Source organism: Sus scrofa, chromosome 3 (assembly GCF_054392235.1).
Source record: "Sus scrofa isolate SSC_HxYL_T2T_F1_AM1 chromosome 3, Sscrofa_HxYL_maternal_Yorkshire_Landrace_v2.0, whole genome shotgun sequence".
Classification (NCBI taxonomy): Eukaryota; Metazoa; Chordata; class Mammalia; order Artiodactyla; family Suidae; genus Sus; species Sus scrofa.
Genome location: NC_139385.1, coordinates 11,303,485 through 11,445,129, shown reverse-complemented (window position 1 = coordinate 11,445,129; position 141,645 = coordinate 11,303,485). Strand labels below are relative to the sequence as shown.

Below are 141,645 nucleotides of genomic sequence, written 5' to 3'. Positions count from 1 at the left end.
GCCGGGAGGATCCCCGGAGACTCCGGGGCCCGGAGCGATCACAGGCCTGGCGCGCGCTGGGGAAACTGAAGTGGCTCGGTGGCTGGTCACCCCTGCCTGCCGTGCCCAGGTTATTTCCCAGGGACTTGGCCAGGTGCCTCTTTCAGCCTTTGTCCCCTGGAATGGGAAGGAAGGCCGTGACATGCCCAAGGCGCAGCAGATCCAGTTGGACACGCCAGGTCACACCTTGTCTGGGCAGCTCTCCTGATCCCCTGACCCAGGCTTTTGCCACCCTCTTGCCCCCCATACCAGCCATCCTAGGGAATCAGAAGCACACCTCCCACCCTCTCCAAAACGTGGGTCTTAATTCATCACAAGGAGCACCGGGGTTCACCATGGTGCCCTGAGCTCTGTGCTTGATACTGTGAACAGGAACACAGACCAGGCCGGCCTCCACCCCTGGGAACTCCTAGCCTCGATGAAGGGAGCCAGATTGAGAATCTGCTAGGTTCCAGCAAAGCCTACGGGGGCCCTGCTGGGCACACAATGGGCCCTTGGTACAGGCTAACCTTGGCCGGCCAGGTCTCCCCATGGCAAGCCCACCAGACTGAGAGCTCTTCCCTGGCAGGCAATGTCCACAGTGCCCTGCCCAAAGCCCAGCCCAGAAGGGCCCTTGTGCCCACTGAATGCTGCCCACAGAGGGTACTCTCCAGAGCAGGGAATGCGGCCCCAGACACTCCCTCTGTCCATGCTGCCCCTGTCCTCCTGGGGACAGCTCCCCAGGCCTGTTGTCACTGGGAGGCTTGGGGACATCTCAGAACAACCTGTCTTGTGGTCCCCCTCAGACCCACCTCCCCGCCAGTCCTGTGATGGCCTTGGCAAAGCAAAGCGACTGAGGCAAAGGGGCAGGGTCTGGACCTTGACTGTGAGTTCAGATCCTGGTTCTTCCTTTTACCACCATGTGACCTTGGGCAGGGCAGCCCACCCCCCAGAGTCTCCATTTCCCACTTCTGCTCCGTCCACCATAGCATGGCCCCCAGTGGATAAATGGTGACGGTGGGCCCTGCTAGCTAGTTAAGTGTCTAACCAGGCACCAGGCACATTACATATACAATAACTTTTTTTTTTTTTTTTTTGGTCTTTTTAGGGCTACACCCACGGTATATGGAGGTTCCCAGGCTAGGGGTCCAATCGGAGCTGCAGTTGCCGGCCTTCGCCAGAGCCACAGCAATGTGGGATCCAAGTCACGTCTGCAACATGCACCACAGCTCACGGCAATGTGGGATCCTTAACCCACTGAGTGAGGCCAGGGATCAAACCTGCAACCTATGCTGTTAATGCTGTTAATGCTGAGCCACGATGGGAACTCCTACAATAACTATTCTTTCCATAAAGCCTGAGGTGGTCCGGTTGGTCTCATTTTATTAGAGGCGAAGCAACTTGCTTAGCAACATGTAACATGTGAGTGGCACTGCTGCAGCCACTCGTTTGGCCCGCTGACACTATTACATCCACATGTGCCTACACACTTGGGAGTTAGGCACAGCCTCAGTGTGACCAGCTGGGGGAAGCTGGTCCCAGAAAGGGTGGACTGGCTGGGCTGTTGGTTTCTGGGCAGACTGCTTCCCAGACCTGAAGTTCAGGGACAGAGCGCCAGAAACCTCTGGACCCCAGGGCCTAGAGAAGCTGAGGCCCTGTGTGTGCTCAGGACTGCCCTCTGCAGGCAGATTCCAAGTGGAGTCCTGGGAATGGATGGCGTTGTCCCGCCTCTGGGCTGCTCCTCCCAGTGGGAACAGCCAGCCTGGCCCTAACCTCACCCAGGCAGAGACTGGCGGCGGCGTGATACAGCAGAAGGCTCTGGCCTGGCATGTCCAGGTCCTGCTTAGCTGCATGTGACTGGGGAATGCCAGCTGGCTCTACATTCACCGGCTGTGTGTGGTAGGTCAAGTCGACTGGCCTCTCTGGGCCTTAGCTTCCTCATCTATAAGAGGGAGCCAAGTTAGTCCTTTCTTCAGGAGGTTTCTATGGATTAAATGACATATAATATGGAAAACATTTAGCAGATTTCCTGGTGCTTGGTAGGTGTTCAAAAAGGGTAATTCTCGTTTTTAAAATTTGTTGGTTTCATCTAGGGGTAAAGTCAGTCTTTGCTTGAAATTCTCTTCATGAAGAGGTGGAGATTCTAGGAGTTCCCATTGTGGCTCAGCAGGTTAACAACCTGACTGGTATCCATGAGGACATGGGTTCGATCCCTGGCCCTGCTCAGTGGGTTAAGGATCCAGGATTGCCGTGAGCTATGATGTAGGTTGCAGATGCAGCTGGGATCTGGCATTGCTGTGGCTGTGGTATAGGCGGCTCCAATTCAACCCCTAGCCTGGGAACTTCCATATGCTGCAGGTGCAGCCCTAAAAAGAAAAAGGAAAAAAAAAAAAAAGGGTGGGGTAGGTTTCTAAGGACAAGGTCACGGACCCTCCCATTTCCGTCAAGTTCAATTCCTTCTCCTGAGAAGGGCAGCAACAGCTCCTTAAGCTGAGAGGGGAGTTAGGTCGAGAAGTCCTTGCCAGTGGCTGCTTCCCACCTAGAGGAGCTTCTCCTGCTGGCTTCATGAAGCACCGACCCTGTCACATCCTCGCCTGGGCCTGGCTGGGTCCCCCTGCTAGGCAGATGTGGAAACCAAGGCTCTTCTCTCTGCCTTCCTCTTAACGCCCCCGAAGCCACAGGACTGTTCCCATTACAAAGCCCTTTCCATGCCCTCATTCACTTAACCAGGTGGGCCCGCCAGTCCCCATTTCACAGATGGGTCATTTTTGGAAGGGATGGGACCCCTGGCATCCTGTCTCCCCGTCAGCCAGGGAACTCCCAGATAGGAGCAGGTCTCTTCTTCCTGGCCCAGTGTGATTGGTTCAGGGTCTCTGACCAGCAGACTGGTCACCAGAGACACCTGCCACATGGACTCTGCCCTCCGCTCCAGCGGGGTTTGGGCCCAGCCTGGGACCCTGACCTTGTGCCTCGTTCCCTTTTCCACGACTCAGGGCCACTTCTAGCTCCTTGTTCCTTGAAGCTCAGACTGCACGGGGCATGGGGGGCAGGGAGGACAGGCCCAGCCATCTCCTTCCAAAGATGGAGCAAGCCTAGAGGGAGCCTGGGGCTTGGCTGCCCTGGATGTGACCACAGGGACCAAGGGTGAGGACAGCGAGCCCGATGCCCTCGGCTTCCAGGTAAGCAGCCCACAGTACCGAGCGGGCAGGGCCTGACCCACAGCGGCCGGCAGTGAGAGGCACGGGGGGACCTCAGACTCCGACCTCCCACCTGCTCTTTAGAGCGACCTATTTCCTATTCCATTATGGAAACCAGAGGGAAAAGAGAGTCGATGTGTGGAGATGTGCTTCCAAGGCGGCAGGCAAGATCCATAAAACAAGGTCAAGCAAGGTGAGCCGAGAACTTGTCAGCCTAGATGTTAAACCTTATCCCTTCCAGGCAGGGTGCTCAGATGGTATGGGGGCAGCTGCTGAGGGACAAAGGGTAGGTGATGGGCGAGCCTGGGGGTGGGGGGCGTCCCCTCTCTGTGACCTAGATTTCCAACCCCCTCCTCCAAGAACAGGGGGTATCCCTGAGGTCTTTGGGCATCTCCCTTCATCCCCTGCCTGGTCCCCATCCTCCCAGATTTTTTCCCCATGGCTCATCCAGACTGCTAAGGGCAGAAATCCTCTCCCTCACGGGACCCATGCAATCAGCAGAGGAACCTTCCAGTGTCTTCAAAGATTTCTGGACCCCAAAAAGCAAAGCCCTAGTCCTGGGTTTTTCAGGGACCCAGGCAAGCTGGGCAGACAACTCGGATGCGGGGAGGTCTTCTGTGAAGGACACAAGCAGATCTGCAGCCCCGGGCATCCAGGCCCCAAAGTCTGGCCCTGGTAAGTAGCCCACGGCAGCGCTGGCCAACAGAAATCGCATATGATGGAGTTCCCACTGTGGATCGGTGGAAACGAACCCGACTAGGATCCATGAGGATGCGAGTTCGATCCCTGACCTTGCTCAGTGGGTTAGAGATCTGGCGTTACCATGAGCTGTGGTATAGGTCACAGATGTGTCTCGGATCCCACGTTGCTGTGGCTGTGGTACGGGCTGGCAGCTGCAGCTCCAGTTGGACCCCCCAGCCTGGGAACCTCCATATGCTGCAGGTGCAGCCCTAAAAAGCTAAAAAAAGAGAAAAGAAATAGGATATGAGCCACAGATGCCTGCCATGGAGGAAATTTTAAATTTCCTGGTCGCCACATTAAAGAAGCAAAAGCAATAGGTGAAATAAATTTTAGTCATATATTTGATTTACCCCCAATACGCCCAAAGTGTGTTCATTTCAGCATGTAAAAGTGGTTTTGAAAACAGATGTTTTACATTCCCTTCCTTCTACTAAGTCTTTGAGATCAGTGTCTGTTTCACACTTGTAACACGCCCCAGTTTGGGCCAAGCAGATTTGAATATGTAACTAGTGGCTAGTCTGTGGGGGTCATTTCTCAAACCTTTTAAAGTCACAAACCCTTCTCTCCAATAAACTCTCACGCAGAAGCTCAGTCCATACGCTTTTCTGGGTGGAGCAGAAGTGAAGGTCCTGGAGTTGCCCTTGAAATTCCCTTCATCTGCTGGTTCCTCTGAGAAGTCCCTGTAGACCCCCTGCCCCCCACTCCCCCCCCCACTCCCCACACTATAGAGCAACCACTGCAAATATTAATAAAAACAGGAGTTCCTGTTGTGGCGCAGCAAAATGAACCTGACTAGGAACCATGAGGTTGCGGGTTCAATCCCTGGCCTCGCTTGGTGGGTTAAGGATCCGGCGTTGCCGTGAGCTGTGGTGTAGGTCGCAGATGCTGCTCAGATCCTGTGTTGCTGTGGCTGTGGTGTAGGCCGGCAGCTATAGCTCCCATCTGCCCCCTAGCCTGGGAACCTTCCTAGGCAGCCCTAAAAAGCAAAATAAATTAAAAAAAAATAATAATAAGATTTACTAACTGCTTACTCTAAGCCATGCCCACTCTGTGGAAGAAAGAGGCTCAAGGTGATAACTGAGAAACAAGGTCAATTTCACAATTACAATATCCCACGCAGGGTGAGGCTGAGGCAGCCGGTGAGTCCTCCTTGACCCCAACTTGGAGGAGCTGCGACAAGGGGAACAGAGCCTTTCCTCCTCATGTCATCCCCGCCAGGAGGCTTCCCGGGTCCTGGCCCCCCTGGTCTCACCTGGGCCCAGCGCCCCCATCCCCAACCTCAGGGCCAACTGGCAGGCTTGATTTTCTACCAAGTAGCAGGCAGCTGCTCTGCTAAGCAAATTTAGTGATTAGAACCACTTCAGGACTAGAAAAGAAAAAAAAAAAAAAAAAAAAAAAAAAAAAGCACTTCAAAGCCACTTCCCCAGACATTATAGGAAAAAAGCAAAGTTGGTAGGAAGGCTTTGGGAGGTGGGTCCCAGGAGGGTTGACGGGGGAGGGGCTGAGCAGCCTGCACCCCCCCACGCCCCCCCTCGGCTAGAAATCTAGAACTAAAACTCAGCTGCATCCTTGGGTCGTTTCTTCTCCCCAAGCCTCAGTTTTCTCATCTGCAGAGTGGGTTTCTAATACAGCCCAAGGCCTAAGGTGTGTTCGGCCCCAACCAGCCCCTGGCACAAGGGCAGAAACCCGGTATGGCAAGAGAATGAGCTAGAACTGGGGGTCACATGGGCGCCTCTTCCATCACACTGGCAGCTGATGGGGACGGTGACAGGGGAGGGGAGCCTGACAACCTGGGCCTCTTTCCTCACCTTGAGTGCTTGGTAAAAGCGCAGGTCCAGACCCTTCTTGGAGATGCGTTGGCTCAGACTCTGGAGGGGTCCGGAACGTTGCAGTTTAGAGCCCGGTCCTCTACTCTTTCGGACACACATCAAGTTTGGGGCACACGAAACTTCATGTTCTTTTTTTTTTTTTTTTGTCTTTTTAGGGCTGCACCCGAGGCACATGGAGGTTCTCAGGCTCAGGGTCGAATCAGAGCTGCAGCTGCCGGCCTCCACCACAGCCACAGCAACGCCAGATCCAAGCCACATCTGTGACCTACACCACAGCTCACAGTAATGCCGGATTCTTAACCCAGTGAGCGAGGCCAGTGATCAAACCTGCGTCCTCAAGGATACTAGTCAAATTCGTTGCTGATGAGCTACAGTGGAGACTCTGAGACTTCATGTTCTCCAAGGGCTCCAGCATCTGTGGTTTGACCACACTCAGCCATGTGGTCCCAGCCCACAGTCAGGTCCCTTGTGCCACGGGGCCCTCCATGCTGGCTCCTCTGTCCCAGACTGCCAGTGTCCAAACCAGCAGCAGGACCTGACATCTGGCTCGGCCAGATCAACCCTGCGATGGGACAGCCCTGATTCCACATCAAAGCGTCCCCTCTGTAGCAGGTGTCCTGTAGACACAGTGGACACCTGCCCCTGGGAGCTCTGGGCCAGCTCTGAGCACACAACAGTGTCCGGGGGCCCTGGGCACTGGAGCCAGAGGCTGCACCCAACTCAGCCTGAGGGGACTGGGGGCTGCAAGGCTACGCCTCTGCCCAGGGGGATGGTAAACCCACACAGCCCACTCCGCCCTCCATGCCACGGGTCCACTGGTCCAGGGCCTCAGCACAACTATGCTAAAATAGTTCTCTCCTGGAGTTTCCCTGTGACTCAGTAGGTTAAGGATCTGGCATTGTCACTGCTCTGGTTCCAGTTACAGCTGTGACACTAATTTGATCCCTGGCCCGGGATCTTCCACAGGCAGCAGGCAGCAGGCTCGACTAAAAAATTCTCTCGCTTCCGGATTTTCTGCTGCACCCCCTCCCCCCAGGAGAAGACATCACACAGGGTCTGTCTGTCTCCCCCACCAGCCTTCCATACACCCCGTGTTCCGAGGGGTGTGCTGGTCCAGGCCTTGGAAGCAAGTCTTTGCTTGGACATTAGCATGTGCAAACATGCCTCTGCACGGTGGCCTTACTATTTTTTTTTTTTCTCTTTTTAGAGCCCCACCCACGGCATATGGAGTTTCCCAGGCTAGGGGTCAAATCAGAGCTGCAGCTGCAGGCCTACACCACAGCCACAGCTATGCCAGATCAGAGCCACATCTGCGACCTACACCACAGCTCACGGCAATGCTGGATCCTTAACCCAGTGAGCAAGGCCAGGGATCAAACCTGCATCCTCATGGCTATTGGTCGGGTTCTTAACCCACTGAGCCACAACAGGAACTCCCTGTACAGCATCTTTGCACACACAGTTCTTCTAAAGCCAGCACCCTGCCTGCCCCGCCAGGTCAGCTCCTCAGCCTCCAGATCGCAGGCTTCCTGACCGCACTGACCCCGCCACCAGCCCACCAAGGCTCTCAGAGCACTTTAGGAAAGAGCAGCGGAGAAAACCTGAGCATTCGCTCCAGCTGGAATTGTACACTGGGTGAGTGATGCTTTGACCCCACCTCTGACTCCCCCATTAAACTCACGTGAGGGCAGATGTGGGGTGGGGTCCCGGTGAAGCTCAGGGTCTCCAGCACCCAAACCACCACAGGACGGCACCACAAACACCTGCTGAGTAAATGAGTGAATGAATGAATGAATAGGGCCTTTTTTTTTTTTTTTGGTCTTTTTAGGGCTGTACCACAGCCACAGGAACTCGGGATCTGAGCCACACCTGCAATCTGCAACCTGTACCACAGCTCACGGCAACACCGGATCCTTAACCTACTGAGCAGGGCCAGGGATCGAACCAGCATCCTCATGGACAATGGTCAGGTTCATTAACCACTGAGCCACAACGGGAACTCCAATAGGGCCTCCTCCTATCTGCTGTCAGCGGACTTGTCGGTCTGTGTCCTCTCTCTCTCTCTCTGTTACTCCCCATTTGTTTGTTGCGGTCTTTTTACGGAGCTCCCTCTAGCCAAGTACGTGCATGGGTCTGCCTCCGGCCTCAGTCTCTCCTTCTCTGGGATCCCAGCTGTCTCTCTGTCCCTGTCGCTCTGTCCATCAGCTGGCTTTCGTGGGATGCTTTCTGCCACCACTCTCTCCTTAAGCTTTTGGCTCTCCCACCTGTCTTGGGTCTGTGGTTTCTCTCTGCCGCTGCATCTCTGTCATTCTCCGTCTCTGGGGGTCCTCGGGTCACCTGCTCTCTGCGACCCTCTCTCCTTGCGCCTCTGTCTCGGCCGTCACTGCTCTCTGCTTCCTCCTGACTCTCCTCCACTGGAATCTTTTAAGAACGGAGAGCGAGGCGTGGAATCGAGCCGGGGCCGTCTCCATGGTTGCAGCTGTGGAGTAACTGAAAGATCAATTTGCAGCGACTGTCTTTGTAATAATTGCAGTGTAATAGTTTCTTGAGGCAGAGCGGGGCTCGGTTTGAGATGGCCAGGACGGCTGGGGACTCTGGTGGGAAAGGGCCACCTGGAGCCACCAGTACCCCAGGGCCAGGCTCGGGAGGGGACACGTGGCTTTGGCCAGGAACAGGGGGTGGGGTGGGAGTGGGGGAGGGGACGGAGGCCCATCGCACGCCCCCACCAACGCCCTCCAGAGGTATCCTTGCCTCCCTGCATCTACCCGCTGTGCCCCGCTCCTGTTTCTAATTTATGCTTATGATCGGAATTATCAGCAATAATGATAACGTGATTATAATTGCTGAGCTGCCTGGCTCAATTGCAGCACTGTTGGTAAATATTGTGATAGGGAGTAGCGTGAGGTCACTGCCTCCCGGAGCCAGAGGATGGGGTGGGGGAGGGGAGGGCCCCGGGGGTGGTGTGGTCCTGCTCCCACTCCCAGCCAAACCGACCCCCCCAGAGAACTTGGGCCATTTGCACGTGCATTTTAACAGCCGGCCATCCTCCCTGCACCTGCCTTAAATCATTCCTGCTTTTGGCTCAGCCGTCAGCATATAGACCGTCTTTGGGGTGTCACCCCACCCACAGAGGGCTCTCCGGGGCTGTGGTGAGACTTCCGCCTGGGAGGCTAGGGCGGGGTGCAGAAAGGACGGCCCTTCTGGGAGGTTCTGTTGTAGCTCAGAGGCTTACAAACCTGACTAGAATCCTCGAAAATGTGGCTTCAATCCCTGGTCTTGCTCGGTGGGTTAAGGATCCAGCGTTGCCGTGAGCTGCGGTGAAGTTCACAGATGCGGCTCAGCTCTGAAGTGGCTGTGGCTGCGGCGCAGGCCGGCAGCTGAAGCTCCAATTCAACCCCTAGGCTGGGAACCTCCATACGCTGCAGGTGTGGCCCTAAAAAGCCAAAAAAAAAAAAAAGCATAGTCCATCCCCAACACTCAAGTGGGTTTGACCGGCAACTCAGTCGCACAGCTCAGAGGTGGTCTTGGGGGTCTGAGAGCAGAAAGCCAGGGGACTGGACAGGGCCACTGCCCCAAGCATAGTCCCTGGGGGACAGGGGATGTTTCTGGCACCCAGAGGGCACCTCTTTCTGCCCAGGAGAAGTGAGGCTGGAGGTGCAGGGTGGGAACAAGAATGGCAGCCTGCCTCAGCCATAAACACAGCGCTTTAAGGGAGGCCACCCGGATGACCCAAGGAGAGGGACGAGATGTGCCCACTGCAGCCACCAACAGGCCCTCCCTCAAGCCTGTGGCCTCCAGCAGCCTGGAATGCCCGTCCGTCTGGGATGCTATTAGGGCGTGGTTACAAGGGGCCGCTGGGCTCTGAGAGTCACAGTGAGGCCATGGTGAGCACAGCGGTGCCCCAGGAGGGGGCCCATGTGCTGGTGAAGATGGACCAGCATGCACGGGCTGCCCTGTGGGTGGCAAGGCCCAGCACCCCCACTCTAGAGCTGGGTGCTCCGAGGCTCAGAGAGACTTCCCCAACTCACAGATCAGTGAGGGCACAGCCAGGATGCGCCCGGGGCCCGTCTGTGGCGACTCCAACTCGGAGCCTTCCAGGACGGGACAGGACGGAGCTGTGCTGGGCCCTGGGCCCCGGTGTGTTGCATTATTCATGAGCCCGACATTCCCCCAGGGATAAACATTCAGAAGGAGCGTTTCAAATCCACTTTCCTGCTCTGAAAATAAATAAATGAGCAGAGAATACCAGTGCACATGGAGGCTGTGGGCCCAGACTCCTCAGAGCCTTGGGAAAGCTCACAGATGGCCTATTTCTGTCCCCTCACCCCGGGCCCCTGACCAGCAGGGCCTGAGATCCACGCGCTTGGCCAGCTGGGCTCAGCCCAGAGGGAGCCTTTGAGGCCAGGTGCCCCTCTCTGCCCAGTCTTCGTGCCCCGACCCAGGGATGCCCCACCCTGAAATCCAGGTGACCCCGGTGACATTGGTCCTTGGGGTCCTGGACAGTTGACACAACCTCGGGATCCTCCGGGGACTAGGAAGGTGGTTGGGCCCAGAGGAACCACCTTGGCGCCTCGCCAGGGTCAGGCTGGATACCCACTGAACTGGTGCCTGAAAATAAATGAGACAGAGCGCCCCTGGGCCTGTAGCCTGGAAGATGGCCCTGTGGCCTCCCCTCTCCCTGAGCTGCCTCTGCCCTTCTCCACCAGCCCCCCGGAAGGAACATGCCACACAGGGATCGAACCCTGGATACTAGTTGGGTTCTTAAGCCAATGAGCCACAAGGGGAACTCTCTAGGGGTGTGGGTGTGCGTGTGTGTGGAATGATGGTTGGGTGGCCCTATGAAGGGCCCCCTGTCCCTGGGTGCCATCTTCCACCTTGTCTTGCAATGGGTCCTCCAGGGCCAGTGCCAGGCTCCTTGGAGCTGCCACTCAGGGGGACACGCATGCCAGGACCAGCAAAGCACTCAGAGAACACCAAGGCTTGGTGGTGGGCAGCCACCCAGCATCCTCAAAGCCCCTTTGATCACCAGCCAGCCACCCTTTTTATTTATTTATTTTTTTTAAGGGCTGCACCCTCAGCCTATGGAAGTTCCCAGGCTAGGGGTTAAATCAGAGTTGCAGCTGCTGACCTACACCACAGCCACAGCAACGTGGGATCCAAGCCGCATCTGTGACCTACACTACAGCTCACGGCAATGCCAGATCCTTAACCCGCTGAGAAAGGCCAGAGATTGAACCTACAAGCTCATGGATGCTAGTCTGATTCGTTTCTGCTGCACCAGGACCAGAGCGCCCCAGCCAGCATTCTCTCCGCCCCCCCAGACCCCACTGTCAGGGCGCAGCGTCTGGGAAGGACTTCCTGCTCTCGAGTCGGTCAGCGGCCCGTGGAGCACAGCGCTCTGCCCCTGCTCAACTCGGCCTGCAGAGGCCTGGGTAAAGGAGAAAAAGGAAAGCATATAAAACACGTTTCCCCTCCTGACCCATCAGGGGCCAGGGCCGGGGGCAGAACTGCAGGGTGAAGACGGGGTGGAGTGGGGGGCGGGGGGGGGGGACAGGGGGGCGTGGCTCAACAAGCAGGAAGAATGTACCCGAAGGGCACTAACACATAAATACTTTCTATCTGCCACAGTCTCTTTTCCCACTTATCACGGTGGGGGTTTTTTCCAATTGCCATGTAATGTCATTCCACATTTTAAACATTTAAAATGTGAAATGTTCAGCATGGTGCCATTGCATTCCTTACCCTTCATCTTTCGGTTGTTCAATATCCATTTTATTTTATTTTATTTTTGTCTTTTTGCTATTTCTTGGGCCGCTCCCACGGCATATGGAGGTTCCCAGGCCAGGGGGTGAATCGGAGCTGTAGCCACCGGCCTACGCCAGAGCCACAGCAACGCAGGATCCGAGCCTCGTCTGCAACCTACACCACAGCTCACGGCAACGCCAGACCCTTAACCCACTGAGCAAGGGCAGGGACCGAACCCGCAACCTCATGGTTCCTAGTCGGATTCGTTAACCACTGTGCCACAACGGGAACTCCCAATGTCCATTTTAAATGCTGCTCGAACAGCATGTAACACATGTGTGGAATCCCCAAATTGACGCAGTTTATATCATGCCTTGTACGTGCCAGGCTATTCATTCTTCCTCCAACAATGGCAACAGGGCACACAACGAACACAGCTGTTTTAAGTTCACTTTTTTTTTTTTTTTTTTGGTCCCACGGACGCATGCGGAAGTTCCCAGGCGGGAGATCGAACCTGCGCCACAGCAGCCACCTGAGCCACAGCAGTGACAACGCCGATCCGTAACCCGCCGGGCCACCCAGGAACTCCCTAATGTCACTTTTTGATACATAGGCATTCAACCAACTCCCTCTACCTTTGGCTTATGATGGGTAAGGAAGGATCAAAAGGAAAAGAAGCTGTGCATTGTCCTATCTTTGCTTTTCCGTGTCATCATTTTCAGCACGAGCAGTCGGCTGATGCAGAGAAGTAACGACTAAGACAGAGTAGGATAGGGTTCCTTGGTCCTCCGTGATTCTTAGAAAGTCATTGCCTTCTTCCTGCTTTTGAAGCAAGTTCTGGTTAGAACAGAAAGCAAGACGGCTCAAGACTGTCAATGGCCCCCTGATACGACAAACTCATCTTGTACTTGCTTCGCGTCTCCTGCTCTCGGTGGGTCCATTGGAATTCCATGCCCCAGGGGCATCGCCACCACCGTGTGCAAATACGGCGGCCTCGAGCACGGATACGTATTCTGGGCACCCCCTCTGTTCCCATTCGTGCTCCCTGTCCTATTGGATTTTATTTACAAAACACACATTCAAAGATAAAATTATGTTGTCTTTTTTTAGGGCCACACCCATGGCATATGGAAGTTCCCAGGCTAGGGGTCAAATCAGAGCTGTAGCTGCCAGCCTACACACCACAGCCTCAGCCACGCCCGATCCGAGCTGCATCTGTGACCTGCACAGTTTGCGGCAATGCTGAATCCTTAAACCCACTGAGCAAGGCCAGGGATCAAACCCACATCTTCAGAGATACGGGTTGGGTTCTTAACTCTCTGAGCCACCACGGGAACTCCCAAAGATAGAATTGTTAAGGATTTCGAGATGGCAGTAGCAGAGCATTTACCTGAGCACAGAGACCTTTTCATTATAGCCAAGGGGCGCCTGGTTAGCTCATTTGCATGTTTGCACACGTCATTCTCACCCTCCTGGGAGCTACAGCTGCCAGCCTATGCTGCAGCCACAGCAACACCAGAACCAAGCTGCATCTGCAGCCTACACCACAGCTCACGGCAACGCCGGATCCCCACCCCACTGAGCGAGGCCAGGGATGGAACCCACATCCTCATAGATCCTAGTCGGATGCGTTTCCACTGCGCCACAAACTCCCCAGAGCTGGTTCTTTTTGGTGACCAGGAGGAGTCTATGGAACCCTAGGGAATTGCCTGGGGACCCCACCCCAAGGCCAGTCAACAGCATCACCCCTAACCTGGCCCTCCCGGGTCACGGGCCCAAACACGGATCTGTTGACTGGCCTCCTCACCCCAGCTCATCCTCCTTCCCAGAAACCAGAGGCCTGCCCCTCCACCTCCGCGGCCCATAAGCTATGCAACTTCAGGAAGGGCACCCCCCGCTCTGCGTCTCAGGTTTTCCCCTGGGGTGAGAGACGAGATGCTCCGGCTGCCCGATGGGCTTCATGAACTTGCCATCTGCCAGGCCGGCAGGGGAGAGGTGTCCTCCCCTGTCTACCTCTTTGTCATTCTCGGGGGCACATTTTAGGGAACAGTCCCCGTTCACCGTCACCCAGCCTGGCCCCTTTCCTGGGGTGTAGGGGTGTTCGTCCCAAGTGCGTTGGTTTCCTACCAGTTGGGAGTTTCCGCTGACATAGCCAGATCTTCAGCCCTGGCATTGTGCTTGTATTTAGGTCAGGCCTATTTTAATTCCGCTGGGACTAGCGCTGGGCTGAGACCGCCTTCTGGGGCCGACACAGAGAAGTACTGGGTTGGTTCAGCCCGGCTAGGCTGCTGAGGATTCGGGGAGCAGGCAGAGGGGGGAGGGAGACCGGAAGGGGCAGGTGGCCTTGACCCCAAACCTTGGCCCATCTGGGGCCCCTCCACCCTATTACATCTTGGCGGGGACCTCTGACACATGGCTGCTGAGGACAGAGACCGCCAGGCTGAGCACCTGGGGACATGGTTTCTATGACACCAACGTGCAGGAGGATTTTGGCAAGGGACACCCTCTCCCCTCTCCTGCCTTGGTTTCCCCACCTGTGCCATGACGGGCAGCTTCCATGATGCCAGCCAGCATATCTGGGTCCTCACGTCCCCGTGGTTAACAGCCCAGGCTGGTGTCCCGGTGCAGCGGCCTGATAGCTGTGTGACCTTGTTAGGTTACAAAACCTCTCTGGGCCCGAATGGCCCCAACTGAAAAATGGAGATAAAAATAGGACCAATCTCGTGAGGCGGTAGGGAGCGAGAGGACAGAAGGCACAGCATCGGGGTCACGTGGGCCCTGCCTGGCACTCGGGAGCTGCTCAGCGGGAGCTAAGTGGCGGTGGTGGTATTTTCACCACCCAGGGTGCCCCTCCGCTCCCAGCCCCTCCTCGGCCCAGAGCGGAGCCACGGAGGCCAGGCGCTCATTGGCATTCTGACCACCAGGACCCCTACCCGGCCCGAGCAAACCTCACCCGCGTCTATCAGCAGATCTGGTAATTAATACCCTTGACGGTTTTTATTGGAATGAGGCAGGACCTGCACATGACTTGCTTTTTAATTAATAACCAGCCTCCCTCATGGCTCCCTTCCCCTCCCCTCCCCCAGCCGTCCTTGAGGACAGGCCGGGGTGGGGGACCCAGAGTCACCCGGGCTTGTTGGGCCAGCTCTGGAGGGAGGGGTGCATGGCGAGGCAGGGGGAGGCAGCCCTGGGGTTATTCCCAACATGCACCCCAATATGCTCTGTGCAGAAGGGCCGGATCTGCACGGGGCCAGGCCCGCCCCCCCCCCAGCCCGCCAACGTGGCCCCCGACCTTGGGGAGCGTGCAGTGCAGGGTGGCTAGACCCACAGACACATCGATTCCAAGAGCAGGTGCCCCAGGAGAAGTCTCTGGAAGAGCGGAGACAGAGACAGCCAGCCTGGCCTGGAGGCACCGGGAAGGTGCCTTTGCGCTGATGCCACTTGAAGGATGACGCAGCATCCCGTGGAAAAGAGGAGCCGCCCACATCCCAGGAGGCAGGAGTGGCCTTGCAAAGGCTCCGAGGGAGGGCAAGGCTGGTGGTCAGAAAGGATGCTCCCAGGGCTGGAGCACTGGGGAGCCCTGAGGACCTGGTGGGAGTTGAACCGGGGGACCAGAGGGGCCTCGAGCGCGGGACCGAGGCCTGACCTTATCCTCAGGGCAGTGGAAGCCTCGGCAGGTTACACGCAGACAAGCGCTGTGGTCAGGTGGGATGTTCGGAATCACTGCTCGGGTGGTCAGGGGGCCAGAGGGACGCGGGGGAGCCCGGCAGCAGGGGGATCCTGGGCTGTCAGGGCCGGGTCCGAGCTCAGGAATCTGGACCATCCCAGGCCACAGGGCCTGCTGCCTCCCTCCAACCCCGGAGCTCCCTCCTCCTCCTGCTATTTTTAATACAGAATCTTGTTGAGATTCAAATGAGCATCTCCAATCTGGGCCTCTTTGCATAATGTCCCTCCATTAACATGTCTAAGGTGCCAAAAGAGAAGATCTCACACCCCCCCCCCAAGTGGGGACCCCTCGCTCTGGGAGGAACCCCACTTTGCTGGTGAGGAGCACATGGTCGCTGGAAGCTCAGCCCCAGACGGGGACTTGTTGAGCCCGACAGAGTGCGTGGGAGAACCCTCTGCCTCTCCAGGCCTCAGTTTCCCCTTTGAGAGAGGAGGAGCTGGCTGTGTGACCCCCGAGGAGCTGAGCCCTCTCTCGGCTCGGAAGCCACACATTGGCCCCTCTCCTCTTGGCAGACCCCTGAGGGCCATGGGAGTGATGAACCCATTGAACAGATGAGGAACCTGAGGCCCAGAGAAAGAAAGCCCCAACATCACTTAGGGCTTCAGCAACAGAGTCAGACCCAGGCCTTGCGTCTCAGCCCACAGGGTCTCCCGAGCTCTACAGGGCCCCAGGGCACTGGGGGAGCCCAGGGCCTCATGGGAAAGTGAGGCAAGACACGGCTACGGTCCCCGAGGGCTGGGGCAGCCAGGAAATATTTCCTGTTTGTTCTCCGGATCTCAGCCCCAACTCACCTCCTCCAAGAAGTCTTCCCTGATCTCACTTCTCTGAGCTCCTTCATCCCTGACTGTCCTGCTGCCCACCGACACCAATCCTCCAGGTGGTCCTCTTCTCCCAGGATGCCCTGGTCTCCCCGATGGACCATGGCGTCACTGAAGGCAAGGGCGGGTCCCCTCGGTTCCGATGCTCCCTGCCTCGGAGTCCCGTGTGTGGCTTTGCACGGACCTGAGCACACACAGGGCTGCCTATCTCCAAAAGCTTATATTTCAAAAAAAAAAAAAAAAGGAGTTCCTGCTGTGGCACAACAGCATCAGGGGTGTCCCTGCAACGCTGGGACACAGGTTCAAACTCCTGGCCTGGTACAGGGGATTAAAGGATCCAGCGTCGCTGCAGGTGCAGCTTGGATCTGATCCCTGGGAACTCCATATGCCACAGGGCAGACAAAAAAAGAAAAACAAGATCCAAATGCTTGTATTTCCCACACATGGCAGGACACGTCGTGTGCACTGGACACGGGAATGAGGGCCAGTCCCCTGGTGCTGACACAGGTCCCTTTATGACAGAACTGGATGCTCCTGGAGGGCAGGGACCACACTGTCTCCTCTTCTTGGCCGCTAAGTCCTACCCCAGGATTTCCGTGTACGAGGCTGAGTTTACTGTTGGTGCTCAATTAGGCATCTGGGATTTAAGTCCCTTTGCTTCTTGGGTCCATGTCTCTTCATCTGCAACATGAGAATCCAGGAATATTTTATGAAGCATCTGCTTGGTGTGGGGCCCTGGGACCCCCCAAGGAAGCAGATCTGACATTCCCCCTCCTTTCAGAGCCCAAGGCTAGCTGGGGAGACAGAACATCCTGGATAAATATGGGGCAATTAGATGGATGCTCTGAGGAGTGTATGTGACAGGCTGTGGGGATGAGAGAGAGACAAAGCAAGAGAAGAGAGAGAGAGGGAGAGCCACGCTAGCTTCTGAGCTGCCCTAAAAGACGGGAGAAGAGCAAGGACTGATCAGAAGGAGGAAAAAGCCTGAGGACACCCAGGAGGCAGGAGACAGCACAGAAATCGCAGCCATCCGGCTGGACCCGAGTGTGGGGAGAAGACAGGAAACGGAAGTCTCGGACTTACTGGGAAGGGCCCTGCAGCCCAGGGGAAGCATCACAGTCATGATGCTGGGGCCACACGATGCTATTTGTGACCCTTTTGCTGTTGGTGTCCTTCCCATACACCCTTGACCCACCAGGCATCGTCTGCAAACAGCTACCCGTGACTCTGCCTGAGGGCGACGTCTGGCTCCAGGTGGAAGGGGGACCCTCCCCGTGGAGGGGCAGGAGCTGGAAACTGAACACCCCAAATGCTCCCGCTCCACGGGACCATCCTGCAGCATGAAGCCAGCCAGCCCCCAATCTCAGGGGGTCCCAAGCCCAGTTACCCCCAGAGTCACCTGCTCACTCACACACACTTCACTGGCTTTTCTTCCTGTTCCATCCCCTCTCGCAGTCATCCTGGGTCACCTCCCAATCCCTTGCATCCAAATCCTTGGGGAGCCCGAACCAAGAGAGCCCAAATTTCCTCTTTCTCTAGGATGGACTCCTATTTAAGAAGCCCAGAAGGATGGAGCTGCAGAAGTGCTGGGGAAGAGGGGGTGCCTGGAGCTACAAAGACTGAGACACCTCAGAAGTTAGGGTCTGTGGAAAGATGTTGCATCTTCACCCTTTCATTCCTTCAGCTGCCTGGATTGTATCTCGTCCAGAGGATTGAGAGCCATTTTCAATCACACATGTATAACACTCACATCAGGTGGGTCACCTATGTTTTATTAAGTGACACTGTCCCCAAGGCAGTGGCTTGATCTTTAAGGTCACTGCTTCACCCCCCTGCTGTGTACTTCAGCGTTTAGCCTTGACATACCTGGTTTGTCTGGAACCCTCTGCTCAGACACAACACATCCTTTCTGGTCTCTTCTTTTTTTTTTTTTTTTTTTTTTTTTTTTTTTTTTTTTTGTCTTTTGTTGTTGTTGTTGTTGTTGCTATTTCTTGGGCCGCTCCCGCGGCATATGGAGGTTCCCAGGCTAGGGGGCAAATCGGAGCTGTAGCCACCGGCCTACGCCAGAGCCACAGCAACGCGGGATCCGAGCCGCGTCTGCAACCTACACCACAGCTCACGGCAACGCCGGATCGTTAACCCACTGAGCAAGGGCAGGGACCGAACCCGCAACCTCATGGTTCCTAGTCGGATTCGTTAACCACTGCGCCACGACGGGAACTCCCTCTGGTCTCTTCTGGGTGCCTGCGGGTAAGTTTCATGCACTGGGTTTTAACCTTTTTCTTATTGATTTGCAGGGATTCTTTATATATGATAGATCCCGATCCTTTGTGTAAAATTTTAAAACATTTAGGTATAAGCTCTGCAAATCTTTCCCCAAACTAAGAGTTAACATTCATTTGTTGTCAGTATTTACTCATTAAAATAATTTAAGTATTTTATTTATTAGAGATTTAAATTTTTAATTTAGTCTCTGTTGCCAATATTTTTCTTTAACATTTGTGCTTTTTTGCTTCTTGTTTCAGAAAAACTTTCTATGTCTGATTCTGCTCATGGTCTCCAATATCCAGTCTACCGGTCTGCTTTAGTATCAGAATTCCGGTTTTTAGCCAGACTTTTTTTTTTTTTTTTTTTTTTTTTGTCTTTCTGCCTTTTCTAGGGCCTCACCCATGGCATATGGAGGTTCCCAGGCTAGGGGTCGAATTGGAGCTGTAACCACCGGCCTACGCCACAGCCACAGTAACGCCAGATCCGAGCCACGTCTGTGACCCACACCACAGCTCACGGCAACGCTGGATCCTTAACTCACTGAGCGGGGCCGGGGATTGAACCTGCAACCTCATAGTTCCTAGTAGGATTCGTAACCACTGCGCCACGATGGGAACTCCATTTAGCCAGACTTATTGCCATTCAGTGAAAACAATACATTTCCTAGTCTTCTTGCCAGCTGGGTGTGGCCATTAGACTGACACCTGGCTGATGGCATATGAATGAAAGTGTTTTGTGAGGCTTATGGGACATTTCCCCTCCTTACCTTCTCCATGCTGCCATCTAGAATGCAGATGTGATGGCTGGAGCTCCAGCGGTCATCTTGGACTATTTTTTGGTCACACCTGTGAAAGTTCCCAGGCCAGGGATTGAACCCGAGCTGCAGTTGCAACCTTCGCCACAACTGCAGCAACACCAGATCCTTAACCCACAAGAGACCATTGAGGGGATGTCGATATGGCAGCAACACGCTGAATGTGGCAGGGCAAAAGTTGGAAGCCTGATTCTTGGTGGCACAGTGCATCTGCTGGCCTACACCAGAGCCACCGCAACTCAGGAGCCAAGCCACATCTGCAACCACAGCTCACGGCAATGCCGGATCCTTAACCCACTGAGTGAGGTCAGGGATTGAACTCGCAACCTCATGGTTCCTAGTCGGGTTCGTTAACCACTGAGCCACGATGGGAACTCTGGTTTTTCTGGTTTTATTTAGTTTTGTTGCCTACCCTTAGAGGGATTATATAGCTGATGGAAGTGGCTTTCACTGGGAGAGAGCACTTCCTTAAACCATTATTGCTTTGGGTTTCTCCAGTCAAATACACTCCCCCCTCCTACATTTTCTTTTAAAAGTTTCACAGTTTTACTTTTCACACGTAGTTCTTTAATTCATCTGCAGTTGATTTTTGCCAACGTGGGAGGTGGGGATCTAATTTTATTCTTTTTCCATATGGACAGCTAACTGTCCTAGCCTCATTTACTGAATAGTCCAAAACAAAGCAGAAGGTGTTTCGGGATCCATTTGGTAAAAGTTGCTCAAGACCTATATAGATAACATTGCGACATTAACTCAGGGATGTAAATTTAACAAACACTTAGCTAAATGGAAAGATAGACCCTGCTGACAGAGGAGAAGATAATTCATGGTTGGGAAGAGAAATCTCCCCTCAATGAATCTACACATTTCAGAGTCACCCCAATTAAATTTAAAACCTGTGGGTTTTTCAAGTTATATTTGCAAAGATAAAATCAAACAATGACAAGTTGGGAGGGAGTTCCCTGGTGGCCTATCGGTTAAGGATCTGGCATTGTCACTGGGTTCCATCGCTGGCCTGGGAACTTCGGCAGGCCTCAGGTGTTGCAAAAAAAAAAAAAAAAAAAAACAAAACAGGCTAGGACATTAGGGAAAACAAGGGCAGGAAAAGAAGATAAAGCCCGAAAGTGGGAATTCCCACTGAGGCTCAGGAGGTTAAGGAACCGGAGTTCCCTTTGTGGCTCAGTGGTTAACGAACCCAGCTAGAATCCATGAAGATGTGGGTTTGATCCCTGGCCTCTCTCAGTGGGTTAAGGATCCGGTGTTGCCTCGGGCTATGGTGTAGGTCACAGACGCTGCTTGGATCTGGGGTTGCTGCAGCTGTAGCTCCAATTTGACCCCTGGCCCAAGAACTTCCATGTGCTGCAAGTGCAGCCATTAAAAAATAAAGTCAGAAGTGAAGGCTCGTGTAGTTGTCAGAGCTGGGAGACATTCCCCTATAAAATTCTGGCATCTGATACACGAGGGAAACATGATCCGTGCTTTTTTTTTTTTTTTTTTTTGGTTTTTTTTTTGCTATTTCTTGGGCCGCTGCCGCGGCGTATGGAGGTTCCCAGGCTGGGGGTCGAATCGGAGCTGTAGCCACCGGCCTACGCCAGAGCCACAGCAACTCGGGATCCGAGCCGCGTCTGCAACCCACAGCATAGCTCACGGCAACGCCGGATCCTTAACCCACTGAGCAAGGGCAGGGATCGAACCCGCAACCTTATGGCTCCCAGTCGGATTTGTCAACCACTGCGCCACGACGGGAACTCCTGATCCATTTTTATCTAAAAGGTAAAAGCACCCCGTTACCACGTAAACACAGGTGTTCCCGGGAGTGGTGGAGGAATCGAGGGGCTGACAGCCAAGGCCACAGGGTTTCTTTCCGGGGTAATGAGAATGTCCTAAAATTGATGGTGGCGTTCCACTGTGGCTCAGTGGGAATGAATCTGACTAGCATCCATGAGGACACAGGTTCGATCCCTGGCCTCGCTCAGTGGGTTAAGGATCAGGCGTTGCCGTGAGCTGCGATGCAGGTCACAGATGCAGCTCGGATCTGGCACTGAGCTGTGGTGTAGGCCAGCGGCTACCAGCTCCAATTCCACCCCTAGCCTGGGAACTTCCATATGCCATGGGTGTGGCCTTCCAAAGACAAAAAATAAAAAAGAAAATAAAATAATAAAATAAAATTGTGAGGATGATTCTACAACTCTTTGACGCTCTGACAAACCACAGCACATTAATGGGTGGGTTGTATGGTATGTGAATTATGTCTCAAGAAAGCTGTTAGAAAAAAATACAAGAACAAAGAAGAACATACACTAAAGTGTCATAGATGTGTTGGTGTCATCACTCAGGGTTCCTGGCTCGAAATCAAGCCCCGAACTCAGTGGAGTGACATGCAGAAAAGGGTCATTACCTAAGCATCTCCAAGAGCCCAGAGTATCTCCCAGAGTTGTGACCTCGGTGACAGTTAGCAGGCAGGCCAGATCTGGTGCAGGGCTCGGGGAAGCTACAGCTTCTGCTGCAGGAGAGTGCTTCCTTTTTTGCTTTTTTATAAAAACTTCATTGGGAGTTCCCTTGTGGCACAGTGGGTGAAGGACCTGGCATTGTCATTTCTGTGGCTTGGGTTGCTGCTGTGGCACAGGTTGGATCCCTGACCCAGGACCTTCCCTATGTCTCAGGCACAGCCCAAAAAACAAAAGCCAAAACCCCCAAACAAGCAAAAAAAGCCCTTTTCATTGAAGTTACATTACATACACAAACGTACACACATTCTAAGTGTGCGGCGTGTTGGATTTCATAATCGGAACACTTGCATGTAACTCGCATGCAGCCTGACTTGCAACAGCAGAGCTTACAGCTGCCTGTTTTATTCCGTATACAAAGGGGAGTCTATAGGTTTGTCTGGCACTTTTTTTTTCTTTTTGTCTTTTTAGGGCCTCGCCCACAGCACATGGAGGGTCCGAGGCTAGGGGTCGAATCGCAGCTACAGCAATGCCAGATCCAAGCTGCAACTGTGACCTACATCACAACTTTTGGCAACACTGGATTCTTAACCCCCTGAGCGAGGCCAGGGATCAAACCTACAGCCTCATGGATATTACTCAGGATCTTAACCCACTGAGCCATGACGGGAACTCCTAGCATCTTTCTTTTTTCTTTTTTTTTTTTTTTTTTTGTGTGTGTGTGTGTGTCTTTTTTTTTTTGCCATTTCTAGGGCCGTACCCATGGCATATGGAGGTTCCCAGGCTAGGGGTCAAATCGGAGCTGTAGCCACCGGCCTACGCCACAGCCACAGCAACGCGGGATCCGAGACGCGTCTGCAAACTACACCACAGCTCACGGCAACGCTGGATCCTTAACCCACTGAGCAAGGCCAGGGATCGAACTGGCAACCTCATGGTTCCTAGTCAGATTTGTTAACTACTGAGCCACGACGGGAACTCCAGTCTTTCTTTTTTTTTTAATTTTTAGAAGTTTTATTGCAGTACAGTTGATTTATTGTCTGGCATCGTTCGTTGAACAGATCTTTTCCTTCATCAAAAGAATTTTTTACACTGTCTACTACGCTTCTGGGGGTGAAGGGTGGGAAGGAGGTAAGACAAGCCTAAGGGAGGGACACTCTAGGGCATCCTGGTGACGGGTGTTGATCTTGGCAGGAAAGCGCTGGGGGTGGGGAGGTGGTTTCACTGCTGGCCTGAGTCACACGTCCTTGGCGTGAGTCGACTGTAAGCGACCCCAAAGATGACCTGTGGGATGAGCTGTGCAAAAGCCAGCTGCTCTTGACGGCGCCACGCCAGGCGGGTCTTGGTGCAGGGTCCCTGCGTGGGGCCACGTGAATTGCGCCCCCTGGAGTTGTGTAATAGAGAGGCCTGGTTTTCATCCAGCCTTTCGGAAAACAGGACTGGACCATCCAGGAATTGAGGGGGTCAGGGGAGCCTGGTGTGGAGCTGGACCAGGGGCTGGAGTGGACGCTGTCCTGTCCTCTATCGCCGGCTCCCAGGAGCCCAGCATCAGTTCCTGCCAGAGGTCGGGGGCATGGCCTCTGGGTCCGGGCCGTCCTCCTGGCAGAGTCTGCCCTGACTCCAGTGGCTTCTAAAACACACGAGTCCTAGAGTTCCCGCCATGGCTCAGCAGTTAATGAACCCGATGAGTATCCATGAGTTCAGTCCCTGGCCTTACTCAGTGGGGTGAGGAGCCAGCGTTGCCGTGAGTTGCGGTGTAGGCTGCAGACGCAGCTTGGATCTGGCGTTGCTGTGGCTGTGATGTAGGCCGGCAGCTGCAGCTCTGATTCGACCCCTCGCCTGGGAACCTTCGAAAGCCACGGGCTCTGAGGCCTGAATAGCATGAGATTCTAGGCAACCACGTGCTTTAGTAAATCAAGGTGATTTTTTTTTTTTTTTTTTGGCCACGGCTGTGGCAGGTGGAAGTTCCTGGGCCAGGGATTGAACATGCGCCCCAGCAGCCACCCAAGTCATTGCCAGGGATTGAACCCAAGCCACAGCAGCCACCCAGGTCGGGGTCTGAAAACACCAGATCCTTACCTCGCTGCCTCAAACAAGGGAACTCCCAAGGTGATGTTTGTACAGAAAGCCTGGTGAGTCTCTCGGAATGAGGTTCTGGGACAAAGCAGAAGCAAAGAGGCTGGGAGAGACCCCCAGGGCAGCCTGAGGGGGCCGCCGGGAAGCCGGGGAAAGGAGGAGCCTGGACCCGGCCTCGGGGCCTCGACTTGCCGCCCTACCGCCACTCACCAGCCGTGGGACCACCGGCAAGCGCTTATCTCCTGGGGTCCCCCCTGCTCACCTTTAAAGTGGGGTTGCTGACAATCCTAGAAGAGCAGCTGTGTGGGGCTGAGGGCGGCCTGACTGCCTGGAGGCTGCGGAAGGTATGATTCCTGAGAACAATAAGGATTTTTAAACCGAGAAAAGCAAAGGCCGGTGAAGACTTAAAACCAAGAAATTTTTAAACACAACACTGTTAATCAACTCTACTTCAATAAGATACATTCTTCAACATCAAGAATTTTTTAAAATAAGGAAGGAATTTAAGATGACAGAAATAAAAGACAGGGACCAATGAGATAACAACTTTCAAAGATGAATGTGTAGTTGCCGTTGCGGCTCAGTGGTAATGAACCCGACTAGTATCCACAAGGACGCAGGTTCGATTCCTGGCCTCGCTCTGTGGGTGAAGGATCTGGCGTTGCCGTGAGCTGCGGTGCAGGTCACAGACGAGGCTCACATCCCACGTGTCTGTGGCCCTAGTATAGCCCAGCAGCTGTAGCTCCGATTTGACCCCTCGCCTGGCAACTTCCATATGCCTCAGGTGTGGCCCTAAAAAGCAAAAAGACAAAAAAAAAAAAAAAAAAAGAAAGAAAGAAAGAAAAGATGAATGTGTGTATATAATGCAAAGCTCTGATCAACAAATACAAAACGAAAATGAAAAACCGAGGAGTGGGGCTTAACGTTTACCCTTAATGAGAGATGAAAGCTAAGGGGTTTAAAATAACAATAACACAAAGTGACAAAATGAATATGATTTAAGATGAAGATCAAAGCCTGAAGTTGGAGCTTAAAAGATTAAACACAGGAAAGGTAAGGACGTGAGAATTTAAGAAGATGCAGGCGACCACCCGGGAGACGAAGAGAGATTTTTCAGGAGTAACCCTGGCAGTGAAAACAGTGATGTTTACCTTCTCAACAAGAAGGAAACTTGAAAGTAAGAAAGAGAAAGAGAAAAACCATTTCAAAGGAAACCACAGCACGACGCTTGAGATGAAGAGAGAGAGCAAGTAAACTCTCTGATTACAAATAAATAAGGATAATTAAGAGACTTCCAGGACTTTCCGTTGTGGCTCCGAGGTAAAGAACCCGACTAGTATCCATGAGGATGTGGGTTCGATCCCCGGCCTTGCTCAGTCAGTTAAGAATCCGGCGTTACCATGAGCTGCTGTGTAGGTCGCAGATGTGGCTCGGATCTGGGGTTACTGTGGTTGTGGCTGTGGCTGTGGCGTAGGCTGGCAGCTGTAGCTCCAATTTGTCCCCTAGCCTGGGAACTTCCATGTGCCTCAGTGCAGCCCTAAAGAGACAAAAATAAAATTAAAAAAAAAAAATTAAGAGACATACACAGGGCTCCATGTTTTAGAAGGGAGGGCCACTCTGGGGATGTCCGGGGCTCCGAGAAGACGGCGGAGAGGAGGAATAATGTTTTATCAGTCACCTGCTATGGGACAGGCACTGGGCTAAGTGATGGGGAGGTGGGTGAGCCACCCACGGGGCCTGCCCCTGGGAGAGACAGGTTACACAAATTCAAATTGTGGTCCATGCTGGGAGGGGGTGGGGAGAGGGCAGGGGGAAAAAACAGGGTGTGTGTGTGGGGGGGTGGTCACTGGGAGTGGCTTCCCCAGGCTGTGGGGTTTGAGCCAGGATCTGAGGGCTGAGCCGTGAGAAGGGGGGTGGGGTACCCGGAGGAGGTCCGGGCAGGAGTGGGGGGATCAAGGGCAGAAAGTAAGGAACATGATGATGCCCAAGGATGCGCACCTGGCGAGGCGGGAAAATGAAGATGCTCTTGGTAAATTACCAGCCCAGGGCTTCTGGGAAATTGGAAGCCAAGTTGTCTGCGTCGGTCAGAGGGGAGGGTGGCTGCTGTGGCTGCAAGGGGGAGGTTATAATTGGGCTGCTCAATGCTGAGGCAACCCTGGGGGCAGCAGGTCCTGCCCTCTGCTGGTACACCTGAGGGAGAGAGCAGAAAGCTTTGCCCAAGCTGCCAGAGAAGATTCTAGAACAAAATCCCCTGTTGATTTGCCCTATCCCATGTCCCATGTCCTCTCCTAAATTTACACTGGACCCCAAACTTCTGCCTTAAGGCATCTTTCAGCAGCTCCTGGGGAGTAGGAGAGGGACCAGAAAAAGTACCAGAGTTGGGGTGGTGAGGGGGACGTAATGAAAAAGTTTAGGACAGAGATTCTAGGTCTAGGAGGCAGCTCCGTGGAGGGCGGGTAGTGACTGGAGCCAGGCGGGGAGCATCAGGACCCCCGGTTCCTGCAGGGTGGGGAGGCCACGGTGACGTCAGGGTCAGGAACTGGTCTGCGGGATCCTGGAGAAGGAATGAATATCCACCCCAAGCTGACCTGGATCCCAGAAAGATTCTCACACAGAGGTCAGAACCAAGACTGGGAGGCCACAGGGGCAGAGAGCTCTAGGGCCACGCGCTGGCACATCTGGGTCCCCATCTGGTTCTGGCCACGCCCCTTCTGCGTTCCGGCCTCAGTCTCCCTCCCCTCCCTCCACAGTGGCCTGATGTGCAGTGGTGAGCGGGCTTAGGGTGACACCTGGTGGTGAATGGGAAGCATTGCAGGCTTGGCTTGCCTGATGGTTCCCTTCGGAGCCTGGGGTGGGTTTCACCCACTTGCCAGCATCACCCCCAGATCCCTCAGGAGGAGACAGCCAAAGCCTTCCCATCAGTCTAGATGGTCCTACTGATGTCTCCCTTCTGTCTCCCGGGAAGGCAGAGCAAAGCGGGAAAGTGGGACCAGAGAAAGCCCAGTTCCTAAGACCAGCAGCCCTCAGGAGACAGAACCTATGTTGAGGGGAGAGGATGTCACCCTGAATCATCACACCCACCCCGTGTGGAGCTGGAAAAACAGGGGTTCGGGAGGTTTAGGTTCTGGCGAAGGTCATAAACCTGGTAAGGGCTGAGCTGGAATGCAAACTCAGACCACCTCGATCTTCAGCCTGCTCAGGTTCTTTGCACAGCCCGGGAGACAAGGGCCAGTGCTCTGAGCACCGGGGTGGAGGTGTCACCAGGACAGTCCCCAGTGTCTCGGTCCCACACCCCAGACATCGCCGCTCCAAGTCCCACTTAATCTTCCCAGAGATGAAGTTCCCCCCGAAGGATGCTTTCCCCATGCCCCGCCCGGCTCACAATTCCCATTTCCCTTTGTCACCCTGACACATGGGGACCGCGCTCTCCCCTGTACAGTGAGGAAACGGAAGCCTTGCCCAGGGCCGCAGGCAGGTCAGAGAGTCCGAAGTAGAACCTGGATCTGGGTCACTGCATGGTGCTGCCTCTTGAGGACAAACGGGGAGTCCTGTGAGCTCTAAGGCACTCTTAGGGGCTTCACCCCCATCAGCTCCCAGTTGGGGCTGATGAGGAAAAATCAGGTAGGAACTGCTTTAGCACAGCATCTCAGCCTCGGCGCTACTGATGTTTCCCAGTAACTGTTCTTCTGGGGGCCTGTTCTGTGCGCTGCAGGCTGTTTAGCGGCGTCTCTGTCCTCCACCCACTAGATGGCAGTCTCCCCAGTCGTGACCACCCAGGAAACATCTTGAGGCTGTGCCACGTGGCCAGTGCTGGGAAGCCCCAGTTGGGCTGAGAACCAGTGGCTGGGAGGGAGCGGTGTGGGGAGTCCTGCTTTCCCAGAGAGGGAGGGGTTGCTACAGCCGAACTCAAGCCTCATTAGAAGGGGCTTTAAGAAGACCCCTTGAAGAGCTTGTCACTGGAAAGTTGGGGGACACAGTAGGCAGGTGCCCAACATCCCGAATTGAGACTATGTTTGCAATCAAAGTGACCTTCGTGGTCTCTTACCTTTGAGCACCTGGTGAGGTAAGGGACATCCAGGGACAGGGGCCAGAGCCCCCCACCCCCACTTGGACAGGTTTTATGGCAAACTGGGAGATATTTAATTGCTATTGTGACAGTATCCTGTGAGTCCTGCTTGGATCTTTGACATTCTGCAATTTTTTTTACGGGGGGTGTCTTTTTGGTGCCGAACCCACGGCATATGGAGGTTCCCAGGCTAGCAGTCCAATTGGAGCGGTAGCTGCTGGCCTACGCCACAGGACAGCAACGCCAGATCGGAACCGCATCTGTGACCTACCCCACAGCTCACAGCAGCGCTGGATCCTTAACCCACTGAGCAAGGCCAGAGATGGAACCCGCAATCTCATGGTTCCTAGTCGGATTCGTTAACTACTGCGCCACCACGGGAACTCCTCCATGCCTAATTTTAAATTGAGGTATTTGTCTTAGAGGTGAACGAGTTCATTATATATTCTAGACACTAGACCCTTAGCAGGTATATGCTTTGCAGACATTCTTCTCACCTTTGGTGGGTATCCTTTGAAGCAAAAAAAATCTAAATTTTGATGAACTCCAATTGGATCTATTTTTCCCCCTTTGGTTGCTTGTGCTTTAGGTTCTTATCTCAGTGGCGGATTCCAGGGATACAGCAGGAAAAATAAGAATCTGGAGCATAGGGAGAAAGTAAGAAGAAGCCAAAAAACAGAAGGATGGGGACAGGGGAGCCAGCTGAAGGCACTCCCGATGGCCAGCGCTAGGATACCTTGAACAATAAAGTAAAATAATGGCCATGTTGGGTAATAACCCAAAGTATAGGAAAAATATCTATGAGTCCATAGTGAAATAAGTAAATAAATGGAGAAGAGAAACCTTTCCCTACAGAAGAATTTCAGTTAATAAATGGAGACGGAAGAGTTCCCCCTGTGGCTTAGTGGTTAATGAACCTGACTAGCATCCATGAGGACATGGGTTCAATATCTGGCCTTGCTCAATGGGTTAAGGATCCAGTGTTGCCGTGAGCTGTGGCTTAGGTGGCAGATGTAGCTCAGATGCTGCGTGGCTGTGGCTGCGGCTGTGGTTGTGGCCAGCAGCTAAGGCTCTGATTCGCCCTCTAGCCTGGGAACCTCCATATGCCTCAAGCGCAGCCCTAAAAAGCAAAAAAAAAAAAAAAAAAAAAAAGTCACAGTAATAATGACAGCAGGTAAGGTCCAAGGACAGATGCAAAAATCAATGGTGAAAGTTTAAGGAGAGCCGGACCTTTGCATAATCTCAAAGCGTCTTCTCGAAAACAGTTCTGAATTAAAAAGGGCAGGAGGGTGACGGATGGCAACGGATGGTGGAGAATCCGGGCGCACATCACTTTAAGCAAATACCAAGGTGACGCATCATCCATAGTAAGACAGGCGACATCAGATTCCCCGAGACACCGCGCTGAGAGGGCACATCACCTCCAGGCTCCACTCATCATGAGAAAACACCAGACACACCAAACTGGGAGACAGTGGACAAGATAACTGTTCAGTGCTCTTCCAAGATGTCAAGGTCATGAAAGACCACGGAAATCTGAGAAACTCCAGATCGGAGGGAAAGCGGGAAATGGGGCGAACCCATGCCCTGCGGGATCCTGGATGGGATACCGGAATGGCAATGACGTGAAAGGGAAAACTGGTGAAATCCAAACCTGCACCGTTCCAGGCTCGGGGTCGGGTCTGGATCACTAGCCTGTGGTCGGACAGGAGGCTAAGGTGAGGGGAGCTGGTGGAGGGTGCGGGGGAACTCTCTCTGCGATCCTTCTGTGCGTCTGACATTGTCTCAACATTTATTTATTTATTTATTTTTATTTTTATTTTTTTTTGTCTTTTGTTGTTGTTGTTGTTGCTATTTCTTGGGCCGCTCCCGTGGCATATGGAGGTTCCCAGGCTAGGGGTTGAATCGGAGCTGTAGCCACTGGCCTACGCCAGCGCCACAGCAACGAGGGATCCAAGCCACGTCTGCAACCTACACCACAGCTCACGGCAACGCCGGATCATTAACCCACTGAGCAAGGGCAGGGACCGAACCCGCAACCTCATGGTTCCTAGTCGGATTCGTTAACCACTGCGCCACGACGGGAACTCCTGTCTCAACATTTAGAAGTTAGCAAAGTCAACCCAGGGGCGTGGGGACACCCCCTGTCCAGAGTGGCGGGCTCCCAGCCCCTCCTACTGTACCCCAGACCCAGCCTCGGGGCGGGGGGATATGCTTGCTTCTTCCTCTTTTTGCTTTTTAGGGCTGCACCTGTGGCATATGGAAGTTCCCAGGCTAGGGGTCAAATTGGAGCTGCAGCTACCGGCCTACACCACAGCCACGGCAATGCAGGATCCAAGTTATGTCTTTGACCTACACTACAGTTCACGGCAACTCAGGATCTTTAACCCACTGAGCGAGGCCAGGGATCGAACCTGCGTCCTTATAAACACTAGTCAGATTCATTTCCACTGAGCCACAATGGGAACTCCGATGCTTGCTGCTTCTAACCTGAACCGTCAAGGGGCCTGCCGGGGTGGGGGCTCCCAGGGGCCTGTGGGTCGAGGAGGGGCAACCTGCCTGCTAGGCTGGCAGAGGGAAGGAAACCCCCAGGTGTAGGCTTTCATCTCAAGGCTTCTTCTGTGGCTCATTTGGTCCCCACGATGCATGAGAGGGGTTTTCTTTTCTACATTGCACAGGTGCAGAAACGGAGGCTCAGAGAAGCCGAGCATCGGGCCTGGTCTGCAGAGCCAGAGGGTGGCAGGCTGGGCTGGAGCCCAAGGACGTCCAGGGCCTGAGCTGTTCCCGGGCTGCTGCTGTCAGACACTCCCTACCCCTGCCCCGGGCGGACAGCTCTGAAGGGCTCAAGGCTGCCCTCGAGGCCTCTGACTTTGGACGCATTCCCTCAGCGCGCCCCCCCACCCCCACCCTGCGCTGCATCCCTCGGGCTTCCTGCCCCCCGGGGCTATGAACCCCTGTGAGCAGGGCCCTGCGTAGTAGGCTGTCATCGCCACCTGGCCCCTGCAGAGGCCTCCTCATCCTGCACCTCCTGGATTCCCGGCCCTGGATGGACAAGGACTCAGGAAGCTCCTTCTGCGAGATGCCAGCCCTTCTCCCTCTGGACCCCAGGCTCCCATACTGTTGGTGACAGGAGGGGCCAGAGACCCCAGGCTCCTCGCCCTCCCTGTGACAGGCCCTGCCTGCCTCCACTTCCTCCCCCCGCCACCTCCCCAGCAAGTTCTTCTTCACAGCCGCTAACACGAGCCCTAACAGAGTTCCCACCAAAGTTTAAATGGGTCTGGAAAGCGCTTTAGCCTGGGGTGGGGGGAGAACCGGGTTAGCACCGTAGACACCATTCATATTTGGGGGGCAGAAGCCGGAGTCGGATGTGGTTTACATCCATCCCAGGTCGGTCTTCAACAGACACTGTGTCGACTGCGCTCCTTGTCCCCACCCCAGACCCACTCTGCACCCCGCGGGGCACCCTGGGTCCCAGGGGCTGACCTCTACAGCCTCCAAGAGGCTCTCCTGTCTTGGCCTCCGCTTGGGTTCAGCCCACGGGAGTGGAGAAGTCGGGGTGTCTGCCCCTCCAGCTCCTTCCACGCCGCCCGCTGGGGTCCTCCCCACAGCCGAGTCCCGCGTGGGCTTCCTGAGCCCTGTCCACAGCTGCGCCCACAGCCCCTCCTTCCAGTCTCCGCCACCGTGGACGGTCCCGCCGCTTCTCCAGGACTCTGCTGACACGGGGCCTGACAGAGTGCGCCAGCTGCCGGACACATCAACCTCGCAAGTCCCACTCAGTCTCCATGGGGCGGTGGGGAGGACGGGGCGCCCACAGCACAGCCTGCAAATGGCCATCACGCTTGCAAAATGCTGACCATTTGATCTACAGAGATCTCGCTGCAGGAGACAGAATTAGCTCACGAAGCCCTAAGTGTTCTCATCAAACTTGGATTAGCTGATCCATCACGACTTTTGTACATCGGGGAGAACTTTATTATTTTTCCTTGGGCGCCCACTTATACCTCCCAGCAGATTCAAATCCACCCCCTTCCCATGCTTCTCTGGCAGCCTTCCCAGCCTCCACCGCGCCCCTCCCTCCCTGCCTCTGGTTCTCTCTTTCCCTGTTCTTTTTTGGTAGGGCCACACCCACAGCGGCGTATGGAGGTTCCCAGGCTAGGGGTCGAATCAGAGCTACAGCTGCTGGCCTACACCACAGCCACGGCAACACCAGAACTGAGCTGCATCCGTGACCTACACCACAGCTCATGGCAACGCCAGATGGCTGACCCACTGAGCGAGGCCGGGGATCGAACCCGCATCCTCATGGATCTTAGTCGGGTTCGTTTCCACTGCACCACAATGGGAACTCCCTCTCCTCCAACAAGGCAGCTCAGTCCCACACTTCTTCCATACCAGACTTTGTGAGGCCTCATCAGCCATTCACACTTGAGTAAGAATTAGTTGGCAGTGCATCGGGAATAGGATTGAGAACAACCCCTGGCACCAGGGTGCCTGTGAGCTGGGAGAGGTTGAGGGAGCCAAGGTGCGCACAGAGAAAAACAGAAACCGCAGGGTCCTGACCTCAGTCACAAGCTTTATTGTCTCGAGCACAGACTCGCCACACTTTTCAACAATTCCACTTTGGGGAAGGGAAGGGTGCGGAAGGACTTCGGGGGGGCATGGCTGAGCGCACACTGGGCAGGCGTGGAGGCTCACAGGGAAAGCACTGGCCCCCTGCCAGCCCGCCCGGGGGCTCAGCCCCAACTCCTGTGGGCTTTTGGCTGTTAGTAGACTAATCAGTCTCCAGTGGGCAGGGCAGCTGCCTGATTTTGCTGGCAAGAGTAGTATTTGCCTCTGAGTTAAGCCACTACAGCGTTGCTTCTAGACTGTTGTTAATAAAACCGCATGCAAGAGCTACCGAAAGCCAACAGGGAGAGCGGAGGGGGCCCTAACTGGCCGCCCCCAAGGTGGGCTGCTCTGGGGCAAGGACAGGAGCACTCAGAGGCTACCTGGGCTGCTCCCAGGGCACCAACTGCTTAGCTGTCCTGGTGGGAACTCCTGGACCCTTGGCCCCACCTCCAGCCCCCAGTGGGAGAGGCCCCTGCGGATACCCCGAGCTGGGGGAGGCTGGAAGCCCTAGAGGTGGGGGGTGTGGGCCGCTGCTGACTTTCCCACCACGCATGTGGCAGGACCGTCGGGGGGGTTGGAAACCGGGGAGGTGGGTGGGTTTTTCCTGCTGCATCATCCTTGGATTCATTTCTCGGCTACAGGAGACAGGGCTTTAAAAAGCCCCAGGCAGGGGCCTTCTAAGACGGAAAGCGGGCTGTTGGGATGTGTGGTCTCACGAGTGCGCGTGGCCCATGCCTCCCTGAAGGCTCACCCACGTGTAGTGGGCTGTGTGTGTGCACGGTGAGGTTGCAGGAGCGTTTGCCGTGTGTGCGGTCACAGCCCTACCCAGCCTGGACCAGGGCTTGGTCCTGGAACCTGAGGGTGAGCATCCGCGTGGCCTGAGCATCCTGCCCACACAGCATGTGTGCACGCGTGACCCCTCTGAGTGTGTGCGCGCCAAGGGTCCTTGAGTGCGTGGGTCGGGGTCTGCGTGGGCCCCTTGGCAGGTGGGAGGCCCGGCTCTGGAACATCAGGTCAACCCAGGGGACACCGTGTTACTGAGCAGCCAAAACACACACCAAGCCCTGGTTCTGGGGCCCCCTGTGGCCGCCCCGCCCCAACTCCAAGCCAGGTCCGCAGTGAGGGGGGAGGGGAGGGGCTTCCAAACTCTCCTAATACTGTGGCTCTGGCCTTGGTGACCACCCTCCGGCCAGCAGCTCGGAGCTGTGTGCGCTGGGGTGGGGGACGAAGGGCCTTGCCCCCCAGCACTTTGAACATGGGGCCTCACTGGGCAGATGGGCCACAGGGACTTTGTACCACTCTTTGAAAGAGGCTCAGTATGTGGGGACAAGAAGCCCTGGGGATGGCCTTGGCCTGGAAGCGGCTGCAGCTCCTGAGGGCTGGGCCGCCCTCCTTGGTGCCTGCAGGAAGCTGGGGCCCTCCGCCAACGCCTGGCCCAGACAATGGCTCTTGGGGTCTGGGAGGGATCCAGGAGAAGCGGGGAACAAAGGGGGGGCCAGGATGGTCCTCGGGCAGCTCCCAGGGAGAGGGGCCTGGCCGGATCACTTGGCCTCCCCAAACCAACTCCAGAAGCTGCTGGATGTCCAGTCCGAAGGTCCCGGGGCCTGGCCGGGGCTGTACCGCTCTCTGTGGAAGGTCGGGCTTGAGGAAGCCTCCTGGTCCGGCAGGGGGTCGGGTGGGGGATTGTCCGCGGGTATCTTTACAAACACTGCTCTCGGCAAAGCGACAGTTCTGGCCCCTGCCTGGAGGGGGCGCCACCAGGGCAGGCCGGAGGGGCTCTGGTGTGGACTGGGCCGCTCCACAGTGTCCCTCAGGGTCAGTGCTTGTCCTGGAGAGAGTAAGGGCTTGATCAGCAAGTGGCACAGGAAGCTTAGGGACAAGTGGGAGAGGTGACTCAGGTAGGAAAGGGAGCAGGGCGGGCTGGGGGAGCAGAACCCACCTGTGCCAAGTAGAAGGAACAGCATGTGCAAAGGCCCTGAGGCTGAAGCAGTCTCTCTCTCTCTCTCTCTCTCTCTCTCTCTCTCTCGCTCTTTTTTTTTGGGGGGGGAGCTGTGCTCACAATGTGCAGAAGTTCCAGGGCCAGGGATGAAACCCTCGCCACAGCTGCAACCAGAGCCACAGCAGTGACACGGCCGGGTCCTTAACTCGCTGCGCCACCACAGAACTCGAGGAGCAGCCTCTCTGCTGAGCATTTGGGGCTCGGAGAGACAGGAGGCGGTGGGGAGCAGTTTATGGGAAGTCGAGGGGAAGAGGTGAGAGCAGGTAGGTTGTACAAAGCGCTCGGAAGGCCCGTGTGGAGGCTGGATCCGAGGAGAGGAACAAGGGAGCTGAGACTCTGAGCCTCGGTTTTCTCGGCTATAAACCAGCATAAGCCCCATGTGCCTCACAGCAAAGCCTCACGAGGAAAGGGCATCAACTCCCAGGGCACCCAGCACAGGCAGCTTCTCTGCAGACAGAACCCCGCCAGCCCCACGCCCCCACCTGCTCTCAGGCCCGAGGCGGGGTCCCCTCTTCTGCTCGCCCAGCTTTCTGTTCCTCACCCACAGGGCCAGGCCCTTGGCAGACTCCGCGGCCAGGGCTCTCCCATCTCTAGGGGAGCGCCTGTGGCCGCAGCTCCTTCCTCTGCCCCAGCCTCGCTGGCCCAAGGTCACACACTGAGCCAAGGACAGGGCCTAATGTGGCTGGCACCTGGGACCCTGGGGAGGGCTCGAGCACTGTGCGGGGGTGCCAGGGGTCACCTGTGGGGTGGAGGCCACCAGGCAACCCCCTAAAACATAACCGTGGGGCAAAGGCCTTCCCAGGAAGGGAGTCAGGCCCAGGAAGTTCCAGAAAATCAATTTTCCACCCACAATCTTATGAAATGTAGAATTTACAGAGACTGCTTAAGGAAGAGAGAAAATGCTTATGCTGAAAAGATTTCATAAAAAAAAAAAAAACAACAACAAAGGTGACACTGTAAAGCACGCGACCCGCTCTATTAAAATGATTTATCTGCTACTTTGCAACCACCACCGTCAGGACCGGCTGGGCAAGAGGCAGGAATGGAGGCCGAGCCCCGGCGGCGCCTGGTCAGGGGGAGACGGGTCATCACGCTGCCTTCGAGAGTCTCCACTTAACACTCCTTAGGAAGCGACCCTGAACTGACTCGGACAACACCTTGACAGGTGACCAGAACGAACAGCAGGAAAGAAGGGCAGACGGATGTCCCGCTTCCCAGGCGTGAGGCCCAGAGGAGAACGTGACATTGACCAAGTGTTCCAGCCTGAACGGTAGAACCCGGCTCCCACCGCCGGGAACCAGCACACCAGCTGCACGGGAGGAATCTTCTATACAAAAAAGGAGGGAGGACTGTATCTTACAAATGTCAACGTCATAAAAATCAACGCCCAGGTGAGGAAAGGGTCCAGATTCAAGGAAGAGACATGACAAGCAAATGCGACGGGCTGGTTTAAACCCAGACTGGATCCTGAACCGAGGGGGCAGGAGCCGGGAAGAAGCTCCTGGGTCAGCTGAAGAAAACGGGGACGGGAGTTTCCGTCGTGGCGCAGTGGTTAACGAACCCGACTAGGAACCTTGAGGTTGCGGGTTCGGTCCCTGCCCTTGCTCAGTGGGTTAACGATCCGGCGTTGCCGTGAGCTGTGGTGTCGGTTGCAGACGCGGCTCGGATCCCGCGTTGCTGTGGCTCTGGCGTAGGCTGGCAGCTACAGCTCCGATTCGACCCCTAGCCTGGGAACCTCCATATGCCGTGAGAGCGGCCCAAAGAAATAGCTAAAAAGACAAAAAAAAAAAAAAAGAAAAAGAAAACGGGGACGGAGCGTGAGGAGCCACACATCTCGGATCAGCGTCACGTTGGCTAAGGTGGGTAACCGTACTCTGTTTATGTAAAATCACATCCTTTCTCTCCGGAACCATGGACTGAAGGATGAAGGGCCATGACACAGGCAGTGATATTCAAATCGTTCAGAAAAATAATGACACGCATTATCACACACATCTACGCATGGAGAACCACAAATAAAGCAAATGTGGCAGAATATTAACAATATATTATGGGGGGGGGAGCAGAGCTGAGGCCCTAGATGCTGTTTTTATTCTTGCAACTTTTTTGTCGGTTTGAAATGATTGCCAAATAAAACATTTACGTACGTACATCAATGATACTTCAATAAAAAATGTCTTTGGAGGAGTTCCTGTTGCGGCTCAGTGGTGAGCGAATCTGACTAGGAACCATGAGATTTTGGGTTCGATTCCTGGCCTCGAACCCGGTTAAGGATCCGGTGTTGCTGTGGCTGTGGTGTAGGCCGGTGGCTACAGCTCCAATTCGACCCCTAGCCTGGGAACCTCCATATGCTATGGGTGTAACCCTAAAAAAAGCAAAAAAAAAAAAGGCTTTAAGTTAATATATACACGCACCTGCAGACATATATATATACATATACACGTGACAATTCTCACTATTTGCAGGAGTTCCAGTCTGTAAAGTCACGCCACCACAAAACCAGCAAATACTGAACCATCGCTGCTGGTGGGAAGACAAGGTTCCTGCAAACCTCCCACCTCCACACGCACCCATGTTTCACGAGTGCTTCTGTTCAAAGACCCCTCACTGGATACACACTGTTGACTCAATAACACTAAACTCAAGGCCAGCAGCACTATAACTCATGCCTACAGGAGGCTTCTCTCAAGTACTTTCTAGAAGGCACGGCCCAGTCTTCGTGCACTTAGGAACACCAGACTTAACTCTTCAGCACGGCGCTTGGGGGCCACTGTGAACAGCGGAAATCACCAAGACAAAAAGCTTGAACATGTGAAAAATGTGTTACTAAATAGACTGTGAAAAGGACACGTGTTTGCAGAATGAGCTCTAGGAGAAGGCAGCAGAGGGCCTTGTTCCAGTTGCAGCTTGAGCGGGAACAGTGAGCTATTAAATTTTTCTCTGCTCTGCACGTGTCCACGAATGACCAAAAAAGTGTCCTAATGATTTTGGGGTTAAAAATAAATGATATCTAAATAAATAAATAAATGTTATTGAGTAGGTAAGCTTGCAAGTATGGAATCTGTGAATAATGAGGACACACACGCACGCACGCATGCGTGCGCAGACACACTTAGCAAACCGCAGGAAGGTGGTCACTTAAAAACATTAGCCTTGCTCATGTCTGGGTAGAAGGGCTACTGGTGAGTATTTTCTTCTTTATATATATTTTTTTCATATATATATATATATATATATATATATATATATATATATATAGAAAACTACCCCTGCAAGTTTCCCAATAGGCATGTGTTACTTCATAATACGATTTTTTTTGAAAGGTCAAAAGGGCGGGATGGCAATTGAATCATGTTTGACTACGCTTGATTCAATGGTAATGAATCAAGGGCCCACTCCATGAGCGACCCTAGTGCCAAGCCTCCTACAAAAGGCATCTTTGTATGTTTGGTGGCTTTTCAAAGTTTCCTTTCCAGAGGAGTGTGCCTACATGCGAGGGTCATAGGAGGGTAGAGCATCTCCCCGGGCCCAGTGTGCCCCTTACCTCTTGCTTGTGGGCCTTGTCTTGCTGGTGGATGCCGTTTGCAGAACCGGAATTGCTGATGGCCTGTAAGAGTCATGGGCAAGACGCTGCGTGAGGTTCACCGGGCAGCATTTCCTGGTTCGCCCACTAGATGGCGGGGTCTTCCCGACGGGACCATCTCTGGCTCCAAACCGAGCAGAGCGCTTCAGAATGGGGGTCCCCAGACCCCAGAAAACCTAGGCTCTTTGGGCGAAGCCGCATCTCTGCCTTTGGTCTGAGCTCCTCAGGATAAAGCCATGCACCCCTTCGGCTGAGACTCCTGGGGGCAGGGCTGGGTCTCTCCCCGCGGACCTGGGTGAGACGCAGCTCACCTGGGGCTTGTCGGGGCAGCTCCTCATGGCCTCCACGAGCCTCTCCACCTGCTGAGCCTGGTCCAGCGCGTTGCGCAGCGCATCCTCCGTGCTCATGAGCTGGTGCTGCAGCCGCAGGACCTCGGGCGCCGAGGATGAGGACGGGTCAATAAGGGAGTAGCGCCTCTGATCCGACAGGGATTTCTCTTTGTCCTGGACGCGGCAGGGGAGAGGAAGAGCGTGCACGTGCACATGTACGCGTGTACGTGTGTGCGTGCGCGCACATGTTCGCGTTGCCAGAGCGCAGACTCTCCCGTAGGCAGGGAACTCCTCTGTCCCATCTCATCTTTGGCCAGGCCTGAGCATCACCAGAGCCCGCGGGCCTCCCTCCCTCACCTGAGGGTCCTCGATGAAGCATCCTCCTTGCCCCCCTGCCTTGAATTCCCAGCTTCCATCAGATGCTTCATATTCTCCGTGTCCTGAAACCCCTCTTTCCTTCTTGCATTCCCTCCCTGCCCCCCACTCCCTCCACGCTGTCTCATGGGAGTCCCTCCTCTTCCCCGCTAGACCCAGAGCCTAATTCCCTGAACCCTTCCTCCACCCACAGGACACCTGTTACCTTCCAAGGGCGCCACAGCTGAGCCCGCCACCATGGTACCCAGAGATGTACTGCCTCCTGGCTCACCAGCCTCCTCGCTCTGGCACAAACCCTCCCTGAACTGCCTCCCTTAGGCTGATGCTTCCAGGTCCTTCTGCTCTGCTCTGACCCTCTACCCAACCCTTCCTCACTTCAGGAGGTTTCTAACCACCAAGCCCATCCCTGGTTCTCCGTGGTGCTGGGGACAGTTCACCAGGGACATGGGACAGGCCGCCCTGGGGGAAGGGGCAGCCAGTCACATGTAAACTCGACCGGCTTGTGGCCCATGGAGACAGACAGCCAGGGCAGCTCTGCCCCTTCCACATGGTTCTGGGGAAGCCTCGGAATCAGGACTCCCAAATCCCCACAGCCCCAGGCTTCCGAGTTACACCCAGATTCACAGCACCATGAGGCCCACAGAGGGTTCTGTATTCACCCCCGCCCCCTGGTGGCCAGACCTGGAAGGTCACAGCGCATCCGGACCCATGGTCCCCATGATCTGGGAGCAGCAGAGTGACGCCCCTTCTCCCTTAACCTTGCCAGTGCAAGGCTGCTCCCACGGCTGCAGGCAGGTCTTGTGTCCCCTCCTGCCTGGGAGGCCTCTCTTCTCCTTCCATCTCCTCCTGTGTGGCTGGACCCACGTTGCTGGGCGGGAGGGCAGTGAGGAGCTTCGGAGCAGCTTCTCCTGACAGCAGGCCTGTCCTCCCAGACCCTATCCTGTCCACACCCTGGAGTTGACCAGGCCCAGGAACTGGCCACAGGCTTATCCTGAACACTGACCACGGGGATGGTTTCATCCTGTGCAACCAGTACCACTCACCTACCCTGGTCCTACCTCTGAGAACTCCACTCAGTCAGGCCCCTGTTCCCCTCTCCTTCCCAAGACTGATGCATGAATCATCATTACTGGTTGATTACTTCCCTGGACGGCAAGCTCACCATCTGGCGGAAGCTGGTGCTGCCTCTGGACTGGCCAGATTCTTAGGAAGTCTTCCTTTGCATTGCATCACCCAGACGGCCCCACAGCCAGCCATGATGTCTGTAAAAGGGCCACCATGGCCCCCCAATAGCCACGTCATTGACTCTGCCTGCAGGTCTAGAGGACTATGAACCCTCACTGTGACTTGGCTGTCCCTGGGGTGGCTCCAGGAGGTCACCAGTCTCCATGGCCTGACAGCAGGTAGCCCTGGCCCCGTTCCGGCGTTCCATCATTCTCAGGCCGCCCCCTTCTCCACGTACCAGCCCGGTCAGCTTTTCCCGCAGGCCCCGGATGTCATCCTTGAGTTTCTGCTCCTTGATCCGCCACTCGGCCTTATGGACCTCACGGCTCAGATCCCTCTCAGGCCCCGGGGAGTGGCGATTGGCCTCCAGCAGCAACACCCGCAATTCATTCAGGCTCCTGGAGGAGGGTGGGGGTACACAGAACAGCTGCAGTCAGCCCGGGCCCCTCTGTTCCCATGCCCCACAAGGTGCCAAGTGCCCACAGACTAGCTACCCCAAGGGACAGCGCTTCTCAGCATCTGTGCCAGGAGGGGCCAGAGAGGAAACGTGAGGCCTGGAACCATCTGATCACAGGGGGCAGGGTTCAGGGACAGGACAGTCAAGAGAACTTAGCCTTTCTCAGAATGGTTTTGAAGTTTTTTTGGTTTTGGTCACATGAGCAGCATGGGGAAGTCCCCTGGCCAGGGATCAAACCTGTGCCACAAAAGTAACCAGAGCCACAGCAGGGACAATGTCAGATCCTTAAGCTGCTGAGCCACCAGGGAACGCCTGAGGTTTTTTTTTTTTTAAAGAGAATATATTTGTTTAATTAAAAATTAAATAATACAGGAGTTCCTGCTGTGGCACAGTGGGTTAAGGATCTGGCACTGTCCCTGCAGTGGCTCGGTCTGCTGCTGAGGCACAGGTTCAATCCTTGCTTGGTGCAGGGGGTTAAGGATCTGGCATTGCCACAGCTGTTGGGTAGGTCAGCAGCTGGGGCCTGGATTCGATCCCTGGCCTGGAAACTTCCATATGTCTCAGGTGCAGCCAAAAAAAAAAAAAAAAAAAAAAAAAAATATATATATATATATATATATATATCAAATAATATAGAGGTAGAAATACAATGTTGTACATGTGACACTTAATGATGTTATAAACCAATGTTATCTCCATAAAATAAATTTTTAAAATACTAATTAAATGAAATCAAGAGTAGAACATTTAGGAGTTCCTGTCATGGTACAGTGGTTAACAAATCCGACTAGGAACCATGCGGTTGCGGGTACAATCCCTGGCCTTGCTCAGTGGGTCAAGGATCCGGCGTTGCCGTGAGCTGTGGTGTAGGTTGCAGCCGCGGCTCAGATCCCGCGTTGCTGTGGCTGTGGTGTAGGTTGGCGGCTACAGCTCCGATTCGACCCCTAGCCTGGGAACCTCCATATGCTGCAAGTGTGACTCTAAAAAGCAGAAAAAAAAAAGAAAGAAAGAAAGAAAAAGAAAGAAAAAGAAACCTGTATCCAAGACAGCTCATGTGGCAAGACATTTTAAATGCCTGGTGTCAAACAAGTTCTAGTTCTCACGTCAACTCTTAATCAAGTGGCAGTACCTGCCTTGATTCGGAAGCCACATCTGGGCTTTGCAGAAAAAGAGTGCACTGATCAATTGGCAGTGTCTTCCATGGGCACAGGATGAGAGAAAAGGACACTCTCCTTCTAAGCTTTTTCCCTTGCCTGCATCTACCAGAGAGGACAGGAAAACTCCCTCTCTAGCTGCCCATCAACAGTTAAGAACAAAGTGAAAGTTGGCTGGCACTGACCCTTTCCTTTTCCTCCTTCTTCCTGCTATGAATGTGATGGCTGGAGCTTCAGCAGCCACCTTGCAACCATGAGGGAGAGTCTAAGAGGAGAGAGGTGTTGGCACGGATAATTTGAGCCACTGAGCCAAGTGCCAGCCGTAGCTACCTCCAGATTTCTTACATAAGAAAAAGAAATCTCTATTGTTTAAATCTGTCAACACATTCCTAGCTGACTTCTCACTCCTATCTTAAGCATCACAGAAGCATGGAGGAGCTCATAGTGGCCTACATTAATCAAGGAGGGTTTTAAGGAAGAGGTGGGCTGTGAGCTGAGCCTTGAAGAATGGACCAGATCCAGTGAAATGATCAAAAAGAAGGTGGTATTCCAGAAGGAAGGAATTGCATGAATGATGAGAGATGGAAAGGAATGAGCGTGTGGATGGCAGCAAGACAGACTCCTCAGAGGAGGGGAGAGTGGGCTGAGTGCCGGGAATGAAATATCTGATTTGGACAGGGGAGGAGACAGGGAGCAAGAAGCAGCGGAACCCTGACGGGGTGGGGCCCCCGGCGGTGATATTCATTCCTGCCAGGAAGGGAATGTTCCCAAGTTAGCTTGCCGCATCTTTTTAACCCCCATCCCACCCCCTGCCCGGGGCAGGATCACGTTTTCTAGAGAGTTTCATAAAAATTCCCAATTTGTACATCAGGTGTGTAGGAAGGGAGATGAGAAGACAGCATTTTCTTCATGAAAATATGCTTGTACTTCAACAAGATTCCTTTAACTCAGGGGCTGACAGGGGCTGATGAATCATGTCCATGAACTGGGCATAAAAAAAATAACCAAGGGGGAGTTCCCATCATGGCTCAGCAGTAACAAACCTGACTAGTATCCATGAGGACACGGGTTTGATCCCTGGCTTTGCTCAGTGGGTTAAGGATCTGGTGTTGCTGTGAGCTGTGGTGTAGGTCGCAAACACAGCATGGATTCAGCATTGCTGTGGCTGTGGTGCAGGCCTGGCAGCTGCAGCTCCGATTTGACCCCCTAGCCTGGGAACTTCCATATGCAGTGGGTGCGGCTCTAAAAAGCAAAATAATAACAATCATTATTATTTGAAAAGGATATTAAAATACTCCCCTTTTTTCTAACTACATCTCCACGTGAGGCCAGATTTTCCTAATGTATTTCAACCAAAACAACAAATTGCAAAGACTAAATGCAGAAGAAGATAAAAGAATCTTCAGCCGTCTTCCTTTAAAGGAACATTCAAGAAATCTGCAAAACTGTGAAAGAGTGCCACTCTTCTGACTAAATACTTTTTGTTTGGAAAACAGTTAATCTTTATCAAAAGAATGTAATCCATGTTACATGCGATCGGTATGCTATTATTTTTCAATGGATTAATATTTTAAATTTCTGTGTTAATTTATACTATAGTAAATAAAGAATAAATACACAAAAGCTCCTTGGGAACCCTCAATAGTATTTAAGAGTTTATAGGGGTACCCAAGACTACCATGTTTGGGAACCACTCATCTTTTTCATCTGTTTGTTTTTAGGGCCCCACCTGCGCCCTATGGAAGTTCCCAGGCTATAGCAACAATGCCAGCTCCAAGCCACAGCTGGCAGCACTGCTAGATCCTTAACCCATTGAGCAAAGCCAAGGATTGAACCTGCAACCTCACAGACACTCTGTCAGGTTCTTAACCTGCCGAGCCACAGCGGGAACTCCAGGAATCACTCCTTATAAGCTCTACTGGGAGAACTGTGTGAAGAAGGATTCTGCGGCTTCATTGGGGCTTAGGAGTGGACGGCAGGGTAAACACTGGTGATGCCAGCCATCTGTCCACTGGGTCTAGCGCTGCCCCCTCTGGAGAGGACTGGCTAATCTCAGGGGGAGGGTGGGTCCGACCACTCGGCCCTCGGCTGACTCACCGCTCCTTCCTGAGCAGCTCCTGGCTGATGAGGACCAGCTGGCCCGAGGCGTCGTGGGTCTTGCGGGACACGGCCTCCAGCTCGGCCTCCAAGCGCCGCTTCTCCTTCTGGAGGGCGTCCACCTTCTTCTCCCCGGACCTGCACTTGCCCTCCAGTGCTGAGGGCGCCAGGCAGGGTGGGTGGGGAAGAGGGTTGGGATGGCCATGGGAACCTGTCCCATGGCCAAGTCCCAGGCAGGGAGCAGGTGTCCCCGGGGGTCCCAGGGACACTCCACTGAGTGGGCCTCTCTGGTCCTGGGGGGGGGGGGTCAGGCAGCAAGGGGCCAAGAGGGGCCACTATGAGAAGCAGTCCCCCCAGAGCAACGGGGCCTCCGGTGCCAGGAAAGCAGACCACCCTTCCCGAGTCGGAGCCTGGGCGTTGACACTGTTGCCGGACACGGAGAAGCTGAATCTTCGCCTTGTCCCCGGAGGAATCTGAGGTCAACTGACCTTTGAGGGACCGACTACGCCACGTGAACGTGATGAGAAGCGGATGGGAGCCAGGGTGGGAACCATTTCTCGGGATGTGGTCCGTCTCACGGACACCACCACTGGCGTCCTGGCGGACCCGAAGCAGGGCCAGCTTGTCACCGAGTCATAGATTCCAGACGCCCTGCCTCTTCCCCAGGCTCCATTCTGGCCTCGTTCCACGTGCCTGGCCCTTGGCTGCAGCCAGGGTCCCTCCCCCCAATTCTGAAAGCCAGGCGTTTCTTTAGGGGCTGGTGCCCAAACCCGGAACCGCAGGGACGGGAGGCTGAACCCTAAGGTCTTCAAGCCCCGAGGGGACTCGTGACGGATTTCAGAACACAGACCCACTGCTGGGGAGAGAGGCTGGCGAGGGCCCCTGGTTATAACGGACCGAGCGTGGGCCACGCTTCCCCTCAGCCCCACCTCTGCCCAAGCAGACGCCCAGCGCTCACGATCGGGGCCAGGCCACCTTCTCCTCCAGGCAGAGTCAGGGAGGGCATCCTGATCTGGTGCCACCCGCTCGGCGCTGGCCGGGCAGCGAAAGCCCTGCATCTGCCCTGCGGTGGGGAGACTTACCACTTACTTGGGCCCTGAGCATCTCGGTCTGGGATGTTAAGGCTGTCACCTCTTTGTCCCTCTTGTTCAGCTTGTCCTGCAGGCCTGGGGGAAGAGGGAGAGATGAGTGGCCATCAACTGTCCAGGGCCAGCCCTGCAGTCCAGGGGGCAAGCGGGTGGCCCTCCTATAAAAACCCTAAAAGGGGGTCACATGTGGCCTTGAGAGTCCAAATTCTTCTTCACGCCAGCTGCCCCTCTGGGTAACCTGCCCTGAAGGAGAGGTGCCAGGATGGTGAGATTTGGGACAACTTAACTCCGAGGGTCTCAGTTCCCTCAAGTGAAAAATAGGGATTAAAACAGCCCTGCCCATGCCACTTGGCCAAGTGCATTCAATAGCGGAGAGTCTCCCAACAGTCATGAGAGAGACGCACGAAGCCGTTCCTGGGCGGCTCAGTGGGTTAGGGATCCAGCATTGTCACTGCTGCGGCTCGGGTTGCTGCTGTGGTGACGGAACTTCCGCACGCTGTGGGTGTGGCCAAAAAAAAAAAAAAAAGACGCACGGGCAGTGCTAGAACGACACTGACTTTCCACCAGTTAATTTATCAATTCAACATAATGCCAATAAAAATGCCAACCAGATTTTAATTGTTATGGAACTAGATAAGCTGATTCTAAAATCACTTGGAGGAGTTCCCGTCGTGGCGCAGTGGTTAACGAATCCGACTAGGAACCATGAGGTTGCGGGTTCGGTCCCCACCCTTGCTCAGTGGGTTAACGATCCGGCGTTGCCGTGAGCTGTGGTGTAGGTCGCAGACATGGCTTGGATCCCGCGTTGCTGTGGCTCTGGCAACAGCAGGCCAGTGGCTACAGCTCCGATTCAACCCCTAGCCTGGGAACCTCCATATGCCGCGGGAGCGGCCCAAGAAATAGCAGCAACAACAACAACAACAAAAGACAAAAAGACAAAAAAAATAAAAAAATTAAAAAAATAAATAAAATCACTTGGAGGAGTTCCCGTCGTGGCTCAGAGGAAATGAATCTGACTAGCATCCATGAGGAAGTAGGTTCGATCCCTGGCCTTGCTCAGTGGGTCAAGGATCTGGCATTGCCATGAGTTGTAGCGCAGGTTGTAGACGCAGCTTGGAGCTGGCATTGCTGTGGCTGTGGTGTAGGCCAGTGGCTACATCTCCAATTCGCCTCCTAGCCTGGGAACCTCCACATGCCGTGGGTGCAGCCCTAAAAAATAAATAAATAAATAAAAATAAAATACAATCACTTGGAAAAATAAGCAAGAGAGTTTAGCAAAAAACTTCAAAGAGTCAAGCGTGGGAGTTCCTGCCATGGCACAGTGCATTAAGAATCCGACTGCAGTAGCTTGGGTTGCTGCAGAGGCATGGGTTCAATCCCTGGTCCAGCACCGAGGGTTAAAGGATCCAGCACTGTCGTGGTTGCGGCATAGGTCGCGGCTATGGCTTGGATTCAACCCCTGGCCTGGGAATTTCCATGTGCCAGAGGTGCAGCCATAAGATGAAATTTAAAAAAGAGTTAAACATGGAATTATTATATGACTCAACAATTCTGTTCCTAGGTGTGTATCCCAAAGAGCTGAAACCAGGTCTCCATCAAGTACCTGAACATGCATTTTTTTGTCTTTTTAGGCCCGCACCCCACCCCATACGGAGGTTCCCAGGCTAAGGGTCGAATTGGAGCTGCAGCTGCCGGCCTATGCCCCAGCTCAGGGCAACGCCAGATCCTTAACCCACTGAGCGAGGCCAGGGATCAAACCGGCGTCCTCATGGACGCTAGTCGGGTTCGTTAACCACTGAGCCACGACGGGAACTCCTGAACACGCATGTTTATAGCAGCACTATTCTCAACAGCCAAAAGGTGGAAACAACCCCAACGTCCACTGAAGGCTCAGATAAATGGAAAGAGGTGTGCGCGTACGATGGTGTATTACTCAGCCACAAGCAGGAAGGAAGTGCTGACACGTGGTACAACACGGATGAACCCTGAACACGTCATGCTAAGTGAAATAAGCCAGAGATGAAAAAGGCCACATATTGTATGATTCTATTTACATGAAATGTTTAGAATGGGCAAATCCACGGAGACAGAAAGCAGACGAGCAGTTGTCAGCAACAGCAGTGAGGGGAAAATGGAGAGTGACTGATAAGGCATACGGGGCTCCCTCTGGGAGTGATGAGAAGGTTTTGGAATTAGATGGAGGTGGCAGTTGCACAGCCGTGTGAATGTACTACTGCTGCTGAGTTATTTACTTTAAAATGATTAATTTTATTTTATATTAATATTGGCTTGATTTAAAAAAAAAAAAAAGAATGGCCAAAAGAATTTTGAAAAAGCAGAGCAGGAAAGACTAGCCCTGCCAAAAATTAAAATAGAAACAAAGCTTTAAAACATTATAGAATTGGCACACGAACAGATAGATAGGTCACTGGGAAGGAACTGGAAGTCTAGAAATAGAGTCAATCTCCTGATGGAATTTAAAGATGGTGAGTCTGGTTAATGCACATCAGTGGAGACAAGGAGATGAGTTTTTTCAAAAATAGTGTTGGGAGAAGTGGGTATTCTTGGGAAAAGAATAAAAATGCATCTTTGCCTCACACCTTGTTTTTTTTTTTTTTGCTTTTTAGGGTCACACCAGCAGCATGTGGAAGTTCCCAGGCTAGAGGTCAAATCAGAGCTGCAGCTGCCAGCCACAGCCACAGCCACAGCCACTCCAGATCTGAGCCGTGTCTGCAACCCACACCACAGTTCACGGCAACGCCAGGTCCTTAACCCTGTGAGCAAGGCCAGGGATTGAACCCCCCTCCTCATGGATACCAGTTGGGTTCATTTCCGCTGTGCCACAATGGGAACTCCCACCTTACACCCTTTTTAAAAAACTTCTTTGTTTTTGGCTGCAGTGTGCAGCAGCTTGATGTGGGATCTCAGTTCCCAATAAGGGACTGAACCCAGGCTGCGGTGGTGAAAGCACTGAATCCTAACCACTAGACCACCTCACACCTCAGAGAAGGGAGTATTCTAAAAGGACCAGAGATTTAAACACAGAAAATGGAACTTAAAAGTTACTAGAAGAAACTATGGGATACATTTTAAGAACAGTAAACCCCAAAAGAAAGGATTGATTTTTAAAGATCTGCATGGCAAACACCACCGGGAGAGGAGTCAAGAGACAAACCATAAACGGGGGGGAAACGTTTGCAGTGTCAGGTATAAATTTCTTCTAAAAATCCACAAAAAGATCAATAACCCAACAGGGAAAAAATGGGCAAAGGACGCAAGGAGAAATGGAAACGGCGCTTCATCTGTATCAAGAGAAGGGAAGGTTGAAGTTACATCAGGTAACATCTTTTACCGTTCAGACTGGCAAAGATCACAAGGTGTGGGGAAATATTTCGTGGGTGAGGCTTGTGGGGAACCATACTTTCAACCATCGCAGGCGGGAGTTAAAGTTGGTTGAGCCCAATGACGGGCAAGGTGTTACCCTCCGGCAGTGTTTGCAATAGATGAAAACCCGCATCAACCTATGATCTGGCAGCTACACACAGGATGGCAGTGCCACACGCCCGGATGCTCTGCACATGTTAAAGAAGGCAGGGACCGGGAGCCGTCTTCAAGACACGGTGTTAAATGGAAAACAAAACAAGGGGCTCAAACCCTGTGGGAGGCGAGGCGGCACCTGTGTCACCTCTGTGTGTGTGCGTTCGTGTGTGCGTGTGCACAAGCCATCTCTGGAAAGGAGACAGGAGGTGGACGACACTGTGCCAGTGGGGAGGTAACTAGGGAACAGAGGATGCTTCACCAAATGACCTTTGAACCATCTGAAGGTTTTTTTTTGTTTTTGTCTTTGTTTTTTTTGTCTTTTTTAGGGCTGCACACCTGAGGCATATGGAGGTTCCCAGGTTAGGGATCGAATTGGAGCTAAAGCCGCTGGCCTACACCACAGCCACAGCAACATGGGATCCAAGCCACGTCTGTGACCTACATCACAGCTCACAGCAACGCCGGATCCTTAACCCACTGAGCGAGGCCAGGGATCACATTTCATGGTTCCTCGTCAGATTCATCCCCACTGAGCCACAGTGGGAACTCCTGAACCATCTGCAGTTTATCTCTATTTTTAAAATAACAAAACCAGGAGTTCCCGTCGTGGTGAAGCAGAAATGAATCCAGCTAGGAACCATGAGGTTTTGGGTTTGATCCCTGGCCTCACTCAGTGGGTTAAGGATCTGGCGTTGCCATGAGCTGTGGGGTAGGTTGCAGATGCGCCTCGGATCCTGCATTGCTGTGGCTGTGGTATAAGCCGGCAGCTGTAGCTCCGATTACACCCCTAGCCTGGCAACCTCCACATGCCGTGGGTGCGGCTCTAAAAAGCAAAAAAAAACCAAACAAACCAAAAACCCAGGAGTTCCCCAGTGGTGCAGAGCATTGGGGATCCAGCGTTGTCACTGCTGTAGCACAGGTTCGATCCCTGGCCTGGGAACTTGTGTGTGCCACGGATGTGGCCAAAAAAAAAAAAAAAAAAAAAAAAATCAGGGAGTTCCCATCAAGGCACAGTGGTTAACAAATCTGACTAAGAAGCATGAGGTTACAGGTTTGATCCCTGGCCTTGCTCAGTGGGTTAAGGATCCGGCGTTGCTGTGGCTGTGGTGTAGGCCGGCGGCTACAGCTCTGATTAAACCCCTAGCCTGGGAACCTCCATGTGCCTCGGAGTGGCCCTAGAAAAAGGCAAAAAGACAAAACAAACAAACAAACACAAAATCAGCCAACTCCAAAAACTGAGGCTCCGCCCTCCTCACCCAGGTCGGGGGTGAGTGGCTGGTGCACACAGTAGGCCACTCTCACCAAACAGCAAGCAATGCAAATTGCTTGAGTGGGAGCCAGCTCGGAGGCAGAGCCAACCAGCCTTTCCCCAAAGCCCCACATCCGGCCCGGCTGGGCGGCCACTCACCCTCCACAGCCTCCTTCATCCTTATCTTCTCTCCTGAAATGTCATTGGACTCGATCATCTGAAAGGAGAGCCGTGTAAGGGGACCCTCGCCTCCCCGGCTCGGCCCCAACCAGCCCACCTCTCCCCGATTCCAGGAGACTTTTGGGGCCGCAATGCGGCAGGGAGCACGGATGTCCTTGGTGTGGCTTTCCTGACAAGAGGATCCCCCCCCCCCCCGTTCCTGGTGGCCCCCACCTGCCCCGGGCTGCTTACGAACCTTCCCTGCAACCACCTCCGACCCTTGCCTTTTTGCAAACGTCTATCGTATCGAACAGCCATCTCCTTTCCCGGGACACCTACAGAGACGGGTCCCAGGAATCTGTTGCCATCATCACCCAGAGGCCAGACGCTCAGCCTCGGTCTCCCGTCCATAAAACAAGCACCGCCTGTCACGGGCACCGTGTGCAGCGCACGCCCAGGACCGCCTCTGAGGGACCGGAAGAAATGCTATTTCCTTCTAATGCTTCTTTGTAAAAAATAAATCCAGGGAGTCCCTGTTGTGGCTCAACTGTAACAAACTCGACTAGTATCCATGAGGATGAGGGTTTGATCCCTGGCCTCACTCAGTGAGTTAAACAATCCAGTGTTGCCGGGAGCTGTGGTAAAGGTCAAAGACATGGCTCAGATCTGTGGTGTAGACTGGCAGCTACAGCTCCGATGTGACCCCAAGCCTGGAAACGTCCACATGCCTCAGGTGCGGCCCTAAAAAGACTGAATAAATAAATAAATAAACAAATAAATCCAGGGAATTTCCTGGTGGCCTAGTGGTTAAGGACTCAATGTTGTCACTACTGTGGCTCTGGAACTTCCACATGGCTCGGGCACAGCCAAAAAAAAAAAAGCCAAAGAACAGATCAACTAAGAAAAAAAAATCTGCATGGCAAACACCAACAGGCTCCTCGCTGCTTCCTGGCAGACGTTTCCAGCCTCCTGCCCAAGCTGGCTGTGCTCTGAGTCTGCAGTCTGCCAGAGGAATAATAACAAATAAAAATAGGAGTTCGCATCATGGCTCAGTGGTAACAAACCCGACTAGGATCCATGAGGACACGGGTTCGATCCCTGGCCTCGCTCAGTGGGTTAAGGATCCAGTGTTGCCGCAAGGTGTGGTGCAGGTTGCAGACATGGCTCAGATCCCGCATTGCTGTGGCTGTGGTGTAGGCCGGAGGCTACAGCTCCAAATGGACCCCTCACCTGGGAACCTCCATATGCAGCTCCATGGGTGTGGCCATAAAAGACAAAAAAAAAAAAAAAAAAAAAAAAAAACCCAAAAAATAAAAATAAAATAAATAAAAAAAATAAAAATAAAAATTCCCATACTTACTACTTGAAACCAAAAACTGAGTTGTCCCTGGACTTAAACTTTTGAATCTGAGAGGCAGTGGGTCCAGACCAAGGCCCCGTGCGTGTGGAAGTCAAGAGACGGACATTCCTGACCATCCACTCTTTGGCCTGAGGGCTGTGACCAAGGGACAGTGGGCCACCAGGTGGAACCACAACAGCCCCAGACCTCCCCTGCGAAGGGAGTCCAGGTCCTGGGGTCCTAAGGGACCCCCCTGCCCTGAGCAGCCAATCAGGCCACGTGCACACGGCTAACCTGGGGCTCCTCCCTTCCCCTCTGCCCGGGATTCGATTCTGGAGAACACCTGCAAGCAGCGGTCCCCCCCAGGAGACAGACGGGGGCGGAAGAAGCCTGCACAGCAGGACGTGTCTGGGGTGAATCGGGGACTCCAAGACTGTTCTCCGTGCCTAGAACACATCTAGGAGCACTGGGGGCTCAGAAAAGGCACGCCCTGGCCGTGGAACTCCTCAACACTTGCTCAAATGTTACACTCTGGTACAAAGGGAATCAGAAGCTCAAGAACTCCCAGGGCTGATACATAAGCAATGATCTTGCGGCAAACTGTCCCCTCCTATGCGGTTTGACCTTGTCCTCCTGGGCGCCCCCTGTCAGCCCTTTGGCGGTGGGGTTGGGCATGAGCCCTGCCACGGGTGGCCAAGAAGCCGTGGGAAAGGTGCCCTGCCTTGGAGTCTGGGTTTGCTCATCAATGAAATGAGCCAACATGGACCTTGAGGGTGTCGAGGTGAGGTTGCCGAGGTGAGGTGGGGCATCGTAGGACCTACACCGGGTGTGGGGCCCAGAGCCACTCACGAGGCCCTTCCCGGGCCCTGCTAGAGACACGCCCACACTACCTGGGGTCTCGGCCTCTAGATTTGGAGCAAGACCAACCCTGGTGGCAGCGGCAGCCGCTCCAGGGTCACGCCCCTCCAGTCTTCCAGAGCCCGCTCTGGGGACCCCCACCCCCGGGAAAGTGGCTGCCAAACCATTGCTCAGTCTCCGCAGGACTGGCCGATGGGGGCTGCGCTCGCTCAGGTCCCCTCGGTGGGCGCGTGTGTTGGGGATGGGCGGGGTTTCCCTCCACGTGTTTGTGAGCCACACGGACTAGCGCCGGGATGCCTGGCACAGGTGCCTTGGGGAGGCCCAGGAGCCTGCACCACGGGACGTGTCTGGGTGGATCAGGGACTCACAGACCAGAAAGAAGACTGTTCTCTATGCCTGGCACACATCTCTCCAGGCCTGGTCTGGGTGACCCAACCAGGTCAGCTCAGACCACCTTGGAGTCCCCGGTCACCACTGCCCTTCTGACGGAGTTTTTGAAACCAAAAACTGAGTTGTCCCTGGACTTGAACTCCTCTGAGTCAGGTGCCCTCCGCCCTCATGAGGCCGTGCTCCTGCGGGGGGGCACTCCCTGTGCTGGGGATAGAAGGTCAGTGGGCACCGAGACCCTCCCCAGCTGGGCCCTGGCACCCGGGCCGCTGCCGCCCGTGGGCCCCTCGGAGCTGGGCAGGAGGGGCGGTGCCTACGTTGGTGTGCTGCGACGAACACAGGGACTCGACGGCCTGGAGTCTGTTTTCGGCGACCAGAAGCTTCTCCCGCAGCCTCTCGGCCTCCTGCTTGCTCTGGGCCTCCGAGCGCTGCAGCAGCTCATAGTCCAGCATCTTCTTCTCGGCCAGGGCGATCTGCTCCTTGAGGAACTCGATGGCCTGCGCCTGGCCCCGGTACTCCACGTCCAGCTTCTCCAGCTCGTGCACCCGCAGCTCGGCGTCGCGGCACTGGTCCTGGGCCTCCTGCAGCTCCAGCCGGTGCTGGCTGGCCTGCACCTCCAGCTGGGCCCGCCAGTGCTGCTGCAGGCCGGCCAGCTCCTCCTGGGCCTCCTGCAGCTTCTGCCGCAGGCCCTCCTTCTCCTTCACGTGCATGGCGGTCTCGATGTCGTGCTTGGCCCGCAGGTTGCCCAGCTCCAGCTGGTGCTCCATCTTGATGCCCTCCATCACGGCCTTCAGCTCCCCGATCTCCTTCTGCTGGGCGCCCGGGCCCGAGTTCAGGGTGGCCTTGAGGTCCTCCAGGGACTTCTGGTGGTCCGAGGCCAGCGAGTCCAGCTTGGACTTCCAGTTGTCCATGAGCCCCATGTTCTCGCTGGTGGCCTGCTGGACCTTGGCCTTGAGGTCCACCACCTCCTGCGCGTACTTCTCGTTGGCCGCCCGGAGCTTCTCCACCTCCGCCTGGTAGGCCCTCAGAGCCTTCTCGTACTTGTCCCGCAGCAGGCCGCTCTCCCGCTGGTGCTCCTTGCTGGCCGACAGCAGCCGCTCCCGCAGCCGCAGGGTCTCGGCGGCCTCGGGGTGGTCGGCGGGCGGCGGGCCGGAGTGTAGCAGGCACTGCTGCAGCTCCTTGATCTCCCCGCGCCGCAGGCTCAGCTCCTCCTCCAGCTGCAACACCCGCGACTTCTCGGCCACCGTGGTCAGCTACCGGGAGAGAGGGACAAGGGGGTCAGCAGCCTGGCCGGAGGGTGAGGGGACACGGCAGGGAGGGGGTCTCGCCCCTCACCGGTCCAGCCCCGATGGGGGCAGGTCATGGGACGTCATGGGACGGGAAGGGCACCCCTTCCACAGCTCCCAGGGGGACTCCTGACTTGCGTGCTATCTACGTGGGGACTCAACGGTCCCCACTGCCCAAGAGACACATCGGTGGTTAAAAGAAACCACCTATTTGAGGTTCTGGCTTTCCTCAGTTTCATGCTGTTTTTAAGGGGCAGACACGACAGAGGGGAATTTTGCATTATCTTGCTCTAGAATAGTCCCAGCTGGAATGGGTTGACCCACAAAAAGGCTGTCTGGAGGGGGGTGGCCAAAGAAAGGCCTGTTTTAATGCCTAACGCTGGGAAAAAAAAAAAAAGTAGGCTCCCAGATCTGCCTCCTGGTGGGAAACTCTGAGAGGAGAGGGTCCCTCCGCCAAAACCCACCTTGATCCTGTCAATGGTCATAGACATGGAAGCAATATATTTTGATGTTTTAAATCTTTGACAAGCTTAAGAAATCTGTGGACCTTTAGTTCAATAAACATGTTTTTGTTGATTTAATCCGGTTGACCCCTAGAGGAAGATGCCTCGGTTGAGGGCTCCAGCCTGTCAATCGTGACTGGGTTGGTTTCTGCACGCGAGCTCCATGCACGCGCATGTTTATTGCACAAGCACACGTGGCCACTGGGCAATGGCCCAGTGTGTGGACAGGGACCCGTGTGTGTCTCCAGACGCCCACACGCATGCATGCACCAGCTTGTGTGCTGAGGCCCACCTGCAGAAACTGATGCCCCCCCCCCCAACACTGTGTACTGTGATTTTCCCAGTCACTGCTCACTGGCTCTTTAACTCCTTGGCCAGAGGAACTGCAGCTGGGCTGGCCAGCTATGCGGATGTGCGCCTGCACAGGGGGCCGGCCCTGGGGCCCACATGGTGGGTGTGAAGGGCCCAGCAGGGTCTGGAGCCTGGATTCAGAACCCCCAAGCAGAGCTTTCCTTGGCCTAGGAACCACTCCCTGGGGCCGACACAGAGCTGTATGCCCTGGGCACATCCGCCCACTCCTCCAGCCCCAGGTCCTTCAGGCTGGCCCCTCGTGCCATCCTACTTAAGACCCCCCACAGTCCCCTGGCCTCCCGCCTTCCCAGCCTTGGGGAGATTGGAGGTGTGGACGGATTGCACAAGGGCCAGAACGTTCCCAAGTGGGCTGCCCCCCCCCATTTCTGAAGACAGCAAAGTGTTGTCATGACAATGCAAGGTGTGGGGGAGGGGAGGCTCTCACAGGACCTTCCCAGCCAATGGGACCCCGAGCTGGGGAGCAAAGTCCCAGAGAGCCAGGACCCCCACCACCACCAACAAGCATCATGGATGGAGCACCACGACCCTAAACTTTACTTCCCTCCTAGAAGGGGCACAAAAGGAGAAAAAAAACAAAACAGTGAGGAGAGCAGCCAGAGACAGAGAAAATAATAAACCAGAGAAGCTGCAGGGGGCGTGGGCAGGCGAGGCGCCGGCGGGCGGCCGGAGGCGGCGGGATTACCCTGTTGTCGGCCAATTCTCGGAGCAGCCGCTCGGCCTGCGCCTTCTCCAGTAGCAGGTTTTGCTCCAGCTCCCCAATGCGCGCGTGCTCCAGCTGCGTCTGGGTCTGGTCCACCCGGGGCGGGTGGCGAGGGGGCGACAGGAGAGAGGGGCACAGGGGAGAGGAAGCCGGAGAAAGAGAGAGAAAGAGAGAAAGAGGCAGCGTCATCTTCTGTGCACCAGACAGGAGAGCAGGTGGAAGGAAGCCAGGAGGCCTGGGGAGGTGGGTTGGGACCACTGTGTCCTGGCTGGGTGGGTGCGAGGGCAGAGGACGGATTGCAGCAACCCTGTCCAAGCTGGCCCCTGGTGAGGGCAGCAATGGGTCCCTCCTGTCACCCCAGGGGCCCCTTCCCCTCGCAGCTCCTGGGGAGGAGTAGCCCCAGCCGACTCCCTCCTCCTCAGCAGGGAGCCCGGAGGCTGGGCCTCATTTTAGATGCAGAATCCTGCACACAGGAAACCCCCCCTGACGGGCAGATGAGAAAACGACCCCAGGATCCCCGGGCCCCAGGCCTGTCTTGAAGGTCGAAGAACCAACTGAATGAAAGGTTTTCAAAAATATACCCACACCATCGTGATTCTCCTGCGGGGCCTCAGTGGAGGCCAAGCTGGGCCTCCCACAACCCTACCCTGAGCCCGGCCCCAGCCGGGCCCACTCCCCGGGCCCCACGGAGGGCGCCTGGTCTCCTGAAAGCACAAGAGCACTGTTGTCCCAGCTCCTACAACACCCACTTCACACGCTAACAAAGCCCGACATTCTCAGGGCATCCAGCCTGGCATTTGGCTCCCAACAGATCTGCGAGGGCGGCAGGAGGCCGAGGCCCGGGGCCACCGGGGGGGTCTGCACACCAAGGTCACAGCAGGGAGAAGCCAGGCAGGGTCCTCCGCCTCCTCCTGCTCCGTCCGGCAGTGGTGTCACAGAGGAGGGACAAGGTGAAAGCAGATCCACGTGGCAGTTCTGAAGCGGCAGGGCTTAGCACCAGAGCACGTCCCGTAAAAACCCCAGCTACACACCCAACGCGAGCAAGGGCGACAGCGACAGTGCAGACTGATGGTACTGTCCCAGAAATACTCATGCACTGCATGAGCTAGAGACACGATTCTGTCCTTTGGCCCAAAAGCTTATTCCCACAATCTTCCTAAAGGAACAAAAGCTTCTCCCTCTCTCCCAGGAGAGGTGCGTGCCGCAGGGCCGCAGAAAGGGCCGTGCACCGTCTCTGCTGGAAAATGGTGCCCCGACTCCAGCCTCGCAGAGGCCATGTTCCCCGCCTTCTCCCCCGACGGTGGGCACAGCAACTCTGCCCCCGACCCCCGCTAGACAGAGCCTGATCACAAACGCCACGGTCTAAAACAGCAACAGGACACAGGCCATACCGGTGGCCCCAAAAGCAAGAGGACACCTCCAGCTTCACAACTTCAAGGGCAACTTTGCGAGGTAGCCCCCACAAAAGGACGCGTCCCCATCACACTCAGAGCTCCCGGCCTCCTGGGCCATGGGCCAGGGTCTCTGTGGGGGCACAGGGGCCCCCAGGGGAGTTGCTTCAGATAAATTCACCCAGAGGAGCTTGGGGACGGGGAGCCTCTGGAGGCTGGATTTTAGGGGAGGGGAACGATCTGGCCTTCGTTCTGCTCCAGGGACGCAGCCCGGGGTGTGAGCAGGGGCAGCCCCGCACTTACATGCTTACACTGGGGGCAGTGCAAATAATTTCTGGCTCAGGGGCCAACTTTAGAACCCATCCCTCTAACCACACCCACACAGTGTCTCACAGGAGACAAGGAGCCCTCCCTGTCTTCAGGAGATAAGGACCCCTCCAGGGAGACAAAGCCTCAGGCTCACAATCTCCCAGCAACCTGGGACAGCACAAAGCCACGGAGGCCTGGATTTCAGAACAGCGGCCTTTCCCACCAAACCAGCCTGAGTCCACGGAGGGAAGGCACAGACTTCCAGCAGCAACAGGGAGCAGGGACAGAAGCTCCTAAAGTGGGGGACCCCCTGTATCCCCGCCCCAGTCCTAGTCCTAGAGGCTTGGTGAAGACTGGACTGAGCCCTGGACCTACAGCTTCTCTCCTTCTTGTGTGCATCGTGTCTACACCACTCCAAGGTCACTGCCGTAGGTTCCGCAGGGCTGGGATTATTAACTAACTGGGGAGGAGTTCCCCCAACTGCACCAGGGGCTCCCGAAGGTCAGAGGCACATCGCCCCTCTTAATCTCCCTCCAGGCCTCACCCTGCACAGCCAGTTTTTAACAAACAGCTTATTCTGGGTTCTGGCTCTTCCTGTTACAATGGGTGTATCCCTGCCACGGAAAAATAACACCGAGGCGCTACTTAATTAACAAAATATTAACACAAAACCCATGAGTGACTAAATAACAATAAACCACCAATATCCTCAAGTCTCAGGTGACTTCCCGACGTCCCCACCAGAGTGGCAGCAGGGAGTGGCACAGGTTTTCATGATGCATCATGGCCACGCCCACTCAAGAACCACAAAACATGTCCCCAGCCTGGGACCCAGAAGCATGTCACCATGCTGTGCCTGCTCTGGCACTGGGGACAGGAAGGTGCAGGACAGATAGGGCCCCGGCCCCAAGGGGCTCACTTCCTGGGGAGGGTTGCAAGCATGACCAGCAAGGGGCATTGCAGACCGTGATTCAGGAACAGAGAACCACGTGGGGGGCGAGGAGGGTGGAGGTGAAATCGAGGGGGGCAGCGAAGGCCCCTCTGAGAAATAGTTTAAGGGGAGACCGGGCAGAGAAGCAGGAACCAGCTGACCAGGGCGGGGGTGGAGGAGTGAGTGTTTCAGGCAGAGGAACCAGCAGAAGCTCAGAGGCAGACAGCCTGGGGTGTTCCTAGAGCAGAGTGGGGTCCCCAGGGTCCTCCCTGGGCTACAGAGCCCGGGTTTCATCTAGGGTAGTGTCATGAGATGTGTGGGCCAGGAAGGGGCAGGATCTGATTGATGTCAAGAGTTGTGGTCATGTGATGCCTGCAGTTTGCTGCAAGATAACCCGAGGTGGAGGCGGGGGCTGTGAGTGGGGGTGGAGCTGAAATAGGAGCGGCCAAGAGTGGATCATCGTTGTCAACATTTTTTGCCATGTTAAAAATTTTAGGGAGTTCCCTGGTGGCCTAGTGGGTGATGATTCGGCGTTGTTACTGCTGTGGCTCAGGTTCGAGCCCTGGCCCAGGAACTTTTGCATGCTGTGGGTGCAGCCAAACAAAAGAAAAAGAACAAGAAAAAACTTTAAAAGATTTTTTTTAAAGCCGATCTGGCTTTAGTGTGCAACAAGAAAGGCAACAGCAGAGGCTGTGTAAGTTGTCCAAAGCAAGGCACTGGGACGGGCCCAAGAGGGAGGTGGGAAGAAGGCAATTTCAGAGGCAAGATCAGGAGGCTTTCTGATGGAGGGATGAGGGGAAGAGAAGATTCCAGAGGCTTTTTAGCTATGGGGTCTCAGCAACTGTGTGGACTGGGGGCAATGACCGAGATGGGGAGGATAAGGGGGGGGGCGAAGGGGGGCAGGAACAAAGGGAGGGAGAGAGAGATCTGTTTGGACGTGTGACCCGTGGGCTGCTGTCCGGCACTGAAGACCATCTCCCTAAATTTCAAGTCTACCTGGAACCTCAGAATGTGACCTTGGGTTTTTTGGGTTTTTTTTTTGCCACACCTGCAGCATGTCGAAGGACGCCAGGGATCAAACCTATACCACTACAGTGACCCAAGCCGCTGCAGTGACAATGCTGGATCTTTTCCCTGCACCACCAGGGAACTCTGTGACCTTGTTTTAAATGGGGTTCTTTGCATATGCAAATAGTTGTGACGAGGTCATACTGGATTAAAGTGGGTCTGATGACCAGTGTCCCTCTAAGGAGGCCACGGGAAGAGGCACAGTGACACACGGGGAGGAAGATAATGTGATGACTGAGGCAATGATGCAGCCCAAGCCCAGGAACACCTATGGTCAGAGCTGGGAGAGGGCCGGCGCACGGACCGCGTGCACACCTTGGGTTCAGACTTCTGGCCTCCAGCACTGCAAGAGCATAATTGTGTGTTGTTTGAAGCCGCCAAATGGTGGCAGTTTTTTCCTCTGCAGCTCCAGGAGCTGCTCCAGGTGCCTGCTTTCTCCTTCTGAGGGAAACACCCTCAGTGGGTGTGCTTGTGAGGGGCTCAGGGGAGGACTGAGAGCATCCTGGGCATAGAAAGGGCATCTGTGCCACAGACTGGATGCTCTGAGGGAGGGTGCAGACCCAGACTGAGCCCTTGGACAGGAGGCCAACATTCAAGGTCAGGGAGGAGGTAAGAGGTTGGAATGGGGGGTTAGGGTTAGGGTCTGGTGGCTGGGGGGTGAGGGGAGAAGAAGGACAAGCAAAGAGATGGGGTGACAGAGCTTGAGGGGGGCCAGGAGCTCAAGGTGATTTCCTGGGTTTTATTTTTTAAGATGGGAGGGGATGAGACGGGCTCTGGGTCCATCTGCCTTCTGGGTGCCGTGAACGTGCCACCATAAAAACAGCAGCAAGGGATTCTGCTGCCCTTGGACTGAAATAACTGTCCCTGTCTCTCCTGGTCAAAGCTGATTGGACCAGGGGGTAGAACCTGAACCAAAGCCAGCCAGCCCACTGGCTAGCCTGGGACCAGTTGGGTTCTCCTCGAGGGGAGAGATGGGACAGCTGGGAGACAGTGGGTGCTGGAGCCTGGGAGGGGCCAGGAGGGTGGGTGTCTGGGAGACAGGATGTGCCAAGAGACCTGCAGACACAGTGAGAGACAGACAGACTGACCACAAGTCATGAGAAGAGGGAGGCTTGGTTTCTGATACTGTTTCTTGCTGGCTCCCTGACCTGCCTGCTGTTGGGGTCATTGAGGCTATGAGATTTCTTTGCAGCTTTTCAATAACCCTCCTGACGGCAGAGTTAGTACGAGGGGTCTCTGTTCTCTGCAACCATGGGTGTGTTTCCCAGAAGCGCACCCCAACCCATGCAGCAGAGCAGTCAGGGGAACCTGTCAAAACACAACCACGTGACCTGCACACCTCCCCCCCCCGCCCCGCCCCCAAGAGGGAAACTTACACTGGAACACCCGGATGCCGGCTGGGTTTCCTACACCAGGTGGTACCCCAATATCCATCCTTCAACCACAGGCAGTGAGGCATTTGGCTGTGACCCTGGATCACACACATCCCTCCCCCAGCCATAGTCACTGAGGGACGGGACAGCCATAACGCACAATTTTTCTGGACGTTGGTAGTTACAGGGGTCTTAATGCAGCTCTTTCATAAAATCAGAAACCGTACTTCCCCGCTGGAGCTCAGAAATGATCTGTGGTAGTGGTTCCCAAAGTCTGGTCCTCAGACCAGTATCACAGGCAACTGGGTAGAAGCGCAAATTCTCTGGTTCCCAGACCTACTGAACGGCCACTCAGGCGGGGACCCAGCATCCTGTGTCTGAACACACCTCTAGGGGATGAAGTCTCAAGTTTGAGATTCTCTGACCCGGTTCAGCCTCCTCATTTTACAGAGGAGCAGGCCGAGGTCTGGGAAAAGGAAGAGGCTGCCCGAGGCCAGGTAGGGCCAGGACCAGAGCGTGGAAAGGACCCGAAGTGACTGCTTCCGCCCCATCTGATGGCTCCAGACGTCCTTGTCCCCTGTCACCTCCTAGGGAGCAGGGAAGGTACCAGGGGAATTTGCATCCCTGTGTACCCAGCTGTGAGTAGGCCTAGAGAATGATTTGGTGGATGGGCTGGGGGGCAGGGGTGCTCCTTAGCTGCTTCGTGAATTGATGGGAACATCCTCCATCCTTTGGCTCAGAAAGGGTGGGGCAGGTTGGAGAGTGAGCGTGGGAGGTCCACCCGCGCCCGGGCCGCTCGTGCAGGTGTTATAACTGAGGAGGTGCTGGCACCAGTCATCCTTCCAGGCAGAGCTCAGGAGTCAGGGGTCCCCGTTCCTGGTCCTAGGGGCTGCTGACTTGCTCCATGACCAGGTGAGCCCCTTAACCCTTCTGAGCCTGTTTTCCCATCTATCCTTTCTGGGACTCAACCACAAGCTATTTCCAGCCAAAATTTTACCGGGAATTCAAGATGAACGAAGGGTCCAGGGAAAATCTTTAGGGCTCCTGCCAAAGAAAGAAGGGACAGGGGATCCCGCCACTATGTCCTCAGGCCCAGCCCTGTGATGCCTGGTCCATCCCACCCAGCTGCTGACACAGGAAGCCTTGCACCCTGGGGCTCCTGAAGCTGAGCCAGTCCTGCTTCTGACACCCAAGGCTCTCAGCATGGGCCCCCTCTCCCTTCCCCTAGGGTGTGACCTTTGACCCCTCCCCATTTCTCCATCATAATGTTGCTGCCTGGACCTCCTGGCTATTTGCCCTGTGAAGGCTGGGCCTGGAGCACTGAGTGAGCACAGGGGGTCGGGGTGGGAGTGGGGATGGGGGCTTTGGCCGTTACCTCCAGGTCTCCCTTGGTGATGGACTCCTCCTCCACTCGGAACTGCAGGTCCTCCACCTTCCTGCAGGGGGAGAAGGGGCTGAGCAAGCTTCACCCAGATGGGTGGGCCTCGCCAAGTCGGCGACGGTGCAAGGAGCCAAGGCCACCGGTGGCTCCAAATCCACGCTCAGACCACGCAGAAAGCACAGTCCCAGAGCCCCACGGCTGATGGGGGCCGAGCCTCCCAGAAACCCCCAGCCTTCCCACCTTCCTGACCCATGCTCGACACAGCACACTGCCCTCTCCAGAAGAGCAGTGTACAGGAGACACTGCTTTGGGAAAGATTCCCCAGGGTTCTCCTTACTTGCTCCAAGTAACAAACCCTTCCTTCTCTCACAAAAATAAATGCATACTTAATAAAAACAAAATATGAGTGTTTGGAAGTTCCCAATGTGGCACAGTGGGTTAAGAATCCGGCACTGCCACAGCTACGGCATGAGTGGCAGCTGCAGGTTGGATTCAATCCCAGGCCAGGGAACTTGCATATGCAGGTGTTACCACCGTCCCCTCAAAAAAGAGCATTCAATGTGGCATCTGTCCCCACTAGGGAGGTTGCTGGAGTAGATGATAGAACAGATAGTAAAGGGGGGGCCCTAACAGCTCTGTTTTCATCACAACAGGGAACAGACATGCCACACGGACCAGTTTGTGGGGAGGGAAGGAAAATGGGTTTTTCCCGTGCTGACCCCATTCTCATCCTCTCCCCTTGAAGTCGGGGGCCAGGGTCCCAGCCCCCACTGCTTGGACTGCTCCCTGGTGTGGAGCACCCCCAACACCCCGATGCGGGTGTGGGGCTCACCCTCAGGGAGACACCCCCGCCCCCACCTCCAAGAAGCACAGGAGAGAGACACGGGCACAGCACAGCCCACAAAGCTGCTCCTCCTGGGGCCTCCCGACAGCTCCCAGCACACACGGAAGAGGAAACTGCGGCCCAGAAAGGGCCAGTGACTGGCTCAAGGTCACACAGCAAGTGCAGGTCAATGCTAGGACTGGCATCCACACCTTCCTGAACACAAGTCCCAAGATATCTGCTTTTGTTTGTCGGCATCAGGCACGTCACCATGGCAACCAGATGTGTGGGCCACACCAACCGTCTCAGGCAAGATATAAATAAGCCCTCCTCTCCCCGAGTTAGACAGTAACAACAGACTGTGGAGCACATGCCTCGGCTGAAAGCCCAAAACCAGACCCAGGCTGGGCGAGGAGGGGGGCTGGGGCTGGGGGCTGCCTGCTGTGTGGGGAGTGAGCTGCAAAAATCTGTGTATCAGCAGCAAGGAGACAATGAGGGGCCCCTGGGCCAAGGGAAACCCCAACCCTCGTCACTGTGAGTTCTACCAGGTGACCTAGGACCACGTCAGGTCAGAATCCCCACACAGAGGGACCCACAACCCCTACTGGCTACTGGGGCAGGGCGGAAAGAGCCCAGCAGCACCACTAACAGGCTGGTGACCTCAGGCAAGTCCCTCCCCTGCGTCTGTGACTTGGGGGCAATGCCTGCCTTCTGGGCTATTTCTAACACAGAGACAGGGCAGGTAAAGCACTTGGCACCGGGCGGACCCCCTGGGGGCAAGGGTTTTCCAGTGGCCTTTGCTGCTGCTTCTCTGAGCCTTGGTTTCCTGACAGGTGAGATGGGAAGGGAGCTCCGGGACCCGGGCTGGGAGCTCCGTGCACAGGACCTGGCACAGAGGGCGCTCCGTGCATGCGAAGGGGGTCCCAAGGTGGGGACATCGGGTGCACATCTCCGGAGTGAGCACCCCCCACCCCTGCGTTCTCATGATACTTCACGAGCCAGGCAGGGCAGGAACGTGACCCCCACATCAGGAAGGAAAGCGGTGACGCATGTGGAGTCTCCTGTGCCTTCCGGCCGCGCTGGGCGCTTTGCTGGCGTTACCGTCTGTGTCCTCCCAATGGCCTGCACAGACGGGGTCATCGCCCCCCTCTGGAGACGAGAGGACTGCAGCCGGCAGAGCTCGCGGCACTGGCCCAGGCGACACAGCCAGAGGCGGGCGGAGGCAGGGTTTGGACCCGCCGGTCCTGAGCCTGTGCTCTCCCTGGTCATCCCTATCGGGGGTCAGGGGAAGTGACCCCGGGGCCGGAGCGGCACTCACCTCCTCTCCTCCTCCAGCTGGTTGGACAGGTCCACCTTCTCTTTCCGCACGCTCTCCACCAGCAGCCGGGCCCGCTGCAGCTTCTCCTCGGCTTCTGCAACATACTGGGCCCCGAACGCGGGCCAGGACAGGGTCAGCTTCTTCCCGGGGGCTGGGGGCCGGGGCAGGCGGCAGGGAGGGGCAGGCTGGGAGCGCCAGCCACCCCGACTTGGGCGGGGACCACGGGCCCAGATGCTGATGCCAGGAACGGCAAGACTGGCCTCCCCCAGTGGGAGCCCAGGTCCCCTGCCCCCAAGACCCACCCCCTCCCTCAATCCTTGGGGGCCTAAGACCTACTGTCTTATGAAGGCCCCTGTCACAGCACACACGTGACCTTGGCCTTAATAATTCCAGAGCCCGAGGGAGGAGTGAGCCAGGCTCCAAATGGGGACAGAGGCCCAGGAGGGAGCTCATGTGTGGGGGATGGGCATGGGGGAAGCGCAGACATGTGACAGCAGCAGACTCAAGGCTACAGACAAGGGCTTCCTTGCCTGAAACCCAACCTGGGAATTTGCTCAAAAGCATGATCTGCAGTGTGGACAGTTGTACTCCAAAATGTTTACATGTTATTTAAATAAAAATGAGGCGCTGGAAACAACCTAAACACCAGCTGGGGACAGGCCACCTCAGTAAGGACACTGCCTGTGACAGACAGCAACACAGCCCTGCAAAAGGGAAGACTCTTGCATGACCTAGAAAATGCCTGAACCATAGAAAGTAGGAAGAAGCAGGTACTCGGAGCTCTTGTCGTGGCTCAGTGGTAACGGACCCGACTAGGATCCATGAGGTTTTGCAGGTTTAGATCCCTGGCCTCGCTCAGTGGGTTGAGGATCCGGCGTTACCATGAGCTGTGGTGTAAGTTGCAGACACAGCTGGGATCCCGCGTTGCTGCGGCTGTGGCCTAGGCCAGCAGCGGCTGCTCTGATTCGACCCCTAGCCTGGGAACTTCCATATGCTATGGGTTCAGCCCTAAAAAAGAAAAAAAGAAAAAAAAAAAAAAAAAAAAAAAAAGAGGCACACAAGTTTGTGTCCAGGTCCTGGATGAATGCGTACCTAGCACTGGAAGGAAATCCGCCAGGAGGATGAGGGGTGTTGGTCACGTGCATCTTAGTATTCTCTGCACACCCCAAGCTCTCCTCCCTGAGCGTGAGGGATGGACAAGACGGAGCAGGTGGCAGGTGCCCTCTGGGTGCCCCTTGGCCCCGCTGATTCACCTACCTGCTCGTGCTGCGCCTTGAGCAGGGCGATCTCCTTCTCCACCTCGCAGATGTGGCTCGTGGCCTTGGCCACCTCGGCCCGCTCCAGGTCCCGTTCAGCCAGCAACTGCTCGATGTGCTGCTGCTTCTCCTTCAGGGCCTCTTGCAAGGCGGTCGTGCCTGAGATCTTGCGGGCGTAGCGCGAAGACGTCTCCGTGAGCTGCGGGAAGGCGTGGGTGCAGGCAGGACTCAGGGACGTGGAGCGCCGTCCACACGGGGCACAGCAACCCAGCAGGTGAGACAGAGCCTACCTGCCTCGGCGTCTGGGGTCCTGCTCCTCCCCCACTCAGGGCCCTACACATTCTGCTTGCTCACACAGAGGGGATCGTGATGTCTGAGATACAGGGAACGCCCCGCCTCAAGCACAGTCACAGCCCTGGGGCTCCCCTCAAGGTGGGCTCCCCCACCTGGGCCACCTTCTCCTGGACTAGGAGGACCATCTCAGCTAGCTCTGCTGGAAGGGTAACCTCGCCTTCTCCCCTCACCAAAGGCGGCTGTACCAGGCTTTGGGAACGGCCTCTCCGGCACCTCTATGACCTGCGTGCACCTGTACCATCTGCCCTGCATCTGTAGGTCCCTCTTTAACTCCCAGGGAAGGGCCCAGGCTACCATCATAGAAAAATATATACAAAAATAACAATAAAGGTAAATGGATCAATTTTCCTATTAAAAAAAAAACTTTCCTCTTTGTTCAGAAACTCCAAACTGATGGATGCCTAGAATCAGAGCAAGTCAGGGGACATCTGGATCCCCCTGTCCCCACGCTCCATACACACACCAGGGTACCCCTCCCCAGCCCCACCCTCACCAGGCCACTGCGGCTGGGCCGGCCCCCCACGGAGGAGGCCACGGAGCTGACAGAGCTGATGGAGGAGCTGCTGGGACTGTGGGTCAGCGCCGAGACGCCCATGGCCATGCGCTTGGTCTTCTTGGCCTTGGCTGGGCTGGTGGACGGGAAGCCGATGCGGATGACCTTGTGGATGGGCGCAAAGAGACCGAACTTGGGTGGGCACTGGAAGTACCTGGGGAGGCAGGAGAGGGACCCAAGCCGCTGTCACGCCCACAATGGGCTGGAGCCTCAACCGCCTCCTCCATCTCTTCAGAGCCCAGCACAGAGAGAGGCTCCTCCTTGGGGACCCATCACCTACACCCCAAGACCAGCAGACAGGACTCCCAGAAAGGGAACAGAGGTGAACAGGGCCGGACATTCTTCATGGCCGTGAATAACCGCTGAGCATATTTGGGGAGGGTGGAGGTGGGGGAGGGACAATTACCGAGCGGCTGCTCGGGGCCAGTCCCTTTACATACATGCTCATTTCAATCCCCGACCATGCGACGGTCACCTACATTTCACAGATGAGGCGATTTAGGCTCAGAGAGGTTAAGTAACCTGCCTACAGTCACACAGCTTATTGGGAAGCTGAGACTGGACCCAGTGGACTCCAAAGCCCATTCAGCTTGGCTCCCACACACCAGTCAGGGCCCCAGCCGTATCTGCAGCCCCATTCTCATGGCTACCTCTTGACCATCCCCACGCCCCAGGCTCTCTGCCCAGGGAGCTCCCTGCACAGAAAAACAAAAGCCTAAAAGAGACGCCTTGGCGGTGAGGAGGAGATGCTGCCTAAGCTGCCTCTGAATTCATAGAGCGAGAGTAAGTTAAGAGAAACACCTATCTTGAAAACAGGAAGGTAGGAGTTCCCGTCGTAGGTCAGTGCTTAACGAATCCGACTAGGAACTATGAGGTCGTGGGTTCGATCCCTGGCCTTGCTCAGTGGGTTAAGGATCCGGCATTGCCATGAGCTGTGGTGTAGGTCGCAGAGGCGGCTCAGATCTCGCGTGGCTATGGCTGTGGTGTAGGCCGGTGGCTGCAGCTCTGATTCCACCCCTAGCCTGGGAACCTCCATATGCCACAGAAGCGGCCCTAAAAATGGCAAAAGAGACAAAAAAAAAAAAAAAAAAAAAAAAAAGAAAGAAAACAGGAGGGTAAGTGTTATCATGGAAACTCTGGATCATCTTCTCTTCAAAACTTCTCTGGCCGTGGGTTCCACACGGGACCAGGGGACCTAGTCCTATCCAGTTTCGGACTCACCTTGAAACTGCCACCCGACTCTGCCTCTTGCCACGTTCTTTGGGTCTTTGTTCAGGCTGACCCCAGCCTAGAAGACCTTCCTCCTCAGAGCTGTCACAGACTCACCTGGACCACAGAATCTAGCCAGGGACCGTCAACACAAGCTCACAGGCCACCTCACCTTAGCCCCACCCCCTGACACGGCTCACCCATCCCATCTCCACACTCCCTACTCACAACGAGTCCAGGTAAAGCCTTAGACCCTCTCAACCCAGCCTTCCCAGCAGTCAATTCCTTTTAATCCGAGACCTGGGGCACAGCTGTGACCCTGACTGTGGCTGAAGGGCACCAGGCACTGTCTGGTTATTCCTGAGTCAGGGGGAACCCCCAGAAGGCAGGAACCACTGCCTCTCCTTTTTTGGTGCTCCCACCTCACTTAGCCAGGGTGGCAGGGAAAGGACACACAGGGATAGATGCCTCTCCTAGCGCTTGCCCATGACTCCCTGTGTGACCTTGAGCCCTGACCTCTCTGGCCTCAGTTCTCTCATCTGTAAAATGGGGGTGATATTTCCACCACTTGTGTCCATGAGCTGCTGACAGAAGGGAGTGAGCAGCAACTATATCATGGTGTCTGGTACGGCCACCCAGATGCCCCAACCCTGCCCCCTGTCGCTATTCCAGGAGGACCCCCCCCTTCCTCCCTCCCCAGAGGAAGCCCACCGTACCTGGTGCCCGCCACTGCCCCGTCGTTCTTCCCAAGGGGCTCGTCCAGCTCCACGCCACACCACTCGCCCTTGGCAAAGTCTGTCTCCCCCACATACCGCACCACGCCAGTCTTCGTCCCACCAACCTGTTGGCACAGAGAGAGACTCGGGTCCAGAGGGTGCAGTGGGAATGTCAGGGATGGCATAGGCACGCAGGCGCCCAGGCTCGTCCCTCCCCTCCCCTCCCGGCAGAGGCCAGGGGAGATGGCAGGGGAAGCCCGAGGACAGCTGGGAGGGGGAGGGATGACCACTGCTTCCCAGGGCTGTTCCATGCAAGGGCTCTGGAGTACGAAACACAGGACCTGCATTCAAACCCTGCCACTTACAAGCTGTGTGACCCTGGGCAAGTTACTTAACCTCTCTGAGCCTCAGCATCTTCATCTGTCCAAAGGGCTTTTTTGAGAATTAAGTATTGTATGTGCAATGTCTTAATAAATGCTACCCTTAAAAATGGTTTGAATGGAGGTTTCCCGGAGCTGGGCAGGAGGAGAAAACAGGCGTTGTTGTTTAATGGAGATAGAGCTTCCGTTTTACAAGATGAAAAAGGTCTGTTGCACAGCGATGTGAATACACTTAATACTAGCGAACGGCCCACTCAAAAATGGATAAGGAGCTAAGTGTTATGTGTATTTTACCACAACTAAAAAAAACCCTCACAGGCCAATAATCGGGAATATTATTGTAAAAATGGTTTAAAAAACTTTTAATTAAAGACATATAGGGAGTTCCCCTGGTGGCACAGTGGGTTAAGGATACAGTGCTGTCACTGCTGTGGATCGGGTCACGGTTACGGCACAGGTTCGCTCCCTCATCTGGGAATTTCCACATGCCATGGGCATGGCCTATATATATAGTTGGACATGTATGGACATAGTCAATACTTTCGAAGTCCTGAAACTCTCTGGAAGTTTCTCCACCTCTCCCCAGAAGCACTTTTAGGATGAAGTTTGTGGTTTGCTTTTAGTTTTTGTCTTTTTAGGGCCGGCACTGAGGCATACAGAAGTTTCCAGGCCAGGGGTCCAATCAGAGTTGCAGCTGCCAACCTACACTGCAGCCACAGCAACGCAGGATCCAAGCCTTGTCTGCGACTTACACCACAGCTCATGGCAACAGCAGATTCTTAACCCACTGAGCGAGGCCAGGGATCGAACCCACCACCTCATGGTTCCTAGTCGGATTCGTTAACCACTGAGCCACGATAGGAACTCCCTAATCCCATATTTCTAAATGTCATGTTTATATTGCTTCTTGTGGATATTCCCATTTGGGGGGACACCCAAGACTTCTCAAGGAAGGGGAGGCGTTAGCAGCACATCGCCAGGCTCCAAGCATTGGCGCTGTGTCTCCACCTTCCCACGCAGCCACGCCAAGTCTCCAGAGCCAGGACTAAGTAAACAGTACTCACAGACACAGATGGGCAGTGGCAGCTATGTTTCCTTCCCAGCCCCAATTTTTCCCCATAGAGAACTGTCTTTTATGATGGTTTGCTCAGTTTTTATGGCTTTCACACTAATTTAACCCCAAACTCTTTCAACCGTCTAGATCTCTTGCGAAGATGTTCAAAGCCATTGCAAACTCCATCCAATTTTTTCTGGAGGAGGCTCTCTGGGCCCACGTGTCCCTCTGCTGCATGGCCACCACCCCGGGGTCTCCTGTCACCACCATCCTGAAGGCTCCCTTGGTCTCTCTCTTGGGCTTGATCTCCCACGGCTCAGACGCAATGTCTCCCTTTTTTCCTGGTTTCTGCACTTATTTTGGCAGAGCACATCCTTCCATTGCTTTTATTTTTTTTTCTTTTTGCCATTTCTTGGGCCGCTCCAATGGCATATGGAGGTTCCCAGGTTAAGGGTCTAATCGGAGCTACAGCTGCCGGCCTACACCAGAGCCACAGCAATGCGGGATTCAAGCCGCGTCTGCGACCTACACCACAGGTCACGGCAACGCCGGATCCTTAACCCGCTGAGCAAGGCCAGGAATTGAACCCGCAACCTAATGGTTCTTAGTCGGATTCATTAACCACTGCGCCACGATGGGAACTCCCCTCCATTGCTTTCTAAGAAGAGTTACAAGAGGAAACAAAATACCGGAGCCTTTGCCTAGCTGAAAATATTTATTCTGTCCTTGTTCTTTTTTTTTTTTTTTTTTTTGGCCACGCCCACAGCATGTGGAAGTTCCCAGGCCAGGGATAGAACCCATGCCACAGCAGGGACCCAAGCCACAGCAGTGACAACACCAGATCTTAACCCACTAGACCACCAGGGAACTTCACTCTTTTTTTTTTTTTTTTTCTTGTCTTTTTGCCTTTTCTAGGGCTGCTCCTGTGGGATATGGAGGTTCCCAGGCTAGGGGTCGAATCAGAGCTGTAGCCACCCGCCTACGCCAGAGCCGGATCCGAGCTGCGTCTGCAACCTACGCCACAGCTCACGGCAACACTGGATCCTTAACCCACCGAGCAAGGCCTGGGATTGAACCCGCAACCTCATGGTTCCTAGTCGGATTCGTTAACCACTGAGCCACGACGGGAACTCCCACTCTTTCTTTTTTAACTGAGGTAAAATGCGCATGATGCAAAATTTACCCTTTTACCTTTTTTTTTTTTTTTTTTGGTCTTTTTAGGACTACACCCACAACATATAGAAGTTCCCAGGCCAGGAGTTTATTTGGAGCTACAGCCGCCGGCCTACACCACAGACACAGCAATGCAGGATTCAAGCCACGTCTGCGACCTACACCACAGCTCACGGCAATGCTGGATCCTTAACCCACTGAGCGAGGCCAGGGATTGAACCTGTGTCCTCATGGATACTAGTCAGGTTCATTATCACTGAGCCACAATGGGAACTTCTTTAACCATTTTAAAGTACATAATTCAGTGGCTCTTTGTACACTTACAACCATCACTGCTATCTCACTGCAGAATACACCCATCATCCCCCCAAAAAGACCCTGAACCCAAGGGCAGCCACTGCCCATCCCCCTCTCCCCAGCTCCTGGCATCACTGACCTGCTTTCTGTCTCTATAGCTTTGTTATTCTGGGCATTTCCTACAAATGGAATCCTACACTATGTGGCCTTCTGAGTCTGGCTTTTCATGTAGCAGTGTTTTCAAGGTTCATACCTGTTGGAAGTTCCCTTGTGGACCAGGGGGATCTGGCATTGTCACTGCAGTGGTTCAGGTTGCTGCTGTGGCACAGGTTCAATCCCTGGCCGGGAACTTCTGTATGCCACGGGCACAGCCAACAAAAACCAAAAACAAAAAGAGTTCCCACTGTGGCTCAGTGGGCTAAGAACTCAGTTCCCTGTGACCCTCACTCTTGACCGAGAGTCTGGTGGGGTCTCTTCCTTCCAAAAACTGGCTCTGCGTGTTCTAGTGTCCAGTGTCACTGTTGAGAAGGTCAAAGCCATTCTGAGTCCCAGTCCTTCCTGGGGGCCCGTCTTCTCACTCCGGAAACCTGCAGGACTGCCTTTCTGTCCTTTGCACAGTTTCACAAAGAAGAGCGCTGGGAGTGGGCGCCTCTTCCCATCCCTTTTCTGGGGCTCCCAGGGGCCCTTCCAACCAAGAAGCCCCGTCAGTCCGGGGATCTCCTTGGACTGCTTATTTGACTTCCGCCCTCCTTTTCCTCTGATCGTTATTTCTCCCTCTGGTTTTCCATCTGTCTTCTGGCTCCACTTTCTGGGAGATGTCCTTAAATTTATCTAAAACTTCTGTGGAGTTCCTTAAATCTGTTATCGTATTTTTCCTTTTCCAAAAAGGGTGTTTTTATTCACTGAATACCCATATCATAGTCCATGGCATTCTGTTCAGATTCACTGCTTGTATTACCTTCTCTTATTTCTCAGAGGAGCGGCTGCCTTCCCCAGAGAAGCTTCTGTGCCCTGGAGAGGGCAGGCTTGGCAGCCAGGGATCTAGGAGCTGATTAAAGGAGAAGCCAGTGGGGAAAGGAGCTCAGTTTTGCTGTTGGTGGTGGTTTTTTGGCTGCCCCGTGGCATATGGAGCTCCCAGGCCAGGGATCAGATCCAAGCTGCAGCTGTAACCTATGCTGTAGCTGCAGGAATGCTGGGTCCTTAACCCACTGTGCTGGGCCGGGAATCGAACCTGCGTCCCGCTGCTTCAGAGACGCCACCCTTCTCACTGCGCCACAGTGAGAACTCCAAGAGGGCTCCATTTTTAGGACAGAAATATTTATTTAATCATCCTTTTTCAGCCCAGTTTTTTTCAGGGGTTTCCCCATCCAAGGACTCTCCAAACCTCTCAAGCATTCCTCCCAGGCGTCTGCTGGAGGAACAGTCGCCAGGCAGAGGGGACCACAGGTGGTGGGGGGAGGGGAAGCCTGAAGTTTTTTTAAGCAATGTCAGTCCCCCATTTCCAGAGGCCACCACACACAGATGGCTGATTTCCGAGCCTCTTGGGCTTCTGAGGGAAACACCGACTCCTTCTCTGCTTTTCCCTCTGCTGCCTGAGGCCTAGGCTGCACGGGATTTCTGGTATCATTGCTGCCTTCCCTTCTATTCACCCGGTCCCTGAGGATTTACACCTTAAAAGAAAAAAAAAAAAAAAATCCCGGAGGTTCCCATCATGGCTCAGCAGAAATGAATCTGACTAGCATCCACGAGGACGCAGGTTCGATCCCTGGCCTCACTCAATGGGTTAAGGATCTGGCATTGCCGTGAGCTGTGGTGTAGGTCACAGACACAGCTCGGATCCCGAGTGGCTGTGGCTGTGGTGTAGGCCGGCAGCTGTAGCTCTGATTCGACCCCTAGCCTGAGAACCTCCATATGGCGCAGGTGCAGCCCTGAAAAGACAAATATCTGAATAAGTAAATAAATAAATAAGCAGTCCCTTCACTGTCATTCTAGTGCAAATCCAGGAAGGGGTGAAGGGAAAGGCCTGGGTTTCTCTCATCGTGGAGAAGCCAGAGCAGGGCACAGACAGCCAAGGAGTGAGTGAGCAAATGCTGATATTCCAGGAGGACGACGGGGGCTACTCGGAACAGCATCGGGGGGTCCCCTCTCTGAGGAGTGACAGCAGCACAGAGGCCTAACGGAAGCGGGACAGCAAGCGGGAGGAAGTCCTGGGGGACAGAGTCCTGGAGAGGAATCAGCCGGGCACAGCAGAGGCACCAGACCGGTACGGAGGCACAAGCAAGGAGGGCGGGGGCACAGCCAGGATGGAGCAGGGAGGTCAGGTCACAGCAGGGCGAATGGGCGATCCCAGGGCCCTGAGGGCTATGGAAAGGTGGGTGCGTTTATGACACTGAGATGGGAGCTTCTGGAGAGTTGGCCCTGAGTGGGGGCAGGGAGAACCACAGAGGAAGCAGCTGCATTTTCGGAGAGAGGAGCCACCAGAGGAGGTAGTGGGTCGGGGATGGGATGGGGGGTTCTGGAGGCAGCACCAGAGGCCTTTTTTTTTTTGTCTTTTTAGGCTGCACTTGCAGCATATGGAAGTTCCCAGGCTAGGGGTCTAATTGGAGCTACAGCCGTTGGCCTATGCCACGGCCACAGCAATGCCAGATCTGAGCCACGTCTGCAACTTAACCACAGTTCACAGCAACATGGGAACCCTGAGCCACTGAGCAAGGCCAGGGATCGAACCCACAACCTCATGGCTCCTAGTCAGATTCGTTTCCGCTGCGCCATGACAGAAACTCCAGAGACCTGATTATTGATCACGTGGTAGGGAGGAGAGCAAAACAGGACTCAGGGCCAACTCCCAAGTTCCTGGACTGGTCTGGCGCCAGAGACACAGGCGTGCTGTTCACCGAGATGGGGAGGAGGGGGAGGAGCCGGCGGGCGATGGGGGCGGGTGGATAAACAACTGAGCTCCGTTTTGTTCGCGTGGTGGGGGTGGAACTATTCTCCTAAAAAGATATATTCAAGTCCAGATTCCCAGTACCTATGAATGTAACCTTATTTAAAAAATAGGAGTTCCCATCGTGGCTCAGCAGAAACGAATCTGACTAGCATGCATGAGGATGCAGGTTCGATCCCTGGCCTCGCTCAGTGGGTTAAGGATCCGGCGTTGCTGTGAGCTGTGGTGTAGGTGGCAGATGCGGCTCAGATTCTATGTGGCTGTGGCTGTGGTGTAGGCCAGTGGCTACAGCTCCAATTCCCTAGCCTGGGAGCCTCCAAATGCCATGGCTGTGACCCTAAAAAGACAAAACAAAAAAGAGCCTTGGAGTTCCTTGGTGGCCACTGAGGTGTTGTCACTGCTGTGGCACAAGTTTGATCCCTGGTCCAGGAACTTCCGCATGCCCTGGGCGGAGCCAAATGAATGAATTAATTAATTACAAAATAAAAATAGAGTCTAATCGACATGATCAAGTTAGGTAGGTCCTGACCCAGTATGACTGGTGTCCTGTAAGAGAAGAGACGCGGAGAGAAGAAGGAAGGCCATGGAAAGGGGGAGGCAGAGATTCGAGCAACGCTCCCACAGCCAAGGAAAGCCAAGGAGCATGAGCAACCCTGGGACCTAAGAGAAAAGCTCAGCCCAGACTCTGCCCTGATGCTCCAGAGAGAGCATGACCCTGCGGCACCTGGGATTTCAGATTTGTACCCTCCAGACCTTTAAGAGAATGCATTTCTAGCGTTCGTTTTCTTTCTTTTTTCTTTTTTCAGTCTTTTTAGGGCTGCACCTGTGGCAAATGGAAGTTCCCAGACCAGGGGCTGAACTGGAGCTGCAGCTGCCAGCCTACACCACAGCCATGGAAACACCAGATCCGAACCACGTCTGTGACCTATACCACAGCTCACAGCACACCGGATCCTTAACCCACGAAGAAAGGCCAGGGATCAAACCCGCATCCTCATGGAAACCAATCGGGTTCGTAACTGCTGAGCCACAGCGGGAACTCCACATTTCTGTTTTAAGCCACCCAGTTTGTGGGACTTGCTACAGCAGCCACAGGAAACGAATGCAGGTTAAGCGGAGATGCTGACGGGAAGCCTGCCTTTTGAGACAGGAGATGGGAGTGGTGTGACGCCCATGTATCCTTGGACTGTCGTAAGTCAACGGGCCTGGACCCTCCGACAAGGAGACAAGCAGAGGCCGGAGTGCTGACCTGACGCTGGGAAGAGGAGTAGCAGGGAGGTGGGAGGACCCAGGGGAGTGTGTGGAATCCTCAAAGTTAAGAGAACGTGCTTCTAGAAGGACACAGGGAGAGAGTGACAGTGGCCGATCCTGCTAAGGGTGAAATAACACTAGGACTGGAAAGTGGCAGCTGTATTCGGAATGAAGGGTCCCGGCAGGGGAGGGGTCACAGGAGTGGACGGTGATGGGAGAGGGCGGGAAAGGAGACCACGGCCACAGGCGGGCCTTTCATCGGGTTTAGCCGAAGGGAAGTGGCGAGCTGGGCAAATAGCTGGAGGAAGACACGGGTTCGGGGGAGAGTTTTGTGGTTTTGTTTTTTTGGGGGCCACACCCGAGGCCTATGAAAGTTTCCGGGCTAGGGGTTGAACTGGAGTTGCAGCTGCTGGCCTGAACCACGGGCACAGCAATGCCAGAACTGAGCCACGTCTGTGACCTACGCTGCAGCCCACAGCAACGCCGGATCCTTGGCCCACTGGGCGAGGCCAGGGATCGAACCCACAACCTCATGGACACTAGTCAGATTTTTAACCCACTGAGCCACAACAGGAATTCCTGAGAGTTTTGTTTTTAAGGTGGGAGAAGCTGGAGTGAGTGGATGAGAAGAAGGGGGAAATGGGCAGGGGGGAGGGAGGCTGACTGCAGGGGCAGGTAGGGCTGCTGGCTGGAGGGAAGGCCGCGTGCGCAGGCGTGGGCGGGCTTGGCGGAGGACAAGGGCTCTGTTCTTCCCGGGGAAGCACAGAACCGTCATCGGCTGAGATGCGGGGGAGGCGCGGGCGTTGGCAATTTGGGGAATGAATATTACAGAAAAGGAAACTGGGGGTCAGAGAGGCTTAGCAGCAGGTAAAGGAATGGCCCGGCTGATGCTCCAGTAGGTCTGCAGGCCTCAGGTGGGTCCTCTGCCCAGCCCAGCACACAGAGCTGGGGGGGGACTGGTCATTCGTCCTCCCAGGCACTTCCACACTTGAATTTCTTGTTTGGTTTTGTTTTTTTAGGGTCGCACCTGCGGCATATGGAGCGAGGCCAGGGAGCAAATCTGCGTCCTCATGGTTCCTAGTCAGATTCATTTCCACTGAGCCATGATGGGAACCCCCCACCCGGATACTTTAAAGAAAAGGTGGGAGGGGCCAGACAGAGGCTACTGCACAAACTCAGGCCCCCCACTGTGGCCCTGATGAAAGGGAACTGCTCTGGAGCCTTCCTAGCCTGGGGCTGGTCTGACCCCACAGGCCTTGCCCCTGTCCCTCTAGGGAGGCAGGAAATGAGAGCAGGACTAAAGGCCACACTCTTGCCTGGTGCCCTGGGCCCCCTGTGACAGAGAGAGGAAGCCAGAGGCAGATCTAGTGCCTCCTGGGCCTGGCCTTCTGGCTCTGCCCGATCAGCAGAGCCTAAAGACTGAGGCCCAGCTGCCCCCTGTGCTGGGTGGGCTGGGTCCCCTCCTGGTCACCCCTCCCCATTCCTAACAGATGCCTGCCCTGAGCCCCAGCACCACAGCCCCCAGGGCAGCCCCCAGGTTGGTCCCCACAAACCTCTGACCTCACTAGAACAGGCCTCGCACCAAGAAGCATCATAGCACTTGGCCCTCGGCTGCGAAGACACTGGGGCGAAGAAATGAGGCCAGAGCAAGGGAGAAAACCAGCTTTTCCCAAGGGCCCACCATGCCCGCCCGGAGTCGTCCTCATCCATGTTTATAAATCCTCCCAAGGGGAGTTCCCACGGATGCAATGTGAGGGGGGCATCTCCGGACCCAGGGCTCGCTCCCCAGCCCAGCACAATGGGTTAAGGATCCGGTGTTGCTGCAGGTGCAGCTTAGGGGGCAACTATAGCTCAGATCTGATCCCTGGCCTGGGAACTCCATATGCCGCCCCCGGGGCGGCAAAAAGAGGGGGGAAAAAGAAAAGAAAGAAAGAAAGAAATGAATCCTCCAAAATGGGAGTATCAACCCCCTGCGCCAGGACACCGCTTGAGGGGAGGGCTGAACTCACGCCCAGGCTGCACAACCCTGGAGCCCACCTTGCAGCCCCTACACCTAGGATGGCCCTGCTGGGTGTCTGTTCTCAGCAGAGGGAGGGGAAGTGGACGGGGGCCTGGGGTCGGAGGGACTGTCAGAGCAAACCTCCCTCCTTACCTCTCAGAACCCACTCTCTCAGGAGGCTGGTCCCACACCTCCCAGGTCACCTGTCAAGGACAAAGCCCTGCGGAGAATCTACCTGCCCACTGGGGAGGGGCCGGACTGCTCAGGCTGCCTCTCGGGCTGCTATGCTCAGGGTTATGGGCAAGGCCGGGCTGGCACCGTAGCTTTGAGATGTGCTGGGAGAGGTGCCAGTCCCTGGAAAGGGTCTCTTGGTCCACTCTCTGTGGGATGCTTCTGTGGCCAGTACAGGAAGGGACATAAAGGGGCAGTGACTTCACTTACTCAGAGATGTTCCAGGAGTTCCCATTGTGGCTCATGAGGATGCAGGTTCGATCCCTGGCCTCGCTCAGTGGGCTAAGGATCCAGTGTTGTTGTGAGCTGTGGTGTAGGTTGCAAATGCAGCTCAGACTCCATGTTGCTGTAGCTGTGGTGTAGGCCGGCAGCTATGGCTCCCATTCGATCCTTAGTCTGGGAACCTCCATGTGCCGAGGGTGTGGTCCTAAAAAGAAAAAAAAAAAAAAGGAGATGCTCCACTCAGATGCTGCTTCAAGGGGGACAAGGGGGTGGGGAGCCTCACACCTGAGATGGGGCCGCCAGACTCAGTGACTGAGTGAGGCTGGGGCAGAAAGGCCCTGACACTTGGCTCAGCACAGGACGCTGTGATGGGCAATCTCACTCCAGAGCTGCCCCACAGTGGCTGAGGCTCTGCCCAGCCTGCATAGCCATCTACCTTTTGTCTCTGCCAACCCTTTGCAGATGGTAAAAGGCCTAAGGAACACCTGTACCCCAAACCCCACCTTGGCGACTACTTCCAAAGAACCCGAGCTTGCATGGCAACTTACTGGCCATCTGATGTCTGCGGGGGTCAGAGCTCTCCCACCACCCCGTGCTGAGATCTGCTCCTGGGGACTTCAGCCCTGGAGCACTCCTTGAAGCCACAAGCAACCAGCCAGGCCGCTTCCTTCCTGAGATAGCCTCCTCTGTCCCATGCTGCCAACTGTAGCTGACCAAGACCCACTCAGACTGCTGGGCTCGCTCCGGGTGAGGGATACAGGGGTCATTCTGGGGCTGGCAGGGAGGAGCCCAGAGCCCCAGTCCCGGTCTTGCCCATGACATGCTGTGTGGTCCTGGGGAAGTGCTCACCCTCTCTGACTCTCACGATTCTCATCTTCACAATGAGTGATTAGGGCCCGTGGTCTCCGCCCCAGCAGGCCTGTCTGTGAGTCTGGATCGGCTCTCACTGGTCGACGGCCCTCAGGTAGGGCTGCCTTCCCACCCCTCTTCTCTGTCACCGGTTCTCAACCTGCCTCTCTACACATTCAGTCTCAGTTCCTGCTGCTCCATAATCCCCTGCAATGTCTCTTCTCTTCCATGACCTAAATCCCAAACTGCTGGCTGGCTCCGGAGTCTGCTGCACCAGCCCCACTGCCTCTGGAGAAACAACTCTAAAACCCATGCACAGACCCACCTCCTGGAATGGACCTTCAGAACCACACCTTGGGGACACACACAGCAGCTATGTCTCAGGCCAGCTAGGCAGCCAAGTGCCCCACCAGCTCTGAGGGCCTAGAAGGTGCCAAGGACCAAAGAGGGTGATGGGTGTCTCCAGACAGAGGACATGGAGCCCTGATAAGAGACTGGGGTCTGATGGAGACTTCTAGAGCTGTGTCTACCTCATGCCAGTCTGAGTGTCCCCTCCCCAGTACATTCTGTTCCCACTCCCTGAGGGGGGAGCAGGTGCAAGGGGAATTCTAGGCAGAATCACACTGGGGTTAAAACCCCCTCCTCCCCCAACCTGAGGACCAATGAGGGCTGGTCAGTAACCCCCAGGGCTTCCACTTCCCACCCTGAAGGGATCACAGACCTCCTCCCAGGGCACCCATGTGACACGACACGGTCAGAGCCCTGGGCGATGACGAAGCACCCCCGCATCCACAGCTTCTCAATCCTCCCAACAAAATCATCACGCAGGAACTACCTATGCCTGTTCTGCTGAATGGACAGATGAATGAAGGGGGATACGGCCCAGTTACGTGACTCACCCAGAATCGCGCAGCTGTGAAGTAGCAGGAAGGGCACAAACCTGGGCCTGATTTCCCTGCAGTGGCCACGGCCAGCAGGTGCCCTCAGATCCCAGGCATCCCCAAAGATGTCTGGGCAAGACTGCAAGCCAGCTTGCCCAGCCACTCTGGTTTACAGCAACTAGATGTCTGAACTAGCCGACCCGGGGACAGAGGTCTTGAGTGCCTGGGTCCCCAGCCTTTTCCAGTACAGGCCTGGCACATTCACATTGGTGGGCTGGATCAATGGGTATCAATGACAGCTAACATTTACAGGGCACTTACTATCAGGCATCATCTAAAAGCATTACATGTATTCACAGGCTTCAACCTACAACCGAGGCACTATTAAAGTTCCCATTTAATAGATGGGAAGAATGAGGACCAGAAAAGTGAAGACACTTGCCAGGGTCACACAGCCACAGACTTCAGGGCCCACTTTACCTGTCTCCCTGGTCATTCTGCGGGAATGACCTCCCCGAACCCGCGGATCCCCCTTCCTGCCCTACCCCCCCCCCCGGGGGGGGGAACTCACCAGCACGCGATCTCCCAGGCGCAGGTCCTTGTCGCCCCGCTTCACGGAGCCGCTGTCCGAGAGGTTGGAGCCCGACTCGTTGCCGGTCTTGACCGAGCTGTTGAGGACGCTCTCCCGCAGCGGGATGACGCGGCTGGTCAGCGGCGGCGTGGCTGTGCCCGAGTGCAGGGACAGGTTCTGTGCGGTCAGCGACTCGACCGAGTGGGCGTCGCTGCCCGAGCCCTCGGCGGCCGGCTGCCGGGTCAGCTTGGAGGGCCGCGTGAAGATGCCCTGCAGCGCCGGGCACTCGAAGTAGCGCACGCCGCCCACGGCGCCGTCGTTCTTGCCCACCGGCTCGTCCAGCACCACGCCCGCCCACTGGCCCGGCGCGAACTGCGTCTCGCCCAGGTACTGCACCACGCCCGGCTTCACGCCGTTCACCCACACGCGCTCGCCCACCACGAAGTCCCCCAGGAACTCGTCGCCCACCTCGGCCGCCTTGGCGCTGGGCTTCTCGGGGGCGGGGGCGGCGGCGGCCGGGGGCCCCGGGGCCTGCTTGTGCAGCGGGGAGCCTGTGGAGGAGGAGAGGGCGGCGGTCAGGGCGCGGCGGCGCAGGACCCTCGGGGGCCCCAGGAGCGCAGTCCCGCGGGAAGGTGCCGGCAGGCGGACGGATGGGGAAACGGGCAGGCGTGGCTGGGCGCCGGGCTGCGGGAGGGAGGTCTCATTCCGCTTGGGCGGGCCCTGAGCATCCTTGGGTCTCTCCCTATTCTGCCAACCCCTCTGCAAAGTTCTAGGGATGAAAAGCTCAGGGCAGGGCCTCCTCAGATGCAAGGCTCAGGGTCACTCAAAATCGAGGGCAGAACAAACCCATGACTGAGGGTTACAAGCTGCTACTCCCCCGCCCCGGGTGGGCTCAGGCCCTCAGCTGTTAACCTGAGGCCGCCCATGGCCCCTGTGGGACTCAGATCTGGTGAGGAGCCTCTGTGTCCCCTACCCTCTTCCCTAGACAGCTCTGGACCCCACGAAAGCCTCCTAACTATCCCTTAACAGCTGGACACAGACATCCTGGGACAAGGAAGGAGCCGGAACACCCTCGTACCCGCTCCTCCCTGCTCCCCAGGCTGCACAGGCCAGGAAAAGTGAGGGTGAGGAGGGCAGGGGGGCAGAAGGGAACACGGAACTTCATTCCTGGGACTGAACTCCAGGCTCTCTGGCCTGAACTGGGTCCCCTGGTCCAGCCCCTCCTTGTAGAAAGAATTACCCTGAGGCTCAGAGAGGCAAGGGCCTTGCCCAAGGCCACACAGCAGAAATGGGTATTCGAACCCTTGGCAGGAGCCTGCCTCTCAGCCCCAGGCTCTAATGTGCTTTAGACTCAGAAAAGGAAGGGACGAGGTCAGTCTGCTCGTGGTTACTCACGAAAGGGCAAAGCTCGTGGTTACATCACGAGCATGATGTGTTTCGTGTGTGTCTGGTTCCTGGGCCCCCCACAGGGCCTCCCGTGCAAATGGTGCTCAGAAAGCCTGCGGACTTGTACCTCAAGGTCTGGAGGCTGCCCACACCCCACACTCCCGGCCAGACCAGGAATTACACAGGTAAGGAGTCATCCTTTTCCTCCTCTGCTCCAGAGGCTGATGGGCTCGCCAAGCACAGGTCAGGACAGCAGGCAAGCAGACACAGCCATGACCTATCAGAGCTCCCTGTGTTTCTGGGCCTTCCCATTCACAGCCAGTAGAGGGGCCACAGGGGCAACGGCTCCCACCAGCATCCTCCTTTCACCCATGGCCAAGGAGCCCAGGGTGCCAGGCCTGGCTGGATGCTGTCTCAGGGCTGGAAGGACAGAGCTTCTGGGGGATGGGGAAGCCACAGGACTCCAAGGCCAGGCTCCCGTGCAAAGCCAAGGAGGTGGGTTCTTCCTCTGGGGCACTGGCCACCCAGAGCCTGGGCAGCCAGGAGGCAGTGCTAAGTGAGGGGCAGGGGGCTCCCTCTCTGCTGTGACCCGGGCTCTTGGGAGCTTTGCTGGATTAATGACCACAGTGATCACGCCCATTAATTAATGCTCTGAGCTAAGAGAGGGCCATATGGTAGCTCACTGGACCCTCGCAGTTAATCCTGCGGAGTGATTCTGTTATCCGTTCTCAGATGAGGAAACTGAGCCTTCTATCAGGCGCTTGACCCAGGCCCCCAGGAAGGAGGCAGCTGAGCCAAGCTCCAGCCAAAGACCTCTGGCTCTTGGTGCAGCGCGCTTTCACTCATCCAACCAACCTGCTATGCCAAGCCCCGAACTAACTCCAACCACCCCAATCTTTTTTGTTTTTTAATATATATTTTCTTTTATGGCCACCCCATGGTATATGGAGCTCCCAGCCAGAGTTCAGATCTAAGCCACCATTTCAACCTAAGCCACAGCTGTGGCAATGCCAGATCCTTAACCCACTGTGCCAGGCCGGGGATCAAACCCATGTCCCAGGGCTCCCAAGAGGCTGCCAATCCTGTTGCAGCACAGTGGGGTACTCCCAACCACCCCAATATTGGACTCCCCCGCCTGGACCGGTTTCCCAGACCCTGGCCAAACCCCGCAGGTCCCTACAAGCCGGGAACAATCTGGTCTTGTCCTCCTTGCAGACGGACGTCCCCTTCCATTTCTTGCTTAGAGAAGAAGCCCACACAGGACCCTAAATATCCCACAGCGGCTGGGGGGCAGGCCCTGGAGCCCCACCTGCCCCCTGTCGTGGGGCCACCATGCAATGACAGACACACAGCGCCAGGGACAGCGCTTGAGTCATACAAGCAAACAACCAGCGCTGATTGTTCTCACTGTGATGAGAATGACTGATACTTGAACTAAGGGAGTAGACAAAGTTTTAAACCACAAAAGGCCCGGGGGGTAGAAGGCCTTCCAGGCAGGTTCTGGTGATCTTGGGAAGTAACTGCCCCCTAGTAAAATGAGGGAGAGGCTGAGGCCCATGCGGTTGGCATAAAACACCACGTGTGATGTTGGCTCCTGCAGACCTTGTCCTGCTGCTCCCTGCGCTTAAGCCAAGCTCCTAGTTCCCGGTTCTCAATGAGGAGAATCTTGTTACAAGAAGCTACTTCTAGAGTCACTCTAGTAGGGGACTAGGAACCCCAGAAGATCAGGCAGACCCCTTCCTTTAAAAAAGAAACTGCTTGGGAGCTCCCATGGCAGCTCACTGTTGGTAACAAACCAGACGAGTATCCATAAGAATGTGGGTTCGATACCTGGCTCCACTCAGTGGAGGTGTTGTCGTGAGCTGTGGTGTAGGTCACAGACTCAGCTTGGATCCTACATTGCTGTGGCATAGACCGCTAGCTGTAGCTCCAATTCAACCCCTAGCCTGGGAACTTCCACATGCTGTGGGTATGGTCCTAAAAAGAAAAAAAAAAAAAAAAAAAAAAAAAAAAAAGCTGCTCCAAAAAGCAGCCACAGCAAGAGGAAGCCACCACTTAGATGGCACTCCAGCCATCAGTCCCTCATAACGCTGCCAAGTAGCCCTGGGTCCTGCTAACAAGGGATCAAGGTTATTATCGTTAAAACAGCAGCTGCCCTTCCTCAAGTGCTGACTGCGTGCCCTCCATGGGCTGGTACTCTTGCTACATGATCACCTCATCCTGCAGATTAGAAAACGTGAACAAAGTTACCCGGGCAGGAGTCGGGCCCTGCTGGTCTGGCTTCGAGCCTCCCTCCTGACGGCTCCCTTGTAGGGCAGGCCCGGCAGGTGCCCAGCGGGCATCAGGGCCCATCCCATCTCTGTTTCCAGAACATTTCCCTGGGCCAAGGGGCTCTGCGACGGCTGCTTGCCGAGCGGCCGTGGCGCAGGGAAGAGCTTGTCCCTACGTGTCCTCTTTGCTTAGATCCCAGATAAGGGTCCCAGGTCGAAGGGGACCCGGCATGGCTATTCTTGGCAAGAAGCCGCCACCCAGCTGTCCTTCCAGCTGTCTCGGCCCAGGCAGACCCTCAGGTAATCTCCTTTCTCCCCACCCCGTCCCTTCCAGGGGTCACAGGCCCAGGGACCAGTTGTTTCAACAGCTGCTAAAATCCAGGTCACGAGCCTGGCAGCCACGCTGGGGTGTTCCACTTCATTTTTCCTCTTTGGTGCCCCAGCCTCACAGGCACAAACTGTCATCAGATTCCCCGACTCACCCTGGGAAGCTTTCAGCGCCTAAGCTTGGGAAGGGGCAGCAACCGCAACAGAGCCCCCTACCCTCCATTAGTAATGCACTGGCTGCGCCTGGCCAGGCCCCTCCCCATACCTGGGCCTCAGTTTCCCCACGGGACCACAAAGGGCTGGGTCAGAAACTGCTAGGGTCCTGACGCCGACAGAGGAGCTGACGTGTCCTCAGAGCTAGGAGATCTGGCTGACGGCTGAACCTCCAGGGCAGGCTCTGAAAGCTCCCCACCCCCCCCACCCCCCCACCCCCCGCCTCATTCTCACAGGCCAGCGGTGGCCCCAAGAAACCAAAGGGCAGCGACAGGGTTAAGCCTCAGGCCAGCAGCTGATCCTTCCGCAGACACCAGGCACAAGGGAACTGACTGCTGGTTTCCACTTCAAAGTAGAACTTTGATGGAAGAGCTAAAGGATGTGGTGTGGAGAGGGAGCAGCTGGTGGCCTGGCCCAAGGGGGTGCGGGGCTGCTGGGGGTGGGGTGTCCAGACTAGAACACATCCTCTCCTGCTTCCGCAAGGACCTAGGTCCCGCCCTGCCCAGGGAATCCAGGACAGGGATATGTCATACCTGCCGAGTCTCAGCCACCAGGGCCCACAGTCACTGAGCACCCATGTGAAATGCAGGCCCAGCAAGGGGTCGGGGGGACAACAGGACCAAAGCGACAAGGGCCTGGTCTCCTGCCTGGCAGGAAGGACCAAGGAATATGGGGATCCAGGGCTGGGGAGGGGGCTCATTGTGAATGGAGGTGGAAGCACCTCCCAGAACCTCTGCCCCAAGAGTCACATAGCTCGATCCATTGCCTCCTCAGAAAAGCTTTCCCTGATTGCTTCCTCCAAAAATCCACCCTTGGGAGTTCCCGTTGTGGCTCAGTGGGTTAAGAACCTGACTAGTATCCATGAGGATGCAGGTTCGATCCCTGGTCTCACACAGAGGGTTAAGGATCCAGCGTTTGCCACAAGCTGCTGCATAGGTTGCAGACGTGGCTCGCATCTGGCGTCACAGCGACTGTGGCGTAGGTAGGCAGCTGCAGCTCTGACTCAACCCCTAACCTGGGAATTTCCATATGCCACGGGTGCGGTCGTAAAAAGAAAAAAAAATTTTTTTATTTTTTTTTTTTTACTTTTTGCCTTTTCTTTAGCTGCTCCTGCAGCACATGGAGGTTCCCAGGCTAGGGGTCTAATGAGAGCTGTAGCCGATGGCCTACGCCAGAGCCACAGCAATGCCAGATTCAAGCCTCATCTGCGACCTACACCACAGCTCACTGCAATGCCAGATCCTTAACCCACTGAGCGAGGCCAGGGATCGAACCCGCAACCTCATGGTTCTTAGTCAGATTCATTAACCACTGAGCCACAACAGGAACTCCTATACAGACTTTTTTTTCACATGATCCTCCATCATGCTCCATCGCAAGTGACTGGATACAGTTCCCTGTGCTATACAGCAGGATCTCATTGCTTATCCACTCCAAATGCAATAGTTTGCATCTATTAGCCCCAAATTCCCAGTCCATCCCACTCCCTCCCCCTTCCCCTCGGCAACCACAAGTCTGTTCTCAAAGTCCATGAGTTTCTTTTCGAAAGGTTCATTTGTGCCGTATATTAGATTCCAGACATAAGTGATAACATATGGCATTTGTCTTTCTCTTTGACTTACTTCACTTTGTTTGAGAGTGTCTAGTTCCATCCATCCATTTCTCTCTATATTTAAATGTTTATTACACACATCACTCTTATCCACTGCAGAAAAAAAAATGTAAAACGTAGTAACTGATTTCTCAAAAAAAAAAAAAAATTAAGCGCCTATAACTGCATCATATAAACCTCATCATAGATAACATCTCAGCGTGTGTTTTCCAGGCTTTATGCAACACACATATGTGTGTGTGTGTGTGTGTGTGTGTGTGTGTGTGTTACTTACAAGTCAAAAACACAAGCCAGGCCGTATTTGGATATTACTCGGTCCACTGCTCTTCTTGCAGTGGGTATTTTTCCATCAGCAGCGTCTTGGAAGTGGTTCTGTATCTTTTCCTTTTTTCTTCTTCTTTTTTTTTTTTCTTTTTTTTTGTCTTTTTAGGGCCACACCCATGGCATATGGAGGGTCCCAGGCTAGGGGTCTAATCAGAGCTGTAGCTGCCAGCCTATGCCACAGCCATAGCCACGCCAGATTCGATCCAAGCCGCTTCTGCAACCTACACCACAGCTCACGGCAACGCTGGATCCTTAACCCACTGAGCGAGGCCAGGGATCGAACCTGCAATCTCATGGCTCCTAGTCGGATTCGTTAACCACTGAGCTACGATGGGAACTCCATGGTTCTGTATCTTGACTTAGACTACTCTGCTTCCCAGGCCTCTCTGACCCTCATCTCCCCACCCCTCCCTGATGTGGAAACTGCTCCTGCAAGGATGCCAGGGCCTCCTCGCTGCCCTGCAGTGGGGCCCTTCCTGGCCTTGCGGTGCCCAGCCCTGCTGTCCACCCTCCTCTCAAAGCTCCCCACTCCTGTGACGGGACCGGGGCCTCTCTGTCTCCTTCACCCTGGCCCGCCTTGGTGGTCCTCTGAAGTGGCCACTCCTCTCTCTGCCTATAGTCCAGCCATGGTGCTCTGGGAAAGACTCAACAACTAGCTCTCCCAGAGAAAATAATATCAGTAATAATGATCCTGATTTCATAGCCTTTGCCAATTTCCATAGTGTAAATTCTCCCACCACGGTCCATCTCAGGCTAGCAGCATGACGTCCCTGAACAAAGAGTCGGGAAGAGATTATATATAGTAGTTCCGCCACAGAGTAAATCACCTCAAAGACACAGATGCTATAAAATCTTACTGGTAGCAAATGGCAGTATTTTACCAGTAGTAAAAGAGCAGAAGTATTAGTGGTATTAACACCACTAGGAGGGCTACTAGAAGTCATGAGTTTTGAATATTTATTACCTATGTTTTTATTTTATTTTATCTTATTTTATTATTATTTTTTTTTTTGGTCTTTTTGCTATTTCTGGGGCCACACCCGTGGCATATGGAGTTTCCCAGGCTAGGGGTCGAATCGGAGCTGTAGCCACTAGCCTACGACAGAGCCACAGCAACGCGGGATCTGAGCCGTGTCTGCAACCTACACCACAGCTCACGGCAACGCCGGATTGTCAACCCACTGAGCAAGGGCAGGGACTGAATCCGCAACCTCATGGTTCCTAGTCGGATTCGTTAACCACTGCGCCACGACAGGAACTCCTATTACCTATGTTTTTAATAGACTGTCCTTAATTGTAAGTGGACACAGTCTGATTGTTTAAGTAATGGCTGTGTTTAATATCTGGCCTGCAAAATTCCTGACAATTTCGCAACTGGTCTTGGAAACCAGCGCCCACACACCCCCGGCCCTATCCCGGCCCACACGGGGACAGTGGCCTATCTGAGGTCCTTATGCATTTTCTACAGACCCCGTGAGTGAGAGACAGGAGGAGAAGACAGGAAGTGACCAAGCCCCTGACCGTCTCCGACCACAGGGAGCAGGCAGGGAGGGGGGCCAGCAAGGCAGGAAAAATGTCCCTCTTCTCTGGTCACTACCTGGGAACCCTCATCTACTCTGCACCCCCCTGCAATCATAAAGCCCTCTCCAGAACACTGCTTATAGGCTGCTGTAGCTCTGCTTTTTAAAAAGCCATTCATTAATTCTCCTTGTAAAAGATCCAAACAACACAGGAAGATGTAGGATGAGTTTGGGCCCCGATTATTCTCCCCAGTCCAGATGTCTTCCTTGGCCGCCGGGCCTGCTCTTCCAGCAGCTGCCTCCCCCTGGATGTCCCCCAGGATTTCACACAAACTTTCTGAATCCAAGCGAGCCCACCTTGGGAGTTCCCGCTGAGGCACAGAGGGTTAAGAATCCCACCGTAGCAGCTCAGGTTGCTGCAGAGGCACAGGTTCAATCCCCAGCCCGGAACAGTGGGTTAAAGGATCAGCATTGCTGCAGCTGCAGCTCAGATTCAATCCCTGGCCAGGGAACTGCCACATGCCATGCGTGCAGCCATTAAAAAAAAAAAAAAAAAAAAAAAAAAAAAGTGACCGCACCTTTAAGAGCTCCTCCTCCACCCTTCCCATCTCCAGAGTGCCGCCCCCTCACCCAGTTACTCGGGCCTGGGTCCCTCATTGCCCACCCCCCACCCCCGAATCCAGTGATTCATCAAGATCCAGCAATTTCACAGAAGAAATGCCCTAACTCCACACCTCCCTCCAGGGTCTCGGAGACCCCTCCGGAGATCAGGCCCTTGAGATTCCACATACTGCCCAACAAAGGGGCTTCCAGAAGGGTCTCCCAGGCTCCGTGTCCAGGGCCCTGCTGCAGGCCCTCCTCCAGAGCACTCAGACTGAGCCCCCGAAGGCAGACCCAACCACGTCACCACTCTCCCGGAGTCATTTTAACTCTCTACATGGGGATCCCTTTTTAGGCTAATCCTTGGCTTGTACGAGGAGCCCGTGTTACGTGTATAACAAAATGAATAACACATTATAAAAACAGACTACAATATTTCTAAAAGAAAACTGAAAAAATGGGATCACCATCTTTGGCCCGTTTCCCAAGGAAATGATTGTGAAAGAAAAAAACTGACCCACTGTCCTGTCGTTCATGAAACAAACAAAACGTGGGTCTAGGTGCCCCCCAAATAGGGGGCAGTTATATAAATTACAGTCAAATCTTCCAGATTATTAAGTAATCTTTAAAAATAATCCTTGTAGATAAAATGGGAACGCGTTTATCATGTGATGCTTGGTGAGAAAGGGTTCAAGGGTATCTCCAACGCACGGGGGCGGGGGAGCAGAATGGGGATAGGGAACAGGATAAAAAGGAATCAATTAAAAAAACAAAGAAAGGGAGTTCCCGTGGCGGCGCAATGGAAACAAATCCAACTAGTAACCATGAAGATATAGGTTCGATCCCTGGCCTCCGTCCGTGGGTTAAGGATCTGGTGTTGCCATGAGCTGTAGGGTAGGTTGCAGATGCGGTTCGGATCCCACATTGCTATGGCTGTGGTGTAGTTCTGATTAGACCCCTAGCCTGGGACCCTCCATAAGCCCTGGGTGTGGCCCTAAAAAGCAAAAAATAAAAAATATAAAACAAATAAATTAAAATAAAAAAGATTAAAAAACACAAGAAGAGCCTTGCAGGGACCCACAGTGATAAAGGATGTGAAACCAGGAGCAGGATGAAGTCGGCCCTTGGTTCCTTGAAGAGGCAGGCAGTTCTTTAAATGTTCTAAAGACATGGTTCCGCAGGGTGTTAATAGGTATCATGAACACAAAATCTTAACCTCCAAATTCAAACAAAAGTCAGAAACAGACGCTTAAGCAAAGTTAAGGTTACGTTGCCGCAGGACTTGTCAGAACCTTTAATGTGCAAATGAGCAGTAGGACAACTTAGGAAGGACTATAAATAAGATGACTACATGATTCACTATCCAAAACCAAACACTGTGGAGAAAAAGGAGGTGCTACTAATATAGGATCATGCCAAGACCACAGGCAAAAACTAGGGGTGTTGCAGGCAGTACAGAGTCATCCTGACCTAAAGTACAGCATTTTCCTCTGTCACCTAAGGAGACCCTGCCTGCCCATCAGACCGGCTCCATCACCCTTCCCTGGCACTGCCCCTCCATGGAGCTCCACTCTTCCTCTTTCTGCACAGCCTACCTCCCAGGCTGCCAGGGTACCCAGAACACAAGCCCTGGGAGGCGGGGTCCACAGGGATCCCCTTTTCACCCTCAGAACCCTGGAACAGGACTGAAATGCAGCCTGGCCACAACCCAGACCTCCCCTCCTGGTGGCCCCAAAACAACATACACAAGTGCCCCACAAGCCCCAGAGCAGCTTTCTGCTCTAAGACCCCTGCTGTCCCAGCAGGTGCTCAATGCAGAGGTCATTAAAGGAAGGGACAGGGTCTCTAGAGCATTCCTCCAGGAATCCAGCTTTCCGCCACGAGCCCCCAGCCCCATCCACCCTGCAGTCGGTCCCTGAACTGCACCCTGCCCATAGGGTCTCCGGGGAGACCCTTCCCAGCCCATCCTGCCTAAGGCAGCCCCACCGCCCCCAGTGGCCACCATAGCCCCAGCATCCCCCCTGCTATGCTGTCTCCAGCCATCCACCACCACCAGCCCCCGCCCCCCCAGGGAAGGACCCTGAACCAGCCTGCTGGGGGTGGGCCCCAGCCCCAAGGCCTGCTCGGCGTCCTTCCTGAGCCAAAGAGAACTCAGAAGCCCCCTTCTCTTCCCCCTACTCCTGAAAAGGGGACAGAGCCCCCACCCAGCAGACTCAGCTGGGGCCCTGGGGAGAAAAAGACACGGGAGGCTTACCCTGGAAAGAACAGAGCCAGCTCCCCATGGAGAAGCCCTGCTCCGGCCACGCCGGCCACGCCAGCCACGGCAGGCAGGCGCTGGCAGGCGGGCCCCGGCTCCCCCCAATCCCCAATCGATGCTAGGCGACGTCAGGAGCATTAGGAGGCTGCCCTGCCCCCCGCCCATCCGCACAGCCCAACCTCAGAAAAGCTCAGCTCGGCTTCCCCATCCTGATGCCATTAAAAAGTTTAGGATGTGGTTAGGGGAGGAGAGCCGGAGAGCTGACCTTGAAGGGAGTGAGGGCTGCCTGGGGCCAGGGCTGGCGCTGCAGGCGCAAGGGCTGGCGCTGGTTCTGGCTCTTTCCAGGTTTGCACAACATCTGGGACAAGTGACTTAAAATGGGGATCGTGCCACCTGCCCTCTCAGGGAGCATGGGGACCAAAGTGAAAGATGGGAACATCAGGGGGTGGAATGGAGAGGAGTCAGTGTCCAGAACCAGAGGGCAGCTGAAAAGCTCTGTGGGCCCCATCCCAGGCACGTCGGGCTGGCTCTTATGTCCAGAGCACCCATGGGTTGTGGGGGCATCTGGGCCCAGCTCAATAAGCCAGACTGAAAGGATCTGGGACCTCGTGTGGGCCCTTTACAGGAGGTGGAACCTGTCCCAAGTGGCCCGCTCCTGTCTGAAAGGGACTCCCGCGTACCCTTGTCCTTGACCTCCTGTGTCTTAGGTACCCGGCCCATGGAAAAGCCCAGGCACATTAGGGGATAGTTGTGACCTTCCTCATGAGAACAGACCGCTCCTCCCACCCTGCTCTCCTGTCCAGGGTCTAAAGAGAGTGTGGGACTGGACTTGGGACCCAAGCCACCTCACCCAGGCTGCTGGAGGCCAGGAGGTACCAGCAGCCTGAGCCAGCTGTAGACTGAGCCAGCATGAGTCTCAACTCCAGCCCTGCCACACTCTGGCCCTGTAACTCTGGGCAACTCAGCTGAGAGACCCCAAGCCTCAATTTTGTCATCTTTAAAATGGATAGGAATTCCCTGGTGACTCAGTGGGTTAAGGATCCAAGGTTGTCACTGCTATGGTGTGGGTTCCATCCCTGGCCTGGGAACTTTTGCATGCTGCTGGCACAGCCATGAAATTTTTTGTGTGTGTTTTTGCCTTTTTTTGGGGGGAGGGTATATCTGCAGCATATGGAAGTTCCCAGGCTAGGGGCTGAATTGGAGCTGCAGCTGCCAGCCTACACCACTGGTACAGCAACACCAGATCTGAGCTGCATCTGCGTCCTACAGCACAGCCTGCAGAAACACTAGATCCCTAACCCACTGAGTGAGGCCAGGGATCGAACCTGCATCCTCATGCATACTAGATGGGTTCTTAACCTGCTGAGCCACAATGGGAACTCCTAATACTTTTTAAATTAAAAATAAATTGGAGTTCCCATTGTGGCGCAGTGGTTAACGAATCCGACTAAGAACCATGAGGTTGTGGGTTCGATCCCTGGCCTTGCTCAGTGGGTTAAGGATCCGGCGTTGCCGTGAGCTGTGGTGTAGGTTGCAAACGTGGCTTAGATCCCGCGTTGCTGTGGCTCTGGCATAGGCCGGTGCCTGCAGCTCCAATTGGATCCCTAGCCTGGGAACCTCCATATGCCGCGGAAGCGGCCCCAGAAAAGGCAAAAAGACAAAAAATTTTAAAAAAATTAAAAATAAATAAATAAATAAAATGGATAGAAAAGTAGTTATCTCACCAGGTTTTCTGGTTTGTTTTTTGGTTTTTGGCTGCCCCCACAGCATATGGAGCTCCCAGGCCAGGGATCAGATCCAAGCCACAGTCATGCATGAACTCAGCTGCAGCTATGGCAATGCTGGATTCTTAAACCACTGTGCCGGGCCGGGGATCAAACCTGCGTCTCAGCGCTCCCAAGATGCTGCCCATCCTGCTGCACTACAGTGGGAGCTCCTCTCCCTGGGTTGGTTATTAGTGAGAAAGAAATGTGGTAAGACACCTGTAGAAGAGCTGACTTGTGACACAGCAAGTGTCAAACATCGTCCCCCCTAGATGGGACGTCTCGGACTGGACCACAGTGTGAGGGACAGCAGAGGGGAGAGGCCCTCTAAGGACACACCTGTCCCAGTGGGGGGCAAGGACGAAGGGACCTTGACAATGGCGTGTGGTCTGTCCCTTCTCTCAGTAGCCCCTGAGCCCTCCTCAGGCCACTGTGGCCAGCTCTTCTTGTCCCAAGAAGGACAGCCACGGCCTGGCCTGGCCTGCCCCGACCCAAGGCTCAGAAGCACACCCAAGGAGAGGGCTAAGGGCTCCTGTGCCCAGCCTGCGGGCCCCTCTCCGCCACAACTGCCCGGCAGCACTGGACCTGCCCAACCCTGCAGGCTGCTCCTGACCCAGAGGGCGGCCCGCACCCCAGCAGCAGTCCTGGCCAGCCAGTCTGGGGGCCTGAACTCCCTCTCTTCTTCCTCAGGCCCAGGAAGAGATTCCCAACCCCCAGGCATCCCGGGGCATAGACCTCCAACCCCCTTCCAGCCCCCAGCCCGTGCCCCCCCAGCCCAGTCACAGCACTCACCGGCCCTCGAGGGGCGCTCTAGCCACAGAGGTTTCAAACTTTGGACCTTTGCAGCCACCACGGCCTCTGCCCGATGCCCTCCCTCTGACCTCAGCTCGGTGGGCCCCTACTTGTCACTCAGATCGTCACACCCGTGTCACCAGCTGAGCAAGACCCTCCCTGACCACCTAAGCCTGATCTGAAGCAGCCCCCTGGGGGGTGGGGGGCTCCAGCCCATCTGGCTGGGCTGCCCTTGACCCTGTGGCCCCTCTCAGGCCCTTGCCCACTGGTGGATCCCAGACGGCTTTCCTGTGTACCTGTTCTGGCCACCTCGAGGCCACCTCCTGGTATGAGATATCCCACGGCCCCCAGCTGTGCTGCTCCCTGTGTGTCACTGTTCTGGGCACTAACACAGGCCCAGTGGGGGCGGGGAGGGGGTGGGTGGGCATCAGTCCAGGCCTGGCCCTTGGCAGACCCTCTACCCGGAGACTGAGCTCATGCTTTGGGAGGCAGCCACTGTCCCGATTCCCAGAGCAGACTCAAGCTTATTACTGCCCCCTCCAACCACCGCCAGGCTCCAGCCCCTGCCAGACCCTCTCTTGGCGCCCAGTCCCCACCCGCCTCCCATGGGGGTGGGCTCCTCTGGCCCCTCAGGGAGCAGACAGCCAGTTCCATGGGTGGGTGTCGGCCAAAAGGAGGGAGAGGAGGCCACCCTCCCCCCTGCTGCTTCCACACATCCTTCCTCTGCTGAGACTCTTGTTACAGGCCTGGAGCAGAGGAACAAACACAGCTCTGGGCAGCAGCAATCTCCCTCCCTGTCTCACAGGGGTCTGCGGCTGGGCCAGCTGCCCCCGGCTCTCTGTTCCCTCCCAGAGCCCGGAGGTCTATCTCCCTCTGACCTGCGAAGGCAGCAGGTGCCAGAGCAGGAAGGAGGGCGGCGCCAAGCACAGCTGCAGCCTTGTGTGGCCGAAGGGCCGTGGGCATGGCTCTGGGATCTGTCGGGCATCCGTGCAGTGGCACCACCTCCCTCTGGAACAAGCCCTGCACGGCTGGCGGCCCGGACAGTCAGACCACCCAGCCCCCACCCTCCGCAGCTCCCAGACCACCATACAGGGTGACCAGGAGGCAACCGGCAGGCCCCACAGCGTGGCCCACCCCCTTCCTGGGAGGGACCGTGATGTAGCCATTCAAAATGATGGCCAAACGACACTGCCCTGGCACAGGGGCACTCCCCAGAGGACGCAACACAATGTGAAGCGGTAAGACCCCAATCTGGATACAACCCATAATTCAGCTGCTTGGAACAACACGAACGAAAGGGAAAAAACCAGGAGGAAATATATCACAGCGGTGGCTGCGATTAGGCTAAAGGGAGGGTAAGAGGAGTTCTTCTTCTTCTCTCTCTCTCTCTTTTTTTTTTTTTTTTTTTTTTTTTTGCTGCAACAGCAATATGTGGAAGTTCTCAGGCCAGCGGATCAAACCCACATCATAGCAGTGACCTGAGCCACAGCCAATGCCAGGTCCTTAACCCATGGAGCCACCAGGGAACTCTGGGAGTTTCTTCTTTTAACACACTATTTTTCTGCAGTGAGACTGTGGACGGATGACAGGAAAAGAAATTACTCTCTAATGAGTCTTGTACCTGCAGGCACTTCACATTTATTAACTCGCTTGATTCCATCAGAGAAATGTTATTATCCCATGTGTGGCTCAGAGAGGGTGAGTGATGGTCACACAGCAGGGGCAGGGTTAGGAGGAGTGTTAGAACTGGATCCAGCCAGAGCTCAGGCCCCTCTTGATCAGAGGAAAGAATCCAGATGGTGCTACAGGGCTCTCTCCAGCAGAGAGGGGGGTCAGAGCCAGGGTCGGGCCAGGCTGCAGCCCTGCGCCAGCCAGTAGGCTACACAGCTCCTGCCAGCACCAGACCAGGCTCAGCCCACTGCGGCACCTCTGCCCAGGCTTGTCCTCCAGGTCCCACAGGGCCTCCTCATCTCCACACTTATCTTCCTGTCACGCTCAAGGCTGCGCTCACCCACACTGCCTCCAGGAAGCCTTCCTTGCAGCCCACTCGTGGTGGGAAGCCCCTGCCCTTCCACAGCCCTGGCAGGGAGGGCACACATCCTTGCCTGGGCGACCACAGGCCTCCTCACCGGCCTCGCCAGCCCTGCTCTGAACCCTACAACCCAGTCTCCACCCGGTGGTTTGAGGGATGCCAGCAACACCCAGACATACTCTGCCAACATCCTCCATCCGCTTCTTTCTTTCCTTTCTTCTTTTTTTTTTTTTAATTTTTAGGGCCACACCCATGGCATGTGAAAGTTCCCAGGCTAGGCGTCCAATTGGAGCTACAGCTGCCAGCCTACACCATAGCCACGGCAATGCCAGATCCAAGCTTCATCTGCAATGTACACCACAGCTCATGGCAATGCCGGATCCTTAACCCACTGAGGGAGGCCAGGGATCGAACCCACGTCCTCATGGATACTAACTGGGTTCATTACTGCTGAGCCACGACGGGAACTCCGTCTCTGGCCTGGGTTCTGATCAGGCTCAGCAATGCCTCCCATAAGGAAAGGCGAACCTGCCACCCTAGAAGGCGAGTCTGGGCCTGCACTGGGCAGGGCTGTCCTGGGGCCACATGACTCATCTCCCCCACCTTTTCATGCCAGTTGTCTGGCTTTGCCAGGGACCTGGTTCTGCCAACGGCTCGAGCCTTTGGCCAAAACTTCCCTTGGCCCCACCCACGGCCCGGACTGCTGCCCAGAGTGGCCTGTGGCTACTTTTGTCTCTCCAAACTTCTGTGCCAATCAGATGAGATGGACCCTGCCTCACCCTGCTGGCAGAAGGTTCATCAAAGCAGAGATTTGCACCAAAGAGGTTCATCGCAGCATTATTTACCCAAGTGAAAAATAAGAAACAGTGGCGATATTCAACTGCAGAGAAGGAGGAAGAAAAATTTTCCAGTTCCTTCGATCATACTCCTTTTCACTGAAATCTTTCCAGTCACATGCCAGTGTTACTGGGACAGAAGTGAAACGACCTGTACAACCCCACACTGTCCCCACCCCGCTCACCCCATCTCACCAGCACATCTCTCACTGGCCATGTTCCAGCGGCACGCACGTCCCCCCACTTCCTTCTGCTCACCAATCTCCCTCTGCCACTGAGCCTTTGCACATGCTGTTCCCTCTGCCTGGAATACCCTTCCCTCCTCCTCTAGTAAACTGTCACCCTCAGACCTCAGTTCACACGTCCCCTCCTCAGGGAAGGTTTTGCTGGCCTCCCAGACTGGGAGAGGCCCCAGTCAAAGGATCTCACAACACTCAGCAGCCCCCACCACACTGGTAGTCCCCCGAGGGCCAAGACCACCATCCAATTCTGCTCAGAATGAGAGCTCCGGCAGTGAGGACCGTGTCAACAGTGCAGGCCCTTAATTTCTATTTGTTGAATGAACAGAATATTTTATAGTCATTAAAAATAAAGGACATGTGAGGTTTTTAATCACATGAAAAGGAGTTCCCACAGTGGTGCCGTGGGTTAAGAACCCAATACAGCAGCTCAGGTTACTGCAGAGGTACGGGTTCGAGCCCCGGGCCCAGTGCAGCGGCTCCAAGGATCCAGCGTGGCTGCACCTGCGTTTGCAGTGTAGGTTGCAGCTGTGGCTCAGACTCAGTCCCTGGCCTGGGAATTTCTATACGCCGCGGGCGCAGCCATAGAAGACAAATGACATGAAAAAATCCACTTGATCATATTAAAAGGAAAAAAGGAGAATTTCAATCTGTATATGCGGCACGACTACAAATAGATAAGAAATACAGTGAAAGGATATAAACCGAAATAGTAATAGTTACCTCTAGGGAAGAGTATCAGCAATGTTACTCCTGCATCAAACCTCCCAAATATTACACCAGAAAAAGCCAATCCCCGACAGCTGTTCTCAACACATCCGCTTTCAGGGCTGGAGCCTCCAGCCAGAGCGCCTGGTCTCATTCCTGCCCCGCGGGCACCCTCCACCCACCAGCAGGCGGACCAGAGGTGACACATGTGAGGTCAAAGACGTGGGTCTGGGTGGCAGACAAGAAAGCTGACAGGAAGGTGGGGACAACCTCGGGCTCTGAAAGGGAATGAGTGGGGGAGGGAGGCTGGCAGAGGCTGGAGTTTGAATCAGGCTGTGTTTTCCCGGCGGAGTGACGCGGGCAAGGTGCCATGCCTTCCCGGGCCTCCATTTCCTCATCCCTAAGCAGAGCCAACAGTGGTACCCGCCTCCCGGAGCTGGAGGAGCATGAAAAGGAACCACGCACATCGAGCTCGCACCAGTGCCCGGCGCACGTTAACTTCCAAAGGGATGTGGTCAGACATCGAGAAGAACTTCTGGGAAACGCTGGCCTCTAGGCTGGCCACAGAGCAGCCCAAGTGCCCTCAGTTCTTCCAGAAGAAGCATGACCCCCGCCCCTTCACCCCTCGCCCTGCGCACCTTCCTTGGAGCCGGTGGCCGTGGTGGCGGCGGCAGAGGCCGAGGTGGAGCCAGTGGACGTCCGGCCCATGGGGCTTGAGTGCTTCCCCCCACGGCCGGGGGGCTTCAGGCCGCTGGGCTTCTGCATGGTGGGGCCACTTGGTGGGCAGAGAAGGGTCCGTGCAGGTCACGTGCTTTCTGCCATTGTCACTCACCTGCGGGCACAGAACAGGAGTGGTCGCACAGGAGGAGAGCACCCCAGACCCTGTGAGGCCAAGACCATCTTCTAGGTGGGGAAACCGAGGTACAAAGCAGTGGCCACCGGTGTGGGCTCAGCGTGGTGGTGGCACTGCCAGGACCCGTGTCCCGGAAAGCCGGACTCTGGGTAGGGCACACTCTTCCTCCCACATCCTGGGCCCAGGAGGTAAGAATCAGCAGCAAACCCAGTAGGGCTTCTGCGGCACTGCCTGTGCTAATCCCGCAACCCCGCAGCCCCACAGCGGGCACACGTGGCTCTCATCAACAGAACACAGGCAGCAGATTCTGACATAGACCGGTGAGCCACTGGGTCACTTTCCAGTGGACCCCAGACCCTCCAGGACCAGCTGACAGCTCACGCCCTCTTGATGCAGGCTGGACAGAGCAGCGCCTAATTTAATCAGCAGCTCACTCTTCCACCTCACGTCCCAGGCCACACTCCAGCCCTTGGACTCACCTTCCGGCACCCACCACCTCCTCCCAGGTGTGGCAAGCTTACACCTGCCTCGATCCCCACTGGGGTGGACTTGCCATGCCCTCTGTCTGCCCTTCCACCATCACAGCTCCCTGTTTTCATGACTAAGCAGAGAAGGGTACGATGCATGTGGCATCTGGGACACTGGCGTGTGACAAAGGGGACTCCTGAAAAGGGAAGCCCCCTGGTCTCCATGGTGATCAGCTCAGAACCCCAGGTGACAGCAAGATGGGACTGGCTGCAGGACAGGGAGAGGCAGGCAGGACAGGCCCACCTCGCCCTGCCCCTCCCCATAGTCCTATGGGCACACCCTCTCTGGCACTAGATGCCCAGGGAGGGCTCACCGGAGGCCAGGCTGTGTCCTGCCCGAGAGCCCAGGCACGATGCTTCCTCTGCCTTGGGAAGCCCACTGTCCAGTGGGGAGCAGGGAGGCAGAGCACCACGGACAGATGGAAGACTCTGGGAGAAAGTGCCACCCCCTTGGGACCTTGGAGAAATCAATGCCTGCTGGGCATTCAAATCTGATGCAGTAGATGCCACACTCTGCCTGTCCAGCCATATCCTTATTCTACCCTTGGCCACAGAATGTTAGTCCTTTTTAAAGAACACTCCTTTCGACTCTTGAGCCAAATGATTTACATGAGCTGACCCATAACCCCCACACCTGGAGTGGACATGTGACCCAGGCCTGGCCAGAGCCCTGTGGTTAGCTGAAGGAGGATGGTGTGACCCAGGGAGCACCGGGGCCTAGACTCTGGCTGAAACCTTTAGGAAGAAGTGCTCCTCTTGCTCTGGGGCTGCCTGGGTGTGGGCAGGAAGCCAGGAGCTGCAGGCCCATCCCAGTTACCACACGGGCGAGCCTGCCAGGGGACGACGCCAACCAGAGAAAGCAGAGCTGAGTCCCTGGATTTGGAGGGCCTGGATCCAGCTGAACCTGAAGCTGGTCACTTGAGCCCTTCGTTTACATTAGCCAATAAATCCTTACACACATACACACACACACGGGCACTGTTCTTTTTGTCTAAATCTCTTTAAGGGACACTGTTACTTGCAACCAATGAAGCTCTGACTCATACAGAAGCCAACCCACAATGTTCACAGCAGGAATATGAGAAGTGTCCCCCACCTGGCTGTCAGGTCGGCAAGATGAGACAGCAACACTAATGTCCATCCTGGCACAGCCACAGAAAGGATCAGCTCCTCACACAGGGCAGCTAAGCACAAGAGCCAAGGAAAACGAGCTCCTGCAAGGCACAGAGTAGTGGCACCTACACGCCCAGGTGAGCTGATGGGAGTATGAGACATGCCTGCCAGCCTTGACCTGGCCCCCAGAGCCCGCCCAATCTAGCATTCTAATCCCCTGATCAACTCCCTGATACCCTAGGAACCCTAGGTTTCAGGGAGTCACTTGCTATCGGGCTTGGGTCAAGCTGCAAATCATACATCTAATAAAAGTCATATACTTGCCAACACATAAAGGACTCTTACAACTTACTAATAAGACCTAATTTTAAAAAATGAACAAAAGATCTGGATACCCATTTCACCAATGAAGACATGCAAATAGCAATAAGCACATGACGAGAGGACCAGCGTCATCTGGCAGGAGGGCACTGGGGATGAAAACCACAATGTGATACCACTTCCCATCAACGGGAGTGGCTAAAATCAGAAAAAGTGACAAAACCAAGTGCTGACAAGGATGTGGAGAGACCGGAACACACAGATTGCTGGTGGAAATGAACAACGGGGCAACCACTTGGGAAAAGAGTTTGACAGTTTCTTAAAAAGCTAAGTATATACCTACCATATGACCCAACCACCCAAGAGAAATAAAGACATATACCCGGGGAGTTCCCGTCGTGGCGCAGTGGTTAATGAATCCGACTAGGAACCATGAGGTTGCGGGTTCAGTCCCTGCCCCTTGCTCAGTGGGTTAATGATCCGGCGTTGCCGTGAGCTGTGGTGTAGGTTGCAGACGCGGCTCGGATCCTGCGTTGCTGTGGCTCTGGTATAGGCCAGTGGCTACAGCTCCGATTGGACCCCTAGCCTGGGAACCTCCATATGCCGCGGGAGCGGCCCAAGAAATAGCAACAACAACAACAACAACAACAACAACAACAACAACAAAAAGACAAAAGACAAAAAAAAAAAAAAAATGATACACTACAGTCAGTCCTCCGGATCTGCAGATGCACAAGCTGCAGATATGGAGGGTTGACTAGCCTCCTTAGCAGCCATAAAGAACCATTGATATAGGAGTTCCCATCGTGGCTCCCATGAGGTGGCAGGTTCCATCCCTGGCTTTGCTCAGTGGGTTAAGGATTCGGCATTGCCGTGAGCTGTGGTGTAGGTTGCAGATGCAGCTTGGATCCCGCGTTGCTGTGGCTCTGGCATAGGCAGGCGGCTACAGCTCCGATTCAACCCCTAGCCTGGGAACCTCCATATGCCACGGGAACAGCCCTAGAAATAGCAAAGAGACCAAAAAAAAAAAAAAACCAAAAAACAAAAAACACTGATATAGGCAACAATATGCATGAACCTCAAAAAAACACTATGCTAAGTGAAAGAAACCAAACACAAAAGACTGTATACTGTTTGATTCCATTTATATGAAATTTCAAAAATATAGGCACAGAAAGCAGATCAGCAGTTGCCAAGAGTTGAGAGCAGGAACTGACTTCAAACAGGCATGAGAGAACTTTCTGGATGGTAGAAATGTTCTAAACCTGGATCGTGGTGATGGTTGCACAGGTATATGCTGATATTAAAAGTCATCGAGGAGTTTCCATTGTGGCTCAGTGGTAATGAACCTGACTAGTATCCATGAGAACTCAGGTTTGATCCCTGGCCTCTCTCAGTAGGTTAAGGAACTGGCGTTGCTGTGGCTGTGGCGTAGGTCAGCAGCTGTCGCTCTGATTCAACCCCCAGGCTGGGAACTTCCATATGCTAAGGGTGTGGTCCTAAAAAGACAATAAAAATAAAAAGTCATGAAACTGTACACTTAAGGTGGGCAAATTTAATGGTATGATATCGAAATTAAACCTCAGCTTTAAAAAAATCTTTAAAAAATAAACTTCCTGGAGTCCTTGCTGTGGCTCAGTGGTTAACAAACCCAATGAATAACCATGAGGTTGCGGGTTCAATCCCCGGCCTTGCTCAAGCATTGCCGTGAGCTGTGGTGTAGGTCGCAGATGCAGTTGGATCCCGAGTGGCTGTGGCTGTGGCTGGCGGCTACAGCTCTGACTGGACCCCTAGCCTGGGAACCTCCACATGCCGTGGGTGTGGCCCTAAAAAGACAAAAGACCAAAAAAAATAAACTTCCTGAAGGCTCCTCATGTAAGTTAGTGCTCTGGCCTTCGGGGCCCCCTGACCAGGGCCCTCCCTCACCCACTCCACACTAAACATACTTACTCACACTAAGCACACTCTAGCCTCAGGGCCCTTGCACATGCTGTTCCCTCTGCCTGGAATGCTTTTCCCTCAAATATCCAGTGTGCTGCTCATCTCCTCCAAGTAACTACTCCCCTGCCCCCTCCTAGGATCGCAGCCCCTCCCCTACCGTCCCCGCTTTGCTTTTCTCTACTGCATGAAGACAGGACCTGGGTCCGTTTTGTTTACTGTGGTCTCCTGAGTCCTGATGGGGCACCTGGTCCCTCCAGTGCTCAATAAATCTCTTGAATGGGGATGCGAGGCCCAGGAGGCTCCCCTCACCTCCTCAGGACCCAGCCCTCAGGGCTGAGTGGCTTAGAGCCATCAGCCCAGCGGGTCCTCTGACCCTTGTCATACAGCCAGTCTGGACTCCTCTGAGACAGGGACCAGGTGTCCCATGTCCCTGCACTGGAAGCGCCTCCGCCAGCCTTGCCGCGGATGACCCCTGTCTCCTCACCCCTGGCCTGATGCTCTCCCACCTCCCAGACTCTGCCCGTGCCTGTCCTCCCATCAGCTTCACCTCACCTACTCCAACCACCTATGGAACACTGAGCCCGAGGCCTCCTCCTCCAGGGAGTCTCCCAGGACCTCTGACCCACAGAGACCTCAGGATCACACATGGAGCCAAGGGCTACTGTGCTCATTTACCTTCGTCTGGCCTCCCGGGAGCGCACGGGCAACCCCGAGGGGGCCAGACTCTCCTCTCCGAGAACCTCGCCCCAGAACAGCACCCGGCACAGAGCCCAAGATCCAGACACCCTAGGAGAGCACATCTGCTGTGGCCCAGAGGACCAAGGCCTTCAAGGCCACACATCCTCAGGGACACTCCCCAGGAGCGGCTTCTGGAGGCTCCCACAATGGCCCTCCTGCCCTTCCAGACCCTGATGAGCCCAGTGTGAAGGAGCTACGTTGTGCCAGGCCTTGCGCCCAGGGCAGGCAGGGGTCGGCTTACAGGCAACACATCGGATGCTCAGGAAAGTCTGGGGAAGGCGCCTGAAGTCACACGCGGCTCAAGCTGGGCGGGAACCAGAGCCGGGACTGGCCCTCTGCCTCCCGGTAACTGCCCGGCCCAGGCCTGGAATAACATTTGTGAGACCCCTGGCCCCTGTGGGGAGCACCCACGCGCCTCACGGACAAAGAAGACCAGAGGGGCTGGCGGGAGAGAAAGCCCGCGGCGCCACCCGGGTCCGGAAGTGGGGGCGGGGCGGGAGAGGCAGGCAGCCCCCCACTCCCCCCCCCACAGAGCTGGGGGAGCCCGGGAAGGGGAGAAGGGAGAGGAAGAGTGAGCAGGAAGAGGGGGAGGAGGCCCCTTTATGACTCAGGCCAGCTCGTGGGACAGAGGAAGTGAGGGGTTTCTTGGAAGAAGCCGGGACACGGGGATAAATTGGCCTCTGGCCACACTCAGCTGATGGGGGAGGCCAGGGAGGAAGCAGATTTGAATCCGATGGGAAGTCCAAGCCCCAGACCCCCCACGAGTGGCTGTGGGACCCTGGCCTGGTGTGAACCTCTGTGTCATCATCTGTCACATGCGAGGAATGCACGGCTGCCATCGGGGGAGCGGGGGAGCGTGGAGGGGCGAGTCTGAGGAGGCCGCCCCGCTGTGCCTGCGCTACGATCTGGTCTCCATTATGTTCTCCGAAGGCCTGGGGTGCACACGCTGCCTCCCCTGGGGCCGGTGGGGGGGGGCAGACCAGGCGGGTGTGAAAGAGGCGCGCGCGGGCCGGTGGCATTCGGACCAAAAGGCCCCCTTTGTGCCGCCCTCAGTTGCCATTTACTGAAGACAAACCCAGCTGCATTTCAGGGTTTCCATTTCAGCTGCTCTGGGGGTGGCGGGCGGCAGCTCTGGGGCGGGGGGGACGAGGCCCAAGAACTTTCCGCCAATCGGCTGCCCAGGGTGCGGCCGCGACGGAAGGGGGAAAGATGCCAAATAGGACAGTGGAAAGCCCGTGTCCTAGTGCCAGCATCACCCAGGAGGCGCCGCAAGCGGGCTCCCAGGACCAGACCTCAGCTCAGAGTCCTCGACCACCAGCCACACCCTGGGCTCTCCCACTGGGGTCCTCCCCTACCCAGGGGTCCCACGTCCCCCCTCCTCCTCCCCGAGCCTGTGACCCAAGTGCTAGGCCATGTGGCAGCTGGAGATGGACTAAGTACTGTCCCTGCCCATTCAATGCAAGCCGCAGGCAGGATTCCCCAACAGTACCATTGGGGGAGCACGGGGCAGGGGCTGGGGGCCAGGATGGGGAAGCTGCAGGGCACAGGTCACCCTGTGCCGGGTCAACCAAACAGCCGAGGGTTTAAAGGACTTAAGACTGAGCAGGGCGGGGGTTCACCCAGTGATCTAGAGGAACCCGGTGGGGGTTGTCTCCCAGTCACCCAGCCTGATGGCTGAGACGACATCAAGCCAAGGATTTGACAGATCAGATGAGCGTCTCAGCCAAAGCGCTCTGGGACAATGTGGTGGGCAGGGTGGGGGCTGCTGCGACAGAGAGGGACTCTATGAGGCCTGAGCTGCAACAGAGGCAGGGCTGGAGGGGACAGAGAGGGGACAGACACTGAGCAGGGAGCAAATAGTGACGGGGCTGGGAGGAGGAGGGGAGGGCCGAGGACGGCAGCAGGCAGGAAACTCTCTCAACCCCAAGAGGGACCTGAGAGGACAGAGGGGCCAGAGTCCAGAGCTCATCTGGGCACACGCTAGGCGTGAAGTGACTGAGGCCTGGGGCACCCGCCCGGCCTGCAGCCTGCAGTGTAAGGGGTGGGAGGGGAAGGAAGAAACGGGCACCGGCCTGAGGGCACCTCAACAACAGACAGCATGAAAGGGCCAGCTTTCGAAGAGAGGATGCTGGCTGGAGAGCCGCCGGGCCTGCCCAGCCATCAGGGAAATGCAAATCCAAGCCACAAGGAGATCCCATTTCCCACCCCATCAGATGGGCACCAAGTCAAAAAGCCAGGTGATACCAAGCGCTGGACAAGGGCTGGTGGGCGCAGGGCAGGCACAGCAGGTGCCTGGAGACCTGGCGGGGGGGGGGCAGGGGCGGGTGTGGCTGGGCCCATGCGGTGCCCATCCACAGTCCTCCGTGCAACAGCTGGCAAGTGGGGTTTGGGGGATGGGAACAGGGCTGGGGCGGGACAACTGGGGTCCTCATTTCTATTTGTCAGATTTCTTTCTTCAAGTCCTGTGGGCTGTACCTGGGAGTTCACTGTGTCCTGTCTATTCCTCTTTTTTGAGTGCCTAAAATATTTCATAATCATTTCTTTCAATTTACTTTTTGGGTCACGCCCATGGCATGTGGAAATTCCCTAGCCGGGGATCGAACCTGAGCCACAGCAGTGACAATGCCAGATACTCAACCACAAGACCACCGGGGAACTCCAAATCATTTTTTAAATTAAAAAAAGTAAAGATAGACACTGGGGAGGGGGAGAGGAAATAGCTCTTCCCCTCCCCATGCACACCCGCCAAGAAGAAGGGGGGGCAGGCCCCAAACAGAGTGAAGTCCGCAGGTGGTGACCACAAGGCCTAGGCTCCTGAAGGTGAGTCCTTGTGTGGGCATGGTGGGAGCTCCTCCAGCCCTGTCCCACCAAGCACCTCAACACTCACACCTGCACTAGAAACCCAGTGCCACCCTAACCGCTAAAACCAGCCGGGGCCCCAACGGCAGGTGTGCCCACTGTCCGCATGAGCCTACTCCCAGCAGGCACCCACTGCCTGTCCTGTCCTGCATGGAAAGGAGGCTCGTTTTGCCCACTCGTGACCGAGGCTCAGGAAGCTTCACTCAGGGGTAAAGTTGGAACCTCCACGAGCGAGCAGAGCAAGGAGCAGGGCTGGGACAGCCCCTCCCTGTGAGTCTGGCCAGCTCACACCAGCTACCCCTAGCGCCTGGGAGCTGGGGAGATGGCTCCTGACTGCCTGTGTCCCCAGCCCCACACTCTGCTCCCACCTGGGCAGTGAGGCCCGTGGGGCAGGCAGTGTAAGCCCAACATTCGTGCAGCTGCTGGCCAGTGGCGGGAGATGGGGCAGGGGACCCCCAAGAAGAACAGGGTGGCGGTGGGCCCTACCTGGGGTCCTGAAACGCCCTGGAAGTACCCATCCAGAACCAGAGTGGGGAAGGGACCCGGCCAAGCCTCACAGCAGAGCTCGGGCTGGAACCCAGGCTCCACCAGCTGATGTGGCTTCAAGGAGGAGGAGGGAGGATGAAGCTGGGAAGACAGCAGGGCACGCATGCCAGCGGCGTGGACAGAGCACAGGAGCACGCATGGGGCTGAGCAGGGAAGGACAGAGCTACCTAAGAGCCCCAGATGACTCCCGCCTTCCCTGGCACCTGCCAGGAGACAAGCAGGGCTGAGGCCAGAAGGCTGGGATCCTGGCCCACAAGCTCCCCAGCCTCCAAGCTCAGGGGTGCACTTCCCAGTCTGTGATGTCAGTGTCTGTGCCGCTGCCCACAGCCCAGGTGACTGCAGAGCCCTGGGAATGGCCAGCCTGTCCTCCCTGAGCAGGACGCACGAGCTCAGCCACCTTCCCCTCGGGCTTGGAGGGTCAGATTCCCCTCCAGCAAAGGGCCAAGGGGACCAGGGCTGTGTCAGGTCCAGGGAGGGGAAGGAACGTCAGTATATGTCCCTGACTTACACACGTGCACACACACATACACACGCACACTCAATGTACTTCCCTGACTTACACACGTGCACACACACACACTCCATGTACTTCCCTGACTTACACACGCGCACACACACACTCCATGTACTTCCCTGACTTACACACGTGCACACACTCCATGTACTTCCCTGACTTACACACGCGCACGCACACACACCCCATGTACTTCCCTGACTTACACACACGCACACACACACTCCATGTACTTCCCTGACTTACGCGCACACACACACTCCATGTACTTCCCTGACTTACACACGCGCACACACACACTCCATGTACTTCCCTGACTTACACACGCGCACGCACACACCCCATGTACTTCCCTGACTTACACACGCGCACGCACACACCCCATGTACTTCCCTGACTTACACACGCGCACGCACACACCCCATGTACTTCCCTGACTTACACACGCGCACGCACACACCCCATGTACTTCCCTGACTTACACACGCGCACACACACACTCCATGTACTTCCCTGACTTACACACGCGCACACACACACTCCATGTACTTCCCTGACTTACACACGCGCACACACACACTCCATGTACTTCCCTGACTTACACACGCGCACACACACACTCCATGTACTTCCCTGACTTACACACACGCACGCACACACACCCCATGTACTTCCCTGACTTACACACGCGCGCACACACACACCCCATGTACTTCCCTGACTTGCACACGTGTGTGCACACGAGCGCGCACACACGGGTGTGCACATGCACACAGTTGGCCTGCTCAGAGCCAGGGCACAGCCATGGCTCCAGATTCTGATCCTAGCTATGTGGCCGGCCCCAGCCTCAGTGACTGGACAGCTGGGGGCCCCCCTGTCGCTAGCTGAGGACACTGGGCAGACTTCAGCCTAGCTCTGCTAGATGAGGTCCCCTCTAGGCCCAAGGAGAAGGGCTGGGAAACCACATGGCTCAAGCTGCCCCCAGACCTGGCTTTATTCCCACTTCACAGAATGGGAAAATGGAGGCCCCGCACAGAGCAATGACGCAAACAGGACCTTGAGAGTCAATGGCACAAATACAGAAAACCTGGGCTGGGCAGGAAAGTCCCTGAGATCAGACAGAGTTGGAGGCCAGGCAGGGGAGGGACCTGCTGAGGTCAGCCAGCCATCGGGGCCACGGGAAGGACAGGCTCTGGCATCCTGCCTCCCAGGCCAGGACACTGACCCAATCATCTTCCACTGCTGCCTCCTTCACTTCTGATTTCCGGAGCAGCCCCAACCAACAGAGCCAGGCCGGGGCGGCTGCAGGAGAGCCGCCCCCTCTCCTGGGTTCCCCGCCCCACAGCCTGGTGGGCCTCCTCCCTGAGTTGGAATTTGCACAGGCAAGTAAAAATTACCCCTGAGCAAAAGCATGTCTTTTTACTAAGCGGTGCTGGGCCAAATGGACAGCTGTGTGGGGAAAAAAAAAAAATCATGATCCCTTCTGGGGCTGGCAGAATAATGGCCCCATCCCTGTGCTCGTGACGATGTCAGCTTGTGCAGCAAAGGGAACGAAGGTTGCAGACAGAACTAAGTTGTTGATCCGCTGACCTGAGATGGGAAGATTATTCTGAATTATCCAGGCAGACTCAATGCAATCACAAGAGTCCTTATAAGTGCAAGGGGAGGCAGGGGAGAAAGAAGCAGAGAGACAGCTGTGCGCAGAGGACCCAGCCCGACATTGTCGGCTTTGAGGATGGAGGCGGGGCCCACAGCCAACGAATGCGGGCGACCCCTAGAAGCTGCAAAGGACTCCTAGAAACCAATTTTTCCCTTAGAGCCTCTAGAAGGAATGCAGCCCGGCTGACACACTGATTTGAGCCTGCTGAGATCCATTTCAGACTTCTGACCTCCAGAAGTGTAAGCTCATACATTTGTGTTGTTTTAAACCACTATGCTTGTGGTCATTTGTTAGCGGAGCCACAGGAAACTAATACGCTTCCTTCACATCATACAGGACAATCAGCTCCAGATGGGCAGATCTAAATACGAATGGTAAGGCCGTACAGATTTTAGAGGAAGACACGAAAGAAGATTCGCCTAACAGGGGAGCAGGGAAAGATTTCGACACAGGACATGCTGAAAATAACAGAAAAGATGCATAAATTGGACGATGTATTTTTTCCTTTTTTGCTTTTTAGGGCCGCACCTGTGGCATATGGAAGTTCTCAGGCTAGGGGTCCAACCGGAGCTGCAGCTGCCAACCACAGCCACAGCCACAGCCACACCAGATCCGAGCCACGTCTGCGACCTACACCACAGCTCAGGGCAACACCGGATCCTTAACCCACTGAGCAAGGCCAGGGATGGAACCCACAACCTCCTGGTTCCTAGTCGGATTCATTTCTGCTGTGCCAGGACAGGGAACTCCAAACTGAACAACATTAAGAACCTCTGTGCGTCAAATGATCCCCCTGTCGGGGATGGAGGGAGGAGAACAGAGAGAGAAGATGGATTGATATTCCTGTGTGCCACACAGGGTTCCTATTCAGAATACGGAAAGAATTCCACAAATCCAGTTAGGAAAAAATCAACAAAAGACTTGCACAAGCATTTCGCCAAAAAAAAAAAAAAAAAAAAAAAAAAAAGAGAGGGTATTCAAACGTCCAGTATGTATACGGGAAGATGCTCACTTTCATGCGTCAACAAGGACGCTACATGCACTAGAGTGTGTAAAACGCACCAGTGACCACCTCAAGCGCTGGTGAGGCTGTGGGATATCCAGAACACTCGTGCACGGCTAGAAGGGGTGGAAGCTGGTGTAGACAATGTGGAAACCAGTCCGCCGTGATGCACTACGGCTGAGCATGACCCAGCACCCCCACGTCTGGCTACGTCGCCACAGAAAAATGCATATACAAGCACCAAAAGACACGGACCATTCCTAATACTCCAGAACTGAAAAGGACCCAGATAGCCATCACCACTAGGATAAGTAACTAAGTTATGGTTTACTTACACAACGGGACAAAGCACAGCAACGAGAACCACGACCACAGGCCACAGTAGGTATGAACCTTGTGAACTAGCGTGGAAGAAGAAGGCAGATGTACAAGTGTTTATAGAGTGTGATTGTGTGTTTCCATTCCCCCCGCCCCTGCTTTTCAGGGCCGCGCCTGCAGTATATGGACGTTCCCAGGCTAGAGGTCAAATCGGAGCTGCAGCTGCCGGGCTATCCCATGGCCAGGCCCACACAGCAACACCAGACCCAAGCCACGTCTTCGATCTACACTGTATCTCACGGCAATGCTGGATCCTTAACGCGCTGAGCGAGGCCAGGGATCAAACCCACATCCTCGTGGATACTAGTCAGATTCGTATCCCACTGAGCCACAACGGGAACTCCCCGTGTGCTTCCACTTAAAAAGAAGTTCAAAGGCAGACGAAATATATTGATGGTGCTAGAATCAGGGGAGGGGTCACCCTTGGATCAAGGGTACTCGCTAGAAGGAAAAATAAGAGCGGCTTTGAGGAGCCAGCAGGTTCGGATTCTGGACTTGGGTACCACACGGGTGTTTCAGTTTGAGAAAATCTGACAGGCCAAATGCTTTTCTATATGGATGCTGTACTTCAACAAAAGGCTTTTTGTTTTTTTTAATTACCTGGGCTAGGGATGGGGGGCAGCGGGAATAAAGGAAGCAAGGAAAGCCCAGATCACTGAACCACCTTCCCCCCAAATCAGACAGCCCCAGCCGGCACCTACCCAAGGAGCATCGGTCTCCCAAGGTTCTGTGGGCTCCCCAGGGGCTGGCCCAAGGCCCACGGAGCTCAAGCACCCAGGACCTGGCACACAACAGTGCCGTGCTCACCAAACCATCCAACATGCCAGCCTCTTCCCTAAAGAAGGCATGTGAGTCAGTGCCCCGGCATCCTCTCACTCCCAAACCCTCCCCTGCAGGCAGAGGGTGCGGAGGAGGCTGAGCCCCCTGAGACCCAAACCCACCCATGAGAGGAAGGGACACAAATCAGGGCCCATGAGGAAGGGCCAGGGTGTGGGCAGCCTGGAGGAAGGGGTGAACCAGGCAGGGAGCTACAGGCATCACCCACATCTCTGAAGGGCCACCAGGGCTGCCAGGGGTAGCAAGGGGGCAGGAAGGAAGGGGCAGAATGTGGTGGGGTCAGTCATCAACAAGCCCTCAAAGTCGGTGGGTTCTTCTATTGCTTCCAGAAAGGCAGCACCCCTCCCCCCACCCCGGGCTCCCAGCCACCAAATTCTGGCAGAACGCCAGCAACACCCAGCCTCACCCATGCACACACTGTCACATCTCCAGACCTTTGCACATGCTGTTCCTTCTACTAGAATATCCTTCCTTTTATTCACTGGCAGAATCCCTCGCCTCTCTCTGAGAGCAGCTTGAAAGGGCAGGTTCTTTGCGTATCTTGTTGACTGCAGAACTCTCGGTACCTAGGACAGCGCCCAGCACTCAGAGGAGCTCAAAATACCAAGGAGTACGTGAATGAATTAAATGTCCTTCTCTGCCTCCGCCAGCCTCCTCATGATGACTTGGAGGCCTGCAGCAGCGAGTCACACCCCCCATGACCACACTCATTGGCTGGTTTGGAGTGACCTCTGGAAAGGACAGAAAGGAGTAACTCAACATTCCAACAAACTTGAATCCTTTTGGAATCCTGGCATCCAGCACACACATGGCGCAGAGCCAGGGCTCACCAGGTAGGGGTCAAACAATCACAGGAACAGGTAGTGAGCCCCCCGTCACTGGAGGGAATCAAGTACAGACTGAGGCCTGCTCTCAGAGCAGGTTCCTGCTGCCCTGAGAGGCCCTCATGAACATGCACAGCTACAATTACTGTCAATAACAACATGAACCAGAACCTGCCAAGCACCTGCCATCCCTGGGCTGGCCCACCACTGCAGGAAGGGACTCCCATGCCCGCACTCTCTCCATCACAGGAGCTCTTGCTGTGCTGACCCTGAACCTGTGTGGGTGTACTGGGGGCAGGAGTTCAGGTAGGGTGAGGCTTTATGTCCAGCCAGGTTGCTCCCTCTTAAGAAGCCACAGACCCGTGACATCTTGTTCTGCTGCAGGCACGTCTAAGCCCTTTGCAGGTATTAACCTGTTCAGGCTCCACCACGGCCCTGCGAAGAAGACAGATACCAATGGGGAAACTGAGGCCCAGAGTCGGCAGGGCCTTTGCCCAGGATGACACAACTGAGCAAAGGCGGACGTGGGATTCGAACTCAGGCCCTCTGGGCTGCAGCGTTCACATTCTTAACCACTTTGCCTTACTTCCCCAGAACTAAGCCCAACGCTCCTCCAGGCGCCAGGTTGGGGGAACAGGGGCACAGATTTAAGCCAGAAGTCAGGAGGGCGCCCCATGGCCCTGGGTGCTGAGGCCACCGTCTGCAGCACCTCTTATCAGAGGGGCCGGGCCCCACCCGCCTCCTAGGCCCCCTCCCACCCAGCAGCCTGAGGTCCAGCTCCGCTGAACTTCTCATTGCTCTTGAAGACACCCAGCCTGTGGCTTGCTCTGCAGGAGTGCCTTCCCCTCTTCTACCCCTTGGGCGGCTCCTGAGGCAGAGTGGGTATGCCCGGAGCTGGCCACATAGCCCTGTATCACAGCCCCCAGGCCCCCATCCCAGGACAGGCATTCTCCCAGGTCGCAGGGTCCCACCCAGCCCTGGAGCCGTTCCACCCTGGTGGAGGGGGCTGGCTGGGAGCACCAGCCCCAGCTCTCAGCGCCCCACCAGCTGCTGGTCAGGACCGTCCGGGAGGAGGATTACAAAGACCAGAGGCGGCTGCCATTCTCCCCCAACCCCCGCATTCTTTTCTTTTCTGTTTTTTCTTTTTTGGCCATCCTACAGCTTATGGAGTTCCTGGGCCAGAGATCAGATGTGAGTCACAATGGTGACCTATGCCACAGCCGTGGCAGCACTGGCTCCCTAACCCACTGTGCCAGGACAGGGATCGAACTTGCATCCCAGTGCTCCAGAGATGCCACCGAGCCCATTGTGCCACAGCGGGAGCTCCATCCCTCTGCATTCTAGACTTGGTTCGCGGGGACCCTACCCCAGGCCCACCCTGACTGGCCCCACCCTGGAGTTGGGACCCTCACCTAGGCTTTCCTGTTACACAGAGCACGGCACGGGCTTACGCCAGACAATGTGAGGCCACTCCAAACGCCTTATCCACCTGGATCTGGCTGCTAGAAAGCTGGCAGTCAAATTACCGCCCTTAGAAGGTACAGCAGCCCCTCCAGCTTCGTCTGATATTTGCTACCCTGGCTTTCTTCTTGCCCTGATTTTTCTCATGTCTTTTTCATCTCTTTATACTGCATTTTTTTTTTTTTTTTTTGTCTTTTTAGCTATTTCTTGGGCCGCTCCTGCGGCATATGGAGGTTCCCAGGCTAGGGGTCGAATCGGAGCTGTAGCCACTGGCCTACGCCAGAGCCACGCAACGCGGGATCTGAGCCGCGTCTGTGACCTACACCACAGCTCACGGCAACGCCGGATCCTTAACCCACTGAGCAAGGCCAGGGACCGAACCCGCAACCTCATGGTTCCTAGTCGGATTCGTTAACCACTGCGCCACGACGGGAACTCCTATACTGCATTTTATCTTCATAAATATCCTCAAGTCCTTTCTGGAATCAGACAAAGAACACACAAGACCCTTTCAGATGTCTCCCCTCCTCCGCGCCATGTTCCCCGCACAGCCCTTGATCCGGGTGGGAAAGAAGCTGAATATGGGCTGAGTGAGCAAATCCACAAGCAGATGAGTTCATGCAGGGAACAGACTACAGCAGAAAAAGGAACAGCCTGAGTGGGAGCAGGTTACAAGGTAGCCAAAAAAAAAAAAAAAAGAAAAATGAGAAAACACCAAATGTTGTTCCCTCTTCATCCCAGGGTCCGAGAACCAGATGCTCAACTTCACAGTGGACTTGGGAGAATGGTGGGCTCCACACTGAGCCCCCAGCCAGGTCCTCCACGCCCGGCTACCCAAACCTCTCCTTCACTTTCCTCCCGGTGCCCATCAGGAAGTCGCCCCTTACGGACCCCAAGTCTGTCCATCCTTCAAGATACAGCCCTGTCCTACCCCACCAGAGAGTCCTGCCACTGGCCACCCCACCCACCCCGTGCCCTGCCTCTCTGATTAACCCTTGCAGTGACTTGAACCATGGCCACAGCAGTGACTGCACCCACCACCACCACCACCAGGCCTGGAAGCTCTTCTGCTCTGGCCTTAAAATTTTCCTCAAGGTACGGATGTTTCCACCTTCAGGAAGGGGGATGATGTCTTCCTAATTCAATGAAAGCTTTCTTTTTTTTTTTAAGCAGTTTTCACATCTTTTTTTTTCTTTTTAAGGCCACACCTGCGGCATATGGAAGTTCCCGAGCTAGGGGTTGAATCAGAGCTACAGCTGCCAGCCTACACCACAGTCACAGGAACATGGGATCTGACCTACACCACAGCTCACGGCAACGCTGGCACTGACTGAGGCCAGGGATCGAACCCACTGACTGAGGCCAGGGATCGAACCCACAACCTCATGGATACCAGTCAGGTTCTTAACCCACTGAGCCACAGTGGGAACTCCCAATAAAAGCTTCTTGAAGGCAGGGTCCAAAACTAAGGTGTACTGTGTGCCACACACACCGAGGGGCCGACTTCTGCCCAGCCACCACCCACGCCCGCCCTCAGTGCTGTATGTGTGAGGGCAGGGCGGCAGCGCCCCAAGGAGGGGCTGGGGCCAGGCTGGGTGCACTGAGAAGATGGGCCCTGGGCACCACAGGCTCAGCTCCTTAGGGAGGAGAGATTAGAAAACCAGGCACTCACTGTGAGCCTCGATCTCCCCGCCTCGCGGTGAAGAGGGCAGACGGACAGAGAGGCTGTGAGCGAGGCGTGGTGGAGCTCCCAGGCTGCAGCTGGAGTCAGAGACAGGTTCCAGGGAAGCAGCCAGAACAGCTCCAGAAAGACGGAAGCCGTAAGTGGACAAGCCCCCTAATTTATGCCCTGTTAATAAAAGCCACCTGCTATGCTCTCCTTTCTATTCAAAGAGGAAACGCTGCATTACCGCTTGAAGCATTTCCTCCGAAAACCTGAGTTCTGTATTTATTCCTGCTTCTGTGAGCCTGGCAGCGCAACCCAGAGAGAGGAGTGGCGGGACCCCCAGCAGGCAACGGCCCCCCCAGTGCCCAGGGGCTGAAAGGACTGTGTGTGTCCTCTGCCCCCAGCCAAGGGACAGTGAAGCCCCCGCTTCACCTGTCCTCCCCACCACAGACCCGCTGTACCAGCTGTGCCCAGCACTGTCTCCCACCCCAGCAACCACGTGGCCTGCCCCTCCACCAGTCAAGTGGGGGGGGTGGGCACCCTCACCCATCCATCTCTCTGGCACCCAGAGGCCGAGGGGAGCGCCCCTAAGTGGTCCAGGGGCCTCAAGCTGAAGCCACCATTCAGGGCGGCCACACCAGCAACCCAGAGAGCGCCGAGGGACAGTCGCACAGAGAGAGGACGAGTCCAGAGAGAAGGAAGCGGGAGGAGGGGCTGCCTGCCAGCTTCCCGGGTCCTGGGGGAGCCAGGCCGCCTGCAATTGTTTGCTGCAAAGTTCCTTTCCTTTTAACTCCCCTTTCACTTCACCTAATTGGAGGCAGTTCCTGTTCCACGCAACAAAATATCCACAGACATGCGTCAGGGCCCTCCCCGCCCCCCTGCCTGCACAGGACCAGGCCTGCCCATCAAGCCAGGTTCACGAGTCAGTTTGTAAAAGCTGAGGCCTGTCTGGGTAGAGCGTGCAGAGCCCTGCAGAGAAGGCAGGGCTCAGGCAGCTGGGGGTGAGCCCTGAGAGCCGGACAGTGTCTGGACTTTGCCCTTGAGCCAGTGGCGCGAGGTGTCTGAGGAAGGCGGGGCCAACCTCACGCTTTGGGGGAAATGAACCGGGTCAGTGGACAGGGTGGAGGAAGGAAGGAAGGGGGTCCCCAAGTACACAGCAGGTGCCTGCCGAGTGCGGGGAGGGCAAAAAGGGAGACCTCTCTGTGTCTTGGTTTCCTCATCTGTGAAATGTAGGCAAGATTACCAAGAAATCCATAAACCAATACATGCATTTAAAGAGCTTAAAACAGTCCCTGGCAGAGTAAGCACTCAAGATCCATTGGTTTTTTTGGTTTTTTTTTTTTTTTTTTCTTTTAATTGCCTTGAAGGCTGACATTCTCCCCAGGGCCCACTGGGCAGATGCTGTGGTCTGACTATGTCCCTCTCAAACTCATAGGTTGGAACTTCACCCCCTAGCTTGACAGTATTAAGAGGTGCGGCCTTTAAGGGGGGGTGATTAGGTCATGAGGGTGCAGCCCTCATGAATGGGATTAGTGCCCATATAAAAGAGACCCCAGAGTTCCCGTCCTGGCGCAGTGATTAACGAATCCGACTAGGAACCATGGGGTTGCGGGTTCGATCCCTGGCCTTGCTCAGTGGGTTAAGGAACCGGCATTGCCGTGAGCTGTGGTGTAGGCCGCAGACGCGGCTCTGATCCCGCGTTGCTGTGGCTCTGGCATAGGCCGGTGGCTACAGCTCCGATTAGAGCCCTAGCCCGGGAACCTCCAAGTGCTGCAGGAGCAGCCCAAGAAATGGCAAAAAGACATAAATAAATAAATAAATAAATAAATAAATAAAAGAGACCCCAGACAGCTCCCTTACCCCTTCCAGCATTGAAGGTACCAAAATAAGTGCCACTCAGAAGAGGGCCCTCACTTAACCATGCTGGCACCCTGATCTCAGACTTCCAGCCTCCAGAACTATGAGCAACACATGTGCTGATTATAAGCCACCCAGTCTGCAGGATTTTGTTAGAACGGCTCGGACTAAGACAATAAGGAACCAGGAGGGTCAAGAATGCAGCTTCTCTCCTCTGGGCATAGAAGAGAGTAGGGTAGACAGCCTCAGGAGGGCGGGATCGATCTTAGGGTGCCAGGGCCAGGGAGGAAAGGCCAAGAGGAAACTGTCTCCCGTCTCATGGACCAGAGCCGAGAGCAGGCACAGCTCATCAGAGGCTGCTGGGCTGTGTAACCTGCCAGCCCCTGGCAGTGCTGGGCCAGGTGAAAGGGCTCTGAGGCTTAGGCTTCCCATCACCACGGGAGGCTGGACCAGAGCTGAGAGAACAGCCCTGGGAGGAGCTGCACTGAAGCGGGGAACAGCAGCCTCGGGCGGGGCTGACAGGCAGTCCTGCCTGACAGTCCACAAACAGCTGGGGAGGGGACGCGCCACTTGTGTGGACAGAGGCTGGAGAGCCACCCAGTACAGCAGCAGCAGCAAACACTGGGCCTTCGCTGCATAGCGGTACGCGTACTTTGCATCCATCCATCCAATGCTCTCCACAGCCCTAAAACGTAGACACCTCAAGCATCCTCATTTACAGATGGGGAAATTGAGGCAGAGAGAGGTAGAGGGACTTGTCTGAGGTCACACAGTAAGCTGCAGGGCTGGGCTTTGGACCCAGGCTGTCAGGTTCCAGCATCCAAATTCTTAATTCCAAAGTGGACAGGAGATGCTCAACAAGGGACTGGTGCATCTGTGGGTGGGTTCCCCACTTGGGATTTCAGGCTCTGGGTACGGAATCCCAGTCACCTCCTTCTCAGCCTGCTGAGTGCACGTGGGGGCTTCCAGGTACGCAGTCCTGGGTGCTGCGGTTCCCACCAGGTGTCCACCAACTCCTCTCCATCCCATCCCCCTCCACCCGTCCAGAGCCTGTATCCCGACATCCCTCCCAGGCCAGGTGCTACAGGTGCCAATGCATCCTGGGCTCGTGGAGACGGGCATCTAAGGGGCCCCACCTGGGAAAGCAGGAGGGACAGAACAATCCCTTCCCTGAATGGAGTCTCCCCACCTTAAACTCCATGCCCCAGGCACCCAAGTCCTTTGCTGCTCCTCTAACCCACCAGCCACCAGGGCTCCTGCCTCCTAATCCTTGCCCAGACTATTTCCACTCCCTAGAGCCCCCTCTGGCATCCTGGCAGCAAACTTTTAACACGGGGCTCTATCAAGCCTCTTGCTCCACCCCTTCCTCCAGGTGCCCCTCCTCTGCTCCCAGCTCCCCCATCACTGCTCTCATCAGAGGCTGCTGGGCTGTGTAACCTGCCAGCCCCTGGCAGTGCTGGGCCAGGTGAAAGCAGCTGGATGAATGAAGGGCTCATTGTTTACATTACAACTGGTGGGGAGTCTTGCCCCACGTGGTACTCCCTGCACCCTCCTCCTCCTCTGCCCGCGGCCCTAGGCTACCGCCACCCCACTCGTCGCTGGGGCATCTTACAGGGGTGAGGGCAGCCCCCTCACCTCGGACCCCCATTTTTCATCCGGAAGAGAAAGGTGGCATCTCAGAGGTTGGAGGATTCGCAGCTGGGTGTGTGACTCCCCCCAACCAAAATGTCCCTTTTGCCCATCCTTCCCAGGGTGGCTCTGGAGCTTGCGTGGCAGTGCCCAGTGGGCATCCGCCCTGCCCAAGCCCCGCCTGAAGGACCCAAACAACGGGCGGGCCCTGGAGGCCAAGTGAAGCATCCTCCGCGCGCGCGGCCACGGCCCCTCCCTGTGGGGAGGGCAGAAAATGTGCTGCCTCACCAGCCACGAGCGCCAGCTTTGGGGGGGGCCACCCCTGCGGGAAGCCGCCCCATCCCAGTCCCCCCTTAGCTCCTTCTGCCAGGCACTTTAACCAAGTTTCGCAAAGGGCATCGGTCAGGCGGCCAGGCGACCCCAACCGGCGGGGCGGGGGCTTCGTGTCGCCCCAGACCCCTCTGGAGAAGGGCACCGAGTGGCCGCGCCCACTGGGATCGGCTCTCCCACGCCTGGGAACCCAGAGCCGTATGGCACGTTCAGCCACCCGGCGCTGCCCTTGGGAGAGGGGAGCCAGGTGAAAGCAACCCCTCAGCATTTGCGCCGAACCCCCGCTGGGGGCACAGAGCGTGCGGGTGATGCCTTCACCGAGGGGACCAGCAGCCAGAGAAGGGTTCCCCAACGCCAGCAACGCCCCCTCCTCGCCTGCAGGCGACAGGGAAGTTGGGGGTGCACCCTAGGACCAGCTCCCGCTCACGCCCACCCACCGCCCCCGACCCTTCGGCCTCTCCCACGCCCCGACAACGCCTCCGGGCCGGCCACCCCGCTTCGGACCAGGCCCGGGCTGCCACCGCCTCCCCATCCTCCGGTCCTTTGTTGCCCGGCGAGCCCCCTCCCTCGGGGTCCCTCCGGCTGCTCCTACCTTCGCCCCTCGAGCATCAGGCTGAGCAGTGGGCGGCCGGGCGCCCGGCCCTCTCCTCTCCCGGCCCGGGTGCCGCGGGGGCAGAGGATGCTGCGGCCCCTCCCGGCGCGCCGCTGCCCACCGGCTGCAGCCCCTCCTGGCGCCGAAGACTCCGCGTTCGCGCGGCGGGCCCCGGCCTCGCGCCGCGTGTGGGGCGGGCCGAGCGGCGGCGGCGGCGGAAAGGCGGGAGGCGCTGACCCAGGCAGCCCCGGACGCCGCCTGCGCTCCCCGCGACAGAGCCGAGCGGAGCTGAGCGGGAGCGGAGCGAGCGGCCCGGCTCCGGGAGGGAACAAAAGGGGCCGGCGCTGGGGCGGGCGCGGGAGGGCGGGGCCTGGCGCGGCGGGGGTCAGGCGAGCGATCGCGCGGCCTCGCGTTTCTCGGGCCGCGGCGCGGCGCCGCAAGGGGGCGGGCGGGCGGAAAACGCCGCCGAGGCTGGTCCACCGCTCCTAGCGGCGGGCGGTCAACCGCGCGGCGCCCGAAGCGCGCCAGCCCCCACCTCGGCGCTGGGCACCTATTGGGGCTTCAGTCGTGTTTAGCGAAAACACATCCTCCAGCCTTGCTCTGCTCACAGGGGTGTCTCAGACCAGGGGAGGCGGAAGCTCTGGAAGCTGCGGAGAGGGAGGAGAGGTTCCTGGAGTTTCCGGGAAGGCTTCACAGGGGAGGTGACGTTTGAACTGGACAGGAAGGGATGAGGAGGGAACAGCGTCGCTGCGGTGCGAACTCCAGGTCTTCCTGAGCTGTCCGGAGGCCAGAAAGGGTGGGGACGAATGGCACCAGTGTCTTGGTGATTTGCTCCGGACACGTGTTTGGAAAAAGTGGTACCCGGGATCCAGACTGAAGCCTGTACCCTCCTCCCCGGGCAGAAGCTGTCTCCAGCGATTTGGGAAGATTGACACAGCCATCCGCCTGCCCGCCCTGGACAGCTCAGGGGCAGAGACGAAGCGGCAGCCCAGGAATGGGAAGGAACTGAATCCCAGCACCCAATGTGCCTGGCTGTGTTTGGCGGCTGTGCCTTTGTTCTCCCCCTCCCCCTGGCTAAGCTAACCTCAGTTCCTTTCCCCTAGATGGTTCCCCCCTTTCTCTTTTGACAAATCATCCTTCCCCTTCAAAGCCCATCTCAATTTCACCTCCATCCCCCGTGAGCATGGGCCTGTGGGTGTGGTGGGGGAGGCCCGGGCTGTACACCAACTGTTGTTTTTATGCCCTTAAGGCACCCAGCCCAAGTGCCTGGCCCAGGGTCGACACTTGTTGAATGGATGAATTTGCTAAATTGCCACCAACCAGCCCTCTACAACCCTGGTATCCAGAACCTTTGAGAAATGAGCTAACCTCTTGGAACTCAGTTTCCCCAAGGATAAAGTGGGGATGGTGCCTCCAACAAACAGGTCATGGGATTGATGACAGAGGCTGGGCACTGGACCAGCCCTAAGGAGGCCCCCGGTGAGTGCGGGGAGCCAGACCTGGAGACCAAGGCGGGAGGAGGGTGAGGAGTGAGCCCAGCGGAGGGCGGGCTTCGGGAGGAGGGGTCGATGGGATGGGAAAGGAGCGGGAGGGCTGTGTTCGGGAAACCGGAGGTGAATTGTTCCAGGCCTCCGGGATGCAAGGTCTTGCTACTAAGAAATAAGACCTGAAGCAAAGTGCAGTGGTAAGAATCCAGCTCCGTCGCCTACTAGCTAATGGGCAGTCCTCTCTGGGCCTTAGTTTCCCCACCTATAAAATGCAATTAGGGAGTTCCTGCTGTGGCTCAGCAGTAACAAATCCGACTAGTGTCCCTGAAAATGCGGGTTCGATCCCTGGCCTTGCTCAGTGGGTTAAGGATCCAGCGTTGCCATGAGCTGTGGTGTAGGTTGCAGACGCGGCTCGGATCCCATGTTGCTGTGGCTGTGGTGTAGGCTGGCAGCTGTAGCTCTGATGTGACCCCTAGCCTAGGAACTTCCATATGCTGCAGGTGCGGCCCTAAAAAACAAACAAAAAAAAGTGGAGTTAATGACACACTAGCTCTTAGGGTCATTATCAAGGTTGAGTAATCTCTGTGAAGGGCTAAGATCAGATAGTGCCTGCAATCATGAAATGTGAATATTTTTTCAAAGGGCAAGTTTAGAAAGGGACTTGAGTGCATATTAGGAGTTTGAATTTTGTCCTGTGAGTGATAATTTCTAACAGGCACTTCCTGCCATGGGGACGAGGAAACACAGAGAGGAGAGGGCTTTTGCAGCTCGCTCTCCTCCAAAGATCCTGCCTGGGAACTAATGTGTGGTGGGAAGGGAGCCCAAGATGACTTCGAAGGCCATGGGGGCCTGATGACAGAAAGCAGGTAAAACTCAATCAGAAAGTTCTCCTGGGGAGTTTGCATTGTGGCACAGCGGTAATGAACCCAACTAGCATCCATGAGGATGCGAATTCGATCCCTGGCTTTGCTCATTGGGTTAAGAATCCAGTGTTGCCGCAAGCTGTGGTGCAGGTCGCAGATGTGGCTCGGTTCCCACATGGCTGTAGCTGTGGCGCAGGTCACCAGCTGCAGCTCCGATGTGACCCCTAGTCTGGGAACTTCCATATGCCACACCTGCGGCTCTAAAAAAAAAAGTTCTCTGGCAGCTGGGGGCAGTGCGGATTGAGGCCCTAAGACACCAGCTAGAAGCCTCGGGGCCCCATGCTAGAGCTTGGGGGACTAGGATGCTGTGGGCGGGGGTGGATGGCACAGGAAACAAAGGGAGGGGCCAGGACAGGCCAGAAGTCAGAAGCTTTTAGGGGCACACATGCCTTTGAAACTCTGAAATCCATGGGCACCCCTCTCCCCAGAGGCGTGCAATATGCTTACACACACACAGCCCCCACAGACAGGTTCAGGTGGTTCACAGACCCCGGGAGCCTCACCTGGTCTGTACGCCCAGGTTCTAGGGCAGGAGAGAGAGCTCAGAAAAGACAGGGGGAGGTGGGGTGTAGCAGAAAGTGTGATTTTCTTGAACTGGGGGTCGGAGGAGGTGACCCAGATCAAATGGTACCCGGGCCCCAGGGCATCTCTCTCTTCTTTAACACCTGAGGCTTCTGGAACCAGGAAATGGGCCAAAGTTCCCGACATCAGCCCATCAGGGATGGACTAAGGAGGTTCCTTGTTGGAAACTAAACCATCGATTAGTTCCCACCCCTCCTTGCACAGGCGGGGAAACCGAGGTCTAAAGAGAGGCCAGGATGTACCCCAGTTCTGCTGTGATGCACCAGAGTCCCAGAGATCACCTGTGCCCCCTCCTGCTCTCCTGCCACCCCGAGCCCCACCCCACCCCCCAGTTATTCAGGGCAGCAGTGAACACCACAGAGTGACGGCTTCTCCTTACCTGAACTACCTGAATGGTGGGCGGAGCTGCAAAGGGCCGACTCACCTGGGAGGTTCTGTTCCTGCTGCTGCCAGGCTTGTGGGAGATAAGAGATGATTATTCACTTCTATCTTGGGGAAGCTTGAATTGGGGTTTTCTGTTTCCTGCAGCCAAACGATGTGGAGGGTGGAGCTGGGCACGATGCCCCTGGGCATCAGGCCTGGGGAAGGGGGAGGGGAGCTCTCCCCGCAGATCTCTCACCCAGCCCTTTTGTCTCTGAAGAAAGCGCTGATTTGGCTGTTTTCTTGCTGACAGTGGCCGTGACTGGCAGCCCCACAAGAGGGGGGCAGTTTCATGGGAAGAGCACATTCAGAATAATTGGGGGACCAGGGCGGAGTGCTCTAGGGGGCCTGCAGTGGGGCAACCTGGCTGCCCTGCAGGTTGCTGCTTCCTTGGGATACCTTTTTTCTGTCTTTTCTAGGGCTGCACCCGCGGCATATGGAGGTTCCCAGGCTAGGGGTTGAATCGGAGCCGTAGCTGCTGGCCCTACACCACAGCCACAGCAACTCGGGATCCGAGCCGCGTCTGCAACCTACACCACAGCTCACGGCGACGCTGGATCCTCAACCCACCAAGCGAGGCCAGGGATCAAACCCACAACGTCGTGGTTCCTAGTCGGATTCGTTAACCACTGAGCCACAAAGGGAACTCCAGGATACTTTTTATTGTTTCATTTTTTTAGGATCATTCACATGATAGAATATTTTATAGCCTCTGAATTGCTGTTTACAAGGAATATGCCACAAATAACATGAGAAATACTCTTTTGTTTATGTAATAAAATTGTGGATATCATAGAATCTCAACCTTGTAAACTGTGGGTCGGGGGTGGGGGGGGCGGATTGTAACTATGGTGGCCTTTGGGGGGAGAACCAACGGGATCTTTCTCTTTGCTTCTCTGCATTTTCCTACAAGCATGTGTTACTTTTAGAACTAATAAAAGAAATTTACCCCCTCACCTGTTTCTCTTAAAATGATTGCATGTTGTGTCTCTGTTAAAAACACACACAAAAAACGATTGTTTGGATATTGTCACCGCCTTGGGCTAGAAGTGACATCACCATGGAGACATCAGCTGAAGCCTTCACTCTGAAGGCCACATCCTTTCTGTCACATTTTTTAAATTTTAGGGGTTGCACCTGCATGTGGAATTTCCTGGGCCAGGGATCGAACCCGTGCCACCACAGCAGCCCAGGCCGCTGGGGTAACAGCACCAGTTTCTTAACCCCCTGTGCCACTCTGGGAACTCTGGCTGCACCCTTCCTTTCAAACACAAGGACTTTTCGGAGCCCAGTTCTTCCCTCCTCAAGAGGAAGCTGTGCCCCCTCCGTCAGGCTGGTACTGGGTTGATGGAGCCTGTGATTGAGTGATCCTTGTGGTGAAGGAGGGTCTCTGCTCTGGGTGATGGAAGTGCCTCCCCACCTTGGGGATCTGAAGGGTCCCCAGGGCTTTTTCTTGCAGCCTTCCCCCTTTCCTAAGGACGGGTGAGGAACCCAGGCTTTTTTTTTTTTTTTTTTTGGCTGCACCCGAGACATGTGGAAATTCCAGGGCCAGGGGTCGAACCTGCGCAGCAGCTGTGATCGCACCAGCAATCCTTAACCCGCTGCATCCCCCGGGGAGCTTCCAAAGCTGAATACTCCTTAGAGGGTAGTTGTGTGGGTTGTGGAAATCCACGAAGAGCACTTGGAGGAGAACCACCAAAGGCTGTTTATTTCAGCAGTTGCTCGAGCAAGGGAGTCAGACACATCGCTTGCGTTCGGCAGAGACTCACAGGCTGGGCGGGGAGGGCTTCGGGGAGGACCAGCGGGAAAGGCGGGAATATGCCTGCCTGGCTGGGTGGCTGTTGGCCAGGGAGGCTGGCTGCGGGATGACTAGAAGAGGGAGGGGCATCGCCTCTATGATTGGCGAGGGGGGCACAATTTGGCTTTTTTGGATTGGTCCTAAGCTGGAAGCGGAGGCAAAAGCTCGGGAAGCTGGCAGTTCTCCATCAAGTCCTGGCCAGCCGGGGCCAGGCGGAGGTCTGCCATTTGCCTTCCTGGACTGGAAGCTACAGACTGTGGATCAGTTCTGTTTTATATGTGACTGGGCTGTTGTCCATTTGTCGATCCAGTCTCAGTGTCAACTCCTGCGATCCTCACCAAAGAACCCTAGAGCTGGTGGGATTATGATGTCATTTTAGAGAAAAGGAAACCGAGGCACAGAGAGGTTAACGGATATGCCCAAGGTTACCCAGCACGTGCGTGCGTGCGAGGTTAGCCAGGCCCTGGGCTTCAGAGCTGGGTCCCTTCCCACCTGTAAGGTGAGCGCAGGACTAGAGATGCCACCTTAAACTCCAGCCTGAGCTCTGCTTGCTCCTGGCTTTATGACCCAGGGCAGGGAACCCAGGCATCCTGCCTCCTCCACAGGGCTGCTTGCAAAGTGCCAGTTCCATGGGCACATACTGAGTACTTCCTGTATGCTGCAATGATTATTCACCATATGCCAGGCCCCATTCTATGCACCTGACATTCTGTAAATTCACATAATCCTTAGGGTGCCCAAGAGCAGGTAAGGATCTGAAACTTGGCCAAGTTCACAAGCAGGATCCTGTGGGATCCGGGCCACCGAGGGTCAGAGTCCCTATTTTATTTTACTTTTAACAAAATGTTTTGGCCACACCCGTAGCGTGCAGAAGTTCCCGGGCCAGGGACTGAACCTGTGCCACAGCAGTGACCACACCGAATCCTTAACCACTAGGCCACCAGGGATCTCCCAGAGTCTGTGTTTTAATCCCTACACTTCCTGCCTCTCAGGTGAAGCAGCAGCCGTGAACACATAGCCGTGGGGGCATCGGGGTGGCACAAATTCTCAGCCAAGGCCTGATAAGGTGGGGTGCTTCTCCTTGGGCTTCTCCTGCATGGGCTTCTGCAATGGGGGGCCCTGGAAATGGGGGACCATGGAGAGAAAGAGCCACCCCCTCCGTGGAGGGACAACCCTCACGGAATTAGGCGGACAGGCATCTGAGGGCTTTGCTGCCGTAGGGCTGGGGTGGAACCTCCCTCCATGGGAAGGGGCCTGTGGCCACCCCCGCCCCCAGGTTCCCTGCTGGACCACAAGCACCTGGCCAAGGGGAGCCTCTAGAAGATGCCACCTGCAGGGCCCCTCGGCAGTCCCTGGCTTTCCAACCTCAGGGCCTTCCTTCCCAGCTGCTATTCGTCATCCCTCTCTCCACGTCCCCAAGTTTGCATGTCTGCGTGTTGCATCATTTGGCCAAGGTGGTGACACATCCCGGAATCATGTTTATTCTGTTTCTGGGCGCCTCTTGCCCGGGGAGGCTGCCAGTGTCTTTCTCTCCAGGACACTGGCCCCTCGTCCCTGCGCCCCCCAGGCTATACCATCTCTGCAGCCCCCACCTGCAGGGACATCTCTTTTGGTTCGGGTCTTTGGGGTCCTTCTGAGAAGTCACATCCATCACCAGTCACCCCCACCCAAACCCAAAACACAAGGTTATCAGTTTGTGATTTTACCATGAAAAGACTGGAAAAAAAACAAAAACAAAAACAAAAGAAAACCAAACAAAACACAACTCTGCTAGCACTATCATTTCCTACACGAATGGACATTTTGACACCAGAAAAAGGTAAGAATATCATGTTGGAACAAAGGACTGTCTTTTGAATTAAGCAAATCTAGCTTTCTGGAAAACTTTTGTTCACTTTGCGGTGAATGGAGAGCAAGGTTGGCAGCCATTCCTGGAATATTTGAGACCAGTGTCCTTGGCTTAGCAGGTTAAGGTTCTGGCATTGTCACTGCAGCAGCTTGGGTCACTGCCGTGACACGTGTTCAAACCCCAGCCCAAGAATTGTTGCATGCTGTCGGCGTAGCCAAAAAATAATAATAATATAAATATAAGTAAATAAATAATTTTTTTTAATTAAAAAAAAAAAAAAAAAGAACCAGTGTTCTAAGGAGGCTCACTCTGGGCCTCGTGGCACAGGGCAATGACTTTCTGGTTCCTACTGGCTCCTCGAGCTCTCAGCCACCTTGGCTGCCTGACAGAATTGCACTGCCCAATCTGGCTCTTCTTAGACCAACACAGGCCCTCTTCCATCCTCCCCATCCCCACCTTCCAGGGTCCCCTGAGCTTTGGTTGTCCTTCCACCCCCAGAAGTCAGGAGGTCATTTGTTCAACCTCTGCTGCTTTTTGGCTGGAAAGATAAAGTACAATTAGACAAAGCATCGTTAGTCAAACTACTGGTCCTCTTAAAACAGCAGCCTCCTTTCTCTACAGCTTACCCCTGCGGCTTCATCATTTACAAACTATCCCCTCATCCCACAGATGTGGTCCATGTGTGCATACTATGCAATAGTTAGAGCTCATATTCAAACTGCTGGTGTCCCAGCAACAAAACCCCCTATACTGTTTTGAAATCCTTTAGTCCCTTTTCTGCCTAGTGTGTGGCTACAAAATTGCTTTGAAGAGATGTAGACACGGATATCTCAGTAGAAACTGATAAGAGCTCTAATGGAGTTGTGGGCAGAGTGCTTTGGGTCATGTATAATTCTCAATGCCTGGAGCCAAGGGCGACTTCCTGGAGGAGGTGACAGTCCAGATGCATCTTAAAGGATAAGCATGTGGCAGGCAGAGAGGGCAGCCCAGAGGTGATGTTGGGAGGCAATTGAAGAGCTCAGCCCACAGAGCACCCGGGAACTGGGGCTGAGACGAAGGTGGAGGGGCGGCCTCCGTCTCTGTGTGTGCAAAATGGGAATGACAGGTTCCACCTCCACCGGCACAGACAGACGGGGTTCAAAGCCTGAGGCGTGGCCAGGGTGCTTGGGGCCATGGCTACTTCTCAGGTGTGGGGATGTGTGCTGGGGAGCTTTTTAGGGCAGTGGGGCTGTTTCTGCAAAGCATTGTCACGCCTGTCTTTTCCTGTTGGTTGGGCGAGGAGAGGCAGAAGCAGCGGCGATGTTGATTTGGAGTGGGTAGCTCTGATCAAGATTTAGCAGGGAAGAGAGGAGGAGGGGGGCCAAAATAAGCCTTTTTCGTTTTTGGCAGAAGGGAGGTGTCTGTGAATGTCATGGGTAAGCTGGTTCCTCTCCTCCCACAGGCTGGAGAGCTGAAAGCAGCTTCTGCACAAACCCTCCGTGGGGCCCCGGGCAAGACACCAGCTCCTTGCCCGTTTCCCGATCACACACTGCTGCCCCTTGTCCGCTTCTAGCCAAGCTCCCCCCGAGCCCTCCCCACAGGCCCCGAGCTGGGGCTGGTGCAGGTGCAGGGAGGGGCCCGTGTCCCACAGCCCCTGCCACATGCTCCTTTCTCGCTGTAACTCCATCGTTCTTGCCAAGGCTCTGAAGTGAAAGTGCCCAGAGGTCCCGGAGCAAGTCAGGGGGGCTGCTATGCACCAAGACGGTCTGATCCACCGAAAGCTCCCCTATGTTATCCACCAAAGGGCCATCTCTCAAATTGTGGGGTGCCCACCTGCCCACATCCAGCCGGCAGCCCAGGTCTCCCCAGCTTCCTTGTCCACAAGGATCTCTGCCTGAGGCCACTGTCGTGCCTGCCAGCTGCCCACAGGGGCGGGTGCATGGGGGACAGTTCGCCAGCCGGTCCCTTTGCCCTGGGTTTGGGATCAGCACACTCCCCCTGGTCTCCTCACTGGAGCCTCATGGAAACACTGGGATCGGAGCCACAGCCAGGCCTCTAGACCAGGGTAGGGGGAGGTGTGGGGGCGTCTCTAGCTCGAGGTGGGAGTAAAGTGGAGGGTCTCTAGGTAAGGGGGGAGCGGGGAGTCTCTAGATCAGGGTGTGAATGGGTGGGTGTCAATACTAGAAAAAAAATATATTTGGTCTTGTCGCTGGTCCCTGGCCCAGAGCTCCTAGAACTCTTGCAGTTTCCTAAGTCCTAAGAGCAGCCGGGGGATCTTTTGTTCTGATAATTGGTCTTTGGCCAAGAGCCTCTGGCTTAAGAAAGAAAACTTTCCCTGGACCTTTATTTATTTATTTATATTTGTTATTATTATTATTATTATTTTGGTCTCATCCACGACATATGGAAGTTCCCAGGCTAGGGGTTGAATTGGAGCTGTAGCTGCCAGCCTCCACCACAGCCACAGCAACTTGGGATCTGAGCTGCATCTGTGACCTACACTACAGCTCATGGCAATGCCAGATCCTTAACCCATTGAGCAAGGCCAGGGATTGAACCTGCATCCTCGTGGATACTAGTCGGGTTTGTTAACCACTGAGCCATGATGGGAACTCCTATTAACTTAATTGTATTCTATTTTTGGCCACACCCATGGCATATGGAAGTTCTAGGGCCAGGGACTGAACCCATGCCACAGCTACAAGACAAGCCACAGCACAATGGTGGGTCCTTAATGCATTGTGCCACCAGGGAACTCCTGGACAGAAGTTTTAATTATGAATGTTGTGAAATTTACATCTTTTTCTCCATGGTTTAAGTCTTTGGGGGGCCTCATTTGCATCAGAAATTTTCAATTTACTTTTTAGCAACACGACTCTGTTCTAAAGAAGCCACGTAGGGACCCCAACCCCGAACACCCACCACTTCCACGCCCAATTCTTTCCTTAAAATTTCTTGGGAGTTCCCTGGTGGTCTAGCCATTAAGGATCCAGTGTTGTCACTGGTGTGGCTTGAGTCACTGCTGTGGTGTGGGTTTTATTCCTGGCCTGGGAAACTTCTGCATGCTGTGGGTGTAGCCAAAAAAAAAAAAAGACAGCGCCTTGGGTAAGCTATCATGGAGACTGTTACACAGTTTTCAACAGTTAACAAAATAAACACATAAGGCTCAGTGTTTAAATAAATGAATCTTTATAACAAAGAAAACAACAATGAAACCTAGAAAGGTAAAGACAAAAGAAATCCACGAGCCACTACAAACACTGTCCCAGGAAGCCCAGGGCTTGTCAAGGCCAGGCCCTGGGATGGCTCTTTTCTTCTGCTGCTTTTTTGCTTAGATAAAATTAATTCACTTTATAAAATAATTCTTTGCTAGGACTTCCTGCTGTGACAAAGTGGGTTAAGAGTCTGACTGCAGTGGCTCGGATCACGGCAGAAGCACAGTGGGTTAAAGGATCTGGTATCACCGCAGCTAGAGCATAGGTCTAGGTTGTAGCTGCAGCTCGGATTCAATCCCTGGCCCCCAGGGAACTTCCATCTGCTGCAGGTGTGGCCATAAAGAAGAAGAATTCATTGCTTTGCAAAGTATTTCAGATATTGGTAACTAAGGGCCCTTTTCTGGAGATCTTGAGATGCAAGAAACCCACAGCATGGAGTTCCCATTGTGGCGCAGTGGTTAACGAATCCGACTAGGAACCATGAGGTTGCGGGTTCCATCCCTGCCCTTGCTCAGTGGGTTAACGATCCAGCGTTGCCGTGAGCTGTGATGTAGGTTGCAGACGCGGCTCGGATCCCACATTGCTGTGGCTCTGGTGTAGGCCAGTGGCTACAGCTCCGATTCGACCCCTAGCCTGGGAACCTCCATATGCCGCGGGAGTGGCCCAAGAAATAGCAAAAAGACAAAAAAAAAAAAAAGAAACCCACAGCAGGCCTCCCGAAGCTGAGGAGTTGCCAGGAAGCAGGAGGACAGGGGTGGTAAGGGAAGCCTCTCCACGTAGAAGGGCTCCTAGGGCTGATCCCTGCTGTGCTGGGGTGGCAGTCAGCTCAGCCTGGGACCTGGCCTCCATGCCCACTGGCAGGGGGTGGGGGGGGGGCGGCTGCCAGCCCAACCTGGACTTGCCTTCCACCTGGGTCAGGGTGTCTGTTAACATTTGATCATGGCCTGGAACCTTCCCACTGGATGGCTATCCGCCCCCCCTACCCGCCCCTGGGGGGGGGGGGCTCCCAGCTTGTTGGAGGGCCCAGCCCAAGTTGCCTGGACCTGGGAGAGAATCCATGAATCCTGTTTCCCCAGGAAGCCCCCTGGCGAGGCTGTAGCTGATTCCCTAGAATATTCCTTCCTGCTCCTTCCTACTGTGCAATCAGACTGAGGCCACCGTCATTTGGGGGCCCTCACCCCTGTTCCTCCTTTTTACCTCCGGTAGGAAGTGAGTTGACCCTTCAGCCCCAGGTCCTGGTACTTCCCGGGAAAGCAGACGCAGGCGGTCCAGGGTGTCCGGACGGAGGCTGGCGGGGGAGGGGTGGGGGGACGTGGAGCCTCAAGGAGCCGCAGCCTCCTCCCACTTCGGGTCCTGCCACTGCACGACCTTGGATGCTGACCTCCACTGCTCTGTGCCTCAGTCTGCCGCTCTGGCAGAGCAAAACAAGGCGGCATTTTCTCCAGGGCTCTTCCCACAGCGCCTGGCACCGGCAGGCTGCGCGTCCTCTGCAGGGGGGGGGGGGCCTGCGGGGCGGGGGCGCCGGGATGTGAACCGAGGCCCAGGAACCACAGCGGAGGGAGGAGGAGCCCAGGGCGAGCGCACGTCCCCCCCAAGCCCCAGCCAGGCAGGCTCTTGCAACGTCCCCGAGGTGAATTCGTCCCCCCCAGCCCCGAGGTCTGCCGCGCAACCCCCCACCTCCCCACGCCTGCGCTGCTCCCCATGGGCACGAGCGCCCCCGAGCCCCTGCCTTGCCCAGAGGGCGCCCACCCGGGCTGTTGGCAGGCTTGAGCCCCGGTGCCCTCTCCTCGGAGCCCAGGGTGCAGCGCTCAGCCGGCCCTGCAGCAGGTCCGATTCTAGTAGATTCCCAGATGGTGCACTGAAGCCAGGAATGCTTGACTTCCTGTTTTGTTTTCCGTCAGCAATTCTATACCAGAACTTTCTTTCCCACAAGAAGTATTTCCTCAGGTTCCTCGCATGGGCACCCCACTCTGAAAACGGGGGGAAGTTCGGGAGACTTTTTATTTGGATCTAAATTAACATCCAGGGCCACCCAAGGAAACAGGGCAGGTTGACAGCCCTGGTCTGGACCTGCGGCTGGGTTCGCATTCTACCCACGCTGGCTGCCTGGCTTTGGAGACCCGGATCAGGGCCTTGTTCGGTTCTCTCCTGGATGAAAATAGGACGAAGGGTTTCTTCACTACACACTTGCGGAGATTAAAGTGCCTCAGGAAATGGCTTCTAGCGCAGAGCCTGGTGTAGGAAAAACACTCCATGTCCAAAGAAATGGAACCCCTCCTGACTCAACCCCAGTGGAGGTTTTATAGAGAGGTGGGAACAAGACTGAGGGAGAGGCAGAAAGAGGGGCTGGTGCAGACATTTTTTAACTTTTATTTTATCTTATGTTTATTATAAATAAATTATTGTTTTTTGCCTTTCAGGGCCGCACCTGAGGCACATGGAAGTTCCCAGGCTAGGGGTGGAATCAGAGCTGCAGCTGCGGGCCTGCACCACAGCCACAGCAACTCAGGATTCAAGCCGCATCTGCGACCGACACCACAGCTCACGGCAACACTGGATCCTTAACCCACTGAGCGAGGCCAGGGATTGAACCCGCCACTTCATGGATCCTCGTCGGGTTTGTTAACTGCTGAGCCATGAAGGGAACTTCACGACATTTTTTAAAAAGAGAAGCCATCAGGGATTTCCTGCTGTGGCTTAGCGGTAACGAACTCCCCCCAGGATCCGTGAGGATGAGGGTGAGGGTTCGATCCCTGTCCTCGCTCAGTGGGTTAAGGATCCAGCGTTGCTGTGAGCTATGGTGTAAGTCGAAAACACGGCTTGGATCAGGTGCTGTGGCTGTGGTGTGGGCCGACGGCTACAGCTCCAAAAAGACAGAGATGGCATCAGAAGCATCAGAAGAGTGAGGGAGAAAATCTCTGAGGCTCAAAGAAGCAAGTCCAGGCGCCAACCTGAATCCATCTTCATAATTAAAGAAGAAGGTTGTGTCGTTTGTCCAGGAATGTCCACATCTTTGGAAGGAGGAAGGAATGTGAACTATTCGACCAACTTATAAGCTCTCCGTTACTCATGAGGAATTTCTATGGATCTTAAAAATATATGTATATGTACTGCATATTGCCAACTGAAAGAAGTCTGCCTGAAGAGGCTACATTCCGTGTTCCAACTCTAGGACATTCTGGAAAAGGAAAAACCATTCAGAAAGCAAAAAGACGAGTGGTTGCCTGGACTGGGAGGGGCAGGAAGGAAGGAGGATGAGCAGGAGAGGCAAAGGTGATTTTTAGGAGCTGAAGTGACTCTGTTTGATATTGTAATCATGAATCCATGCGTGACCATATGCCTTTGTCAAAATCCACAAAACAGTTGAACATAAAGCATGAAGCTTAAGGTAAACTATGGGCTTTAGTTAAAAATAATGTATGGAGCTCCCAGGTGGCACAGCAGCTTAAGGATCCGGCATTGTCACGGCTGTGGCTCAGGTCACTGCTGTGGTTCCGGTTCAATCACTGGCTCGAGAACTTCTGTGTGGGAGCGGCCAAAAAAAAAAGAATTCTCAATGTTGATTAATTGTAGTTAATGCCCCACATTAACGCAAGATGTTAATAACAATTAGGACGACGACCATAAGAATACACCCTCCTTCCCCGCGTGCAGTGGAAGAGGGTAGAGGGGAACCCTCTGTGCTCTCTGTTTAATTTTCTGTAAATCTAAAACTGTTCTGAAAAACACAGTATTAATTTGAAAATTTTGGACTTTCAGGAATTGTGATGCAGCGGAAAGAACACTGGACCAGCTGACAGGTTATCACTGATTAGTTGAATGGCCCTGAGCAAGCCCCTTGCCCTCGGAGTCTCTCTGCTCATCTTTATTTATTTATTTATTTATTTTTTGTCTTTTGTCTTTTGCTGTTGTTGTTGCTATTTCTTGGGCTGCTCCCGCGGCATATGGAGGTTCCCAGGCTAGGGGTCGAATCAGAGCTGTAGCCACCGGCCTACGCCAGAGGCACAGCAACGTGGGATCCGAGCCGCGTCTGCGACCTACACCACAGCTCACGGCAACGCCGAATCGTTAACCCACTGAGCAAGTGCAGGGATGGAACCCGAAACCTCATGGTTCCTAGTCGGATTCGTTAACCACTGCACCACGACGGGAACTTCTCTGCTCATCTTTAAAATGAGGGCGCTGGGCTAGGTTATCTCTAAACTCCACCTCTGGCTACGAGATGCTTTGACTTTACTAGAACCGAGCTAAAGTCTTGAGTTTCTCAGGGAACAGCCCCATCATGAATAAAGTATGGGATAAGTTCGCTGCGTGCAGTTTAGTTCCAGGAAACCTCTGATACTACAGAAAAAGCCAAATCTCTCGCCCCTGGTCACCTTGACCCGCCAATTCAAATTTCTTCGAAATATCACGCGGGAGGCGACAGCAACCGAAATGCTAAACTGCCACTGGTCCCTACCAGCTGGCGGGGGTTTCTTCCCTGCTCCACTCTGCCTGGAAACTCATATTTTATTCATGAAAATGGAGGCCCTGGGAGGCCTCAGCATAAACAGGATGTAAATATTTGCGGGTGATGGGGGAGAGGTGGTATTTGAGCGGGGACTGTCCAGAGTGGACCTCCCAGACAATGCTTACTTGGGACCCGCCCACCTCCGTCTTCTCTATAGGCTGCGAGTGGGGGCCATGTGCAGGCTGTACCCCCTGATTGGAGACCGGGTTTGGGACTCCCGTGCCCTCCCAGAGTGTTGGGAGGCGGCTTAGCCTTCGGGGTGCATCCCGTACCCCTAAACATTGGGTCCTTTCATCCCCTCTTCTTTGGCTTGAGACAGATTTGCTTTCAGGCACTCGAGGAAGTGCCTGGCCTCCTCTCAAGCCTCTCATCTGTCCTTCCTGCAGCCACGCACCCTTTGTCTCAGCGACTTAAGAGTGTCCTGCCCCCCTCCCTGTACCTTCTCATGGAGCTTGGCTTTTTCCACCTGCTCCACCAGGTGTGATGCACCCCTGGGGCTGTCTCTAGACTCCCTCCAGATGTTGGCATGGACTACATCTTCCGCTGGAACCCGGGGCCACCCCATGTCTTGGGTTCCTCCAGGAGAATAACTCCCTCTCAGCTATCAGAACCTGGCCTGGGTGTCACTTCCTCCAAGGTACTGTCCTGATGCTGCCCCTCTGAATCTGGGTTCAGAGTCCCGTCCCGCCCCGCCCCTCCCCCCCGGTCCCGGGGGCCTGGGATTTCCCTTCTTGTAGGACCTGCAATGCTGGCCAAAGCTCTTTCTCATCCGTATCCCACCCTCTGACAGGGCCCGGACTCTTGGGTCCTGTTCTCTAAATAGGAACAGGAATGGAGTGGACGGATGGATAGAGAGATGGATGGGATAAATGGATGGATGGATGGATGCGGATGGGACTCAATTACCGCCTGTGTCTGTGGCCATTTCTTCTTGTCACCGTCCTTCACTCTGGAGCATCTGGACATCAGGCCCCACTCTTTTAGGGCCTTACACACACTGTGCACTCGTCTTTCTGGCTTGTGTCTCCGCACCCCTCACCCTGTGCACTATATCCCTGAACCTAGGACACTGCCTGGGGCATAATAAGCTGCAGTCTTGGTGGAATCTCGTAGGGTTCGGAGGACTTTCAAAGTTACACCCTGTACCCACTGTCCTCAGGTGCGAGGAGAACATTTCCGTCTGTGAGACGGCCTTCTTGGAATTGACACCCTCAGGGCTTCCCAAGGAATGTGGTGTGCGTGTGTGTGCAGGAGTGGGCAGGCTGGAACTCAGCTTTGTTTAAAATGCTCACGGTCACTTCTCCAGATGAGACCTAGGCTTAGCTATTTCTGGGATTAGGGGAAATATAAAATACACCCCCCAAACTGGAGCACCAGCTGGCCAGACTGGACCCAAGCGAACTCTTCCCCGTGGAGGTGGTATTGAAATGGTGGGCGTGACCTACATTGAGAAATAATGTCCTGGGGAGACTGCTATGGAAAGAAATGTCAGGCTGCTTGGATGAGGTTTTGTTTTTGTGTTGTGGTGGCACCCGCCGCATGTGGAAGTTCCCCCTGGACGTTCCCGGGCCAGGGACTGAACCCACACCACCGTAGCTGCAGTGACAACACCGGATCCTTAGCCCGCTATGCTGCAAGGTAACTCCCAGACATGAGATGAGGTGTTTGTTTGATTTTCTTTTTCTTTTTCCAGCAGCATGCGGAAGTTCCTGGGCCTAGGGGTCGAATTGGAGCTGCAGCACACCACCACCGGATCCGAGCCACATCCTTAACCCACTGAGCCAGGCCAGGCAAGGGGATGAACCTGCATTCTCAGAGAGACAGTGTCGGCTTCTTAACCTGCTGAGCTGGAACTCCTAGAGGAGGTTTTCTGAATGCAGCTAATCAACCCCTAATTGATCCTGTGAGGACACACAGTGTTTTTTTCAGTATAGGACGGCTTAGCTTCTGGCAGTCTAAAAATCCCATGCCACAGAGTACCCAACAGGAAGCAAAAAAAAAAATCCCCCACAGATCAGCCTACAGAGCACAACCTGGCTCTCAGGTTCCTGCTGGCAGAGTCCCCACACGCACTCACACTGCTGGCCCTGCTTTATGGCCACCTCAGCAGAGGTACCGCCCTGGGGCAGGCCCAGGCCCCCGGACCTACTGTATTAGAACCTCTGGGGTGGGTCTGGACCTGAGTTCATGTAAAACCTTCTAGGTGATCCTCTGCAACTAGGCTTCAGCCAAAACATCCTTTCTTGGGCTCATCCTCGTAACATTAAAATGGTAATTTTGGAGTTCCCCTTGTGGTTCAGCAGTAACGAACCCAACTAGTATCCATGAGGACACAGGTTCAATCCCTCACTCAGTGGGTTAAGGATCCCGCATTGCTGTGAGCTGTGGTGTAGGCTGTCAGCTACGGCTCCAATTCAACCCTGAGCCTGGAAACTTCCATATGCCATGGGTATGGCCCTGAAAATAAACCATAAAATAATAAAAATTAAAAAGCAAAGTATTTTTTTAAATGTAGTAATTTTAATATGTTCAGTGAAGGGATTCCTGAGACTCTGCATTTTAATCTGCTCCCAGCTGATGCTGGTGTTCCTGGTTCCTGGACGGCACCTGAAGTCGCAAGACTTAGAATGATTTTCACTTGAAATAAGATATTTAGGACACACGCAGTTGGCAAGTAGGTCTTGCTGGAGAAGATCAAAGCTAACAGCAGTATATGAGACAAGACCAGTGCCCTCCTCTTCACCAGCTCCCCTCCAGAGGGAAATGCGGCTGTAACACCGGATGCTGCAGGCAGATAGCATTTCTTTTATTTTTTGTCTTTTTGTCTTTATAGGGCCGCACTGAGGCACATGGAGGTTCCCAGGCCAGGGGTCCAATTGGAGCTGTAGCCATCGGCCTACGCCAGAGCCACAGCAATGCCAGATCTGAGCCTCCTCTGCGACCTACACCACAGCTCACAGCAACACCGGATCCTTAGTCCACTGAGTGAGGCCAGGGATTGAACTGGCAACCTCATGGTTCCTAGTAGGATTCCTTAACCACTGAGCCATGACGGGAACTCCAGGTCGCATTTATTTTTAAATACACCAGATTATGTTTTTCCTGTGACTTTTTGCTTATTTTTGGCCATACCCATGGCATGTGGAAGTTCCCCGGCCAAGGATCGAACCCTTGTCATGACCAGGACCCAAGCTGCTGCAGTGACAACATGGGATCCTTAACCTGCTGCACCACAAGAGAACTCCTGCCTGTGCCTTTTTTCTTTTTTTTTTTTTTTTTTTTTTTTTTTTGCTTGGAGACCTTTTCCTTTTTCCTGTCAGTGTATGTGGATCTGGGCCTTCGTGTTTAGGGACTGTGCAGCATGACTATACCGTGATTTACCTACTCTCTCCACTGCAGATGGACACTTCTATCATTCGCTGTCTGCACCCCTTCTGAACCGCTACAGCGAGTGTTATCCTCCCGCTATATCTCTGTGCCCATGTGGAGACGTGTCCTTCAGACCAGTTTCTGGGTCAAAGGATGTCTAGTTCCAAAGCATTGCTAGAAACTGACCCAGGGCTCTCCGAAGGGACTTTATGATGTGCACGGAACAGAAAACTGGACAGGCAAGTCACACAAGAGGAAAAGGCCAACACACATATTAAAAGGGAAATTCTCAAGAAAATGAAAGTGAAAATAGCAATGACATATACACGTTATATAGTTTATACACAACATGTATATGACATGTGATATACGTATGTATGTATATATATATGCACACCAGATTGGCAAACAAAAGTATGCTCTCTCATCTCTCATCTGCATGATGTTAAAATGTAATTTTTTTTTTTTTTTTTTTTTTAGGGCTGCACTCTCAGCACATGGAAGCTTCCAGGCTAGGGGTCAAATTGGAGATACAGATGCCGGCCTACGCCACACGCCACAGCAATGTTGGATCTGAGCCACGCCTACGGCCTACACCACAGCTCACGGCAACGCTGGATCCTCAACCCACTGAGCAAGGCCAGAGATCGAACCTGAAACCTCATGGTTACTAGTCGGATTGTTTCTGCTGTGCCACAATGGGAACTTCCAAAAATGCAGTGATTTTAACATTATTGGTGGAGGGGTAGCTGAGACATACCCAGAATAAACTTCAAGTTCTGGCCCCCTGTCCACTAGTGGCTTGAGAGACTGAGCCGTAGCCGCCGGGAGGCCGGGGGCAGACACGGCCCCTGAGAACAGGAAGCATGGGAGCTTGGATGAATAAACCCACAAAACAAAATTAGAAGTAAAAAATTTCAAACAGCCTAATGATCCAGGCTCTGAAGAGTCGGGGCAAATGGTTCAGCTCACCCCACAGCCCTGAGATCAGGCCCCCATCACACCACACACACCATGCAGCCCCTGTTGTGAAAACCCTAAGGCCCTGGGAAGCATTCCATCCAATTTTATTTTAAGAAGGCAAGGAAGTGTGTTAAAACAAACAAATGTAATTCTGAAAAAAGGGGGGGGCGTGGTTCTCCGTTGGCCCAGTGCCTTAAGGCGCCTGGGTTGTCACGGCTGTGGCTCGGGTCGCTGCTGTATCACAGGTGCGATCCCTGGCCTCTGAGCTTCCACCTGGTGCAGGTGGGCCAAAAAAAAAAAAAAAAAAGAGAGAGAGAGAGAATCTGAAATAAATGTTGTAACTCTCATTTAAAAAAAAAAAGAAGAGAAGACGGCAAGGAAGTGCGTAAAGCAGGTTTCAAAATTTCCCAATTGTTAAAATTTAACGAAACAGTTGCAATGAAAAACTTTGCATACAGGCGGCACTGAACTGGAAACTGCATTTTTGTGGACTGGCTGGTTCTCTGGGAGGGTTATTAAAAGTCTGCTACTCCAGGACTCGCTTAAAGCAGGGTGGGCTCTCTGCCCCTCGTCCCACCCCCTCTAAAATGCCACCTTGTGAAGAAAAATGAAGGTCTTTTATACACATGCGCATACATACATATGTGTGTGTGTTGGGTTTTTTAATTTTATGGCTACACCCAAGACACACAGAAGTTCCCAGGCCAGGGACTGAATCCAAGCCACAGCTGTACCTGTGGCAAAGCTGTAACCCACTGTGCTGGGCTGGGGATGAAACCTGCACCTTCGCAGTGACCAGAGCTGCCGGGAGGAGGGTACACTGTATCAGCGCTGTGGGACGCAGGACAATACCCAGAGCAGATGGCGGGTTTCTGGTGGGCCCTGAGACCACTTTTGTGTACTGAAAACTTTATCTGCAAAATTACTTAATTTTTTTTTTTTTTAACTTAAGATTTTGTTTTTGACTGGTGAAACTGACCCTTGAAAAATCTTGTTCTTCCTCGAGCTTTCGAGGTCACTCTACAAACCCTAATTTTCCTTTTCTAACTCTAGCTAATTCTGACAGGGACTTTTAAGGGTCTTTTTAGATGAAGTATAAATTCTCTTAAACATTTTAAACTACCTTTACAAATTTAATACACTCAGTTCTCTAAGTGTCTCAGTTATCTGACAAACCGAGTACTTAAGTACATCTTATAAATCTAATAGCAAACTTGCAATATGCTGAATCTCAACTTCTCTTAAATATCCTAATACTATTTATAAATTTAGTAAGATTTCACCTTAAAATCACAAGTTTAACTTAATTCAATTTTACCTTTTAAATGAGAGTCATAAATTTCCGTTAGACACTAATATGCGAAGTTCTCTTAAAACAGCAAACACAGGAGTTCTCGCTGTGGCACAACAAGATAGGTGGCATCGTAGGAGCGCTGGGACACACATTCCATTCCCAGCCCAGCTCAGTGGGTTAAGGAGCTAGAGTTGCCGCAGCTGCAGCTTAGATCATGACTGTGGCTCTGATCTGATCCCTGGCCTGAGAACTCCAAATGCCCCGGGGCAGCCAAAAAAGACAAAAAACAAAAACAAAAACAAACAAACAAACAAAATGAGTAACAATTATGAGCCAGTGCTATAGAAAAATACTAATGCAAAATTCTCCCTTACTCCATCGTGTCTGTCATTCTAAAACGCCCTGGGACCATTCATTCATTCCGAAAATGTGTGTCAGTGTCTGCCAAGCACCGAGACACCGGCGACAGCAATGACTGAGATGGGGAAAATCCTTGCCATAATGAAACATTCTACGTGAGGCCACACACACAGTACACGCACGATACATATTTATCAGCTAGAGTTAGGTTACAGAAAAAAAAGATCAGAGAGAAATTAAGGAGACGATCCCTTAATTTATCATCGATGATACAGAGAAAGGAAAGCGGCGGGGGGGGGGGTACTGGTGGGAGGAGGGGACCAGGGAAGTCTGGGTGACTAGATGACACAGAGCAGAGACCAGAATGAGGCAAGGAGACAGGCGGACATCTGAGGGCATAGCACGTGCAAAGGTCCTGGGGTGTGTGTATGGGGGGTGTGCTTGGCCCTTTTTATCTAGAGCAAGGAGGGCCGTGTGTCTGGAATTGACTGTATGAGAGAGAGCAGGGTGGCAGGTAGAAAGGGAGGCCAGAGAGACGGCTGCGTGGAGGTAAGACATAGATAGGGGGCCCTGTAGGGCTTAGGTTGTTTTTTTGCTTTTTTTTTTTTTTGTCTTTTTAGCTATTTCTTGGGCCGCTCCCGTGGCATATGAAGGTTCCCAGGCTAGGGGTCCAATTGGAGCTGTAGCCACCGGCCTACGCCAGAGCCACAGCAATGCGGGATCCGAGCCGCGTCTGCAACCTACACCACAGCTCACGGAAACGCCGGATCATTAACCCACTGAGCAAGGGCAGGGACCGAACCCGCAACCTCATGGTCCCTAGTCGGATCCGTTAACCACTGCGCCACGACGGGAACTCCGGGCTTAGGTTTTGCCTCTACCTTGACCCTGAGTATTCTGTGAGGATTTACCTGGAGACCTTCTCCAGAAAATCATCCGAATGACTCTCATAAATGAAAGATGCCCTTATCTAGGACTGAGTGGTTCATTTCTAGGTATCTACCTTAAAGTACCTCAGAACACCATGGAATACTCTATGGCAGAAAACGAATACACCCACTTGGCAAGTTTTCTTGAGCACCTCCTCTGTGCCAGGCAGTGAAAAAGGACCACAACTCCACTCTCATGGAGTTTACATTCTAGAAGAGGAAACAGATCTGAAGAGACAAATCCAAAAACTTTGCTGGAAGTTCCTATGTGGTCCAGTGGATTAAGGATCTGGCGTTGCTACAACTGTGGCACAGGTCACAACTGTGTTGAGGGTTCGATCCCTGCCCTTGGAACTCACATATGCCACAAACATGGCCAAAAAAGTTAATTAAATAAATAAAAGGAGCAAAAGTTTTGTTTTTTTGTTTTTTTTGTTTTTTGTCTTTTTAGGGCCACGCCTGCAGCATACGGAAGTTCTTCACCCTAGGGGTGGAATCAGAGTTATTACAGCTGACTGCCTACACCACAGCTCACGGCAACATCATATCCTTACCCTACTGAGCAAGGCCAGGCATCAAACCCGAATCCTAGTGGATACTAATCAAGTTCATTACCACTGAGCCATAACGGGAACTCCATGAGCAAATTTTTAATATGTCTTGGTGGTGAGTACATGAATGTTGATATAATTTTCAGTATATGTGGAATGTTTTACAATTTAAAACTTAGAGACTAAAAGATCACAACAGTAGCACACAGACTGCTGCTGGCATTTCCTTCACACACACGTCCCTCCAGACCACTGACGCATGGCAACCAGAGCCATCGAAACGTAAACTGGGTCTGGCGGCTTTTACCCAACATCCTGGTCTCACGCGGTCTGGCCCCTGCAGGCCTCCTCTCTCTCCAACCCCCACGCCCACTCATCCCAGATTGATTGGTCAGTCCCGCTGTTGTTCAGTCACTCATCCCTTCAGGGCAAATGCAGCACCTTCTCTGGGCAGGTGCTCTGGGCAACACAGGGAGAAGATGCTGAGCAGGACAGAGCTCCTGTTCTTAAGGAGGGTCGCTCTCGGGTGGGGGCGGCGGGGGGAGGTTCAAAGAATAAACAAGGCGCTAGATCCAGATAATTGTGGGTAACACAACAAAGCGATAAACATGGTGACAGGAAAGACAGCAAAGGGAGAGAGGGAGGGTGTGAAGAGGTACCTTCCAGGCAAAGCCAACAGACATTCAAAGCTCAGATGCAGCATTCAGATCTCAGGTCTAAGGACTCCTCCCCAGAAAACCCCTTCCTGACCGCCCAGGTGGGATGGCACCTGTGGCTGACATTCTAACAGCCAATCAGGGCTTTTCCTAACACCTCGTAATCACAATTAAGGAACTACGATTGGCTGCTTGGTGTGTCTTTCCCTCCCTACCGTGCAAGCTCCTTAAGGGCGGAAGCTGGCCCTGTTTCACACCCCAGTGCCCATGACAGTGGCTGCAGGCTCTCAATCAATATCGTTAGACAGACAGAAACCAAGAGTCGGGCTAAATGATTATTTCTACCAGCTTCCAAATCCCGCAAACCTAATCAGTACAATTCTTGAGGACAAGTGTTACTCAAATGACAAATCCTTATAGTGTAGGTATATTTAGGATATAGGCTTTTTCTCTACATAATGAGCTTTTTAATATTGAAAATGCTAATGAGAATGTTAGAAAAACACTACTGGTGATAGAAGACCGCAGTGTCTGAGGGCAAACAATTATTTCAGTGATAGGATCACCATTTTAAAAAAGAGCTAAAATTCATAAAGAAATCCTTTGGGAAACAGCAAATGAATTTTTAAAACTTCAGTGTAAACA

The 141,645-nt window shown here is 54.8% G+C and overlaps 1 protein-coding gene and 1 long non-coding RNA gene across 6 annotated transcripts; one reads left to right on the top strand and one right to left on the bottom strand.

Annotated features, from left to right (window-relative positions):
- Positions 1–32,299: 32,299 nt before the first annotated feature.
- On the bottom strand, positions 32,300–121,647 carry CLIP2 (CAP-Gly domain containing linker protein 2). 5 transcript variants are annotated; one of them, XM_085016840.1, is made up of 17 exons: positions 121,532–121,647; positions 97,105–97,298; positions 79,588–80,138; positions 67,736–67,860; positions 65,751–65,964; positions 64,905–65,102; positions 63,648–63,751; positions 61,501–61,561; positions 55,036–55,140; positions 52,510–53,445; positions 49,609–49,666; positions 44,655–44,738; positions 43,573–43,729; positions 40,103–40,262; positions 38,248–38,439; positions 37,898–37,960; positions 32,300–34,182 (listed from the first exon to the last, which is right to left on the bottom strand). In XM_085016840.1, the coding sequence occupies exons 2-17, from the start codon at positions 97,229–97,231 to the stop codon at positions 34,171–34,173; spliced, it is 3,147 nt and encodes a 1,048-aa protein (XP_084872966.1). In that variant the 5' UTR covers positions 97,232–97,298; positions 121,532–121,647; the 3' UTR covers positions 32,300–34,170. The 5 variants fall into 5 exon arrangements, with proteins under 5 accessions (XP_084872966.1, XP_020941999.2, XP_020942001.2 ...); XM_021086340.2 differs by lacking the exon at positions 121,532–121,647 and adding an exon at positions 118,116–118,253; XM_021086342.2 differs by lacking the exons at positions 55,036–55,140; positions 121,532–121,647 and adding an exon at positions 118,116–118,451.
- LOC146404393 (uncharacterized) lies at positions 94,884–99,910 on the top strand. The gene is made up of 2 exons (XR_014840267.1): positions 94,884–99,678; positions 99,839–99,910. It is a non-coding gene; the product is annotated as an uncharacterized LOC146404393 (long non-coding RNA).
- Positions 121,648–141,645: the final 19,998 nt, after the last annotated feature.

Coding starts and splice junctions, on each gene's coding strand:
- CLIP2 (XM_085016840.1), bottom strand. CDS start 97,231: ATGCAGAAGCCCAGCGGCCTGAAGCCCCCCGGCCGTGGGGGGAAGCAC. Junction 65,103..65,750: donor GGCCCAGCCGCAGTGGCCTG/GTGAGGGTGGGG, acceptor GCCTTCCCGCAG/CTCACGGAGACGTCTTCGCG. Junction 53,446..55,035: donor GAGAATTGGCCGACAACAGG/GTAATCCCGCCG, acceptor CTCTCCCGGTAG/CTGACCACGGTGGCCGAGAA.